At 41.4% G+C, this 106,156-nt stretch overlaps 10 protein-coding genes and 1 non-coding gene across 15 annotated transcripts; 7 read left to right on the top strand and 4 right to left on the bottom strand.

Annotated features, from left to right (window-relative positions):
* The first annotated feature begins 944 nt into the window (after positions 1-944).
* Positions 945-2,857, top strand: rpl10a (ribosomal protein L10a). The gene is made up of 6 exons (XM_085344006.1): positions 945-992; positions 1,423-1,494; positions 1,585-1,665; positions 2,144-2,292; positions 2,380-2,552; positions 2,648-2,857. The coding sequence occupies exons 1-6, from the start codon at positions 988-990 to the stop codon at positions 2,816-2,818; spliced, it is 651 nt and encodes a 216-aa protein (XP_085200132.1). The 5' UTR covers positions 945-987; the 3' UTR covers positions 2,819-2,857.
* A 1,090-nt stretch (positions 2,858-3,947) lies between these two features.
* On the top strand, positions 3,948-6,483 carry irag3a (inositol 1,4,5-triphosphate receptor associated 3a). Its single transcript, XM_085345475.1, has 13 exons — positions 3,948-3,959; positions 4,046-4,109; positions 4,183-4,255; positions 4,348-4,375; positions 4,634-4,774; positions 4,862-4,993; positions 5,093-5,273; positions 5,348-5,388; positions 5,489-5,539; positions 5,626-5,759; positions 5,838-5,951; positions 6,180-6,290; positions 6,378-6,483. The coding sequence occupies exons 1-13, from the start codon at positions 3,948-3,950 to the stop codon at positions 6,481-6,483; spliced, it is 1,188 nt and encodes a 395-aa protein (XP_085201601.1).
* A 2,289-nt stretch (positions 6,484-8,772) lies between these two features.
* inavaa (innate immunity activator a) lies at positions 8,773-13,176 on the bottom strand. The gene is made up of 9 exons (XM_085344728.1): positions 13,113-13,176; positions 11,715-11,848; positions 11,504-11,626; positions 11,193-11,418; positions 11,050-11,103; positions 10,544-10,769; positions 10,189-10,338; positions 9,424-10,087; positions 8,773-8,865 (listed from the first exon to the last, which is right to left on the bottom strand). Exons 1-9 carry the CDS (start codon positions 13,174-13,176, stop codon positions 8,773-8,775), a joined length of 1,734 nt encoding a protein of 577 aa, XP_085200854.1.
* Positions 13,177-19,945: 6,769 nt separating this feature from the next.
* Positions 19,946-22,467, bottom strand: LOC146610340 (protein FAM107B). Its single transcript, XM_085344729.1, has 5 exons — positions 22,444-22,467; positions 20,896-20,923; positions 20,424-20,520; positions 20,164-20,308; positions 19,946-20,047 (listed from the first exon to the last, which is right to left on the bottom strand). The coding sequence occupies exons 1-5, from the start codon at positions 22,465-22,467 to the stop codon at positions 19,946-19,948; spliced, it is 396 nt and encodes a 131-aa protein (XP_085200855.1).
* Positions 22,468-24,490: 2,023 nt separating this feature from the next.
* On the top strand, positions 24,491-24,852 carry LOC146610341 (small Cajal body-specific RNA 2). Its single transcript, XR_014905046.1, has one exon.
* Positions 24,853-26,013: 1,161 nt separating this feature from the next.
* Positions 26,014-37,121, top strand: smc5 (structural maintenance of chromosomes 5). Its single transcript, XM_085344392.1, has 24 exons — positions 26,014-26,222; positions 27,318-27,459; positions 27,757-27,809; positions 28,040-28,202; positions 28,292-28,426; positions 28,577-28,717; positions 28,819-28,980; positions 29,631-29,702; positions 29,836-30,091; positions 30,225-30,379; positions 32,036-32,149; positions 32,257-32,351; positions 32,480-32,612; positions 32,781-32,954; positions 33,416-33,585; positions 33,708-33,831; positions 34,001-34,123; positions 34,217-34,342; positions 34,509-34,604; positions 35,158-35,262; positions 35,378-35,497; positions 35,984-36,163; positions 36,487-36,582; positions 36,916-37,121. Exons 1-24 carry the CDS (start codon positions 26,056-26,058, stop codon positions 37,048-37,050), a joined length of 3,237 nt encoding a protein of 1,078 aa, XP_085200518.1. The 5' UTR covers positions 26,014-26,055; the 3' UTR covers positions 37,051-37,121.
* Positions 37,122-37,501: 380 nt separating this feature from the next.
* cfap276 (cilia and flagella associated protein 276) lies at positions 37,502-39,913 on the bottom strand. The gene is made up of 5 exons (XM_085345536.1): positions 39,875-39,913; positions 38,073-38,186; positions 37,874-37,989; positions 37,701-37,795; positions 37,502-37,523 (listed from the first exon to the last, which is right to left on the bottom strand). The coding sequence occupies exons 1-4, from the start codon at positions 39,911-39,913 to the stop codon at positions 37,708-37,710; spliced, it is 357 nt and encodes a 118-aa protein (XP_085201662.1). The 3' UTR covers positions 37,502-37,523; positions 37,701-37,707.
* A 26-nt stretch (positions 39,914-39,939) lies between these two features.
* elapor1 (endosome-lysosome associated apoptosis and autophagy regulator 1) lies at positions 39,940-50,081 on the top strand. Its single transcript, XM_085344266.1, has 22 exons — positions 39,940-40,026; positions 41,555-41,675; positions 41,794-41,974; positions 42,098-42,245; positions 42,333-42,413; positions 42,509-42,614; positions 42,706-42,855; positions 43,029-43,117; positions 43,279-43,456; positions 43,682-43,810; positions 44,401-44,491; positions 44,586-44,691; positions 44,787-44,918; positions 46,260-46,523; positions 47,391-47,567; positions 47,654-47,804; positions 48,193-48,286; positions 48,457-48,558; positions 48,747-48,873; positions 49,399-49,577; positions 49,701-49,866; positions 49,950-50,081. Exons 1-22 carry the CDS (start codon positions 39,940-39,942, stop codon positions 50,079-50,081), a joined length of 2,991 nt encoding a protein of 996 aa, XP_085200392.1.
* Positions 50,082-51,714: 1,633 nt separating this feature from the next.
* mapk14a (mitogen-activated protein kinase 14a) lies at positions 51,715-65,691 on the top strand. Its single transcript, XM_085344050.1, has 12 exons — positions 51,715-52,074; positions 54,397-54,526; positions 54,633-54,691; positions 58,101-58,212; positions 60,282-60,311; positions 60,546-60,593; positions 60,719-60,833; positions 60,923-60,994; positions 62,139-62,218; positions 64,326-64,404; positions 64,514-64,687; positions 64,769-65,691. The coding sequence occupies exons 1-12, from the start codon at positions 51,956-51,958 to the stop codon at positions 64,834-64,836; spliced, it is 1,086 nt and encodes a 361-aa protein (XP_085200176.1). The 5' UTR covers positions 51,715-51,955; the 3' UTR covers positions 64,837-65,691.
* A 1,241-nt stretch (positions 65,692-66,932) lies between these two features.
* Positions 66,933-81,750, top strand: srpk1a (SRSF protein kinase 1a). Of its 5 annotated transcripts, XM_085344049.1 has the most exons (17): positions 66,933-66,995; positions 67,621-67,675; positions 72,446-72,573; positions 72,875-72,983; positions 73,125-73,212; positions 73,508-73,595; positions 74,097-74,203; positions 75,046-75,211; positions 75,298-75,323; positions 75,475-75,697; positions 75,801-76,184; positions 76,366-76,466; positions 76,780-76,887; positions 77,137-77,206; positions 78,927-79,019; positions 80,010-80,102; positions 80,419-81,750. In XM_085344049.1, the coding sequence occupies exons 1-17, from the start codon at positions 66,983-66,985 to the stop codon at positions 80,601-80,603; spliced, it is 2,037 nt and encodes a 678-aa protein (XP_085200175.1). In that variant the 5' UTR covers positions 66,933-66,982; the 3' UTR covers positions 80,604-81,750. The 5 variants fall into 5 exon arrangements, with proteins under 5 accessions (XP_085200175.1, XP_085200171.1, XP_085200172.1 ...); XM_085344045.1 differs by lacking the exon at positions 80,010-80,102; XM_085344046.1 differs by lacking the exon at positions 78,927-79,019.
* Positions 81,751-83,399: 1,649 nt separating this feature from the next.
* lhfpl5b (LHFPL tetraspan subfamily member 5b) lies at positions 83,400-85,646 on the bottom strand. The gene is made up of 3 exons (XM_085344965.1): positions 85,238-85,646; positions 83,534-83,807; positions 83,400-83,448 (listed from the first exon to the last, which is right to left on the bottom strand). The coding sequence occupies exons 1-3, from the start codon at positions 85,644-85,646 to the stop codon at positions 83,400-83,402; spliced, it is 732 nt and encodes a 243-aa protein (XP_085201091.1).
* Positions 85,647-106,156: the final 20,510 nt, after the last annotated feature.

Consider the following 106,156-nt stretch of genomic DNA (forward strand, 5'->3'; position numbering starts at 1 on the left):
ACCTGTAGCAGCAATAACTTGAAGTCTTTCTGCTTTGTTTTGCTTTATCAGAATCTCATATTGTGGAGGAATACTGACCCACTGTTTTTTTGTTTGTTTTTTTAAAGTTGCTTCACTTCATTGAGCTCTCTTAAAATCCTGCCACAGCATCTCAATCAGGTTGAAGTTTGGACTTTGACTGGGCCATTGCAACATCTTGACTCTTTTTCAGTCATTCTGTTACAGATTAGCTGATGTGCTTAGGCTCATTGTTCTGTCACATGACCCAATTTGTGACAAGCTTTAGCTGTCAGACCAATGGCCTCGCATTTAACTCTAGAATACTTTGGTATACAGAGAAGTTCATTGTCGATTCAATGACTGCAAGGTGCCCAGGCTCCTGTGGCTGCAAAACAAGCACAGATCATCACTCCACCAGTTGGTATGAGGTGTTTGTGCCGATATGTTGTTTGGTTTAACATACCTAAATGCTCCACACAAGAAAACTGATTTATAAGGGAGTTCAAGCAAATGCATCTGATTAACAGCACTTGGTTGTCATTTACACTCTTTATCCTTATAGAAATTGTCAGGGATTTTTCACAGGACTATCATTTTGGAACAAAAAAAAGTACCTGAAACAGCCAGAGCTCAACTTTTGATATTATAATTTACAACAGCATAAAAACTGTAATGACAAAGTTTGACAAAGACAGCTGAATTATGTAGCTATTATGTAACTATTTAGCTTTATAAGTAGGTAAGAATCTTTATGTAGTTTTACAGGTATTTTATTTTTATGTATATGTTTCTTCACAGGCACACATTTTTCAATTACTACTAAATAGATATTTTTATGCTTGCTGTTTTATGATATAGATTTTGTTGATTTCTATTGGGAAAAAAGCTCGCGCTTTCTGATGACGTCACGGATCGCCTTTATGTCGCGTAACGTACGACGTCACTTCCTTTTCCAGCGTAGCACGACGAGAGCGACGAGCTACCAAGATGAGGTCAGGCCGCATTTTTCCCAATAAATGATTAAAAACCTCATTTTAAACGCGCTTTTCTCTACTGTGTTATTCTTCTAGATACGTAGAGTCGTAATATTGTCCGGCTTTGTTTGTATTTCATGGTATGTTGTAGTTTATTGACGTTAAAGGTGCGGCATGGGACCGGTTCATCGCCGGTGCACCGTCAGCGCGCTAAGTTTCTCAAATGTAATCCGTCGTCATCCGCGTATTTAAAATACATTTACAGTCTTCATCTAATCTCTGCTGTTTAGTTTAATGCTCTTAAATAACCGGCACATATTTTTTTCACGACTTTTGTGGCTGCTTGGTGAATTTTTAGCGCTGTGCTTTAGCATCATTAGCCGTCTTATTTCTCTTGGTGGCATTTCTAGTGACGTTAACTTTTTTCCTGACGTTTTCTACATTACAGTAAGGTCTCCAGGGATACTTTATATGAAGCCGTGAAGGAGGTCCTGCAGGGCTCCGTGGCCAAGCCGAGGAAGTAAGCAGATCCGAACAGCTGTGATAACCAATGGTTAAAGTGTAATACTGAAAATACCGGACATGTGTGTAACCTGTCATCTCTTTGTAGGTTTGTGGAGTCGGTGGAGCTTCAGATCAGCCTGAAAAACTATGATCCCCAGAAGGACAAGCGTTTCTCCGGCACTGTCAGGTTCGACCTTTTACTGTCTCACCCACCCTTTTCCCTGTGCGTCTCCAGCCCTGTCTGATTATCACAGCGGCCTGTTTAATGGCCATGTAGTACATTAAAAATCAAAGTCCAGACAGGCCAGGAGCAGACATGGAGAAGTACTCTGGGTAGTCTGACTGAGCTTACTCAGCTTTCTGCTGGGGAAGGCGAAGCAGGCGGACCCCTACCCTGGGTCTTAAAACATGAGGGGAGGCTTTGAGTGGCTGAGCTGCTAAGTTCACGCCCTCATGCCGACCACTTTGCTTTGTATCACCTAAGAGGTCAGCTGGACGCCAGCCCCTGTGGTGGTATGGGTAAGACTTTTTCTACTCCACAGTAAAGTCAGGTGGTCTCATAAAGGGTCAAATTATATCATCACATGTTGAATGAGTTGATTATTTCTCAGAGGTTGAAAAGTGGTTGTGAGCACAGTCACTAAAAATGTTTTGTTGACATGCAGGCTGAAGACTCTCCCCAGGCCAAAGTTCTCCGTGTGCATCCTGGGAGACCAACAGCACTGCGACGAGGCCAAAGCTGCCGACATGCCACACATGGACATCGAGGCTCTGAAGAAGCTCAACAAGAACAAGAAGCTGGTCAAGAAGCTCGGTACGGTGTCCACAAGATTACAAACTGCCTCATCTGTGACCAAAGTCTGTCAAGGCTTCCTAACGTGCTTGTTTCTTCCTCTTCCAGCCAAGAAGTATGATGCTTTCCTGGCCTCTGAGTCTCTGATCAAGCAGATCCCTCGTATCCTGGGTCCTGGGCTGAACAAGGCCGGCAAGTTCCCCTCACTGCTCACCCACAATGAGAACCTGAACACAAAGGTGGATGAAGTCAAGTCCACCATCAAATTCCAGATGAAGAAGGTGTGTTCTGCTGCTTCCTGGCTTTATGGTTTCATTATCTAACACTTGGTTTGAAGAAGTTGATCAGTGTGGAGTAACCTTGCTGCTTGTTGTAGGTGCTTTGTCTGGCTGTGGCCGTAGGACATGTGAAGATGACAGAAGACGAACTTGTGTACAACATCCACCTGGCTGTCAACTTCCTGGTGTCGCTGCTGAAGAAGAACTGGCAGAACGTGCGTGCCCTCTACGTCAAGAGCACCATGGGCAAACCCCAGCGCCTCTACTAAATACAGTTTTTCTATTAATAAAAGTGGAGATTCTCCAAAGTCGGCTGCTCTGAGTGATTTATTTTTTTAGATTTCATTACTGAGGTCTTGTATCACTAACTGATAATCTGAAATTCACTTGTGTGTAACGGTGTAATACATAGTTACATAACTCTGTTAACTTTAGTCTGTATAATGTAGTGAAATTCAGGTTTTGGGAGAAATTACAGGAAGGGCCTCAGGTTTTCATGCCTCATTCTACCATTAAGCTTCTTCCCTCAACATGCACCCTTCTATGAACACATCAGGGCCAACTCAGGGCTCAGCGGGAATACCAGAGTGCCCTGGGATTGAACCACCAACCCAGTCCAGTGAGCCTGGGTATTCATCCCAAATATTTGGTGCATGGCCATTAGGTGTCTCTGTCGGTCTGCTTTGGCGTGCATTAGCTGGACCTCAAGATGTTTGTTGTCATTTCGTATGGACACAGCCTGAAATGAAACACTTTTTCTCACCAGCCTCTACAGTGCAAAAAGCTTGAACTGTCCTCCAATGGCCTTGGGTAAATAAAGGTCTAATATTCGACTGATGCAGATCACAAATGTGTATGTAGAGTGAAAAACGGGAAGCGGAGTGTTAATAAGATCTACGGTTCCTGATCTATGTAATCCCCTCATGGGACCCCTGTACCCTTGTGTCCTGTCCTGCTGAAACCTTTAAAACCTAATTATTTATTCATGAGATTAAGTGAACAAGCTACTCCCTTTGCTCCTACAAGAATATAGAGTGTAGTATAACATGGTGTATTATATAGTATGGATGCAGGGTGAACTGTGGAATTGGTGCATTTGATTTATTAACTGGTACAACACTAGTTTTAATTTACCACATACAAAAACACAGCTTCCCATGAGCCTCTTGGGCCAGTCGTCCTATTCTGGTCTGATTGTGGATCTCTTAATAGGATTATCTATTCTCAGGACTGGAGAAAGGCTGAGGAGCAAATGAGCCAAACACTGACCCGTGAGAATATGTTTGTGCTTTCACAAATGATGAAGAGTCCACTGTGAACTCTGAAGTGAATCTGAATACTGTAATCAGGCTTTCTCTGACATTTGGATTAACTCTGGTGAAAGAGGCTGACGCAGTAATGAGCGCTGAGGTGAGTCTAACCAGCTGTCCTACCCGTTCCTTTAATCAGTCATTTAACACCTCGGAGGGCTGATAATGTCTTTCAAATATTTTCAGCCAGAGGCAGAGATAAGCAGCTACAACCTGCCCAACATGCCGGACAGTGACGACAGCGGAGAAGGTTAATGGCTTAAGAATAATAATTTTTTTAAAAGGTCTAAAAAGTTTCTAAATCAGTTTGAACTTTTTAACAGAAACTAGCCAAGAGGAGCCGCCAATCGCAAGCTGGAGTGAGCTGCCCATCATAGAGCGCGTCGGCCTCAATAGGTGACATTCATACGTACAAATACAACCAAATGATAACCGCCAGATTTAATTAGAAGTGATATCAAACTGTCAGACTTCTTGTTTCCTAACAGTGTAGAGATGTCAGAGAAGGATTTGGAGGTAAGTAGTCTACACTTCCCCTTCATTAAATCCATTCAGTAGGTTTTAAACTTTGTTTTTTAATGTGCTGCACTTGAAAATTTACATACAGGATTATTTGATTATAAGTTCAAGATTTCTGTATTTCTGAACAGCTACGGTTTCATTAAAGTTTATTTATCCTTAAATCTCAACAGCAGGCAGAGCCACTGGTATCTGAAATGCAGGAGGACGCTGAGAACTTGAATGAAGTTGTTATATTTTTGTTTCTTCTCCTAGACAGCTTTCTCTCAGATCGCCTTGTCTCTCCGCTGTGATCAGTACACCCTGAAGCAGAGGCTGCAGGCGGAGGAGCACGCCCGTAACCTGGCTGAGGAGAACATCCAGCTAGAGCTGAGCAGAGGCAGGGAGACCCTGGAGGTACTGTACGTAGCAGGCTATTATCTGTAGTGAGTCCTTTTGGTCCCAGCAGGCTGCAAATACAAGTGTGATCCTGTGGGATTTCAGATACTGAAGAGCCTGTGTTTGGACAACAAGCGCAGCGAGATCCTGCAGAAGCTGGAGCTGTCCCTGGACATCCTCGGAGGCACCGTGGAACGGATCTCTAACACAGCAGAGGTGCTCGGTGCCGTGCATCAGGTACACTATGGGTCAGGCTCAGTTAAAAACAAGTGTTACTGCTATATTGGGACCAGCACTGGGAGTAGGAGTTTTCTATTTATTTCCTGCTTTGTTTAGGAGGCTCGAGTGAGTAGAGCAGTGGAACTCATGGTGGCTCACGTGGAGCACCTGAGGAAGCGATATGACAGAAATCTAGCTGAGCTGGAAGAAGCCAGAAGGATGATGCAGCAGCAGCAGCAGCAGAGCTCCTGCAGAAACATCACAGATCCCAGAGCCTCCACAGGTTTCTGCATCAGTGGTGTGTTTCTTGTCACTTGTTTTCTTCTGCAGTTGTGTGCAAAGTTTGAGTAATTGCTGGATTTATTGTTGTAGATCCAGAGGAAAGTGACAACATAAAGAAAGATACTCAGCAGGTATGCATATTTGGATACTTGTAACGTCTAATGTAGGTTTAAGCAATCTTTTGAACTTGAATCTGCCTTTTATCTGTGTGTTTGTTTGTTTTTTAACAAGAAGCACATCCGTAGAAGGGTCTGTGTATCAGTAATTTCCAGCCAAACTCAGGTAAGGGAGGTTTCCTGAATAAACCTTCCTGCTTTTTTCTCATGTTATCAGCCATAAACCACAGGGAGGGTCTTCTTTGTCTCCAGGATAGGAAAAAGCAAGACTCCAGAAAGCGTCTCTCTTCCAGCAAGAAGGCTGTCCCTTTTTGCCCGTCTCCCATGAGCTCAGAGTCCAACTGCTCTTTCATGAACAAGGACGACAGATACTCAGTGGAGGACAGGTGAACTAGAGCCAACAGGCATATTTTTTGGTATCCTAACTACATGGTAACATTTATCACGAACATGTCTTACTTCAGGCCGCACAATCCAGATGAAACTCCATCAGAAGCTCTTCCAGGACCCGCTCCCATCCTAACCCCAGAGAGCCCCCCATCAAAACCAGTGAACAACAGCAAGACTCTGAACAAAAAGTATGGCACTATTCAGAGGAGGTGGACTAACTGAGAGGCACAACAGCCTGCAGTATTGACCAATTTCTGAAGCGTTTCGTGTCAGTATTGGTTGCTGCTGGCCCTGGGGCCTGTGTCTAGTTTGACAAATACAGCTCTTACTAAAGTCAGCATTAGCAACTTTATCAACAAAAAAGCATCACAAGCTTCAAGAAGTTGGAACTGAGGAATGTGCTTTTATATTTACAGCTTCTCTCTGGATACTTTGCGGCACAGACACAGGGGCAAAGCAGTCTTATCCAACAAAGGAAGGGAGAAAAAGATGGCAAATATCTGCAGACGGATCTCCACAGTGGGGATGTAAGTGGACACGTCATGTTTGTTCTTTTTCAAAAGTGTATTATTTCTGATAACTTTGGATAAACACTGACCGACTGCTCTCTTCAGGTGGAGGCAACATCCTCTGACTCACTGGCTGCAGCGCTGCCGGCTGGTTCTCCTGTGCACGTTTGTGATTTTCTGTGTCGTAACACTGAGTTACTTCTTGTGGTAGTTTCATGAAACACAGTCATCAGTGCTTCACGTGAATTAGTGCGTCGACAATTGAAGGCTATTTGTAAACAAACATAAAATGGTTTTTGATGCCCTGCTTTTGGTCGTTCATTGTGTTTGTCACAGGGAATCATACATTTTGGTAACATCCATCCATTTTCTGCTGCTCATCCAGTTCAGCTGTCATAAATATGGGCTCAAATTGTGGTCATAAATATCTTGTACTTGTAAATCATGATTTGTGTGTGTAAAAAGAATTTGTGTGTGCGTAAAAAAGATTTGTGTGTGGACTTAGCCAAAAAGTACGTGTGAAACTCTGCACTCAAGTTTCAAGTTACAAGTACGAATTTTGACCCTATTTTTCTTCCTTTCAGCTGATTGGTCAATGTCATGTCAATCACAAATTTAACATTCCAATCAGCGAACAGATGGGTTTGGCTGTTTGAGGGGCGCTTTTTTAAACTGCAGGTCCTTGAAGGGTAATACAGTTTGAAGCTGGAGGATCTCTATATAAATGTCCGATAGAAGCTAGGTCCCCGTAACTTTCAGCAGCTGTTGAAAGGAAAAAGTTGTGGTATATCAGTGGTTAGAAATACCATTGTTACTTTAGGATTAGTTTAACACAAAGTCAGGGCTGACCCAGGACCACTGCTGTGAGTCACAGTGCTCAGCATAAAGGTCCTTACACATCGGATGCAGCATGTGCTGCTAATGCTAACTAATAGCAAAGGATCCAGAATTAGTTGCGCTGGCTGCTGAGCTCTGTGGGTTTTTGCAGCAGCTCTACCTGTACTAGATGCACCTGCTCCTTGTCGTTTCTATCTCTGACCTTATGTCCTCTACAAGAGTTTCTGTTTGTTTGTTTTTTATCTTCAAATGTTCAATAAAAACATGGATCGTTAATTCATAACGAAGAAAGCTTTGTAACTATCTCCACTAGTGAAGACTGTGTCATTTCCACAACACTGCCCCCCCCCCAGGCTTTGGAGGTCCCTGTATTAAGCAGGTAAACCTGTGAAACAAAAATCACCACAGACTGTTTTCCATGAAGGTGATGAAGGAAAACGCTGGACTGGCATGTAAAAGCATTTATTCCCTCAAATCAAATCAAATCACTTTTATTGTCACATCACATGTGCAGGTACATTGGTACAGCACATGTGAGTGAAATTCTTGTGTGCGAGCTTCACAAGCAACAGAGTTGTGCAAAATACAATAATGTAAACAAGCAAAATACAAGAATGGCTACATCTGAAACTAATAAATATATGTACAATATATAATAGTATATGCATTTTAGGACCTGAAGCTCCATAACGCACCCCTCCAATAGCCAAACCCCTCTGTTCTCCTATTGGATTATTAAATTTGTGATTGACATGACATTGGCCAATCAGATGAAAGGAAGAAAAATAGGGTCAAAATTCGTACTTGTAACTTGAAACTTGAGTGCAGAGTTTCACACGTACTTTTTGGCTAAGTCCACACACAAATCTTTTTTACGCACACACAAATTCTTTTTACACATACAAATCCTGATTTACAAGTACAAAATATTTATGACCACACTTTGAGCCCATACATAAAGCGAGAGGCGGGATACACTCAGATGGGTCATTTTGGTAATATTTTTATTATAAATATGCAAAACATATCAAAACTGATACAATCACTCGGTTAGTAAGAAACACCATACCGCAGTGAAAACTTTCACCAAAATTGCCCTTAAAGGCATCAGTGGTTAATAGGAGTTAATAAGCAAGATTCAAATGTTAAGATTCAGCTCACTTCACATCATTATCAGACAGATTTCACTATGTATATCTACACATATACCTCTAAAAACTCATTGCTGTGCGTGCTTATAGGTGGCTATCATAGTTTTAGTGATAAGTCTATGTTGCAAAAGGGGGGGGGGGGGGGGGGGTCTTTAAATAATAAATATAGAATATAAGTCAAAAATTATATTAGAAATGAGGAAAGCTATTTTAAATCTACTGTGGGTGAACTGCATGTGCAAAATGTGTTCCAGCCACAAAAAAAGGTCTTCAAACAACAGCAAGTTTATGGTCTTTGTTGAAATAAGCTATGAAACTGTATCAGATTTATTTCACCTCAGATGTATTACCAAATAAATAAAACTGGCATACCACCTTACATTAAATTAATCAGTGATACCAACAGGTCCACGTTTTCTGCATTATGTCAACAAACAATCTCACAGAGAGTCCAAAGACTTAATAAATAAAGGAATGAGTCATCATACTGCAGGGGGTTTTAGGCGTGTCAGCTACACCTGGCTCACAATCTCAGCATCCTCGGCAACAAACCACTGAAGGGGAGTCCCGTCTACAGCCCTCTGGAGAACCAGGTTACCTGAACCCTGTGAAAAAAGTCACAAAGCCAGCACATTGTAAATACATTAGATCTCTAATCTAGTTCAGTAAAAAATATTTCATGTTGTTTTCAAGTGAAAATGTGTCAATTTGCCAGAAATCCCATGGGGACCAAGCAACCTCTAATCAAAAAACAAGAGAAAGTGATGTATTTGAAAAAAAAAAAAACCCCAAACCAAAACATAAAAACACAGGCTGTTGGCTCTTAGTTGCTAATGCTACCCAGTCAAATGCAAAGCATTAATGCCATTGTGTGACCCACATATCACTAGGACACAAACGTCAATAAAAGAGCTTTAAATTTAGGTCAGTGTAACGAGTAATACCACAAACTAACCACCACCTACTACCAGTTTAACCTGACTTTTTATATAAATAACGGCACACATACTAACTTGAGTACCTTTGCAGTATCCCAGCCCACACTTTTGGAATCACTGATCTAATTTACGAAAGTAACAGCTTCATTGCATTAATATGTTAAGAGTCAAACATATTAATGCATCTTCCGCCGCTGCCTTAACATAGCTGGTGCTTGTACCTACCTGTGCAAAAGGAGGCAGGTGAGGTGAAATGGGGCTCGTAACGCTCTGCTGTTCCCCGCAGCTTGGCAGTAGCTTCTGTAGCTGATTCCTTTGATGCCACGATTTCAGCTCCTCTGATACGACCTCCCGGGGCAGCAGCCTCACGGCGTGGTTTGGGTACTCTTTCAGCGAGGGCGTCCGCACGAGCCTGGTGTAAGGCGGAGGGGGCTTTAAGATGCTTCTCGGTGAAGGTGTCCCCTCCTGCCACTGTCGTTGCTGAGTGCTGCGTGCCACAGTAGAGATGAAGCACTTCCCCATGTCTGGAGCTTGCGGGGAGAGGGGTCCATCTTCCGCCGCTGCCTTAACATAGCTGGTGCTCGTATTTTTGTGCATACTGGGGAAATGAGAGACTCCTTTCTTCTGTGCTCCAAAGTGGAACCCGTAAGGCGGTGGGCAGAGCTTTGGGATCTCAGTCGGCTTCTCCCTGCCAGGAGAGCTAATGCTAGAGGATGACGAGTGCTCTGAGCTGCTGTCCTCAGAGCTGGACTGGTAAGGACGCAGAGGAGAGTACTCCGGGGAGCGCACCATGAAGTCAGCCACGCAGCGTCGCTGGGGCAGCCTAGCTCGACCTCGACTGCTCTCTGAGCTGAAACGCTCCACGTCAGATGGCTTTCTTTTTGGAAGTCTGAGAAGGGATATTGTGTAAAATTTGAAACATTAATACAACATTATTGTCTTTAATTCCTCTGATAATACAAATGACTCTGACATAACTTGTCTGTGTACCTGAAGGACTGGGAGTACTGCCGGCGTATGAACAGCTCCGGGGTGGAGGGGGCGCTGGTGGAGCTGCTGTGACGCAGGGCAGAGTTTTTCACAAACTGAGTGAGAGGAATCCTGATGCTCTCTGCAGACACCTGGGCTGCTGCTGGGCTACTGCACACAGGAGACATGACATGAGATATCGCACACATTCAGAAAAAGGAAGCTTTACTATGTGCTAATCCAGCACAAGAAGGCTGACATTGCACCTGATTTCATCTAAGTTCATCTATCAAATGGAAAACTGTAAAATAAGGTACAATCTAGCTTGGAGTATAATAGTGTATTTCACTAGTTGTTAGCATTCTTCAGTCCTTACCTGGACCTGCTGCTGCAGGCAGACGGAGGTTTGGTGGCCTTTTGGTAAGGATGGTCCAGACTGGACTCCTTCCAAGGGGAATTCTGGATGGGAGCGGGCTCGTGCTCCACACTGAGCTCGCTTGAGGACTGGTGCGATGTCTGCACAGTCTGGGCTGACAGCTGAAGGGGATCTGAATATGAAGCGTCCAACACTGGAGGTGAAAGGGGGCTGGATATGTCCAGATCTATACAGGATTGGAGAGAACATTAAATAATGATTTCTAAACGGAAAACAAGTCAGTAGAGTATTCACTATTTTTAAAAATATTTAAATCACATTATTAAAGTGAGTTTTGGAATTTTAAACCCATATTTGTTTTTACACATGACCCGCAATTAATTTCATAAAAAGACATGTAGAATGATTTGCATGTTGAATGTGACACCATGCTCTATCAGAGCTGTCTTTTCTTCTACTGCATATTTAAATGAATGTCATGATAACCTTAAAATCATTCAGCTCACCATCATCCAGCGCCACCACATCGGAGAGTGAGCTGTCATCAGACATGCACAGATCTGCACACAAACGCCAAACATTTTACATTTCCATTAAGTGCACTGCATGTTGCACAGCCTGGCCTGAAGGGGGCAGCAAAGTCACTCACCTTTGTTCTGGCTGCTGACGCTGGGTGAGTTGCACTCACTCTTGATTCTATGCTGGAACACGGCCTGCTGCAGTTCCTTCACTTTCTTCTCCTCCCTCTTGCACTGCTGCAGCCGGCCCTTCTTCTGTGGCTTACTGAGGTTCTCCTCAAGCGAGAGTTTGCGGGCTGCCTCAAAAATCTGCCGCTGAAGGGCCAATTCAGTTTCCAGCACTTGCAACTCTGAGTGCTAAAAAAAGACAAACTCTGACCTTACATCTCAGCTGATGTGCTGACTCTTTCCACTAACACTTAACACTGATGGTGGTTTGTACCTGTTTATCTAGATGGATCAGACCTTCATCCAGCTTGAATGAAGCACCAATTCTCCTCCGAACACGTGGTGGCTTCTCATCTGGCATCATTGGATAGTCTGAGGGCAGTACACCTGTCAGCTCCTGTGAGGACAAAACAAAAGTATTGTTATGATGTAAAAAGAAGCAATCTTCAATACTGATTTAAAGCTTTAATCCAGGAGTCACTTACTGCCTCCCTGATGCAGAGTTTTCGGAGCTCCAGCAGGCAGATCTCCAAACGCTCCTCCAGAGATTGGTGCTTCAGCTTCAGGGCTCTGGTGTGGGTGGTGAGGTCCTTCACTGGGGACGTGGGGCTGTCGGGACCTGCAAAAACACACACAAAATCAGGCTTTACCTGCGTCTGCGTCTGAACCTGACTTAAAATGACTTAAAAATAATTTCACTGTTATATTTTTTATTATATTTTATATAGTGTATATAAAGTGTTTTTATCAGTTCAGCCAGTGCTGCACAACTGATGTGCAAACATTTATTCTCATACCCCGTATAACACGGTCATTATATACAATACTGAAGCTGTATTGTACTTTCCCGTCTGCATCATATGCTGTCATATAAGCTAACATTTGCTCTGCTGTGACGAGATGTTTTTAAATGCACTACATTATGAATCTGTATTAAATACTATAGTTAAACACAGATCATTTTTCCACAAAAGGCTAATCCACAGAGTTTAATGGAGTCTTTCTTTGCCCACGCTCCACCCCTCCAATTAGTTTCATGACAGACACAGAGTCAGAAAGACACACAGTACCTTCCACATATATTAAAACTGTATTATTCTTATGTGAGCTGATAATGAGTTAAAATAGACAGAGGGCTTATAAAGAGGAAAATACAAATATTTGAGAAATCTGTTAAAAACATTTTTAAAGCTAAAAAATAAAATAAACCCAAAGTTGAGCCAGCACAATGAACTTCTCTGAGAAGGCAGAAATTACTCAAGCATAACATTAAACAACTAAAACTTAACTTTCTGTTCAGGAATGCAAACAATTTTGCTTCTTAATAATAAAAAATAATAATAATCTGCTTTGCCATTTCTTCTGCTTTTTTGTAACATTTATGAATATCAACATTAATTATATTATAGCATTAAAACTATCATTCTGTTTGCACAGACTGGTGGATTAAGCATTATAGAAACTGCCAATACTTTTCATACAGGGCAGCTATCGCAGAAACCTTACACTGAGTAGCGGTCTAAGAAGTTTGCTATCTTGTTATGTCAGTATTGATACTGGAGCTACAGCAGATATAGTACATCAGTACTGATGTAAAGCGTGGGTTGATAAATAGCAACAAACTTTTAAAAAAATGCTAAAGATGCAGTATGTTAGAGGAAAGTCAGACAAAATGTCCCAATTACATATTTACAAAGTAAAAATATATAAGTTTATTTAACAAAATGTCACCTGATTTATTTATTTTTATTTCATTTCTCAAATGTTAATATAGCTAAGAGCCTCAAATTCCATTAAACTCTTAGTTGTAAGTAACAGTATGAAATCTGCAAAAATGAAAGATGCAGATACTTGACTGGACATCTGTTCAGTACAGTCCTTACCGGAGTTTAGGATAATCCCACTGTCCGTGTCGCTGATCTCTTCTTTACTCTCGATGGCCGTCATCTTGTCTCTCTGCTCTTGACTTTTTTATATATACCTGTTGGAAACAACAAAGTTTATTCAGATTACTAAAATGAGACCGTTTACTGCTAGGAATAAACTGCTTGTATTCCCCCTCACATGGATTTGATAAGTCTGTCTCTGCTGCTTCACTTAACAAAAGTGAAAGACTGGCAAGTGTCCTTTTTACACACTTATCTGTGCAGCTCTCCATCTCCCTCCCCCTCCTCCACCCCTGTCGCCCTCCCTTTGCTCACTCACAAAAGAAGCAGACCCCCACGGTTGACTCGGCACATGTGCGGGGTTAATCTGAATCACGGTGCCATGGTGACGGGGCATGCTGCGGCTGCGGCTAGGGGAGTGTGTCGCCATGAGGCGTGTCAGAGGGCGTTTAAAGAGCCCAGACCCCGAAAAAGAAAGCAGATGGCAGCGGGAATTACCCCACTTATGGACTGCACCTGTTCCCCCTGTGCACCCCTTCCTCGGCTCCCATTCAACCAGTGTCCAGAAAACCCCCTGGGAGCTTTGAAGTGGAAGAATGTCTAAATGCTGGGCTTGTACTCGCAGCATCAGATCACAAGGTGCCTGCTGACTCCTGTGCAATGCTGAGCACAAAAACCTGGCCGACACAATTCTTGTTTATGACCCGCTCTGTCCCATTGTTGCTCTCCAGCAAACATGTGACTAATAATGAACTAAAACAAGGTGTGGAGTGGAACAACAGCAAGAAGAGAAAGACAGTGACAACAACAAATTGGAAATAGGGTTCAACAAGCTGACAGCCATTTACATTCAGACCATGAGTCTGTGTGTGGTTGTTGTCTTGATATTACCTTAGGGTAGCGGAGACAGAGAATGCTGCCTTTATTTTCTCAATTTTGTAGGTCATTTAATTTATTTTGGATCTCACATGTCTCAGACTTCTTCTAAAAAAGCTAGCAGATCACAAGAGGCAACATTATGGTCTCTAACATGGTTAAAGGATGTTATTTCCTTGCCTTGCATCAATGCCACATATTCATAAACTTTTTGGGCCAGCCAAACCTCATTCGAAAAGTGAATGATGTGTCACTGGTCAGGAATAAAAGGGGAGGTAAGATGCCATGAAAATAGACACCACATGACAGTAAGGCTTCTGTGTATAATCCTTAGCTCCTGTGTTTGGTGATTGTATCAGGCCTTTTCCTGTAGAGACAAGGAAGGCACAGAGCCTGCGTGAATGAAAACCTTCTCTGACAGGATATTATTGTGTGTCCTATAGGTTTTCTCCATTCAAAACAGCAACTCATGCGAACTGACACAGCTATGAGCAGCCAGTGGCACAATGGAACACAGCTAAGCAGCTCGAGTTAGTAAAACAACACTGCAACAAAGGGCCTGTGTCCCAAAACCAGCCTAAATAATCTGCTGCAGGCGCAATATCTGCTGACAACTGTGGCTTGAGCGGCTGTGCCGGGTCAATATTGAGACAAGGCTGTTGAGACAGCGAGAGAGTATCAGAATGGAGCAGGGCTGAGATTTTAAGGTGCAAGGTTTTGCTCCCAGACACATGGCTCCATGCTGCAGCAATCTAAAGCTAAATACGTCAACAGGAATCCAGCCTGGTAATCAGAGACAGACAGGGTAATGTGGGATTTACCCACTTACACCCCATAACTGTCTGAAGACTTTCACAAGAGTCTGTGGTCGGAGGTCTAGGCTGATTGAGTGAGTGAGTGGGTGAGTTGGTGGGTGTGTGGATGAGTTTGGGAAAAACTCTCACTTGAAGTCGCAGTTTATTGCCAAAACGCTGATGCCATTCGTCACAGCTTTCATAAGAACCTGGAGCCGTGGGATTGTTGACATTACGCTGTAAAGGAGCGCCAAAAAACCCCAAGACTTTTCACGATTGACTGTGACAGGAATAGCAGTCCATTTCCTGAAGTAAAGCTGCTGATAGCACAGTCTCCACCCGGAAGACCTGATTGATGTAGTCAAAACATCTTAATTCAGGGAAGTGTTTGATCACTGCTTATGATGTCTGCCTAGAAACACATCAGGAGTACGAGATGACTGTCCCACCCATCCTCACTGGTCACTGGACCATGACTGTGTAACATCTACGGAAGTTGATGTTTATGGCAAGAGATCACAATGTGGATTTACTGTCTCCCAGACTTCCCCCACCACCCTTTCCCATGAGCCTCTGGAGCTGCGTACTCCTGGATTGCAGCCATCACCTCCGTGCTCATTACCACTGTGGTCGGCCCTGGAATTACCAACGGGGACCGTGAGGGTTGCCTGAAACCAGACCGAGGCCTGTTCGAACCCTGTAATTAAGATTCTCTTCTGAATGCTGATACTATGGAAGAAACCAAACGACTTTACAGCATGCCTTCTTTTTTTTTCAGAGTCTCATGGAAAGCCAAAATCCATTCAGCAAAATGGATCCGCTCTGTAGACAATATATGCTGCTGGAAGAAAAATGTATCAGAGTGGGGGAGTTGCAGGCAAGAGAAAAAAATGAAGTATTGTATTACAAAGGACATCACTGCAGTGAGATCCTTGCCTTAAGAAGCAGTGCTGAGTTTGAAAAGAGCAGTAAAAGAGGCTGTGATAGCATGAGCTTCAAAAGGAATGGTATCAAAAACTTGATATGTTGTCAGCATCTTTCCTCTGACAAGTTTCATTCAGAACAACACTTTCAGGCAGACAATGCAGGGGTAATAAGCACCAAGCCGATCTGCTTTCAGTCACTGGAGGCCATATGCTGACCAGACACACCAGCTCTGTCACAGCCCAGTGACAGTGTAAATACCAAAGGCCAGAAGAGATCCTCCATTGTTCTCCAGAGGCTGAAACACTGGCTGGGGGTGATCATGATTCATGACACCTTGTCCCTCTGAGTCATCATTTCTGAAGCCTCTGAATGGACACTGATGGTCATCTCAGACCATCGCCGGGATGTGGTTACAGCTTGTCACCCTCAAGTGCCCACCACTCACAAAAGAAGTGGAGGACGACACAGAGGTGTTGTCTCCAGCATCACAGTGACACTTCATGCCTGTCTGTGTTTGTTCTTCTGCTGAGGACAACAAAACAGCTGGTACTGACAAGCCTTTTCCCAACCATAAGTCCTGCAGGGTTGTTTATCTTTCAAAGCAACCTGTTCATTCATTTAGCAGCCCAGTTATTATTGAGTCTGGTGGTTGTATTTCTGACATCTTTTTCTGGTCTGTAGTAGTCAGTGCTTCACTCAAGTAAAAACACCACACCCCAGTAATCCATTACAAGTAAAAGTCTTGGATTTGCATGTTTTCAAGTACTGAGAGTGAGTGTACTTACTCTGTATCATCGCCAGACCATATTATACTAGTGGGTCGTTACTACTGACGCATAAATCAAATAAGCATTTCATAGCTGCTCACTAATCTACACATATCAACACAAGGCACATTATATTTATGGTTTAGCTTAGCTCGCTTTTATATGAGTGTAAAAATAAGCAAGCACACAAGCAGTGAAATAAAAAGTGAAAAAGATTTTCATCTAAACTATGATGGATTAAAGGAGAGATTAAGAGAGAAATGTTTAGATGTGTCATAATAGCATATCCCTTGAAGTTATTTCTGTTTTAAGCATTATATACCGCACAAATAGCCAGTTTGGCTAACTGCTCAGTAACGTTTCTCTAAAATTTAATTGTATAAAAACTTCCAGCTTTGCCTACCTTTTTGCTGTTTACATTAACATCGACGGTTATTTTATGACTTCTTCTTTTTTAGCGGGTGTTGCTAACGCACAGAAAATAGTCTGTACTTACGTTTCAGCTCGCGGTCTGTTCCTCTACATCAGCATCTTTCCTGAGGCAGCGAGAGTTCAAACTTTCTCTGGTCAGATGTGAGGGAAGAGCTCCGGACATCTGTTTCAGACGAGTCCACTTTCTGGATCAAACTACGGGCGAGCTTTGTTGATTTTTGCTTCAGTATTTATGTAAAAATATTCATTTTTGAATTAACTTACATTTAAGTCACAGCTCACGCTTTTGTAAAATAGTAGCAATTTCGGCTTAACCGAATGAGATTTTATTTTTTCTGTCTGCAACGCCCCCCTCGCTTCTTGTATTGGTTTGGTCCGACGCTGCAGACTTTCCAGACACGCTTTGCTTGTTGACACAGCACGCGACTGCTGAGGGGGGGCTTCATTTGAGAAAAGGCACAAAAGGCGACAGGGAGGCGGTAGAGGCAAAGTTTTGTTAAAAGAAAGAAAGAAAACAGGACAGCTGGCTGGTAAGTGCTGGCCGAGAAGACCACGCTCTCCTCTTTCCTCCGCCATGATAATGAAGAATTGTGTACAGCGTGAGCCATTCACACATTAACATAAATAAAACATAATTAAAATGACAGAGAAATATACTTTTAATTGCTGTTTAGTTTCCACAAAGCTATATTTAACCATGTGATCTTCTTTGTAATTCATTTCCATGTAATTCGCTTACATTCATTATTATTATTATTATTATTATTATTATTATTATTATTATTATTATATTTGATGCTGGTCCTTTTATTATTACTTTGCCTTAGACAATGTTGCACGTTTACTCTTCACTACATTTATTTGACATCTGTAACCAACTCCTGCTCAAGTTCTTACACAAAATACATGTGCGTAACTTATGAAATGCTAAACTATATAAAAAAATTTTAATTATGAGAATAGCCTTTAGGCTATTTGCATGCGTACAATTATACAATAATGTTACCTCACATCTTAACTTTAAAAGTACAGCACTTATGTGTTATTGCACATTTAAAGTTGTTCTGTTAATTCAATTTGCACATGTGGGTTTCTTTTGTGTATGACATAATTGCTAAAACTACTTAAAATAAATTCTGAAACAGCAAACTGGCTACTACTATGTGCCCTCAGCCGGTTGTATCAGTGACCCTTGGGTATTCCTAGTCTATAGATGATGAAAAGCCTTCTCCAGATGGCCTGTGCTTTCTCCTCTCATGGCGTGATGGAATGAAAAGATCAGCTAATTAAGCAGAGTCCCATATCCATGTGAAAGAACCGTGAGAGCCCTCGGGGAGTGGAGCCGCATGCAAATCAGTCCCCAGTGCTTTGAATGGTGTCCAGTGCAACAAAACATCACAGCAAGCTATAAACCTTTCATTTCCACAGCACTCAGACACTCTAAAAAAAATCCCAAGTCATGACAGAGAAGAATAAACAAACATGCATATTTTGCAGTGTTGGGGAATTTTTATTCATACAAAACAGCTCTGTTGAAAATGTTCCTCTCAGCAGTTGCATAATGGTCTTTACAACGGACAGAATCAGGCTTAACTGATATCTCATGCTCATTTGATCCTGGAAGAAGCATGTGAAACTAATTTGGAAAAAAAAATAGTATAATTAGTATAGAAAAACATTTTAAAAAATCCAGACTCATAGCTCAGTGCGAGCTTTCTCTATTATTTCACTTCCCAATCAGAAAAAGAACTGTGACTGACTTTATGGAAGTACACTATATTGCCAAAAGTATTCACTCATTCATATTCAGTCTAGCTGTTTCAATCACTTGTGTGATAAAATCAAGAACCTAGCACGCAGACTGCTTGTACAAACATTTGTGAAAGAATGGGTTGCTCTCAGGAGCTCAGTGAATTCCAGCTTGGTGCAGTGATAGGATGCCACCTGTGCAACAAGTCCACTTGTGGAATTTCCTCATTACTAAATATTCAACAGTCGGCTGTTAGTGATATTACAACAAAGTGGAGGACATTTGGGAATGAAAGCAACTCACCCACTAAGTGGTAGGTCATTTAAAAATCACAAGGATGGGGTCAACGGATGATGAGGTGCAAAGTGCGCAGAGGTCAGCAACTTTCTGCAGTCAATCTCTCCACACTTCTTGTGGCCTTCAGAGTTGCTCAAGAACAGTCTGTAGAGAGCTTCATGAAATGGGTCTCCATGGCCGAGCAGCTGCATCCAAGCATCACGTAACCAAGCACGAGCGTTAGGTACAGTGGTGTGAAGCGCACCGCCACTGGACTCTACAGCAGTACTGACCTGTTCTCTGGAGTGGCAAATCACGCTTGAGTCTGGGTTTGCTAGTTGCCAGGAGAACAGTACTTGTCTGACAGCACTGTGCCAAGTATAAAGTTCGGTAGTGGAAGATTATAGTGTGAGGTTGTTTTTCAGGAGTTGAGCTTGACTCCTTAAGAAACTCTTAATGCTTCTGCGTACCAATTCATTTTGGACAATTTCATGTTCCCAACTTTGTGGGAACTTGACCGACCTGCACAGAGTCCTGATCTCAATCTGACAGAACACCTTTGAGATGAATTAGAGTGGAGAGTGTGAACCAGGCTTTCTCATCCAACTAATGGAATTTTTTGACCTTCTGGAAGAATGGTCAAAAATTCCCACAAACACATTCCTAAACCTTGTGGAAAGCCTTCTTAGATGAGTTGAGTCTGTTGTAGCTGCAAAGGGTGGGCTGAGATCATATTAAACACTACAGATTAAGAATGGGATGTCACTCAAGTTCCTATGCATGTGAAAGCAGACAAGAGAGTGCTTTTGGCAAAATAGTGTATTTCTGGATTACATGTTAGCCTGGTATGAGTGATTGCTTACACAAAATGTGATAACTCAAAGTACATTGTGAAGAAACGTAAAGCAAAATGGTGTATGCGGGATGTAGCTCTGTAGACTGTGAACATCCAGATTTAGGGCCACTATGGTGAGATGCTGCAGGGGCTGATGGGAGAGCCTCAGGGCCTCACTGCTCAAACGTCTGTGTGCGCCTCAGGTTGTCCTTCACACGGACAAACTCTGGGATCTTCTGCTGACTCTCTCGCTGCCTGATCTCCTCCTGCTCGTACTGTTGGGGGGAAGGACATCAGTTTATCCCAACAAAGTTAAAGAGAAAGCCTGAGAAGAGCCAGGTTGTATTCTGTTAGTATTTTGTGAAATCCCTCTCAGATATGTGCCTCTTACCTCTTGCAGTTTCTGCTGCCTCTTGCGGAGCTCCATCTCCAGGTCTGAGGGCTGTCGTTGTGCCATCTCCGCCTCCTTGTGCAGCTCCAGTCTGCGCTGCTCCAACACTCGCTTCAGCTCCGGTTTCTCCTCCAGCAGCAGACCCCTTCAAAGTCAGAGCTACAGTTTTACCGACACATGCAAACACAAAATTCCTGCCAATCTCTGTTTCAGTGGGTGACGACTTTAAGACCACAGAGTAAAAGGAGTTTTCGGCGTACCGTTTATGGCTGAGCAGCAGCTCTCGGTGCAGGTTATGATAGCTCGGCGCTTCTGTTGAGGAGCCGTTGAGTTTCTTCTGCTCACTGCTGCTGTCACCTGTGGATGGACCAACTCAAAATTCTTCTTAAAGCTCATAATGTGAAAAAGAAAACAAGTTTGACTCTACCTTGTTATTAACTATCACATGGTAACAGAATGTCCTCATAGTTTTGATTGTTGGAGATACAGAATTGTAACATTTAATCGAAGTGTCATTGAAGATCATTTTAAACACAGAATACACTGCTTCATTCACCCGGCAGTACTGATGGATGAAGCTACTTAATATAAAAGATGATTATTTCTAGCTAATTCTAATCCTACTATAACGACTATATATTTGACTGATAGCAATATTTGATTGGTAACATATACATGATTCTGCTATCAATCAAATCTAATCTATCATTCAACATTTGTGCTTTAAACTACCTTTTTTGAGAAGCCCATATCCCAGTTTCTGTGAGATGTCATATGCAGTCAAACAAGAGAAAAAGAAAAAACGAAGCTCTTTGTTAGTGATTTCACAAGTTAATTACTTTGCATGTGAACACTGATGCACACAGCCTGGTTTGTCAAAACATCTTTGTTGTGATCGTCCCTTCATGTGACAGAGGGTATAATTAGCTAAAGGCTAAAAAAGACGGTGCCTGCTGTGCTGCTTAAGTACGTGAGCTTCGTTTAATGAAGGTGACATAACAGCTCTGCCAGTCTGTCAGAGAGGTAGTTATGCAGTTTTGGTGTGTGACAGAGAGCTTTATTTGTAGTGGCAAATAAAATGATGTAACCACACAGAGTCAGGCCACTTACAGTGGAAGGAAAACGTGGTTGTAACACAATCGTTTACTTCTGCCACACCCACTGAAACCGGATAGCCAGGAGACACAGATTACAGCGACCAGGGAGCAGATGGCAGGTGCTGTTATGACTTGCGTTTCTCAGGCAAAGTCAGGCAAGCCAATAAGACCAAGACGCTGACATAAACAAGTCCAACAGCTGAAATATGATCCCAAACTCTGTATTTGGTATTGTGCCTTTTACTATTCCTGCTGTAGTTATAAGCCTCCAGATTCAGGGCCTTCTTGGGCCCCTGCAGGGGAGATAACCAGTCAGGTGTAAGGCCTGATGAAAGCCATTGTTCCAATTAAGGCCTGAAGGTTTCAGATGGATTACAGGAAGCTCTCACCTACTTGCAGAAATGCTCTGAAGTGTCAGACGTTAGCTTGATGATGCCGCTCTGTGATACTAAGCAATCTGTCTGTTGGACTGAATCAGTCAAAAGATACGTTTTTTGACCATTAATCATTATAATGTTGCTGCCAGATTAAAATACTTTATTCTTCTTAGGAAGTTCAACACAGCTGCCTTGTATCTTCAGGCTGTTTGTTCTTATGTAAAACCATCCAGGCTCCAAGATGACCTTGTTATGTAATCACTTCAGATGTGACTTTGATCAAAGATTGAACAGCAATGTTTTGACATTGCAATAATATTATATCAAATGTTCAAATCAGCTCACTGATCAGAACAATTCGGACTTCGAGACAGCATTTAAATGCCCACCATGGAGCTAAAATATGCACAATGAATTTTGTGTTTAAAACACATAAAAATGCAGAAAAGTCTTTAATGAAAACAGACATTGTGCTGCTAACATATATAGTTTCATAATAACAGAGATTAAAAATAACTATAATGAACTTGTTGAGTATTAGTGTCAATAATATTTAATCTGCAATAACAAGATTCTGTAAGAAGGCACAGTTTATATATTTGTGGTCAAAGTGTCCATCATATGAAAAGTTACATAACATCTACATACTTTAATCACAATAAACTTTGACTGTAAGCCCACTGAAGCAACACATGTGGTCTGACCAAAGGTGAACTAAACCTTTGACAGATGGACATCAGACCAGACACTGACCTCTCACTTACTAGACGGCGGCAGCGCTGCAAGTAAACAACTAGAAAACTCACTTTTTTTACAGCTGACCCCTCCATGGCAGGATGGTGGAGGCCCACTGTCTTGTGCCCAGCAGCAGCGTTCCTGTTTTAGTCCATTGCTAAAAGAATTGCACGTCCTCACTCCGTCGGTCAATCGTCTTTTTCCTTGCTGCATCCAAGGCCAGCATGTTGTTGATGACAGATCCACAGACTCAATGTGCCATCTAGCAGTAGTCAATAGTGGTAGTAGACACTGAAATCTTATTACGCCATTCTAGATTACTTCACAACCCCCACACGGCATAGGATGTTAGATTAGGTAATTGCCGCTGACACAAATGCAGCTTAAAACCAACCTAACACGGTACTATTACCAGTCGACTCCTCTTCCTCCCAGCCCATTAGCACTGACAGACAGTCCAGCAACAAAGGTCTTCAAAGAAACATAATATGGTGATGGTTGTCACAGTTTGGGGACTGAGACGATCATAGAAAACCCAAGTACAACCGGAAATGTCCTGCCATAAACTTTGTGAATGTTTACTGGTTAGATCTATAAGAAACTGGTACTGGTAAATAAACTGGTACAGATATCAAAATGTGCAAGAAGACTGTGTGAATGCATTGTTATTTGTTGTTTGTGAATGACTGTGTTTTCACTCTCATACAGGAGCTGCGAAAGTTTGTGCCACTGTGCTCACATCTTTACATCTTCAACCATGCGCTGATGTATTTGTACTTTAAATTCACTTTTTGTAGCAGTTAGGCAGGTTTGAATGTTTTACTAAAAAACAATACTGACTAAACACTTTATTCAGGTTAGACTTATGACGATACACACATACATCACACTGCATGTATTTAAGTGTGTATCAGTGTATGTGTAGTCACAACACAGTCTTTTCTTAATCAGTTCTGAGGACACAAAGACTTCCACATGCTGTATCTATTTCTGTGTTTTTCAGCTTACAAATACCCTACAAAAGTATTTATTTTGTATTTATTTATAATTGTTAGGTCCATTATAGTTATGTTAAATGTATCTGTGGCATAAACACTAAACAAGAACAAGAATAGATTAATTCTTGTTGTATAAATACAAGCTGAAATGTCATCTGGTGGGGTTTAGTCTACATACTTTACATTATATATATATATATATATATATATATATATATATATATATATATATATATATATATATATATATATATATATATATACACACACACACACACACACACATATATATATATATTAAAATATATATATATTAAAATAAATCTTTATTCTTATTATATTCTGCTGGCTCATAAAGACACACAGAATTTGCCAAAGGGAACCGTTAGAAAGTATTCTATTACATAACATAATATAAGACCAACAAAAACAGGAGGAAGTAAGAAAATTTTAAACTTATTTTACATAACTCTCTTTCTCTTTTACCATTACTTCCGTTTACCATTACTTCCGTTTACCATCCCATCATGGATGGTAAAAGGAAGTAATTTATGGGATCAACCATCCAAAGCAACAGAGAGGCGAAGAAGAGAGTGCAGGGAGGGTCGAGTGTTGGGGATTTCTGACAGAAGCAGAGCAGAGTGAGTGAAAGGGAAGGTTTACAAGATGGTAGTGAGAGAAGATCATGGGACTAACAAAAAAGACAGGAGGCCTGGTTGATAATGTTAAGGTTTTCACTGAGAGTGACCAGGATGGAAATGATTAGAAATAAATAACATCAGTGGGACAACTCAGGCTGAGAGCGTTGGAAACAATTTTAGAGATGGTTTGGGCATGTGCTGAGGGGGGATAGTGGATGAAAGACAAAAGACGATGAATATAGAGCTAGGGGCAGAGTAAGAGGGACACAGGTGATCTGCTGTGGTGATCCCAGAAGATGAAGACCTTTTAACACTTAAAAAGCTTTGCCTACATTTGAATTAATTCAATGAAATATATTTGAGGATTTAGGTGATGGTTTCATAATTTTGTTTTATGTATATTATGTTACTACTGGTGGCCACGTGATGTCGCTAAATAATCGTCGGAGTCGATGTCCCATAATCCCATGCGGCTTTTGGCTTTAAACCGGAAGCGGAAGCTCCGTATTCCTTATAGTTTGAATGGCTTCTGAGTGAATGGTTGTGTGTTTGAGTGAGTGCGTGAATGATATGTGCGTGTGTCGTGTCTGTGTTCATTTTAAAAACCTACACACTGATCTTATTTGATCCGGTCTGAGGTGGCTCTGCTCTGACCGGAGATGATAGGAAACGCGCTTGCGAGCCTTTGTGGCGATGTGCAGCCGGCAGAAACTTTCAGGGCCTCCACGCTCCGTGCCGTGGTTAGAGGTGATGAATTGATCAGATATACTAGCTCTGTGAGAGTTTGAGTTCATCTCAAGCTTCGCAGTGGTCAATGAGTACAGAGGCGATTCTGATCTAACCACAGCAGGAGGAACCGTGGAGGAGCACGACCTAAAGAAACGGCTGCTCGTCACATACGCTTATTCTAACGGTTAAAACGAGTTCAGACAGGCTTCGGACTGAAAATACCAGGAAAGCAAGGCTTACCAAACGCTCGTTTTCCTGGTAAAAACAGCTAGGCGTGTTAGTCCTAAAGTTGCTTCTTTAGTCAAAAGCAGTTTTTCTCCCTTAAAGCGACCGATTCAAAGGGAAAGGGGGAGAGTGGGAACAGAGCTATACGGGATTAATTCAATCAAGTAATTGAGATCATTTAAGGACTGACTTCTGTTGTATTTATTTTCAAAGATTGACTGTACAAGCTTTAATTGTTTTCCCAAAAATAAATAAAACGGGTTTGGCTTTAAAATAGTTATATTTACAAATATTATTAAACTCTATCCAAAGAGTTGAACTTTCTGACCTTGTCTAAAAAAATACAATTTAATTTCCTTCAACGTCCATGGTTCTCCAGACCTGCAGCCAGCTCAACAGCTACACTGAGTCACAGTCCAGAGATAAGATGATCCAAATCCTCAGAAATGTTATCACCGCCCATTTCTGTTTTTGACCTGTGGAGATGTTAATTAAAAAAAACCATTAGGCACTTTTCGAATTTTCAGAATGTTCCACTTTGGCCACAATTTATATTTTAGGACTTAATGAATCGAATCTAAAACCTTCATAACACTTGTTTTTAAACTCTCGCACTCTTCGCATTAATCCATCATACTAATCTTCCCTGGACCAGTATCAGTTTGCATTTCAGGGGAAACTGGTCAACATAGACACACATAGATGGGCATGATAGGGTATAATAACATTTAAAACTCCCCATAACTGAACTGCAAACTTCATTAGAAATCTTTCTTATTAACGCTAACACAATATGCATCACCTGCACGTGTTAAATTATGTTTTCGAGTATTTTCTACTCTCCTTTTATTTTCTAATATAGTATGTTATCATTTGGAAATCAAACATTTTAGGTGCATGCTGTACGTTTGTTATTGTGTGGGTAAAATTCATATCTCGCGATAGCTTTGGCGCTGTGGTCGCCTTTGTGTATACACGTGATCTTTTTGGTCCAACCGGCTTTCAGCAGCAACTCGGCAAAGCGCGCGAGGTGTCTGTCCGTGTGCATGAACGTGCCTGGTTGTCTTGTAGGTTCCCTGTTGGGGTCACCATGGCCGAACCCAGCAAGCGGCAGAGACTCAGTCACATTAACAGCAGCTCACAAACTTCGAGTAAAAGCTTACCGAGCATTTTCACGGACAGTCAGGACGAAGGACTCGAGGGGGAGGGTCGATTTGTGGAGGGATCCATACTTCGGATCACCATGAAGAACTTCCTGTAAGTTGCTGCTCCCCAGTTGACAGCGGTCAACGTCTGTAAAGTGAAACTGCCGGAACACCCCGATTTACCTGCTGATAGCTACAGCCAGATGACCTAGATAGCATATATGCTAACATTTTTCCACCAGTTTGCAATTAAAAGTTAAACCCTGAGCCCTGTAAACACGAGCAGGTCGTAGACCCACTGATGGAAGCTGCTACAGACCGACTATATGGTCCAGCAGCTACAGTTAAGTCCAAATGAGGTATTTTAGTGAGCTGTCCTATCTAATTGTACGATTTAAGGGGTCACATTCAAGGCAGGTGTTAAAATAGACTCGATATATTAAAGAAGGGCTTCCCCATTAAGAACTCGTTATCATTACGCCTGTTTCCATTGCTTTCTACTTCAAGGGGATGAGAATCACAGGCAGCTCTAGCTTAAAGCAAAGTGTCAAATCCAGCCAGTCAATAAAAATCCTGTACCCCCAGTCTTATAAATTCTGTATAAAAAGGCAGTGGAGCTTAACAGCGAGTTACATGCATCCCCTTTTTTCAGTCTGTTTCTAAACCATGTTCACACTCAGAGATGATAAGTAGATATTGATAACCTGTTCAGAGCTTCTTTTCCACTCAGAAAACTAACCAAGAGTCAGTTACTGGTATAAATTTTCATCTTACTGTCATCCATACCTGCCTGTAAGTTTTTTTTAATGAAAATTATGGCAGACTAAGTAAACATTCATTGCTATACAGACTATTCTACATTTATTAACTTGTTGATCTGTAATACATATTTGTATTATTGTCAACCAGCCTCCAAAATTGCAGAACCTGTGCAGGGATAAGAGTGGTTGTAAATAAGTATTTCACTGTGAGTCTGCCTGTCGCAAATGCTTAAGCAGTATGACCAGATGAACAGGTACCGTATGTGGGAAACTTCAGGTCTCACTAACAGACAGCCATTTGAAGTGTAAGATAGCAGTATTGCCACTTTTATGTTATTACGTTCATTTGTACTGTTAGTGTAGATTGCAATTATTTTAGGCGAGATGGAGCACCTTTGCTCTAAAACACTGCAGGAAACCCCTGAATGTCTACCTTGTACTCACAGAACGTACGACTACTCTGTGGTGCATCCTGGACCTAATCTGAACATGATTGTCGGGGCCAATGGTACTGGAAAGTCCAGCATTGTGTGTGCCATCTGTCTGTGTCTGGCTGGCAAGACAGCTGTTCTTGGCAGAGGTGATAAGGTAAGCCACAGAGCAATGCAAGTCATTGATTGATGCACTCCAAACGTATTTCGGATTTGTTTTCTTTTCAAAAGACCAGCAAATAAACATAATGTTAGCAGACTGGTAAACAAGCTGTATGTGGTGATAAGCACGCCTCTATGAAAATCTTTCATTGCTCTTTTGCAGCGCATGCACTGTTGTTTCTCATCTCCCCGCCCCTTTAACAGTCAAAATATGATACTTTGAATTGAGCTCACATAGCAGATACTGCATTTGTTGACGATGATTATTGAATGGTGCTTTGTTTTTTTAAAGGTTGGGCTCTATGTCAAGCGTGGTTGCAAAAAAGGCCATGTTGAAATTGAACTGTAAGTTATGTGAAATACATTCCACACGCTACATTACTCTACTGCTCCGTTAGCGTTACATGTTTTCAGAAATTCTTCATGAATCTTTTCAGACAAGAAGTTTGAATTCTGAACCCTCATCTTTTCAAAAATGAAATGAAAATTTGCCAGAAGTTGTTACATCACCTGCATTATCATGTTCAGCATAGTGATATGACTCTAAACACTAGCCTTTGTTTTTGTTTTTGAAGGTACAAAAGAGGTGGTAATGTGGTGATTTTTAGAGAGATACATGCGGAGAACAATCAGTCTCTGTGGATGTTGAATGATCGGCAGTGCAGCCAGAAGGCGGTGGAAGAGGAAGTCAAAGCTCTGCGCATCCAAGTCAGCAACCTCTGTCAGTTTCTACCTCAGGTATGTTTATACATCTGCAACATAAAGCTGCACAGATGCAAAAATATACAGTTTCATCACTGTTTTACTGGCTTTTTTCCCCCACGCAGGAAAAAGTGGGCGAATTTGCCAAGATGTCCAAAATTGAGTTGCTGGAAGCAACTGAGAAGTCAGTGGGCCCACCAGAGATGTATGAATACCACTGTGAGCTCAAAAACTTCCGCAATAAAGAACGAGAACTGGAGGTAAGCTCAAAGCCAGTGATCCAACAGGCAAAGTTTGATGTGGTAGAAATAAGAAGAAAAAACTGCAACAAAATTCATTCATGTTCGTTTTTTAAGTTGTCCTCCTCTTAAAGACATGTAACGGCAACATGGCTCTTTGCTTCTCTGTAGAACGTTGTGAAGGAGAAAGCAAGCTTCCTGGAGAAAGCCAAGCAGCGAAATGAAAGGAATAAACACGATGTAAACCGTTACTACGAAAAAAAGAGGCATCTGGATGTAATCGAGTTGCTCGAGAAGAAGAAACCATGGGTGGTGAGTGGTCGAGTGTAAACAAGAGAAATGAGCACAGCGCACATGTGGAGAGAGAAACTGAATTAACTGTGTAAGCTGTTTCTGTTTCCTTGTGATATTAGGAGTACGAGACCACCCGTAAGGAACTTGAGGGTGTGAAGAAGGAGCGCGACGAGGCCAGAAAGCAGCTTTCAAGCCTGAAGCAGACCCAGGCGCCCATGGTGAAGAAGATCCAACAGATTGACGAGCAGCTGAAGCCAACAGAGGCACAGATAAAGGATAAGGTGACAAATCAAAGGCTGGTACTCTGTAACGGGTCCAGTTTCACGAGCAGATGCAGGGATACATTATTTTTTTTCTAAATTTATTCAATACAATTTAGAATCCGTTTTAAAATCCTTTTATTGGTTTTTAAATCTCTAAATGGTTTGGCACCTGTTTATTTGTCTGACTTGTTGAAGCCCCACGTCCCCACTCGTTCCCTTCGGTCAGCTGAGCTGTTGCTGCTTTCGGTCCCAAAGTCACGGCTGAAACTTGGAGGAGACCGAGCGTTCTCTGTTGCAGCGCCGATGCTTTGGAATAACCTTCCTCTCCATATTAGACAGGCTACATCAGTGCCAGTTTTTAAGTCTTTATTAAAAACCTATTTTTATTCCCTGGCTTTTAACTCTGTGGGTAACTGACTTTTTTTTTAAAATTAATTTTATTGCTATGTCTGGTTTCTGCTATCTTATTACTATATGCATATTTGTATTGTAGAGCACTTTGGTCTACCAGGTGTGCTTTTAAAGTGCTATATAAATAAATGATGATGATGATGATGATTTTGTAGTAAATGAACTCTGAATTAGAGACTGTAAAATAAGTTCATATTGCAATTTCAGTTCACAAGTCCTGTAATGATGGTGGTGAAGATGAGGTTGTTGTTTTTCAGACTGCTGCCATCAAAGAAGCCTCGCTGAAGTGCAAACAGAAACAAGATCAGCTGGATCGAAAAAACAAAGAGGTACGGCTGTGTTTTTGTTTTTACATTTGGTACAGACTAAATTAATAAAACGTTGTGCTTTTTATCTTGTACTTAATTGACATAAAGCAGACTTTTGTTAATACACGACTGCTCTCTCCACTCCTCTCTGCAGATTGACGATATTAAACAAAAATGCAGACTTAAGCAGATGGAGGAGGAAGACCACCAGAAGCGAATCAGCAACACCAGAAGAACCATCGAAGACCTGAAGGCGGAGCTTGCCAAAGTTGGCGACCAGCCGGATGTAACCCCGCGCATCAACGCCGTCAACGCTGATCTGAGGCGCATTCAGGAGGAGAGAGCCAAGATCGAAGGGGAGAAGGGCGACCTGCGCAGGGAGAAGGACAACCTTTGTGCTGAATCTAGAAGTGAGCTTCCCAAAAAATTTGCATAAACAAAGATGACTTCTTTTGTTTTCTTTTTTTGGCGCACATTTCGCTGACAAAAGCACATTATGTGCAACAGCTTTACATGTAGATTCTATTCTATTTTCTTTATCAGTGTTGGAGAAGAAGCTCAACGACATGAACAACATGATGAATGCCAAAGTGGAGAAGCTGCGAGGACGTCACAGGGACACACACGCTGCCCTCCAGTGGCTCAGACAGAACAAGCAACTCTTTCGTGGAAACGTCCACGAGCCCATGATGCTGGTGGTGAGTTTCACTGAACTGTGACAGGACGTGCTGCACGTAAAGCGCTCTCTGTAGCATTTAGAAGCTATGCAGATGTTTCACGTGCAGTTTAGATGGAAGTGTGCGAATGTGTTTTCAACAGCCCTAAATTATAGAAGTGAAAAAAAAACCCAGACAAACTCATGAGATCCGGTTCCGATTTAACAAACAACTCGTATCTAAAAGCATTTAAATCCACGATTCTTTCTCCACGTTTAATGATGAATTTCAGCCATGTTTCTGTTTTCCAGTTGAGAAAAGCCACTTATTAAATGATCATATACTGCTTATAAATGGTTCAAGAGGGGTGGGTGATATAGCCTCAAAATTATATCATGATATTTCACGGATGTTATAAAAAAACTGAATAATGTTTTATCAGTGATTGCAGCTTGCACTCAGCTGAATTTATTAGTATAAACAAAATTAAATATATTTTCCTTTATTTTTTTCCCAACAAGCTGCTGTCGTTGCTGGCAGACTAGCTCCTTCAGAACATGACTGCATTGCCACAGGGTGCCAGCAGCATTATTGTGCAATAGTAGTGACACAGCATTATATACAGTGACACTAGAACGAAAGTAGCCTATGTGGTGCTTTTCATGAAAATTCTTAAACGTTATTTTTCGTTTTCTGATAAGAGACAAAAACAATAAAAACGTTCCCCACACCCAGCCCTGAGATTACAGCTACAAGAGACAAAGAAAAAGAAAAACCCACTAGGGTGGATATTCACAAGACAAACATAGTACAGATGAATGGGGTGGGCTTCTCCTTTACTCACAATCAGTTTAAATGCACCACAATACAAACAATGGATGCATTTTATGGCTGTTTTTAACATATTCAATGGCGACTAAGTCACTCAAAAGTTTCACAGAGAGTTCACTCTGTTCTACCTCGCTTTTTCTAACTGCAGCATAGAAAGTATTTTTCTAAGGTACTCTCTGAGTTACTCTGAAGATGGAGAGGTACTACAGTGATTCTGCAACAATGGCAGGGCCTCAAAAATGTTCTTCCAAGTACTGTTCAATTGTTGGCAGTGCCAAAACACGTGAACTGGTGTAGCTGGGCCTTGATGGGAGGGTAAGCATGTTGCCTAACACTAGTGTGTGTGTTTATCATTTGAATATCGTATACAAGGTGCTACTTTAAATTGGCTCAGGCACTATTTAGTGCAAAAGAGGAAGAATGAACACACCCTATTCAGTGCTGCCAGAACTCCCAGTTCAGTGATTAGGGCTAAAATGGGATTCTGGTTATGGCATAAGTTATAATGTAGCTCTGACACAGAAGTATAATTCAGGTGTAACTTGCAAATGTCTCTGTTGTTTGACTGAAGTGGTGAAACAAGTTTCTTTCCACCTTCAGCGGGAACAGTTTTCTTAGTGTTGTGCTCTGCTGGAGTTTGTTGTAGTAGCTCCTTTTTTAGCTGCTAAATCACCATCAGAGTGGCACGAGGTGTGATGAGACACTTTTCCATCGCTTAAAAATTCATAACTGGCATTATATCAGATGATGTGATACCGAACCACCCTACCAAACACCAAACACATTGCATCTCACAGGATAAACGAAGACTTCCTTGTTAAGTGTTTGGATTGGTTTACTTTTGTTAACTCGCTCTCTATTTTACAGATCAATGTGAAGGATCACCGCTTTGCTAAGTATGTGGAGAACCACATCTCATTCCACGACCTCCGTGCGTTCGTTTTCCAGAGGAAAGACGACATGGAGAAGTTTATGATCGAGGTCAGAATGCTGCAGGCTGCCGACGTCGCCTGCTTGGAGGAAAATATTTCATCCGATTAGAAATGTTAGTGAAGCTAATGATGTGTTTGATCTGTGGTGACCCTCAGGTCCGTGACAAGATGAACTTGAAGGTGAACTCCATCTGTGCTCCGGAGGAGTCATGTTCTAAGCGACCGCCATCCCGAAATATTGAGTCCCTGAGGTGAGAGAAAATAAATTTAGTTCAGTTTTTTAAAAATCGATACAGTATTGTTTTTTTGTTGTTGTTGTTGTTCTTTTTTATCCTGATGCATCTGTTGCATCTTTTTACTTCTTCTTACTGGCTTTCAGGCGTTTTGGGTTCTTCACCTACCTCCGAGAGATGTTTGACGCCCCCGATGAGGTCATGAGTTACCTCTGTCACCAGTACAGGGTGCATGACGTGCCAGTGGGCAATGAGCGAACCAAATCCATGATTAAAACGGTACGCTTGTCTTCAAAAAAAAAAGCTTCTTAATGTAAACTAATAAAACCCCACATTGTTCTCCTTAACATCAAAATCTCCTGGGAGTCCGTCGCTTTTAACTTTGGTTGTATTTATTGCTTTTGTGGTGGAAAGACTTTGACACTGACCCCGATCTGTCTTGTTCAGGTGATTGAGGAGCCCTACCTCAAGGTGCTGTACACAACAGAGGAGAGGTACACTGTCAAAAGGTCCTTTTACTCAAACAAGATAAGCACCAGCAACTCTGTGGTGCACCCTTCCCAGTACCTCACCATCACTGTGGATGCTGAAGAGAAACGGCAGCTAGAGCAGCAGATGAAGGTAGGAAACAGTTGTGTGAAGAGAGCTGGAACGACAGCAGCACCTCAAGACATTTCAGTATATTATATTGCTTAAAGTCCGTGTAAAGCAGTAATAAATGTGCGCTTTGAGTTTGTCATGTAACAGAAAAATGTGCTTTAAACCACTCAAGGATTAACAAAATTCACCAAGTGTATAAGATTAGGTTTTAAAATTGTTAATAAATGTGCTCTGAAACACTGAGGGGCATGTCCGATCGAGGGGGTTGATTGCTTGAGTGTTAGGCAATTTGGACAATACTAGGCAGGCAAAATGAGCCGGGTTTGTTTTAAGGGGGAAATTACCAAAAACCCTTCATGCAAAACTGATGAAAAAAAGTTTTGTGTGTATCTACACACTTTAGTAAAACTTAGGTGACATACTTTTCACTTGTTTTCTGCAAACTTTTTTTAAACATGTGCTTCATTCTCCTGTGCGACCAGTCCTGTGAGTCAAAGCTGCGAGACATCGACGAGCGGATGAAGGCCTTGCAGAAGGAAGCAGTCGCACTGGACCGCCGTGACAATGAGCTGTTGGCAGAGAAGAAGGGTCTCTCTGAACTAAAGGGGAAAAAACGACAACTGGAGCAGAAAATTAGTACCAAACAGGACAGGTAAGCTTCATTTAAAGGGACAAAATGCTTAACAGTGACTTTTGTCATATGTCTTAAATGATCTTCACAGAGGCATCAGCTTGGTTATGAGATTTCAAAAACTCATCTGTCTCTGTGTTTAGTCTGAAGCAGATGGAGCAGAATATTATTGACCTGACAAAGATTGAGGAGGAGACTAAAGAAAAAATTGCAGCTGTAAATGCTGAGAAAGTGACCATAGTGACTGCATTCATGGCCCAAATGAAGGTATGAATAAGGGAACCTGACTGCATTGCTTGTGTTAGCTGTGGTAGAATGGCATTAAGCCCTTCTCTGTTTTTATATCATCTTTATAGCAGATATTATTGAAAACATCTACGATTTAATAATTTCACGATTGCATTTTTTTCTATTCACTTGTCTGCATGACCTTCAGCTGAGAGCCAAGCTGACGATGGAGAAGGTGCATCTGGCGTTGGAGACGGTGGGGCTGACGGCAGAGAAGAACAAACTGGAGAATGACTGCAGAGAAGGTGCCTCTGAGCTGAGGACCACTGATGTAAGTATTTAGATGGGGAGCTTGCTCGTCTGAGGATCGGGAGGTTTTGTATCGCAGATTTATGCTTACTTGTCATGTTTGGGTTTTTTTAAGCAAAAATGCAGCCGTCTGGAGCAGAGAAAGGTGCAGCTGACAGACCAATGCAAAGGGCTGTTGAAGAGAGCAAAGGCGATCTGTAAGATGCAGCCTGATCAGTCATTACCCGAAGACCTGCGTAATGTGAGTGTTCTTCACAGTTTTATTGGTGAATATGTGAAAGAGACTTCCCCCTCTATTCACTCTGTGTAAAATATTACCCTTATAATATATTCTAATCTCTGCAGTGAAGCTCCTCAGAGCCTAAAATTCAAATGAGTTCACAGCTCTTTTTTTTTTGTTAAATCAGGCTTTCAGCAAGCTCCCCGACACGCTGGATGAGGTCGATGCCATGCTGAATGAGGAGCGCTCCAGAGCCGAGTGCTTCACTGGCCTCAGTGAAAATGTAAGGACGCATAGAAATCAGGTCTTCATTTATGCTGCGGGACTTCTGTCTTCAGCGTGGTCGTAACTTCAGTAAGAAAGCAGTTTGGAAATGTTAATAAGCATGCATTAGAACAGGGATGCCAAATTCATTTTACATGGTGGGCCACACACAGCCCAGTTTGATTTTAAGTGGGCCGGACAAGTAAAGTTCCTCTTTCTTTCAGGAGAAAGAACTTTCACTAGACATTTAGAAAAGAAAAGGAAGCAACAGTATTTCTTATTTTTCTGCATAGTAAGGAAATGCTGCTGTAGTAAATTAAACAAATATCAGCATGATTTAAATTGTAAGCTTGTTTGTTTTTGTAATTGTCCAGTGGGCCGGATTGGAATCTTTGCTGGGCTGATACTGACCCCCGGGCCTTATGTTTTACACCCCTGCATTAGACCTTAAAAATGCCCTTTTGTTCAGACAATTAGTTTTATTTTTACTTAACAGTTTATTCCATTTATGTTCTTATTTGAAATATTAAATATAAATATATACAAATATTGAACCTCTCTTGACTTGAAAGGTTGTCGATGAGTACAACAGGAGAGAGCAGGAGATTAAACAAATGGAGAAAGAGCTGGAAGAAAAGAGCAACGCCCTGAATGCCTACCGACAGAACATATCTGAGGCGAGTGATTACCTGGTTTCACAGAAATTGTCCAGTTTATCATTTGTTGTGTGACAGAACGGCTCTTGGGGTGTAATGATGTGTATATTTGGACTTTTTTTCTTCTGTGTCACAGGCTAAGGAACGCTGGCTTAATCCTCTGAAACATCTGGTTGAACAGATAAACGAGAAGTTCAGTGCTTTCTTTCGCTCCATGCAGTGTGCAGGAGAAGTTGATCTGCATTCAGAGAATGAGGTAATCGCAGAGTCACAGCACACTGCTGAGGTAGAGGTCTCCCTTTGCATCACCTTTAACCACTTATGATTGAGCACAAGTTCATTGAAAACTGAATTTTGAATAGATATGGTAGGCTGTTTAACTGAGGGAAATATTAAACTGTATCCATATTTTTAACGGATGCATCAAATTGGAAAGGTTAAAAATATAGATGGGGTTGCCTTATTATTTTTCACATTATATTTCTTCATAATTCAGCATGAATTTAGTTTAACTGAATATATTAGTGTCCTCTAGACTTAAAATAATTATACTTAAATTGTCCAGTTTATCAGCGGTAGGACAGTTATCTCTCATGCGGTCGTACTCACATCAATTCAGTAGATTTATTGATGATTAAATATCACTCGCAAAAATCTTATCCACTTTTTTGTGAGTGGATAAGATTTTTATGAGTGTCTTTAGAAACAAAAAAAAAGAGAATACTGGGTCTTTCCACTGCAGGAGGAGTACGACAAGTACGGGATCCGCATCCGGGTGAAGTTTCACGCCACCACCCAGCTCCACGAGCTGACGCCTTACCATCAGAGTGGAGGAGAGCGCAGCGTCTCCACCATGCTTTACCTCATGGCCTTGCAGGAGCTCAACCGCTGTCCCTTCAGAGTGGTGGATGAGATCAATCAGGTAGTTCTTACACACAGTCTCAACAGTGCGACCGTAACAAAGGTGCACATGAGCTGCAGGTAGTGTAATTATTAGGGAAACCCAGGTACGAGTTTCTCTTTACTGCCCATTTTCTTCTTTTCCTGCACACATTTATTTATGTGCAAACCACTTCACACAGACAGATTTGAAAAGAGCTCAGCTTATGTGCCGCTGCTTTCATGAAATTAACATTTTAACAACTTTAATAAATAGAACTCAGATCACGCCGACAGGCATTCACACAACAGTAGTCATCAATTGCCTTTATTAAAGAGTCTGAGCCCACCTGTTTCTTTATGCAGGGAATGGATCCTGTAAATGAAAGAAGAGTCTTTGACATTGTGGTCCGCACAGCCTGCAAAGAGACAACGTCCCAGTACTTCTTCATAACACCTAAAGTAAGTGTTCTATGTTCATGCAGACTGCCTGTCTGAAAGTCCCAGTGGTACCAAGGAGCTGTTTATGTGCCACTTTATGCCAAATAGTCAGACTGTTTGGACTAAAGTATTGGGCTGCATCACTTCATCTTTGAGTCAGATTGCCACAGGTATATAAAATCAAGCACTTAGCCATACAAATGTTTGTAAAAGAATGGGTTCTAAAGAGCTCAGTGTATTCAGATAATAGTATTAGGTTTTTTATTTTATTTAATCTTGAAATATTTTTTTTGTTTTATATGAATGCACGACAGCCCAGTGCTCTTAATTTCTTCCTGCTGTGTTTGCCTACAGCTGCTGCAGAATCTTACGTATGCCGAGGAGATGACCATCCTTTGCATCCATAATGGCCCCCACATGCTCTCCCCCAACCAGTGGGACGAGAGGGCTTTCGTCAGACGGTGTCTTGAAAGAAAAGCCAGGGCATGAGCCCCCTGGAATGACCTGTGCTCCTTGAAACTCTTTTAAAAAGAATTATTGGGTGTATTTTTTCACTTAATGTTCAGAATCCTTAATCTGCCATTTTTGCAGTTTTTTGTTTTTGTTTTAATTGTATTTGGCATCTATAAATCAGATTAAGAGAAAAGTGTTCACACATAATATCTGTCATTAGTTTTCATCATTTGCACATTTTCTTATTTATGCAGCCAATATCTTGTGTCATATGTGTCTTTAACAGTTGGCTCGTGTTTATATATTTGAATAAAATGTACTGCTGTTTCTCTTCTACGCTGGTCTTTAATGCTCACTTTAATGAAAAACACAAACAGAATAAAGAAGCATTGAAAGAACTCGTTTATTTTCAGGGCCGAGGTCAGCAGTTGTTAGAGATGTTAGCTCTTGAAGCTTCATGCGGAGCTGAAGTTCTTGTGCTTTGTAGAGCAGCCCCTGTCTGAAGACGCCTGTGAAGCAAAGATAAGTGCATTGTGTTTGTATTTGGACACACCTGACTCCAGACAAAGACACACTCCTCCCAGGGTCAGTGGATTAGGGTTGGAGTTGCAGTTTTAGAAGTATTAGGTTTCTCTGAGCTGATGAAACATTTGCAGTTCATTGTGATTGATTTAACCAAGCTTTACCTGTGTGTCAGCTGATGCGAATAGAGCGCCTCTGTTTGTCGACCCACACTGTGATTCCATTTTCTGCTTCCTCCATCTCTAAGTTTGCCTCTTTCCTGTAAAAGTACATACAAATAATCTTAACACAGTTGAACTACCTGATGCACCACTGCCAAAACATCACAAACACCCGCCTGTGGTCTTCAGAGACAGTCTCCTTCTGGTACAAAATCTGGTTCTTGCTCCAGAAGCAGTTCTTGTGGTGATCGTAGACCGCGTTTAGCTGAAGGTCGAGGCTGTCGTTTGGAGTCTGTGGTTGAGTACAGATCAGTCGTTCAAAGTAGAGATACTTCAGCCTTTCTGTGGTTTCATAAGTGAATGCTGACGACATACCTGTGTACAGTTCAAAATACTCCGCTGGGTGCTGGACACAGTGGCTGTGTCGTGGAGGCGACTCCAAGGTTCCTCAGTCTGGGCGATGTGAGTTGGTTTATTGTATGTTTTTTTCTGCAGGATAAGAAATAAGACTAATTCCAAATTTCCAAAGAAACAATATGCATAGATTCCAAATTTCAAACTTATTTACATTTTTAAGCATAGAACGACATCCACGTAGAATGAAATCTTACAAATGGTTTTTATAATTCTTATTTGTTTAAGTTAATTTTTTTAATAACTTCATTAGATAACAATAACTAAGTGCACTAGGTAACATGCTTTGAAATGTTTTACCGTGTATTTTTAAATACTGCATACCTAGATTTAATTTACTTCATTTATCAGTTACCTACATATCAAGTGACATTATAAGGATTAGGTACCCGTGTCCAAATCTACTTTTCAGTCCTTAATTATTTATCACACTGTTAAGCAGTGGTTATACATAATTTCAGCAGGGGAATACTAGGACTGTGTGAGTCACTCCGTGCCACCGTGTTCCCCGGTAAGTTAAAAAAAAACAAACATGTCATTAATATTTTAAAATGACAATAAAAGTAACAAAGGAGCCAAATAATCTGCTCCAATCCAGACAAGATATTTATTTGCTCCTCTGGCTCTGTACTTCTGTTCATTTCAGTTTTAAAAAAAAAAATAGATAAATAGATACTACAATTCTGATGTTGAAATTAAATATTTTATGTTAGTACTAAAAAATCTATGTGTGAGATGTAAACAGAGATTTGAGGAGTAAATGTGACCTTCTCATGAAAACAATTAGGTCCAAAAGAAAACACTAGTTGTAGCATCCCAGTTTTTCAAAACAGACCAAAAAGCTTTGTGGAACAGAGTCCTTTAGACTAAGAAAATAGGAAACTTACAGGTGTCAGAACACTGGAAGTAAAGAACAAAAATATAATGTGTTAGAATATTTATGTATACATTTATACTTATATTTATAAGGCCCAGATGGTATTCTTATTAAAAAGTAAGACCTTGTAATACAGCCTGCAACTAAGGGTGTAATTCCCCCAGTGTAAAGTAAAATTTCAGTATAGTTTTTGTGAAATCAAAAACATCATGTACACTTAATAATATGTAATTACTTTCTTTCTTCTTTTTACACCATATTTATCATGCAAAATTTGGAAATATCGTTAGTTTCTCGGCTAAAATACTCGGTACTTACTCACTTCTTAAAATTACTCACAGTATAACTTGTTACTTCTTTCCAAAAAAAAAAAGTGTTGCCCTTTTACAAGTAAATTACACCCTAATTTCATAAAAAACAAAACAAAAAACAAAGCAAAACATAGTACACTCTTAATAATAAAGTGCTACTAGTGTAAAAAGTATATTTTGGTATAACTTGTTGAACACAAAGCATCAATAACGCCTCCCGGAGGTTTCTTTAGGAGATAAAGTTATAGTAATTAAAGCTAACGCACCTGCTGCGGCCTGTAGCCGCAGAGAGTGAGGTCGTTTTCTACCCTCGGAGAGGGGAAAGGATCCCGGTTTGACATATTTAGATCTACAAACACTGGTCCAGATTACTTTGTTTGATTTTTTCTTTTTGCGGCCTTTAAACGACTCTAGCTAAAGCAAGACGTTTACAACCCGGTTTCTCAGCAACAGCAAACTTCCGGTTAAACCTTTCACAGGAAAACGGTGATCGTTAAAAGGTAACTCGGACTCAGAGTAAAAACACCAAGCCAATCACATCCCAGAGTGTGAGAGGGAAGCCGCGCCTCCAGCACCTGAGGGCGCAGGTCAGACCTCTTCTCCTTCGTCTCCATCACTTCAGCACCGACAGCAGGTGACCATGCAGCCCGGCCTGACACACCTGAGCCACTGCCTGCTGTGGCTGCTTTTTCTGCAAACCTCCGCGGATCTGCCCATGTGCAAAGAGGTGAGGCGATTCATATTATTTATTTATTCGTTTTTGTGATTTCAGTCATTTCTAAATCACCAAGGGATTTATTTCATGCGTGTGCTGCGACAAACCAGCTGTATTTATAATTCACTCTAGTTCTGGGGGTGCAGACAGATGCTGGTACATGTGCTGTGTGCTTCAGACTTTCAAATATATGAAAGGTTGAAAGGTTGGTCTAGAAAACACACATATGTTTGATGTAACACATGTTCAAGTGAAATGCTGAATCACTCTTTAAACTAAAAGCAAACACTAAAATGAGCACAAACAGCAGTTTGTTTGAGCAGTTTGTGAGATTGAACATATGTTTCCCCTTCAAGTGTTTAAAGTACTCCTACACTTGTTTTACTAGAGGTCCCACATACTACACAGCCTGCTCGCTCTCTTACAGCCTCCATATCTGTGGTCAGTTTGCATAACAGGAGTAGCTTGAGATAATACTCAAACCACTCCTTTTGATCAGCACACTTTGCACCATATGGACCTCTAGGCTTTTATTTCAGTTTCAGAAAGCAGTCCTGCTAGGTGCTCCTTTCCCCTCTGTGACTCTTGTTTTCAGCCCAGTTTATTTCACCATGTGGCACAGCGGTCATAATGTCCCGTTGCCCTGGTTTCCCTGTGTTTGTTTAAAGAGGGCAATTAAGCTACAGCACATCTCCAGTTCGATGCATTTTTACATCAAATCCTCCCACCCAGGACCTGCATTCACTTGATACCCTAGCACAGCTAATGTTGCAGCTCTAATTCAAAAACACAAGGATGGAGGAGTGCAGCTGCTGCTGTGTTTCTGTTAACTATTAATCCCATGAAGCTGTGTGGGTGTAGATTGGCGTGGCAGATGACCTTCCTTGGAATATCACATCCTTTTATTGACCAGTGACCAAATCTCCAGTTTACGCTCTGTGCCTGCTGTGTGTTCATGCCTTGTTTCAGTGAGGTTAACTTAAATGTTTTGTCTCCTCCCAATTTACCTCATTATGGGTGGGACTGTGTTTGTCATTCGACTGAGAGCTTTTGTTGTCTTCAAAGTTCTTCGAGAACACTTAAATTAAATGTTTACAAAGGGACCGGTCGAATCAGCATCTCTCCTCTCAGCTGAGTAAACCCTTAAGGCTGCAGAGAAGCAGCAGTATCCTTGATAAGCGTGATTAAAATAACAGTTGAGACGGGCTCCTGGGCAAATATTAGCCTCCGCTTTTATTTGTAAAAGAGGCTGTCCTGGTTTGGCGAAAAGATTCCTGAAGTATAAGGCAACCTGGAATTCTTGTTTTTTTTAAAACAAGGGTGCAACAATGAGTTTAGTGTTCCTGTGTGTGAGGAATTTACATGCTGAACATGTGAGGAATCAAAATGGGCAGATAAACTGCAAAATAATCCTTATTTACATTTGCATTTTTTTTTTTAAATTTACAGTTATTATTCCCACTTCCGGCTGTGCAAGTTATCCATTGTGTGCTTTTATGTCCAACTGTGTGAAACTCACACCTGTGTTTAATCCCTGCAGTCAGATTATCACTTTGAGTACACAGAGTGTGACGTCCTCGGGTCGAGATGGAGAGTTGCAGTTCCCAACAAAGCCGACATATGCACGGGCCTCCCAGATCCTGTCAAAGGGACTCAGTGCAGTAAGCAGTAACCTACTTTTATTTCAGGCATTTTCTCCAAGTCTTCAATCTGCACAACAGATACGCTCACTGTCAGGTGCACATCTCCATTCTCAGCATGTGCTTTGTCTCCTTTAAGCGTTCTCTTGTAATGAGGGGGAGTATCTTGATATGCAGTCACAGCAGTGTCAGAAATGTGCTGCGGGCACCTACTCTCTGGGCACCAGCGTGGCCTTTGACGAGTGGGACAGCCTGCCGACTGGTTTTGTCACTCACGGCGTGATAACGAATGAGGGGAATGACCAAACGGATTGCTCCAAGTTAGTATTCACAGTACCAAGCCCCCTCCCTCCTCCTGTCAAGATTTATCTGATTGATTGAGGCCCTCTGTATCAATTTTCAAAACCTTTTTAAACTGTTGCTGCTTGCTGATGTTTTTGCAGCTCAACCTGGACACCAAAGGGTGACTACATAGCCTCAAACACAGATGAATGCACTGCGACGCTGTCCTACGCCGTGAACCTGAAACAGCCTGGAAGTCTGTCCTTTGAATATTTCTATCCTGACACCAGCATCTACTTTGAGTTCTTTGTAAGGATTGTAAATGACTGCTGCTTCAGCTGACACAGATCACCTTTCGGTGTGAGTATTTGGTGAAATGTTCTCGTCTTCCTGCAGGTTCAGAATGACCAGTGTCAGTCGACAGACTCTAACAGCCGGTGGATGCGGATCTCAGAGAGCAGCTGGAGCAAATACACGGTTTGTCCAGGAAGCAGTTTTAGCACTTCAGTGCACTCAAGGCCAGCCCTGGGGAATTTTTGAATAAATGAATGCCCCACTCTGTCTCTGTACAGGTCGAACTAAATAAGGGCAACAATGTGTTGTACTGGCGAACTATAGCATACTCCCTGCAGGGCAGTGCTGTCAAACCTGTGCTGCTGAGAAACATTCAGATATCAGGTAAGATAGGAGTGCAGCAGGCCTAAACTTTTCCCTTTTCCCACCAACACGTTGTCTCTGTTAATGATTAACTTTTTTTGGTTTTCTCCAGGGGTGGCCTACACATCAGAGTGTTTCCACTGTAAACCCGGCACCCACAGTGCAAACCCAGGGTCCGCACGTTGTACCCCCTGCCCCGCTGATACCTACTCCAATAAAGGTGCCACTACTTGCCATGAATGCGAGGAAGATAAATACGCAGGTATGCCCGTTTGCTTATCTCTGTCCAGGTGGAGTAAAGCGTTCTTACAGACTTACAACTGCTACGTTCCACACACATGCAAATGCAGCAGTTACTGCTTAGTGGTCAAGTTAATCTTTTCTCTGGACTTAAATGTGTGCTGTGCGTTTTTCCTCATCCAAAAACATTTCCAGTCGTCGGTTCAGCGAGCTGCAAACCGAGACCTGCATGTACAAGCAGTGACTACTTCTACACCCACACCCCCTGTGACTCTGAGGGAAAGGTAATGATACGTGGAAGTAGAGCTCCTGCTGGCTCAGTGGAGGTTTTTCTTTAAAAATCGCACTGGTGTAAATGTTAGGCTTCATTTAACATAAATGATCTGATTGAGCTGTAACGCTGCCACTGCTGCCTCTTCTTTTTGTGTATTGGTGTGTGTCTCAGACTCAGCTCATGTACAAATGGATCGAGCCTAAGATCTGCAGTGAGACTGTCGAAGGAGCACTGAAGCTTCCCGCGTCAGGGGAGAAGCAAACCTGTCCGCCATGCAACCCGGGTTTCTTTGTCTCCAACTCCTCCACCTGTGAGCCCTGTCCCAGCGGATCCTTCTCTAATGGCACAGGTTAGAGCCACTCCGCTCCTTTTTACTGTGTTTTACTGATGTCGGCCTTATAGTTTTATTTTGGCCTTGATCGTGTGATATTAAAAAAATAAGGCAATCATGTTAATAGTTAGTTACATTTTTAGACAGCATGAGAGGAAATGTCATAAGATTTAAGGTGGTATGTCTAATATTGTTGACACTAATGACCTAATATCCTGATGTGATTTTCCACTGATTGCTCAGTTTGCACCGAGTGCCCTGCTGGCACAGAACCGGTGGTGGGCTTTGAGTACAAATGGTGGAACACGATGCCAGCCAACATGAAGAGCACCGTCTACAATCAAGTGTTCAGTGACTCTAACCGGCGTACTGGTGAGAACCTTAATATTAGAGAATGAGGTGTAGGTGGCATGGTGGTGCATTGGTTAACACAGCAAGAATGGGGTTTGAATCCAGTCTGAGGCCTTTCTGTGTAGAGTGCGCATGTTGTCCTCCTGTCTGCATTGGCTTAGTTCAGTATTCTGGTTTCCTCCTGTAGTCTAAAGATGTGTGAATAGTTGTCTGTTTCTGTGATTTAACCCTGTGACAAATGGCTGACCTTTTCATGATGTACTGATGATCTCTTACTATGGGTGAATAGACATAATCATTAACTTGTGGTGAAGAACTTCTCAAAGTAGAAAGATAGCAAAGCGATTAAACAGCCTGAGGCACAGATAATAATTTGCTAGTTTGCAAACTTTCCAAGGCCAAGAATTAAACCTGCACATCAGCTTCAGAAGCGTATGTAATGGTTGAAGTGAATTGTGTAATAGATCCTTAGTTGTAAGTAGGTTAGAGGAATTCATTTAAAAATTAAACTAGTTTGCTTTGGTTTCAAAATTTATCCACAGTATGTTTGCATGTGTACGTTGCTGTTGGGATAAAATGTATCTTACAGCTTTTATCTTTTGTAATGGCAGCGTGGGAGGTGGCTGGAGAGTATATCTACACCACCCCCGGGGACCAGGACACAGACTATTTAATGCTCACGCTCAGTGTCCCTGGATACAGGTGAAGTCAAACAAGAACTAAACATAAAAGTTTCTCTTCAAATTTGAGCTTGAGTTGTTAAAGACGTCTAATAAAACGCCGCTGGTTTTCACAGGTTGCCTCAGTCCATGGTCAAAGACGCTGAGAGGAGTGAGCTATCTCGCATCACCTTCGTCTTTGAGACCATTTGTACAGCTGACTGTAAACTTTACTTCCTGGCGGTGAGGATGGTGTCCCAACATTTTTGTAGCATGACTCCTTCAGGATGTATAATGTGCACATGAATAAATGAATGAATGTGCTTTTGTTTCTGTAGGGATACAATCAGTGGAACAATGATGTGGTGGAGCGTTGGAATGGCAGAAACCACAAGCAGTCATACTCCTACTTGATCCAGAGCAACAGCACCGTCAGCTTCACCTGGACGTTTAAGCGAACAGATGGCACGGTGAGATACAGACACGCATCCCACCTACTCAGGTTGATTTATTTCCTTCTTAGCAAATTCATATTTCAGCTTCAAAAGTAAATTTTTTCCAGACTCCCTATTTAGACCAGGGGTGTCAAACTCATTTTATATTGAGATCCACACAGTGGGTAATTTCATATTAAGTTGGGTGGACCAGTGAAACTACAGCACTGCCTGATAACGCCAGCATGGCTTTTTGGGCATATGCTTTAAAAAATAAATGACTAAAGTACTCTTTGCACTGTAGCTAAAAACAGAAATTTACTGTTAATTTACAGAGAATGTGCTTTTTAATACAGGAAAAAATCTGGACCCACTGTTTTTAAAAATAAAACGAAATAAAATAAAAAAGGGTAGAAACAGGAACTTCACTGTTATGGTTTATTTCTTACTCACCTGTTTACATGTTTTATGCTCGGCTCTGAGAGATTTCTTTGTCAGTAAACTGTACTTCTGTAAAACTGACCTAAATACAGAGAAACTTAAAAAATTATTTTTTCTTTTTTAATATTCTAACACCATCCAGTGGGCCGCATTGGACTCTTTGGCGGGGCCATTTCTGGTCCCCGGGCTGTATGTTTGACAGTCATTATTATCTTCAGTCATCCATCTCTCCCTCAGTCAACTGGACTTTTTAAGTTATTCCTTTTAATGTGGAGTAAATGAATAAATAAAATCAGAATACAATAAAGTCACTAATGCACTTCATGATTATCAGTTCAATTATTCACATTTAGATGAATAAAATAAGAGCATCATATTAATGTATAATTAAGATGTTGGAGTTTTTACGGTCTTCTGTTTGGGGAATGCTTCAGAACTGGATCGTACTTAATTATCTTCTTTTATTCCTCCTCTTCTACTACTACTGCTTCCTCTACTCCCCATCTTTCTTCTTCTCAACCTCTCGCTCGCACCCCTTGCACGCACACCAAACCTTCAGCCATAAAAACAACGTGTCAGCTTTTAAAAGTGCAGCAATATTCAAGGTTTAAATTTACCTGCAGAGAGATTTGACAGGAGGGCAAGAACACAAAGCAATAAATACTGCAAATAATATGTTTGCAACTGTCTGTCCATGTTTTTAATCCTAACTGGAATTTGCTGTGACCACCTGCTGCAGTGTCATGTTGGTTGTGGTTGATTTGTTGAGAACTTTGTACCGAGTCTCTAGATGGCAGTCTGGAGCTGTGCGTTCACTTCAGTCTAAATGACCTTTGTTCTCTCTGTTCCTTCTCTTTTATACTGACTATAAAATAGAGCTAAATGATAAACTGCATTCCTGTTAAGCAGGGCACATTTGTATTTCTATTCCCTCAGGAGAGGAACTACAGCGCAGATGTTGCAAAGATCTACTCCATCGTCATCACCAACGCCATCGGAGGCGTGGCCACGAAGTGTCGCCGCTGTGCTCTGACGTCTGTTAAGGCCGGGTCTGCCTGTGTTCTCTGCCCACCGGGACACTACATGGTCAACGGGACAGGAGCGTGTCAGAAGTGCCCGCCAAACACCTTCATTAGGACTGATCAGCCAGTTGGGGAAGCTGCTTGTATTCGGTGTGGGCCAAACACAACGACAAACAAGGTGTAGAAAAAAACTCTTTCCGAAAGCAGCACATGAATGTGTCCAGGTGCACATTTTACATTTTTTAGTATTCCTTTTTTTTGTGGAATTGCAGCGTGCAGAGGGATTTAAAACCATTACAGAGAAAAACGTAATGTAATTTGGGGCATGAATGAGGAAAGAAACTATAAAACAGGCTGTCTTTTCTTTTTTCCATTTCTTTTGGTATATCTCACAATAAAACTACACAAATTAATCCCACATGCTCAAACAAATCAATCACTTTACTGTCTGAAATCCACAAGACCCAAAACATTGACATCTTTTATTGTGGAAAGTGATTTTTCTGTTTATTCTGTGATTTCATGTCTGTTGAGCTTCTGTAAACTATCCAAGACGCTCTTTATTCACTACCATTAAAGAAAATTAGTTTATCGTTAATTTGTAAATATGTAAAGAATTTCACTCAAGAAAACAAATCCTCAAAAGACAGTGATTCCTTAACTCTTTAAAGCCCGAACCATTAAATAATTGCTTGAAAATTCTACTTTTTTTAAATGAAATTAAATGTTCATTTGCATATATGAATTTTAATTTGTATAATATTTGCTAGATCTGGCATTTTTTGGGAAATTATTCCTTAAAAAATGTTTTGTGCAAATTTATTTCGATTTTTCAAAGGGAAAAAAATCACACTGATGATACAGAAGGGTCAGAAACAGAAAAACGAAGTATTAAATGTGAAATACTTGGCTCTAAAGTAGCAAAGGAAATCATATGTCTCTGCCATATACATGCCAGCTATAATAGTTGGCTTTCCCACAGACAGAACGTGAGGTGTTTCTCTCAGTGTATGATGTGTGCTGACACGCTCACCTCGTCCTTCAGGCCTATACAGCTTGTCTCAGTGACTGCATACTGGATTTGCGCACAAGCAAAGGAGCACTGCTGCACTACGATTTCTCTCCTTTGGCCAACGTCACCAGCGTCCATAGCAGCCCCCGCTTCACCAGCAAAGGCCTGCGGTACTTCCATCGCTTTAATCTGGGCCTGTGTGGGACAGAGGTGAGAAGGCAACCGTCCAAGTGACGTTTCTTTTTTGCAGAACTGCGTTTGACGTGCATTTTAATCTTGCTGTGTTTCTCTCACAGGGCCGAATGCCAGCTTCCTGTGTGGATAACGTAACAGAGAGTGGGAGAGAGGTCAAAGGTTATGTCTGTCAGTCCACTGTGGTTCCCTCTGACATCAGGAGTCAGAGCCTTGTGTCCTCACAGCCTTTCCTTATTGGTGACTCACTCATTGGTATGAACTGAATGAATAGGTTTTTGGTTTTTGCTGTAAATACAATGAGACACTTGCAGGAGTTTGTTAATCATTTATTGAAAAGTGTGTTCAGATAATAATTAAGCTGGCTGTGAGGATTTGCATTTCTCCTGCTCCTCAGTGTTCAAGGTCATTGGTGCTCCAGAAAAGCAATTTCTGGACATTTGCTTTCAGGATTAGCACAGGTCTTTTTTTAAAATTAATTAATAAATTAATAACCCTAAGGATGCTACTAGAAGTGTTTCAGCTACTATTTTTGAACAGTGGAGTGTTTACTCTGCTGGAGTGTAGGGCCATAATTGTATCAAATATACTTTACTTTGTATATCTAATATATCATAATGGCACATGTATTCCAATTCCAAAGGTGTAACCACTGAGACGACACTTGGTAACATCTCTTCTCCACAGTGGATGTTCGCTGCAGCATTGGGCCTGCCAGATGTTCTATTCTATTACAAGTAAGTGAGCTCACAGCTATTCATTCATTTTGTTGATCCATGTAGATGGTTCAGTAGTAAATATTCATTAAAAAAAAGAAGCTTTGATCATCTTTTAGAAATTAAAATGTAACAGAGAATCAAGAGCACTTTAAAATTTCTCACTTGGCGTGTGCTTTTGATGTTTCCAGGTCCAGTGACGCAACTCAGTCTTGTCAACAAGGCCGGTCAGCTACAGTCAGGATGAGATGCGATCCCACAGTGACCGCTAAAAATCGCATCATGCTGCCAAGGTGCTGTAAACAAAAACCGAGCTCGACCTTCGACCTGTCTAGAGTCGACTAGCGACTGCTTTGTTGACAAACAGCAGCCGTTTTTTTTGCACTAATAGTTGTCACATTCAGAGCTGCAGACAGAGTGACTCCCCTTAGATCGTTTTTAAAGCCTCTGACCGTCTGTCTTACTTTCTTTTCCTCCACAGTAACTGTTCAGAGGGGACATGCGATGGTTGCACTTTCCACTTTCTGTGGCAGAGCCAGCATGCGTGTCCACTCTGCACTAAAAACCACTACAGAGAAATCGTCAGTGCTTGCATCCAGGGAATACAGGTAATGCTCCATACCCGCAGACATACTGCCAAAAATCCTCCTCTGCGTCAGATCCATCATCACATCTTTCCACATTTCATGTTGTTTTATGGAAAGATATAATTAGAAAAAAATATTTTTTGTTGCATTGGATTACAGAAAAAATATTTAGACAATGATTAAGATAAGAGATAAAGTGCACTTTTCCTTGTGATTTAAAGTGAAGCACAAGCATCTTTTATGGAGATTAAATGTCAGTTCAGCATAATGTGAATTACAATTTCCAGCAGGTAAGATGAGAAGACTGATAGCACTCAGTTTAAGCTCACTCTTCCAGTGTGTCCAGTTAGCATACTGCTCACCATATCTCAAGCTCATTCATCAAAAGTCTAGTTTTCACTAAATGCTAATCTCCTGCTGCCTGTAGCTAACTGAACAATATGAGCCTGATAGCACTCTGCTTATCAGATCTCTCCACCAGAAAGCATAATTCTCAAGACAGACGAGGGAGGAAAGTTGGACTAAATGCTCGTATGTGTGTTTCAGAGAACCACCTATGTGTGGCAGCAGCCTGTGCAGTGTTACGGAGGACAGCCGCTGCCTGCACAAAAAGTCAGCGCTTGCGTGACTCTGGATTTCTGGCTCAAGTTTGGTGTTTCCACTGGAGCCGTTGCTGCTGTGTTGCTCATCAGTCTCATCTGTTATTTTTGGAAAAAGACACGCAAGTGAGACTATCACACTCTATACTTCCTGTAGTGTTTATAGAACAGCTGGCACATCCAAACCGTTAAATACATCAAAGACAAAACAGAGAACAAGGTGCTGTTCCTGTTGTCTCCCATCTGCAGGCTGCAGTATAAATACTCCAGGCTGATGATGACCTCTGGGGGTAGGGAGTGCGAGCTGCCCACCGCAGACAGCTGTGCAATAATGGAGGGAGAGGATGCAGAGGACGACCTCATGGACCTCACCAAGAAATCCTTTTTCACCAAAATTAAGTCTTTCTCACGCGAGGTCAGTAACCCCCTCATTCCCGTTCACATTGAGCTACTTGAGCTGACTTACCTTGCTTCATGTTGCCATCAATATGTTTCCAGAGAACATCTGACGGATTCGACTCGGTTCCCCTTAAGTCATCATCTTCACGCCAGCGACTAGTAGAGGAAGACTCTGATGATGAAATTGAGCAGATCACTCTACCAAGGCACAGAGGAAGTGTTCAGATGTAGACGTTTTAGCTACAGAGCGGCTTTTTCTGTCAGAAAAAGTTAGACTGTTGATGGATGTTAGTTAATAAGATATTTGCATTACTGAAGAGAATGTAGAGACATACTTTTGAGGATGTCTTGAAAGTTTTTAGAACTAAACAGAGACCGAAATATTTGTTATTGGTCCGAAAATGTAAAGACTGAGAATTTGTTCGTAATTATCACCCCCCCCCCCAATCTCACAAAAAATGTATATCTCAATCTGACTGAGAAATTGGTCCATACTTTCAGTACAGCTACTGTTAGACTACTGTAATGCTCTATTTGTTGGATTGTCCAAATTATCAGTAGAACAACTTCACCTTACACATAGATGGAAATTTGAACATATTAATCCATTTCAATGGCTCTCAGTTCAACACAGAGTCACCTTTAAAATCCTTCTATCAGTTTATGAAGCACTTGCTCAATGTCTACAACCCGATTAGCTGTCTCAGACCATCAGGGGGAGATTTTTTCCCAGAATTAGATCCAAGCTTTCATTTCTTGTGGTCCTATTCTGTGGAACAAGCTGCCTACTGATGTCTTTTACAATTATTTCAACATTCACCAAGAGACTCAATATCTTTTTATTTCTTCCAAGTTTACACCTGGTAACTGTGTGTGTGTTATTTTAGTTCTTTGCAAAGTTTGTTTTGTTGTTTTTAATACCTTAAGGCATAGTAGACCTTTTATGTTAAGCGTATTGAGTTTACATGTAATGAAATGTTCTACATAAATAAAATGGTCATTGCTATATTTTTATGTAGTGTTGTTTCTCAGTTGAAATACAATATTAGCATCCGTTTGGGGGATATAGTGTATTTTTAAAGCCCAGGGTGTTTTCATGACGTTGTAGGATCCAAATTTATTTAGAACCTGTGTACACGTGACCGTGTATATCTTTTCTCCTCTTTTATACTTGTTTTTTTTTTTTGACATCTTGTTCAGTTGTAAATTTATATCTGTTGAGTGAGTTATATTTGCCAAAGTTTAACATTTTCTGCTGTCTAACAACATACGATTATGCTTTACTGTAAAGTAAATGCATTTTCTACATTAAAAGTCTCTCACCAGGACGTGACCTCTGATGCTGCCTTCAGGTACTTTTTTAAAGCTCACTTCACAAATAAAAAAAAATAAAAATAAAGTGGTTGTTGGTTTAAGGACGATAATTATCGTGTACATTTTGAGTCAAGCGGATAAATATGGGTTTTTAGTGAATTTATTGTAAAGTAAACATGCTACAGGAAAAAAAACACAGTTAACTCTTAATGTTACATCCTGTTTAATCGGGTGGTATAACTAAGATACTTTAGTCAAGTACTCTCCAATTCACACGGAAAGTTCATAACTTTTATCCATTTAAACGGAATTATTTTCGATATTCTGCAGATTAAAATGCTTAAGCCACATTCTTTTTTTTTTATTATTATTATTATTTTTAATCGTCTAACACCGATTAGTTCTCCGAGTATTTTTCCTGCACTACCTGAACGCAGCACCGTTTCAGACGTCGTCCGCACAGCTGTCCCAACTTTTTTTTTCTTTCTTTTTCCCGCGAGATTTTGCGCCGTTTAGCGAAGCGAGTGGGGTGAAATCTCGGGCGAGCGTGAGAACCAGCAGGGTGAGGAGGAACAAATAACGTGGAGACCTGAAAAGTGTGTGCACACATTGCAGAACTTCACAAGAAGGCAGCACGGTAACTTTAAACGACATCAGTTTCTCCGGGGACGAGAAACTTTTCGTTTAGCGCCACTTTTTTTGCACTTTGGTAAAGTTGAGCTCTGCGCGGCTCGGAGTCCCCCACCTTGGAGCAGAAAGTCGGTCGGTGGTCGGCAGTTGGTCCTGCAGGAATGTCGCGACCAGAGAAACACGATTTTTATCGAGAGGAGGTGAACAAGACGATATGGGAAGTCCCGGAGCGGTACCAGAGACTGACCCCGGTTGGATCCGGCGCCTACGGATCTGTCTGGTAAATCGCCTTCCTCCAAAAAGTTCAGTTAGGTGAAGTTAGCCTGACTTGTCCATTCATTTAGACGAGGCCTGCGCTTCACAAGCTAATGGCGAGCAAGGTGGAGCCGCGGTGTCTGTTTGAGCAAGAAAAGCCCAGAGCTTGCTATCTTTGACGTGTTACCGAGTTGTAATTATTAAGTGCTAATAAATTCCTGGCTGTGAACTAAGTATAGAAAGTCTGATCCACATGCACTGATCAGTGTGCATGTTAAGAGTCACACAAGTGTTCTGGTCTCCTCAGGTTACTCCGACCACATTTGTTCTGGATAAAGACATTTAATGCACATTGCACCGTTAGTGCAACAAATATAGCTGCTTGCTGCTAGGTAGGTTGTTTGAATTAACTCAGTCCCTTCATATTGACGATGTGAGCACAGCTTCTGGATGTTTTTCTTATTAGGAGCACAAGTGGAAAGTTGAGATGTCCACTTCACTGATCTTGCATGGATAAAGAAAGTCAGAGTGCTGTAATCTAAAACAATGAATAGACCGATAGATTGACTATTTGGCTATTTAAAAAAAATCTATAATAATAATAAGTGCAAACAGTTTTCTGTTTAAGTCACTCTAATGTTAGTATCTTTTACTTTTGTGGCTAACTTTAAAAATAATGACTGAAAATGATCAACAGCTGCTAAAACCTCCCAAGTTGGTTGCTATGAAAACCAGCTGCTGTCTTCATGCAAATTTGATAGGCAGCCTCATCAAAACCTTAATGTTCTCTCAGTGTTGCCTTTCACTCTTGATAACTAGTTATATGTTAGGGAGCCCTGCAGTTAATGTTTGATACGTTATATACAAATCTGCAGCTCAGAGGTATTTGCATGCACAGCAGAGTGGAGATCTTGCCTCTTGAGGGTGGGTTTCCTTAATGTTGCCTAGCGGCAGTAAGGTCATCTTTGGCTGAATGGACCCTTTACATAGGTTTTTAATTAAATGGATTGTGCTGCTGATACGATCTGGGACACAACATAGTCAGTGGTACACTTCTTTTAGTGAGCAGATGTTTGTTTTGCAAATGGAAGAGGACAGCTGTGCTGTTGCTGGGCAATAGGATAATCTGTTGCTGGTCAGATTACTGTCAGCTCGCTGCTACTGCTGCACTGACTGTGATTGTTTTTATTATAACAGTGCGCTGGCTTATATTGTTAGCAGTTACGTGATGACTTCAAGTTTACTGTAGCCAGTAATTTGAAACTGAAACTGAACAGCATGCTCTAAACTGTGTGGCAATGACGCACACCTGAACCCTGCTGCAGGTTGGTGGCTTTATCAGAAGTCGACTCCCATATCATCATACCTAATAAATCGAACGAGTTAAGGAGCGTCTTTGTCCAAGAAGCTTGCACAACTGAACACTGTTATGCGCAAATTGCTAAAGGACATAGTCTTTTTTAGATGTGTTCATACCACTTAAAAAATACTCGTTTTGTTTCAGTGAGGGTGCTGCCTAGATAGTGTCTGCATTATGTAAGACAAAGGATGACTGCACTGTTTTGACTTCCTTCAATCAAACACGAGGTCCTTCTTATGAGGGAGCTGACGGGATGATTTAATATCTAATACAGCTGTATGTGGGATTTACATTCCTGCATGCTCTTGAAATGGGTAAAAGCTCAGTGCAGCAGTGTATGTAGGGAAGAACAGTTAAGGTGACTCAAATATATGCTGAGGAATTGAACCAGAGACTAGAAAGATGCTTCGAGCCCTCTGTTTCTTGCTATGATGATAATCCCTGTATCCATTTTTATTATTAGGTTGGCATTGCTATAGGTGGTTTCTTTGTTAACCTTTAATATCGATTGATGTTGATGTGTCTGCGGGCACGCTGGTGTCCCCACAGCAGTCACACGAGGCCATCCACAAGCCGTGACTCTGTTTAGGTGAGTTAAGCAGGGGTGGGGTGGGTGTTGCTTTTGGGTCAGAGACAGTTGGTTTTCAGAGCGGGGGATATGCTGCTGCCAGGGCTGCTTGCAGTCTGCTGAGAGATGGCATTTTCTGCTGATGTCGTGCTTTTCCCCCCAGCCTTCAGCAGCTCTTCCTGCAACCTACTTTGGTTTTTTGAGAGCAAACTCAGACCCAGACTGAGCCACATGAAATGCTTCAGTTCCTCTGCCTGAAAAGGACGGGCTTGCTTTGATTAAAGCCACAGTCTTTCAGTGTTAAATAAATGCTGATCACTTGTTGGTTTTATGATCTAAATTGGTGTATGCTAAAAGTTAAGGTGTTTTCCCCAATGAGATTTAAGCTCACATGTATGCTTTTGACTTTTTTTAAACAGCTCCGCCATTGACATGGAGACCGGTTTGAAGGTCGCTGTGAAGAAGCTCTCTCGGCCTTTTCAGTCCATCGTCCACGCCAAAAGAACCTACAGAGAGCTGCAGCTGCTTAAACATATGAAACATGAAAACGTGAGTGAGTTGTCTCTCTTCAATTTGATCCGCCTGTTGAGAGCAAAGCCCTGCAGGTCTTTGTTATTCAGTTTTGAGCTTAACAGTGTTTGTCTCATTCTTGCAGGTAATTGGCCTCTTAGATGTCTTCACCCCTGCCACCTCTCTGAAGGACTTCACCGACGTGTGAGTCGAATGTGCTTCTTTATGTTATCTTAAATTTAAAGTATCAGGGCTTTTGCATAATTTAACAGTGATGTGAAGCTCAGCAGCCTTGAGTTTCTCAGCAGCCCACAATCCCGACTGTTCCTGGAAAACACCTGGAGGCACGCCAGGAGACTGAAAACACTGACAAACATTCTTTAGACTCTCTGCTATGTTAGTTATTCACTCACTGGCTGTAGCCAGTCTCTTCATCACCAGCTTCCTTCCTTCTGTTTCCTGATTTCTGGTTTTGTGGAACATGTAGTACATGCCCTGGTTTACAGAAAAACAGGTAGTTATTGTTTGTTGATGTTAAAATCTCTTGGAAATTGGAAGTGAACAGCTTAGCAGTGACTCAGCATGCAGTTGTGCGTGCTGCCTTGCTTGTTATTGGTGGAGTGTCACTCTTTTTTTTCTTCTTCTTTCTTTTTGTTCTTGACACTGAAAGTTCAAACTGTAGCAGATTCCAGGGAGCACCTCATCCAACAAGTGAATGCTTAGAGTCACTCACTTATTTATGATTTCATACTGAAAATGTCCCTGTATTATTGACCCATCCTATTTACTTCATTATCTGAACCAAGCGATACTGGAAGCATTATCGCCAATATCTAAAATTCATGAAGGTCAGTGTGGCAGCAAACTGCACGTCCTGGGAGCATACAGCGGCTAAAGTAAACATTGAAAACAACACCAGTTTTCTAAGTAAAGTCTGAAGGTGCTATTGACATGTCATTTCTCACCAGATGTTGGCAACAATCCACACATTCAAAGAAATCAAACCATAGATGTCCATAAATTCACATATATGTAACAATAAGAAAAAATAAAGAAAAAAGCATTGAACACATGAAGTAAAGGAGGTGTGGAAAGTCATGACACCGGCTAAAATGTATCAGTAGTTAGAAAGCAATCCTGCTATTGGTGCAAATTAATATCAGCTTGTTCAGTCCCAAGTGATGGCCTAAGGTGTCACACCGTAAAACCAGTGAGCTCTCTCAAGACCTTTGCAGCCTTACTGTTGTAAGACATGATGCCACTGATTACAGAAGACTTTCTGAAATACTGAAGGTTCCAGTGAGCATCATGTGTGGGGCTGTTTTTCAGCAACACATCACTGGCACGCTTCATATAAGGATCACTGGAGAAATGTAATGACACATTATTGATTATGAAGATGAAACGAGGGTGGATGTTTCATTGCGGTAATGATCTCAAACATACAGTAAGAGAGGAAAAAATTAAGCTGCTAGAATGGTAGCCAATCATCTGACCTGAATCCAATTGAAAGTCTGTGGAAAGAACTAAAGCCCAGAGTTCATTGAAGGGGCACACAGTGCCTGCAGGATTTGAAGAATGGACCAAAATCCCACTTGAGCAATACATGCGACTAGTTTCCTCCATACATGGGGCGTCTTGAAGCTGTAATCACCAGCAAAGGCTTTTGCAAGAAATGTTAGATAAACTTCAGTAAGCATGTTCAATACATTTTCCCTGTGTCATTTTTCATTGGTTGGTTTGCATGGATAGGTTGTTGGTGCAATTTTCATGTCAATGCCACCTTTACAGATATATTTGGTGACACGTTTAATGTTTGTTTTACCTACTTTATATAAACTCTTAACTTGGTTCTCGGCTGCATCACAAACCTCTAATTTGACATTTGCTACCAATTACTTGAAAATGTTGGACATTTGCACTGGGCTCTCTATTACTGCTCTACTGGCTGAAGTAAGAAGCAGTAACAAATATGGAAATAAACTCTATCCACTTGTGCAAAGATAAGTTTGTTGGGCAGTCTGTCCTGGGATTTCCCCAGGAAATTATTTGGCTGAGACAGTAGGTCAGTCAGCTCTCTGTGGAGGTGAGTAATTGGAGGGTGACTAAGTCTAACTATGCAATAATCAAATGAATTAATTTATGTAGTTTTCTGTGAAAGTGTCTGTCCTCAGTTTTGTTAAAGGTTATGTGTTACTTTTGCATCAGCTTTTTAATAAAATTTTAAGTTCATATAACTAGAGTCCTAAGCAACAGGGAGTCCTGCAACAGAGCCCTGATCTCAACATCAGTCAGTCTATCCAGGGTCATGTGAAGAGAGCGGAATAAATGAGACTTTTTCCTTGGAACACCAAACCTCCTTTGAAGAGCATCATGTGATTTGAAGTGCCGTGAAACTTGCATGATGTTGTGTTTATAGTGCAACACACAAGCTAGATTGCTTCTTGGGTAATGTAGGCACAGGGCCTTTGAAAGGGAAGACAAATGTATGACTAACAAAATAAGAGGGCCCACAACGCTAAACTGCTGAAGTAGACTCATTGAAACTGAACACTTTAATGACTTGCTGGAATTTTGTCTTCATACTTCGAGTGGCAGCATCTGTGTGCTGTTGTAATGGAGAGCCGTCCACTCAAGAAGCCCTGCCCTCCTCCCAGAAAAGCATAATGATATGGAGGACTCGAGGCAATGCAAGGTCACACATGTAGAGCACATGTAAAGCTTGGACCCCTGTGGGAAAAAGAACAGGGGGTGAGTCAGTGGGCTGGCATGCCTTTTGCAGTGTTTGACACTGTTCTCCAGTGCATATCTGCCAAACGCTGTAAAGTTTCTGCATGCAACGTAAAAATAAGTAAAAATGGCAACTGTGCAGGTGCTCTGGGTATGACCCTGAGACTCCTCAGCGCTCTAGCCATGCCCCTCTTTCTTTAGGAGAGAGGAGAAGAGAGGTCACTATTCATATTTTATATACGTGTGTGTATCTATTCTCCCCCCCCCCAGGCGAATGAACTTAGGCGAGTGTCTGTGTCCTTATGTCTGCAGCTGAGAACAAGTTCAAGCACAACCAGATGCTATTTTAAGCCCTCGTTCTCTGTACTGTGTGAGAATAGAAGAGTATTCATGAAACGGGTATTTGTTGTGCAGCAGACTGACGAAGCAGCACGTGGCTCTGTGAGTTTTGGCTCCAAAAGTGCTCGTCTAGCATCCCGCTGCAGACTCCTTCCATAAGTGCTGTTTGGGCATTTTAAACAGCTTTGGGATTAGATTTGAATTATCCACTGATGCAGTACTATTAAGCCCATTTATCTGGGGTGTGTTGTTAAATGACACATGTGAAGGGCTTTGTGAAGGGCTTGGCCTTTCGGTGCCTCTCGAGAGACGTGAGAGTGAAAAGAAGTAGCAGCTAAACCGGTTTAAGCTCACATAGCCATATGGGGAAATTAGGCACAGGCTGCAAACAGCTCTGAAATTATTAGTTTGGAAGTGCAAATACATTTTATGACATTAGTATTTTTTTCTTTTTTTTTTTTTTTTAAATGACGTGACAAACACTGGCATGGCTTCTGACACTTGTCTGTTTAAGCTGGGACAACAATCTTTTCTGCTTTGGCAGGTATCTCGTGACTCATCTAATGGGGGCAGATCTCAACAACATAGTCAAATGTCAAAAGCTCACCGATGACCACGTGCAGTTTCTCATATACCAGATCCTCCGAGGATTAAAGGTGAGCTTAAAGGAATGATTGATGTTGTGGAAAACGTGCTTATTTCTTTCCTTTTCTTGAGCAAGATAAAGATTGATGCCACCCTCATATCTGGTCAGCTTAGCAAATGCTAGAGTCCTAAGTGTCTGCTAGCTAACCTGGGCAAGCAAAATGTATTCGTATAGCACTTTTCACAGACAAAAATCAGAAAGTGCTTCACAATAAATGCAACTCTCCCTTTCCTGTCCTTAGTGGTCAGACTGTGTTGGAGATTCTAGTGAAATCTCTTCAGGTTTGCTGTGGTTTAGAGCAGGGGTGTCAAACGTATGGCCTGTGGACAATTGTATCTGGCCTGTGAGATAATTTCATATGTCAGTTATTAATGGCCGGGTTGTATGTAGCAGCCTAATCTTCAGCCCTGCTGAGAATCCATGCAGGCAGGGATGGGACTTTAATTTGATGGGCACACCATGTGGCCAAATACATGCAAAGACAGACTGGGATCATACCATTATTGAAAGAAGGAAGGGGGGCAGACGTTCCAAGACGACAAGTGTAGTGGTACAGGCCGGGTAACCAGAGAGACGGGGCAACCGGATTTTAATGCAAGCGTGTTGGGGAAAAGTGATGAAATGAATAAAATGAGCAGCACCTGGCTGCATTTCAATGATATTGAAGATTACAAAGCTTAGCACAGAGCCATGGCTCAGTGTCCGAGTGTCTGACAGGCCTGAATGTTAAGAAGTTTGATCTGCTGCTTACCACAAACGGCCTCAAGCAGAAATTTTGGACTTAACTTTATTTTCGTAGGTTTTACAGCTTTTCCTACTGATAAAAACTTCCCTTATTGTCATTCACACTACGCAAAGTAATTAAGCAATAAACATTTAACCTGTTGAACCCCATCAGGGGGGAGAACATCTGGTTTAACGGGATGTACCGCCAGATCTGTTATTTAAACACAGACACCTATGGCATTCACAGAAAGGTCAGAATGTCAGCAAAAAGCCCACAAAACCATTTCAACAACCACCTAATGGCTAAAACAACAAACGATTAAAAAACAGGTCAACAGATTTTGCAAAAACAGGTAAACACAAAGCGCAGAGCCCCCCTTCTGTTTACTGAAAGTCACCATCTCTGTTTTGTCTCTCTTTGACCAAAACTCACTGAACCAGAAGCAAAAGATGACATTTGAAACGCATTGTAATGAATTCCCTCTTACCTCTGCTGTGATAAAATCCTACTTCCTGCACAGCTTTGTCTCTCTGTGTGTTTAAAGACCGCTTTCTCATCAAAAATCTTCTTTTTTTTAATGTCTTATTTGCTTGGTCACCAGTCTACCATTGTGTACAGTGTTGTCGGCCGCCAAGGTTAGAATCACTCCTGAGTTCCACCTGTGTGTACTTTCAGTGGAGTGAGGATTTTACTTATTGTCTTAACTGTGTTCAGTTACAAATCATGTTTACTCAAGCTTCACTGCTGTTGTTACAGTAAAAACGAAATTGGCAGATAGCGTCACAGATGAGTTATTATCTGTATTAATAGTTAGTTTAGGTAAACAAGTTCTTTCTGGCATTCAGGCGGTGCTTATACACTAAACCTGTTCTGAGGTACCAGGAAAAGGATTTCACCTTTGAACTGAGATGTGTTTGTGAATCTGCTTTGGTCCGAGTGGCGTAAATCTTGTCTTCAGACCGATCTTTTTTGTGACTGCATGACAAAGCACCAACTACAACTGCACCACAGGTGGCAGAGGTTCAAGAAGTATAACAGGAATGGTGACTCGGCTCTTGTATCTACAGCTGTCCGTGTCCACAACAGAGTGTAATCAAGGCCTTAGCTGCCCTCCATGTTTCCATTCTCTACTGTAGGCAAAGATGACCTTCTCCTAGCGCCATATATTTAATGTACAGATATGAGAGTGGTATCATTATATTATCTACCTCTAAGCAAGGAGTTCCTTCAGTGATTCTTATCTAATGTTTTTACATCGTGTCCTGTATCTCCTGATGTGTTTTGTTGTGTTAAATCAGTCTATCTGTAAACACATGATGTAATCTGACACGTCTGCTCCCGTCTCTCTGCAGTATATTCACTCAGCAGGCATCATACATCGAGTAAGTGCTGTTTCATTTTATAGTAACTTTTGTCAGACAATCGTTGAACAGGAGGACATGAAGTGTCCCGGGGTTTGACTTCTTTCACTTTGCAGAGTCAGACTTGTTAATCCTGTGAAAAGAAAGGAAGTCATAACACTTTGACTTTAGATTTAATTTTTAATGATGCAAGACTCATCTTTTAACAAAGAACAGATTTACTTCATCTCACCATCTTGGTTTAAATTACCACAGGATTTAAAACCAAGTAACCTTGCAGTGAATGAAGACTGTGAGCTGAAGGTCAGTGAAGCGCTGCTTTTATTTGAAACATCAGTTTATCTCAAAACTGCCTACAAATGTAAATGATTTGTTTGTATTTTTTAAGTCTTGCTTTTTTTTTTTTTTGGCATCTAAATTGTTGTCAGATTTTGGACTTTGGTCTGGCACGACACACCGACGATGAGATGACCGGCTACGTGGCGACCCGCTGGTACCGTGCCCCAGAGATCATGTTGAACTGGATGCATTACAACATGACAGGTAGACGGCATAAAGAAGCTCCCCTCTGTGATCCGTCTGTAAATAGAAGAGTGTTCTGGGTATAATGTCTGTGTCCTTCTGTGTTTCAGTGGATATTTGGTCTGTGGGATGCATAATGGCAGAACTTCTCACTGGACGTGCTCTGTTTCCCGGCACTGACCGTATCCTTTTCATCTGACAGTTCGCTGTGCACACCATGAACTCCTGCAGCTGACAAACAATTTACATAACAAATTAAACTGATCCAACACACACCGATGATGACGTAGAGGCACGCTGATTTGTCTGCAATAAATCTGCAATACTGCTTTTCTCCGTCCTCACACGGAAAGCCGCCTTTCCTTTTCAACACGACTCTGCCTGAGGCGTTTTCTCATGAAGAGCGATCACACATTTTTCTCACTTGACACATGCACCTCTGAGTAATTTTTCCACTTTGGCACTATGACTCTTTCTATATTTTAAGTGTGTATCTTTGGCTCAGGTACACTTTCACTCTGTCTTTCCTTGCACCACCCTGTTTCTTTCTCTCTTTTCTTTTGCCAGTATTTGGTAGCTAACTGCTGAGCTTGTAAGCAAGCGCTCCACTAGGCTGCCCACCGCCTCCAATCATTTTCTATTAAAAGCACCCAATATAAATGAATTCAATGTCTTCCACAGAAAACATCTCAGATTCCTTTTTTCCCTCCTGTGTGTGAAATGTAAAGATGATGGGATTGATTATTACATAGCTTCAAAGGAGGTCAGATTACAGATGTCCCCATGTGCAGCGTCTGGTCTTCCTTTACCGTGTGCTGGTAGATATTGATCAGTTGAAGTTAATCATGCTGCTCGTCGGAAAACCAGGTCCAGAGCTCTTGAAGAAAATCTCTTCAGAGTCTGTGAGTTCACAAAGCTGTGCAAGTTTTGTGTTTTTTTTTTTTTTTTTCTCTCCCCCCTCTCTGTCTAACCGTATTTCTGCTCTAAACTCTGCACTCTGTGGTTCAGCTGGAAATATCTGCTTTGTAATGACAGCATGTTTTTCACCCTCTAGCCTTGTGGGTGTGCTTTGCTTCCTCTGAAGAGCATTAAGCAGTGTTTGCTGTGAGATTATTGTTACACAGGTGATTTCATCTTTCACTGTGTGCCTGTAATGAGAAGTGTTGTCATGTGTCTTTCCTCTAATTCTGAGGATGCTTAAGCTTTAGTTTTGTTTTTTTTCTGGGCTCAAAGCTTGGAGACTCGTGACCTGGAGTTTAGCCCCAGACACAGCTTCTTAACTAACTCTGCTCTGTCACTATACTCCCCTTGACACAAACTTCAAAGATATAAACCAGCTTCAGCACATACTGCGTCTGACAGGGACGCCCACAGCAACTCTAATGAACAGGATGCCCAGCTATGAGGTGAGGAGGATACAGAGGTACTTTCTTGAGAGCGGACTAGCAGCGGGCGGACAGTCAGACTTTCCTCAGAATTTATGCTTATGTTGATGGTTTCCACACTAACACATCCTAAAATAGAACAAAAGCAACAAGAAGCACTCAGAGCGCAAACCTCCGCCAAGACAGCTCAGCCCCTAAACATTATTTATGTGCATGTAGTATAAGTGTAGCATTCACTCAATTGTTTTACAAAAATCCAAACGTTACTTGTGCATGAATAACTTGAGCTTCTTATATAATAATATTCGACAGTATATTTCCAACTATCTAGGCAGCTCATTCTCCTTCTCTTCACTTTCTTGAAAAATAAAACACATTTTAGGCTCAACTTATAAGAAAGGTACATATAAAAATGAGGTCAGAGGTCAAATGTGACATATTTGGATGCAAACTATTATGTTGATATTTAGAATTCCAGTATACCAGTATCTCTTCTTAAATGTTGCCAATACAAAGGTAGTGGAATTTGAATCATAGTTTTAAAGATAAAAGATATTTTACTTGACCTCGAAGAAGAGGTCAGAGATCCAAAGTAATGTGATATTTTGAACCCTCATTATCATTATATGCCTATATATTGTCAATACAAACAGTGGCAGTAAGCTATATATTATCACTTTAGCCTTCAGATCAATCTGTTGAACTTGAAGCAGAGGTTAGAGGTCAAATATGACTTTATACAGTACTTTTACCACACCTGTAAGAATTATAAGTTATGAGACTTTTTTTCAATAAATAATGAAAATGACCTTGAAGACCTTGGTGGATGTAAACTTTTCGATCTATCATGTTTACAGACAGAATGACACGCCCATAAACGCTACCAATAAGATAACCGCCATGGCGGAGGTATTAATATTTGAAGCCACATTTTAAAAAGAGCTTCAAGGTTTAAGGAAAACTCAAACTCCTTTTGAGGCAAGTGGGGCGCAAGGAGGAACTAGACCTCTTGGGGCAAAAAGCTCGAATTAAACACAGAATTTTACCGTTTCAGTCACTCCTGTGTCGTGTGACGTGCTTGCTGGACGTGGTTATAACAGTGATTTGCAAAAAGCACCTTGAGTTGGATTTAAAAAAAGTGCACTTCTCGATTTAAATGTTAAGGTTACTAACAGCATTTTGATGTTCAGTGTTTTTTCTTTTTGTTTCCCCCTTAGAAAGGTGCCATCTTCTTCCACCATAACACACTTGTAATTCAACGTGTGGTTTGAAAATATGAGAGGTTTTTTATGAAGAGTATTATGATTGTAATACTTTTTCTTTGCTTCCCTAATAGACAAAGACAACAGTCCTTTCTTTTTACAGGATACTTGGTTTATTATTTTTTAAACTTTATTATAATTCTTTAAAAATATTTAATAAAAAGCCATTATAAGAATTGGATATCCTTTCTGTCATCGTTGTATTTTTACTCAGTTGTATATAGTATTTGTATTTGTATTCTATTTTTATCTTATTGTATATTTATTTTATTTTATTCTACTGTATATAGTATTTTATTTTATTCTATTCTGTACAGTTGTGTACTGTATTTATTCTTATTGTATTCTAATTTTTGCCTCATAACTTTTGCACTGTCCACTTCCTGCTGTGACAAAACAAATTTCCCACGTGTGGGACTAATAAAGGTTATCTTATCTTATAAAGGTTATCTTATCTTATAAAGGTTATCTTATCTTATAAAGGTTATCTTATCTTATAAAGGTTATCTTATCTTATCTTATCTTATTAGAAACAAGGTTTGCAGTGTAAACACTTGCACTCATAGGCACTAATGGGTTTTTGACTGCATGTGTCTCACTTCAGGCAAAGAGTCGAACTCTGTAGCAATACATAATACAAGCTCAAGTTCCTCAATAATTCTTCATAAATCTAGTTTTAAAGATGCTCTAATTATCACAAGAGGAACTTGTTGACTGTAAACTGCACTCATCAGGAAACGCAGCACAGATGTGGATAGATCGAAAAGCCGAACAGGTTGGAAAAAGTTAAATGAAATAATGTGTCACGACATGTTGCTGTTGGTAGGAACTCATGTTTGGTTTACTCTGTTGATGTGTCTTCACAGGCCAGAAACTACATCAGCTCCTTGCCACACATGCCCAAGAGGAGCTTTGCTGATGTATTTATTGGCGCCAACCCACTCGGTAATGCCAAAGAGAACCTGGTTTTTCCCTATGATTTACAAAGTTTACATAAAGAAACAATGGGATTGAGTGTGATTCAGTCATGTTTACATGCGGATGCGTTTTTAAGCTGTGGATCTTCTGGAGAGAATGCTGGTTCTGGATACGGATAAGAGGATAACGGCAGCTGAAGCTCTGGCCCACCCCTACTTCGGTCAATACCACGATCCAGACGACGAGCCTGAAGCCGAGCCTTACGACCAGAGCTTCGAGAGCCGGGAGCTGCAGATCGATGAGTGGAAACGTACGTCTTCTCGCGCTAAAACTGACAGCATGCTGATGTATTCCTCGGTAAAGAAACAAATCATCTTCTCCTTTTTTGCAGGATTAACCTTTGAGGAGGTGTGCAGTTTCCAGCCACCTAGCTTTGATGATGAGGATGACACAGAGTAATGAGACGCAGCACCAGTTCAACTCAAGCTTTTGACTACATAACTTATGCTTTAAAGTCTCAGACACACACCAGCCCTTATTAGTCTATTGAGAAAACATAACCAGAAAACATAAGAAAAAAGTTGTTATTCTTATTTATAAATGACTTAATGTTGGTCAGTTGCTGGAAAACGTCCCTTCTCGCCAACAACTAAAATAGTTTTCTATTTAATATTTAGACTTTATTTCGACTCCTCACTGTGACGCTGAGATGCTGAAACACTTTGACCTATTGCTGTGCTAGTTTTTGTTTTTTGATTAATTTATGGATGAGCATTTTTCTGTTAGTTGAAAAAGGAGTTTGCTAGTGAACCACTTCCAAGCAGTTGCCCCCGATTCTTGAATTTCTGTGACAGACGTACATTTCTGTGTTTTTAGGTGTTTGACAATTGGGACAATGTGCCTTCTTTGTGCAGTCACTGAACTTTAATGCTCACCAACTAGATTTCTCACATTTTACTGTTCAATTTGATTAATTTAGTTAGATGAACTCTGAGCCTTTTCCTATGTAGGGTTTTATTATTATTATTTTCACCAAGGCCCATAAATATGAAGAGAAATCTGCATAGTACATGCTTTGCTCAAATTGTGTAAATATATATGTTCCATGTTTTTTAAAATTTCACACATGTTCTGAAGCAATCACTGTTAGCATGTACGTCAAGACATTGTGTGTGTTCGCTAGTGTGTTGTTGGTTTATATGAATTTAAGTGTCGTGCCATAGCTTTTAATAAAAATGCAGCTTAAATGTGTAAAAGGAGGGATTTGTATTTATACTTTGTGGAGCTGGTATTTATAAGCAATCGAAGGATCCCTTGAGCTATTTTCAATTTTGCAGAGTAACTACTGCTTTAAGTCCTTTGTTTAACAAAATAAAGACTTATTTCTAAGAGATTGTTTTGTTTTTAATTTTTTATCCTTATTTCCAAGCCAATCACTTATCTCTAACTATGATGCCTTACCATGATTCATGGACTTGTGGAATCACCTTTAGCAGTAAATTGAAGTAATAGTTTTCTGTGTGATTACCAGCCTCTCACATCATTGAGGAGGAATTTGCGTCAGTTCGTTGAGGTTTGTGGGTATTAATTTACGCACAGCCCTTTTACGGACCCAGCACAGCATATCAGTTAGGGCTGGACCATTGCAACAACATAAGCCATTCTTTTGTAGATTTGCTGCTATGCTTGAGATCAGTCTAGTATTGCATGAGGCAAACTTTGGCTGTCAGACAGACAGCCTCACATTTATCTCTAGTGTGTGTATATATATATACACACACACACCGACACAGAAATTCATGGTCACCTCAATGACTGCAAAGTATCCATGTGCTGTGGATGCAACACAAACCCAAATCACCACTTGCCCACCACTGTGCTGTATTATGTCCCTAAAACCTAATATGAATTTATCAAATATGCATTCCCCCAGTACATTTAAAATAAATAAATTATATTTTTCACTTTTTTTGGCAGTGTGACAATTTCAGTTGCATAATCTTGCACTTGGCTTGTAAATTAAACATTGATTTTCTTTATACGTTAAACCTTTGTTGATGTTGTAATGTCCGAAAAAAAATACATGATAAAAAATATTGCACTTCGTTATCAGTGTAAAATATTTGGTAATACTAATATAGAAGCTATTAAATTGAGCCTGCCAATTCTATCAAGTGTCCAGCTATGTAAATTCCAGTCTGCCTTTTACCAAACCATGCAGTCAGCTTGTTCTGTACTGCTATCAGCATCCAGTATAACAAAGGTTACCAACACTTTAATATTAATCCCAATCTGGGCACAAACCACTGAATCACGTCACCAATCATGCCGTTCATTTAACCCACCTACCTACACTGCTGCCTTAGTTAAAACATGCACGAAAGGTAAATAAAAGGTTAAATTCCTGAGCTGCACGGCTATCAGTGAGGCTGCTTTAAATACTTCTTTATAAGGCAGTTTGCCCTAAAATCCATAAAAACGGTTTGATACACGGGCAGAGACGTCACCAGAGAAGCTTCCCTTCGACATAGCAAGCCAGTGCGCATGCGTGGAACATTCGATCACTGGCTGTGTAGCTAACTGCTAAGCTACGGATCCAGCCGACATGGAGAGGAAAGGTAAATCTTCACGCGACACGTTGCACGCTGTGTGACTGGTGTAACACATTGTGTGTGCGGTTTGCCGTTACAGTCGATGTTGTCGTGCAGTGACAAATATAAAAACATTATTTTTCGCCGAGCAGCATACATTGTGATACGCGGTTTAATTGAACGCGTCTGTCGCGCACTGAGCTGGAGCGCTAGCCCTCTAGACGTTAGCTTTAGCTTCAATAGGACATGTCAGGATTAGCTCGATACATTTAGCTCTCCAGCTCCTTCCATTTTAAACACAGCCCGTAACACCGGCCACGATAACCGTGCATTCATGTATGAGTCCATAATTAGCCGCTGTAGTGGCTGAAATCACTTCACGCCACATTACCGTGTTTGAGACGAGCGTTGCCTAGGTGGGAAGCTCAGTGATGTAACTTAACGTTGGATGGGTTCTGGCAAACCGACACATGCACTGACACTGATTTTAGATACTGTTAGGTGCAAACATGACCCAACACGGTGCATATGAACGTTGGAGTGAGGTAATTGTTTATTTCAGATGGCTTCATTTGTTTTGTCGTGAGTGTCAGCTGGAAATCAAGAAGGCAAACAGACAATGGTTTTTCTATTCTTTTTGTTGTTGTTGCAGTGCTGGCACTCCAGGCGAGGAAGAAAAGGGTGAAAGCAAAGAAAACCAACAAAAAGTGAGTCACTGCTCCATTTAAATGTCATTCCCTCTTATGTGTGTCCCGTTTTTCAGGACACCCGCACATGAACAAGTATTTTGTCAGCTGTACTCAATCAAAGCAGATTGTTTGTTGCACTTTGGTGTATTTGCTGCTGTTCTGACATTGGAGAAGCTGTTAAAGGCCTTTGACTGCTTGTTTGCACTTAAACTTTGTTTTGGTCTGCACACGCCACAGCTTATTCTTTTTGCTCTACAGTGCTTTAGTAAAAAAAACAAAAAACACAAGTTTTGGGTGCTCTGTAAGCCATACCAGGAATATAATACTTAAACGCTGTGATCACCTGAAAATATTTCTGAATGATTAGTTGCTGTAAATAGGGCTGTCAAGCGTTGATCTCCAGTACCGATTGTTTTGGTGTGCCCAACAATCTACTAATCATGCCTGCACCAGTGGCATCCTCCAGAGCGTTACATAACAGCCAGTGCTATATTTAAAACAAGAGAATGAAGAAGCCCACATCAGCCCACCGAAGCATGGTGTTTAACTGAAAACAGCACCATTGAGGATACTCTCCTCCTGACAGCATTATCTTCATGGCGCATACTTGAATGTTTTATTAGCCGTAAGAATCATGTGATACCAAGAAACTAAATGCAACTTAAAGCAGAGCAGCTGCATTCTGCAGTAATCCTAGCACAATGGGCACTGCATGTATAGACGAACAAAACAACCTCAGAGGATATAATGGAGTGGACTGGTTAATGTTTTGAAGTGCTGTGAGAGTCTGAAGGAAAATGTGCATCAGACATTTGTCCTCACACCCAAAAGGATGAGGCTCATTAAAACAAGGTGCACACACCCAATATTAAAGCTTTTTATAATGAAAGGATGACTAACTGAGACTGGCTCTGCATTCAAATATGCTTCATCTGCTTTCTCTCTCTGTGAATGAAAATGCATGAGTATGTAATTTAGACGATGTATTTATTTGCATTTTGAAGTGAATTTGAAAAGCCATGCATTTACCTCTCAAGATGCAAAAAATGTTTTAAAATGTGTTAATAATCCAGCAGTGTAAATGTTAAAGCAGACAACACGAGAACTGTACAGATAATCAGTATTAAATTACTGCCTTGTTTTTACCAGCTTTATGATTTAAAATATAATGAATGCGTTTCAGATTCAAAGCTTGATTAGAAAGTCAAGATTCATATCAAGTAATTATTTGAATCAGTTTATTTTGTCATCCTTGGACAAACATGCACCGCTTCAGCTGACCATGTCAGGCACAAAGAAGTAGGTTGCAGGATTATGTAGAAAACCAGCAGCTCATTTGTGAAACACTGCAGCCCAGTTGTAGGAATTTAGTTGAATGTGATCTCTGCTCTCTTGGCTCCAGTAGAGATGAGCAGGCTTAATCTGCTCTGTGGAGGAAGTAACATCAGGCTGTTTGGCTTTCACCTGCAGACTGTCTATAAAAATTTGTGAAACAGTGGCTCGCTCTCAGGAACTTGGTGAAATCCAGCGTCAGGGCTCGCAAAATTTCAAAATCTCTGGTAGCCCTTCGGGCAGACACTCTTCAGTTTTTGGTAGCCCAAAATAAATTTAAGTAGCCTGAAAAAAAAAAAGGACAATTTTTTGATTGACTTAAAAAATTGTTAAAACACAAATTACAACAACTGTAAAAAAAATACAATCATCAACTCAAATATTTGGCCCTAATTGAACAGAAATTTCTATGAACTTGTAAGAACTGTGTAGAACATGGATCAGTCTGTGTCAGATCCTGAATCTGACATTTCCACTGAAGTCACGGGTAAGAGGTAAGTGGAACCAAGATCTAGGCCATTTGCTTTGTTTGCAAAGGCTGCTAAATTTTGCCAAAGGTAGTTCACGCTTTGCAACATCGCGCTGTTCTAAACAGCTTTTTCTTCTGCGTTTCTTCTGGACTTCTTGTTGTGCTTGGTTTATTTTTAGTAGTTTTTTTGCAATTGGCGTTTGTTCTGGGAAAGATACTGCAGACTGAGCAATAATGCATTTCTTGCATTTCTCATGGGTTCTAATGGGGTCTTTCTTAAAATTACTGGTCCCAGTAACAAAGGTGCTTGTCAACTAGGAAATCGAGGGAAACTCAAGACACACCCGTCAGAACATTGTTATTTAGCTCGTCATATTCCAGCCACAGAAATTCTTTTGTCCATGAAACCAAAAAAAAGCTGCACTTTTGTTTTTGCCTCATAGCCTGATTTGTCACAACTTTTCCGTTTTGTGGTCGGCTTTTCTTTGGCTGTCCCTTCTTCACCCTCACCTGTCTTATTTGAACTAAAATACCTGCGTAAATCAATCTGCTTTTACACAGGCACTTGCATAATGATCAGCGATTCTCTGCGCATTCAACCTGCATCACATGTTTAAGCTTGCTGCGGGAGATTTCACTTGTCACGTTTGAATAGTAAGCTAATGAGTGATAAGACGATGTCAGAGGAATTGGTGCGCAATTAATCCGTCACTCACCAGTCAGTAGCTGCCGCTCTCTATTCAGTCTGCGCTATCGCAAAGTGAAGCAAAAAACAAGCGGAAATTCAAACGCGATTTCAATATGTCACATACTGACAGCTACGTTTGTGAAAGAATGCAAAAGCATTGACATATTTTTTTTTTTCTTCCTATGACAGCCTGACGGGCAGGGCTGAGATGGATTTTGGTAGCCCGACCAGAAAAATCGCTAGCCCCGGGACGTCGGGCTAGCGATTTTGCGAGCCCTGAGCGTGGTACCATGATAGGATGCCATCTGTGCAGCAAGTCCAGTTGTGAAATTTCTTCATTACTAAATATTCCAGAGTCAACTGTTAGTGGTATTATAATAAAGTGGAAGCGATTGGGAACAACACCAAGTTTGCCACTAAGTGGTAGGCCACATAAATTTACAGAGCAGGGTCACCAGATGCGGAGGTGCATAGTACACAGGTCACCAACTTTCTGCAGAGTCACTCGCTACGGACCTCCAAACTTCACGTGGCCTTCAGATTAGCTCAAGAAGAGTTTACAGAGAGCGTCATGGACTGGGTTTCCAGGAGCGAGCAGTTGCTTCCAAGCCTCATGTCACCAAGTAGAGTCCAGCGCATCAGATACAACTCTAGAGGAGTGGAGTTTTTTGGAGTGAAGACTCATGCTGTTCTCTCTGTCTGGTAATCTGATGGATGAGTCTGGGTTTGGTAGTAGCCAGAGAAACAGAACTTATCTGACTGCATTGTGCCAAGTATAAAGTTGGGGAAGGAACTATGGTGTGACGTTGTTATTTCAAAACTTGTGCTCTGCCATTTAGTTTCAGTGAAAGGAACTCTTCTAGCCCCTTTTCACTAGTACCTGCATGATTTGACTCTGTTTCGGTCATTTTCAATTGCAATAAGTTACCGCTTAACATGCGTGGAGTATTTGTATGCGTCATGATCACCACAACAATGGAAAAGCATAGACCTGTTGCTCGGAGTACAACTTTTTGCCAATCTCGAGGGACCACAGTGGGAGTTGTTGGGTTTTTTTTTTTTTTGTTTTTGTTTTTTCTCTTTTCTTTCCATTTTCCTCGTTGCCACGTTTCAAAAATTAGTAGGTACTAAAATTGCCTATTACCATGGTACTACCACCTAATGGAAAACTCTAAAAACTGTGTTGAGCCGGCCCAAGTAGGTACAAGTGGGAAAACGGTTATTAATGCTTCAGCATACCAAGACAATGTTATGTTTCCAGCTTTGTGGAAACAGTTTGGGGATTCCTTCCTATTCCAACACCAGTGCACAAAGCAAGGTCCATGTCACCTCATGAGGAGTCCTCACCTCAACCCAAGTTAATTCATAGTTTCTTCATATTACACATATGCATTCTTTATTTTTATTTTTTTTAAAGAGGTAGTTGTGGGTTAATTGAAGTCTGCAATGAAAGATGACATATTACCCTGGAGTAAAGTTTTATTTGTGGTTGACATTTCACATTTTCAGTGATTGAAATGTGACTGTGGATGCTTACAGTTATAACCCTCCTTTATGATAGATTTATAAAACAGTTGTCTATTTGTAGCTTTATACATACACCAGATGTGCACCAATTATTTATTTTTTGCGATCAGCCCTGGTGTCGTTTGTTTAAGAACGAGTGGTTCTTGTCATGTTTGATTATTTTGTGTGAGAGGCTTTTTAATAAATGCTGTGTTATATGGGTTATGTTTATGCAACAAAAAACTTGGCTGATGAGGAAGTTCTTCCTGTCTCTAGTTAGCCGTTTATACAGGAGGTGATTTTGAAACATCTATGTCCATCACTGTGACTGATCATCCAGAGCAGGCACACTCTGTTGGTGCTTGGCTAACATGATTATGTTGTTCAGTAAAGTATTAGTGTTAGAGTGAATTACTCAGTTGCTAATGCTAGCTAGTTAATGCCACTTACTTTTTCAGCCAATTAAGGTCAGATCCCAGGAGAGGCAGGAGAACGTTCCCACTGCTTTGTAATGCATCTGTTTAAGTTAAACTGTACAGCTGTTCACCATTTCTGCAGTGTTTTTGGAAGTAAAAGGTTGAGCTTTGATTCTTTCTTGCTATGTAGAAGAGTCGAACTCATCGGTTATCAATGAGCTGCAGTCTTGTTCAGTTAGTCTCACCCGCATGTCCTGTAATAAAATCCTCTCATCCTGGGCACGCCTTATTGTTGAGCTAATATTTGATAAATGGACGGTAAATGCATCAGAGCTCTGTTCCATCGACGTCTTTCATAATTGTTGTTGTCCCATCAGGCAGCCAGCCAATCCCAGAGCTCGACAGCATCCTCAGGCTGAAGCCTCCCCTCAGGAACCTGAGGAACCTGAAGAGATCCTTGGCTCTGATGATGAAGAGCAGGAGGACCCCAATGACTACTGCAAAGGTGGGTTCCTCTTTACTTTTTGCATTCAAAGGCACACTATATTGCACTGTATTTGATTCAAGTTTTTTTTTGTTTGTTTGTTTTTTTCCCCAGTAGAAAAATGATAACAGAGTATTAGCGATTCGCACCTTAGTTTAAACAGATAAATCAATATTTGATTTGACTGTTTCAATAAATGGTGTCGCTTTGGTTAGTTGTGACCTGTTATTACAGTGAATGTAAATGCACTGGCTGTTCTGTATACATGCATACATGCTCACCTCTTTATTTATCTAAGCAGCTTGAATTTCTTATCTTTTAGGTGGCTACCACCATGTGAAAGTAGGAGACCTTTATAATGGAAAATACCATGTAATTCGGAAGCTCGGCTGGGGACACTTCTCCACCGTGTGGCTCGCCTGGGATATTCAGTATGAGAAAAACTTTACTGCATATTTGTAATTCATGTTTTGTTTTTGAGACTTGACATTGGATTCCAGATGCAGCAGCAGCTGGCTCAGAGACGGTTTACTTTGCTTCCTATTAGTGAACATTACATTCTGTGGTTGCAGGGTAAAGAGGTTTGTTGCAATGAAGGTGGTGAAGAGCGCGGAGCACTACACAGAAACAGCACTGGATGAGATAAAACTGCTCAGATCTGTGAGTATCAGATTTAATTGCATGCAGTAGGTTTTGATGAAATATGTAATCAGTAAGCGCAGGAAGTGTTCACTAATTAGTTGTGGGGATATCTGGAGATGCATCAGAGTGTACAGCAACGTGGTGCAAGGACAGCAGGGCATTGCTTACACTACAGCTTTTACACATTATTCATGCACTCGGCTTGCATGTCTTCCAGCACGCATGTTCACACAGTTTTACATGTAAATGATGTGTGTGGATCCCACAACAAAATATATATATTTTTTCTTCTCTTTTCTTTTTTTGTCTGTAGGTAAGAAACTCTGACACGAATGATCCCAACCGAGAGATGGTAGTCCAGCTTCTAGATGACTTCAAGATCTCTGGCGTCAATGGAACTCGTATCCTTCACAGCCAGATATAACAGATGTTTCCTGGTTTTTATTATTAGTCACATTTGATTTGTCAAATTACCTCCTGCTGGGAGGGGGAAAGTCCCCAAAACAAAAACTTTAGTCTTATTAGAAATGGGGGTTTTTTTTGTTTGTTTTTTGAATGTACAGAACTTTCTTTCCCTTCGTGTCCATGTCAGCTAAAAAGCCGTACGCAAGTAAGAAAGTAAACAACAGGTGAGGGTGTGACAAATGGAATCTTATGTGTCCCAAACAGACCTCCACCCCCATCACAACACTTTAGTTGGGTAAGATCCCCTGAATGCCTGAGGGATTGCTGTAGCTGTAACACGAGAGGCTCTAACAAAAGCGTATGGGTTGCACATCTACGTGTCCTTTCTTCAGCACAATCAATGCCACTCCTCATTTAGGCAGTTGTTTTTTCCTTTGTTTGTTTTCAGTTTTGCTTTACCGCTATTACTTTGCCATCTTAACTGCTCCAATCTTCAGACGTCTGCATGGTGTTTGAGGTGTTAGGACATCACTTATTGAAATGGATAATAAAATCAAACTACCAAGGACTGCCCCTGGCTTGTGTGAAGAGCATCATACGGCAGGTAAAGTGAGACCCACAGGCACACCTTTTGAATGCCTATGACTCATCATTAAGGCTCAGTCGTTCACAAGAGTTGTGTAGCCTGCAGGCTGCACGATGGATGGAAAACAGTCAGGGTAGAAGAACTTTACATATTAACAGTAAGCTGCTTAACAAAACAGATTGGGAGTGAGGCAAAACTGAGGGGGCTTTTTTTCATGGTTAAACAAATGACTAATTCAGCAGTTAATTGCACAGCTCTTCTGTGGATTAGTGTTGTTTATTCCACAGCTTTTTATTCGATGTCCTTTGAAAAACAGCAAATGTTTCTTTTATTAAAACTTTCTTAGATTGTTAAGCTTTTGTGTTCTCTTAAAGGGACCCTTTTATGCTTTCTTTATGTTCTGTTATATGCTGTGTTTGTTACATGGATGGATTTTCAATAAGCAGCACTAAGGCTAAAATAATGATAGTATCATTGTGTATTAACTACAAACCAAACGCTCTGGCTTCAGACTGCCCTAGGGATTCTTTTTAAGATTTTCTTTTTTCCTAGTCTTGGCTCCTTTGCTTTAAAGAGAGAAGAGCTAAAATAGTGTGTTTCAGAGAGGATAAACTGACGGACTGCAGCAAAGCCAAATGTGATTAATAAGGATTATTTATGAACTCTGAGTTGTGCAAAGTTAGTATATTTGTTTCCAAGAAAAGAAAAACCTGAAAATTGATGCAATATGTTTTTCTTTTTAAAGTTTCCTTAAGTTTAGTTGGTAAAGGTTTTGTGTCCAAGTCAGTGTGATTGGTTAATTTGATCTACACAATCAGATAACCATTTTCCATTAATGTATTTTTTTTTATTTTTAAAAGGTTCTCCAAGGTCTGGACTACCTGCACACAAAGTGTCATATTATCCACACAGACATCAAGCCGGAGAACATCCTGATGAGCGTAGATGAGCCTTACGTACGGAGGCTTGCAGCTGAAGCCACAGAGTGGCAGAAGGCTGGGGCACCTCCTCCCTCTGGTTCAGCGAGTATGAGATGTGCATGCACACTCACTTTTATATCTGCATTCATAGGTTTAGTACAGGTTTTTACTTATCTCATGTTCTCTTTACAGTAAGCACAGCACCAGTTCCAAAACAGGTACAAGACTTGTTTTTTTTTTTTTTTTTTTTTTTTTACTCTCTGCTTAGATATTAGCCTCATGTTTTTAGGTTTGGTTTTGTTTTTTTAGTTTACTTTTAAATCAGTCCTACAAATGTGCAAACCTTTCCTTTGTTTTTGTCTTTGACAGACAGTAAAAATGTCCAAGAACAAGAAGAAGAAGTTAAAAAAGAAGCAGAAGCGGCAGGCGGAGCTGCTGGAGAAGTGCATCTTGGACCTTGAGGAAATGGAAAAGACCACAGAGATACGAGAGGATGATGAAGATGAAGACGACCCACAGACTGAAAAGGGACGAGCCTGTGCGCCTCTCAGACAGGTGTCTTTTGCGGAGATAGGAAAGGAGGAAACAGATGGTAAGACGCTAACATCAGAGAAGTAATGTGTTCTGCAAAATTTGCAAAGCAGCCAAAAAATCTGATATGAATCAACTGAAAATACATTTTCTGCTACTTTCAGGGAGCACTTTGAATGCAGATCACATGAGGGTGGGACCAGAGGAACTGTCTGAAATGAACTGTAATGGCCATGTGGAGGAGAGTGACTTCCAGCATAGCGATGAAGACCAACATAATGGCAATGCAGAGTGCACAGAACAGTGTGCCTCTCCAGAGGATCAACACGTGGAGTCTCCTCTCCACTCCATTTACAACGGTGTTGAGTCTACAGATTTCAATGATGTGTACACAGAGACTAAAGGAACTGGGGCTCGTAGCCGTGGAGTTACTGAGAAACGCTTTTCTGCTGGGCTGGAGGACAGAGAGCTGGAACAAGGCATTTTAGAAGAAGATGGTGAGGATGGGTCCAACTGTCACTATAGTAGCCAGGAAGATGCACGAAATGGTCAGTGAACCGAAATCGATTGGTTTAGGTTTTTAGAAGCTGTTTGCTGTAGCTGAGCTGCTTTGGAAATTTAACAAAAACCATGTGAACTTTGAACTACTTATGATTATACTTATCATTTATTCAGTGTTTATCCCATTGTTTTATTCAATGTCGCTGCTTCTCTCTGTGCTTTATAAAGGTAAGCTGACAGCAGGATCCCTGCTAGTTAACCCACTTGAGCCACTCAATGCAGACAAGATCAAGGTCAAGATTGCAGATTTGGGAAATGCCTGCTGGGTGGTGAGTAGCCTGCTAATGACCAAAGGGATTTCCTCATAAGTGATGAAACGGTACAGCCAGGGAGACATCGAGTGTCATCTAGCTACTGAAAGTAATGTTTCGGTATTCCTGCTTTTTATGGTTTTAAAATGAGAAATCATTTACCAGATGGGAGTGTGATCCAGATTTCAAATAGAGCATAGAGTCCATTTATAATTTCAAAATTTTTTATTCTCATGTAAAATATTTCTGTTTTTCAGTGTGTTATCGCTACACATGATGAAACCTACATGATATACGTTGTTGTTTTCGTATTTGTCTTTTTTCCTCTCAGCACAAGCACTTTACTGAAGACATCCAGACACGACAGTACCGGTCTCTAGAAGTACTTATTGGTTCTGGATACAGCACACCAGCTGATATTTGGAGCACAGCCTGTATGGTGAGAAATTTTCTCTGCATCAAACTATTTATATAGAGCCAAAAGGTGCTTAAACTCCCCCCAAAAACTGAATAGAACAAAAAAAATTTATCTGAAGGGGGGAAAAAAAAACCCCTCATTGTATCTTAAAGACTCAAGAAGTGTAATGAGAGTCTAGTCAGTGGTGGGAGGGATTTATTGAGATTTGGACAGATGGCTTCATACTGTTCTTTTTGTTTTTTCCCCTCCCTGTGTTTGTATTGTCCTCAGGCCTTTGAGCTTGCCACAGGGGACTACTTGTTTGAACCACATTCTGGGGAAGATTATTCCAGAGATGAAGGTATTGTCTGGTCTTCCTGTACATTCTGTTTTTAAAGTACAAGTTTTAACTGTAGATCATTAATTCTCAGAGCTCGATTTAGTAGATGTATTGAAATGTGTTTCACTAGTGAGTGGGACTTCTGTTTAGTATTACTGCTACTGTTAAAAGCACCATAGTGTTGTTAAATCTTCTGTTATCAGTGTTGAACTGTTGAATTATTTAAAATGTCCAATATGCATGCAAGTCCTCACCTTCACTGGAGCTCCAGTTACAGTGCACTTTGCACAGTGTTAACATGTTAATGAGGTGCTCCATTAATGGCTTCGAATTCAGAAGAAGAATTGTAAAGTATGAAAAGTATGAGCATTCCTGTGTGTATTTCCTATCTAGCAACTTGAGCCACTTCTTTACCGCACTGGAGATGGGGCCATCTCTTCAATTCTCTTCTCACCTTTTCCTCACCTCCTGGTTACTCATACTTTATGTTTAATCCATTTTCACCTCAAGTTTTAATTGAAACTAGGGCTGTACGATATGACCAAAATCTCATATCCCGATATAAGAATTCTATCGTCCGATAACGATATAAATCACAAAAATGTAACATTTTCTGTAAACTCTGTGAATCTCGGGCAGCTCGACTTGCGTGAAGTGTTTCCAGCTGCGCGTCGTGTAGCTGGAGTCGAGTGTTTTAACCGATGCATGAAACGATACATTTTTAGACATAAGTTGTAAAGGCCGCCGTTTTCTTTGTGAGTATTTATTACACGGCGTGCTGCGGGGAAAAGCCTGTTCTAACGTTTGAGTCTAAGGTTTATTTTTTAGCACCTGGCGGCTCTTTTTTTAATTCTCATCCGTAAATAATCTGCTCTTTCACGTGATTCAGTTTATTTTGAAAAGTCTCAACAGGATCTTGAGCTTTATTGTGGAAGGTTTATGTGGAACATAAACAAGCGGACACGCGATGCTGTTACCATCGTTGTTGCTAACCAAAACGCATTAAAACAGGCGCTTGTCCGTCCGTAGTGTGGTTATATAAAATGTAAGAGAAAGAGAGAACTTTAAGAAATTAATATAGCCACTACAGTGACCATCAAAACGATGAAAAATATTGCCGTAAACAGTTTATTTTGCGACACCACGAAACAAACGATAGCGTAAAATGAAACGATAGATGTTTTTACATCGTCATCCGATATATATCGTTATATCGAACAGCCCTAATTGAAACATAAGGTGAAAATGGAATTTTGGCTTGCTGCTTAGCTCAAAGTTTCCATATTAACTTGATTCTGCTCTGGCATGTCTGCTTTGTGCTGTCCTTCAACTTTGACTTTACTGGAACATCCTGCAGCTTTTTCACCTGCATAAACCATGGCTTACTGTTCTATAAATGCTTTGTGTTTAACGTTTTATTAGACTTTTAGTAAACTTGCATCAGTCTGCTTTTTATGTTTTACTGTATAGCTTTGAGGGCTGTGCTTTAATGCAGACTTCCCATCTTGCTTTATAGTTGTCATTTTTCTGAAATACAACAGTGAATGAGCTCCATGTGTTCAGATGTTTTCAGTAGGTTAATATAGGCTGTTGATACATGTGCTACTTGTAACACTAGGCTGTCATCATCATCATCATCCTTTGTCCCTAATACATTGTTCCACTTGACTGTTTGCCATCTCCTCTCCAAACTCCCTGTGACTTTCCATCTTCCTTCTCCTCTGATGTGCCTCATTTCCAGACCATCTTGCTCTCATGATTGAGTTGCTCGGTAAAATCCCCCGACACTATGCTCTGAGTGGAAAATACTCACAGGAATACTTCACCAAGAGAGGTACGCCAGCACCTCTGTCTTTGGCTCACTCTGGGAAAGGTGGACAAGGAGGGTCAAGGGAGGAGGTTAACTTCAGTCAGCACAATCAAATGGTTTTGTGCAGGCCCGTCATCAAAGCAAGAAACCAATAAATGCCAGCCTCTTTGAACCACTGATCACGATTCAAGTGTTCTGCCAAAGACTGCCTGGCAGAGCCTTGTACACTGCCTTTAGACATTTTGGCTAGGTGCTTGATGCTGTATTGGTCCCTGCTGAGGAGATTCAGAATGACCTTTTTCCTCTGCATGGAGTCCACTGCGCAACAACAGTCTTTTTATAAATGTAATTTAATCATTTAATGAAATCAATCACAGGAGGCAAAAAAGGCAAGAACCCTTTACTTTTATACGTCAGTGTATTTATGTCAGAATATAAAGTCTTAATGTGCTCAAAGTACACGTTTACAGAAATATGATAATTAATGTAAGATGGCTTTAATTAAGGATGTCTATAAGGGATTAACTGACAGTCTTGATGTAAACCTTTTAAGGTCCCTGAGTGGGAGTTGTTTTGTTGATATGTACCAAGGTTACTGCAAATGTTAAGACCTCTGTTACAGTTACGGATGAAATGACAGCGAAGTTGATGAATAATTAACACGAAGTACAAAAACATGATTTTCATTATCTGGGCCTGTCTTGTCAATCTAGTTGCAGGGTGAATTTGTGGTGGGAATTATTTTTGTTCTGAGAAACTTTAGTGGAAAAACCCCAAACTGAACAATAAAAAAGAGCTAAAGGTTAATGAACTGCTCTGTTTTATAACTTTCTAACTTCTGGTTTTACACCTCGTCCTCTGCCAACAGTGAGGCTGGTGTGTGTGACGTCACCCAGACCTCTCTCTCCCTCTGCCCTCCACCCACACACCCAGAGTGGGCCTGTGACTGGGTCCACTGTCTGATGAATCTGTTTGTCTTGTCTGTCTTTTTTCTTGCAACTGTCTGCTGTATAGACCATATAGCACTGATCATTGAGCTGCTGGGGAGTGTCCCACGCAAACTCATAATGTCCGGCAAATATTCCAAGGATTTTTTCACCAAGAAAGGTAAAACGGAAGCTTTACTGTCAAGATTCGAGTGAGAGTTACTGACTGTGCTTTGGAATATTCCCTACTTGAATCCCAATTGCTGCTTATTCATACATTTGAATATACATGTAAAAATGTCTCCAGTGGATATTACAGTTCAAAAGAACAGGCCTTCTTTAAAAGGCAATTACAAGGTAACTATTTAATCAGTGTCATTTGTTAAGACTGTATGTGGAGTTATGCAGACATGACTGCCCTTGAAGTGAAGTTTAAAATGGGGAAGTTGTTGTACTCTGTAGTGGTGTGGTTCTGATGCAGTGCTGTCTGTCTGCAGGTGATTTGAAACACATCACTAAGTTGAAGCCGTGGGGACTGCTGGAGGTGCTGATCGACAAATACGAGTGGCCCCGTGAAGAAGCAGAGTGCTTCACTGACTTCCTTCTTCCCATGCTGGAGCTTATTCCAGAGAAAAGGGCCACGGCCGCAGAGTGCTTGCGCCACCCCTGGCTCGCCCTCTAGTGGACACCTCCAGCTATCGAACCTCCCTTCCCTCCCACCTCCTCCAGAGACTGCAACAGATCACTTTCCAGTTTGGGCATATCAGATGGATATTTATTTTTCTTCTTTTTTTGGTTAGATGTTTTGAATTTGTTCTTGTTTTTGAGCTAATGCTTCTGTGTACATTTGCTTTGAATTAGTTGGTTCTCAGTGTGATGTCAGGAATCCAGTGGATTTTTTTATTTTTTATTATTACTTTGTGCTCATGTTGGCTCAAACTGCTGTGCTCCGTTCACCCTTCTAAGGAAGTCTGTCATTGTACTGCTAGTGACTCATCCTTGTTTGTTACACTCCTGCACTAAAACCTGAACAAACCAAGGATATGTAGCCGTTATTGGTCATTTTTGTTCCCTAAAACTCTTTTCCCACATCTTTTCAGTAGTGACTTAAAAAACAAAAAAAAAACAAAAAAAAAACAAATCTCATTCAACATTTGAAATACATTTTGTATTTGTAATGAAGGTTTTAGGAAGTTTCACACTGGGCTGACATGTACACTGACTTTGGGTAACTTTCATTTCATGCATTTCTTCAGGCAGGGTCACTGTTTGATTAAAGTAGGTCATGTTTAGCCATATCGATTCCGTTGTCACCCGGTATTTAGTATCCTTAGTTAATTATAATAGGGATCTTTCATTTTCATGGGAGGCTGGTATTCTCATCCACCTATTACAATTCAGGTATATAGTATTTTAAAGGTTTCAACAAGACAACATGTTAAGAAGCCCAATCTTAAGGAGAAAAAAAAAGTGAAAATAAACTGTATATATCTGTACCAAAGAGTTTGCCTTGATGTATATTACAGTTATGTACAGTTTTTAACAAATCTTATATCTTAGCTAAAATTGTTTAGCTGGGTAGCTGTGTTTTAATAAAGCGTATGGAAGGTGTGTTTGAGATCAGTTGTATGTGTGGTCAACTGTTCAATGTCACTGTTTTTACCATAGAAATGGTGAGATCTGATATTATGTCATGGTGTCCCAAAAAGATCATATCCAAGTAACCTGTTATCTGTCGAAACCTATGGGGGGGAAAAACAAAAACTTACATTGGTGTCAGATTCAAGAACATAAACTCTGTGTGAGTTGTCGACTTACAAAGCTGTACAACACACCATACAATAAAACAGATCTTCATACAATACATGATTTCTGTGGGCTTGTTTATTGGGTATTGTGAAATATATATAGTAAAATAAGGAAGCACAAAATCTTATTAATCAAAACCACAGTAAACATTAGACGACAAGAGAGGTGAAAACCCAAAGTGCATCATGGTATTTTACACTGGCTCTGAAGGTCTGTGGATTCAATCAAGGGTTTTCTGTAAAAGAGAAACAAAAGAAGAAATGTTTGTGGACACCAGGGCTGAAATGGTTTGACCATGTGCAGAGAAGGGACTGGATATGTTGGACACAGGATGTTGAACATGGATCTACCAGGCAGGAGGTAAAGGGGAAAGAGCGCAGAGGAGGATATGGAGAGAGTTGGTGTAACAGAGAAGAAAGCTAGGGATCAGGCGAGATGGAGGAAAATGATTTTCTGTGGGTAAGCCCTAAAGGGAGCAGATTTAACAAGAAAAAGATTTAATGGACTTCAGCCACTGGGACACTGGGCAAATTATGGCAACAAATAACTGTAAAACTGCTCATTTGACAAAGTTTATGGATAAAACTTTTTAACCTAATTACAAATTTGTTGAAGGCCAACTTGAATAACTGAGTGAGTGCCTCTATAAAAGAAGCTGTAGCAGTTTGCAGATCTGGAGCAACTGGGTGTTTAACAAAGAGAAAAGATATCTACAAGGAATTGTTGCTACTCATCAATGTGCACTGCTCAGAGAAACTACAAGTAATCCCAAGAGCTATATCTCAGATTCTACAGGCCTAAGTTAGCAAGCTAAATGTTAAAGTTCATGACAGTACAATTAAGAATGGATCGTTAGAAGCAAGCCTGTGCTCTCTAAAAAGAACATGGCAGCACAACTTAGCTTTGAAAAGTTGCATCTGAACTAATCTCAAGACGTCTGGCACAATGTCCTGTCCACAGATTAGACCAAAGTGAAGATATTTGGTGGTGACCTTAGAACTGAAGAAGCTTCTCGGATGAGAGGTGAAACGTCTTCAAGCAACTTAAAGAAGTCCAGACGCTTTTCTTTCCAAGCTCCTTTGACTACGATGACCTGGATGACTGAGAACCTTCACAGACATATTGGTGGTTCATAAAAACCCAAACATGGCATGTCTGCACAAACACCTCATACCAACTGTAAAGCACGGTGGTGGATCTGTCTGACAGCTGAAGCTTGGCTGAAAATGGGTCATTCAACATGACAAGAATCCCAAGCACAGCAGCAAATCTACAAGAAAACAGCTGTAATGGCAAACTGAAAGCCCAGAAAGTCCGGACCTCAACCTGACTCAAATACTGTGGTGGGATTTCTTGAGATCTGTGTACAATTAAATGGCTGCAATGAACTGAAGTGCAATTTTCGTAAACAAGAGTGGGTCAAAATTCCTCCACAGACACATGAGAGACTCATATAGTCAAACTGAAAACAACAACTTCAAGTAATTCTGCTAAAGGTGCTTCTACAAAATACTGAAACATGGGGTGTACTTAGTTTTTCACGGGCCTGCAAAGAGTCCTGTGGTAACTTTCTTTTTCACACGACTGCATATAAAAAACTGCAGAAAAATCTCCAATCTTGGATACGTTTCTTAAGGTGAAGCAATTTTTTCTAATGATGGCTCAAGCCTTAACAGAGAGCAGGCATGCACAACAGCAGGACCTTGCAGCAAGCCAGTCTGAAAGGAATGTGGCTGTTTTATATGTCACACATTATACTTGTGCTATGCCAGCTATGACACATTAAAATATTTGTTTCTATACCCAGCATTCAGTCTGCATACCACCCCACAGCCCTCACCTGCTCCATCCAGCTCAAAGTCATCTGGCAGAAGTTTGTCCTGCCGGTTGCCGAGTGTGAAGGACAGCAATGCCAGGAGTATGGCGTCCAGAATGCTGATGATGGCCAGGATGTAGGCCCAGCGCACCGTACAGTTTCCCAGCGTGTACTTATCTGTCCTCTGGCCGCACATCCTCTTCACCTCTGGAGAGTCCCAACCATCTGGGTAAATCATGCAGCCCATCACCATCAACACACCTGCGGGGGAAGGACATGGAAATGGCAAAGCCTTGTAATAATTACCTCTTGTGTGCTCTTACTTTGATAAATAATTATAATCTGGTGCTCTGGAGCCCCCAGTGCATGATAACACATGATGTACCTCCATAAAGTGCCAAAGTTTTTATTTATTTATGGCTCAGCAAGGCAGATGATGCTCTGTGGAGCCATTTGCACGATGTACCGTTATGAAAGTTCTTAAATCTTAAATGCTGTTCTTCCCGTAACGTCTCCTCTGGGCTTCCCCAAAAGCTACTTACAGTAGAATGTGAGTTTGCAGATACATGCCCATAAAGTTTTACAGGCTTTTATCGTTTTCCTGGCCCTCGTATGGTTTTAGGTGCAAATTTAACGACACAGCAACACCTGATCTTGTTACAGGTAACTGATCTGCTATCGAAGGTGTCAGAGTCTGGGCTGAAACAGGATTCCTTATTGGCCATGGCGAAGAACAACCTTCACAACAAACGCACATCACACCTGAAACTGGAGAGGTGAGAACTCGACCCGTGACGGGATGAGCTCATTGTTTCACACCTGACTTACAAGAGAAGCACAGGTCTCATGGCTCCTTTACAGCTGCCTCTTTAGTTTGAGTTCTGGTATTGAGGTGATGAAATATTTGAGCTATTACTTACGAATAGTTATAATAAAACCGATGAACTGAACCTCATCAGACTTCTATTTAAACTGGTAATTTATGGTCACAAGAACTTTTGTTCCTTGTCCTTGTCTGTTTCCATTGTATTAACAGATCCACCAGGTGATGCATCAATATTAAAAGAAAAACAACTTCCATTTCATTTTTTCAGCTACGAAAAATGTTGGAATATGTTTATGAACGGCTGTAATACTTTTAATAAGCCCCTTGAATTAAAGATCAAAGTCTGCACTTCTGTCACATCTGGACTGTTTAAAATCAGCTTTAAATGTCTGCGGTATTATTTTTTTTTAGCTGATCCTAGAGTTTAGTGAGTTTAGTGTTAGTTTTTCACTGCAAACTATAAAAAGGCAAAAGCTAAAAATTATCTTTGGTTACTGTCTAATGAATCATCGCATATGAACAATTACCCATGCGTAGCAATATTCTTGCTTGTAACAACCCTCCCCCCAACAAACAAACAAACAAACAAACAAACAAACAAACAAACAAACAAACAAACAAACAAACAAACAAACAAACAAACAAACAAACAAACAAACAAACAAACATCTTAAAGATGAAGGTGAAACCAGTTTTATGATTACTCACACTGCTCATACTTTTTAATGTAATTCGTAATCTGTCTGTTTATAGGTGTCAAATAAACGTAGTTGAGAAAAGCTAATTTATACTAATAATCTGCCAACTGCAGTTGAGTAAAGGGAACAACAACTTTACAACCAACCCTCTTCGCTTTGTCCCTCACCTGAGGCCAGCTGCATCCATGCACAGATCTTGTAGACGTTTCCAGCGTTGCAGAAGAAGAACAAACTGAAGCCGACCATGGTGCCCACAATCAGCAGCATGGAGGTCCCAACGAAGAACATGGCAGTCCTGAAGGCCGGTGAGGGGATGGAAGCGAAGTCCAGCATGCTGCCCTTGCAGGTGAGCTCCGAGGTCAGCGCGTTGCCGATGCAGTAGTGAAAGAGGCCGAAGTAGCCGGCCTGCGGGGTGTTGACGCTGTCTCCGATCCAGTAGGGCTGGATGAAGACCACTATGGTGATGATGACGAAGCAGATGGTAAACACAGCCCACATGACGCCGATGGCTCGGGAGTTCCTCACATAGTTGGTGTGGTAGATTTTGGCAGCTTCCTGCGCTGGAAGGAGGTCCATGTCCGCAAAAAGTTTGTGTCGGCCTTTTGAAAGAAAGCAGGTCTGTTAGAGGTTTGTTTGTAGAGCTGGAAGGATAAACGCACACAGACACACACGGCTCGTTCTGCGGACTGGCTGAGTATTCAGCACCCTGGAGAGCACCACAGCCTAATTAATGACGTTTCTCTGATGTCACAGATTGACAGCTACCTGATAAGGCTTGGCGTGAAGATGCAGTGTTACCCGCAAGTAACTAAAACTAATTTACTGTAAATTAACACAGCGCATTTGAATGAACTGCCGTACAGGGCTGTGTGTTACAGCTAATTAATTCATTTCATGCAGGCAAGAACAGGCGAGGTTAAAATAAACAACAGTTATTATTACACAGCCAGGAAACTCATCCATTTGATTCCGCTTTAATGTGAAAGAAAGTTCTTCGTGGTGTTTAATATTACAAACTTTTGACTAAAAAGCTTAAAAACACAACTATTTATCCTGAACACTGCTTCAAATATTAGTATCAAGGCAATCGATTTGTCACACTATACGTTTTTATTTACATAAAGCCTACACAAGCCTGATTTTAACACTGTAATCCTTTTCTATCATTCTGTTTTCTGAAAGTAAACAGCTACTTGTGTTGCCCAAAGTGCAACCACAGGTAAATATAAACAGTAAACACTCTTTTTTTTTAACTGTTACATTTTTACGGTTTTAATTTTCTACCAACTCCCCATTTCCCCAGTTTCCTTAAATGTCATAATCTGATATTTAACGAGTTTTAGAAACTCATGAATACGGAGCCAGAACGAATAAGGTTTGCTGAAATTCGCGGCTGATGCGCAGGAAGCTTCAAATAAAGGTTTGCTGATATCAAATTCAATATTGTTCCAGCTGAGTCTTCTTATTGGAGTTCTGCTTATCTGGAAGCTAGTGCCAGCGACAGGAACACAATAAGTATCTTATTTTGATGAATTATAATAAAGGGAGGGGGCAGCTTGGCTGGGTTATGGCTTTCGATTGTCGCTGAGGATGTTGAGAGTTCAGCTGCAGTAAAGTCAGAGTCAGAAAAGACACAGATGTGGAAACACAAGCGGATGGGCTTCAAATTTCATAGCCCACTAATTTTAGCAAAAAACAAACAAACAAACAAACAAAAAAACCCGGCTTCTCTGTGAGGCTCGATGCCAAAGCGGAGATCTAATTAACGCTGACGAGTCCAGCTTTTTCTGGATAATGGTCTCTGTCACTTGGTACTTTTCTTTTTTAAAAGAAATGTCCCCTCTGTGGGCTGAAAATCCAGCTGCAGAAATATAGCATACAAGTGAACCTCATTTGCAGGCTCCCTTGCTCTTAAAAAAATCTATCACTTCAAACTAGTGGCCACATTCAGTGTGAGATAACAACTACGGCTCCAGGCTGACAGCAGCAGCCGGACAGAGCGTGCCACCATCTGTGCTCTTCACCCACTAGTCAGTGTCGGTAACAAGGTGCTTGAGGGCCTCCTCCGTGACACTGTGCCATGTGTAGTGAAACAGCATTCAGGGATGAGTGGTTGTCCTGCGTTCCCGGGGGATCCCTGATGGCTCCCTGCAGCTCGGGAGGGTAGTGGAGAGGAAAACACCAGCTCTGCCTGAGAGACAGTCACAAAGATGGATGATATGGAAAGTAGACATCACAGTTTAGATAAAAAAGACCAATCAAAACCAGTCTCAGGAATCTCTGAGCGCTGCTCTAATGAGGTGTAATCTCTTGATATATGTGACAGCCCGTGAAGGCCGTCATGTCAAGATTTCAGGAAGCTGTCTGTATTTTCAGTGTCTCATTGAAGAAGATATGTGCACAGAAAAAAAAAGATAGATTGTTCCAAACATGTTGCACACACATTTATGTCACACTTAAATTTTATTTATCCATCAGGGGCCAAGGCCAGGCAGCTGGTCACGAAACGAAGCAAGTACACACATAAAAAAGCAATCCAGTAATAAAACTTTGCCCATATCTTTTACAGCTCTAATAAAACCAAACTTTCCTCTGACAACATGTCAAAATATCTGAAGAAAAAGAAAGCTCATTCAGCACTTTGCATTCACTTCTTCATTTATAAAAATTCAAATAATGAAAACTCTTAGGGATATGAGGTGGATAACAAATACTTTCTGAAGCCCTATAACCACAAGATATAACCATTAGCAGTAGGAAGACTGTGTTTGACTGTCTCACCATTTCCTCACCTCGCTACAAACTCAAGAATACCCATCTGCAGTTTTAGAGCTGTCACCTGCTCCTGACCATGAATTAAAGCAACACTTCACTGCCTGTTGGCTGAGGAGAATGAAGCATTGTTTGCCCAGGCTTTTCAGTCCTCTAAGTGTCTGTCACCCTTAAAGTTTTGAGCTCTTTTCATTCTCAGGGGCATGAAAAGACAAAGCAGAGGATCTTTGTCTTGGTTAAAGAATTTATCTTTGTGAGTGAAAGTGATTTGGCAAATGAAGATGATGACACAAGATGTAAAAAAAAAAAGAAAAAAAAGGGAAAAGAAATTAAAATAAAGAAGACCCAAAATAAACTAATCAGAAGACACCATGGAAACAAATTAGGATTTGAATCTTATCTGCAGCTGCACTTCTGATTGTGAAATTAAATGCCAGTGAATTATAGCACTGGAATACACTGCTCAAATAAAATGAAGGGAAACACTCGATCATCACGGTGTAAAACAAAATCAAGTAATCTTCAGCGATATCGATCTGTCTGGTTGGGATGCATGACTGGACAGAGTGTAAATCGCATTTGCTTGTTTAACTGCAAATTAAAGTGACAACAGGTGCACTGGAGAGGCAACAACAAGACAACTCCCGAAAAGGTGTTGCAGGTTGCAGCCACAGACCGTTGCTCTCTCCTTATCCCTCCTGACTGACTTGTCTCTAGTTTGGCTGCTTATTAGTCTCCTTGTCAACACTGGTAGTATGAGATGGTACCTGCAGCCCATTTAGGTTTTACAGACCGTCACAACAAGGTTTGTTATGTCTCCCAGAACAGTCTCGAGAATGTGGAGGAGATACTAGGAGTCAGGTTGTTACCTGAGTGAGAGCTGGGCCACAAAACCTGGGCAACAGAAGGGCATCAACCCTGCAGCAGGACTGGTATCTGCTCCTTTCTGAGTGGAACAGGAGGAGGAGGAGGACTGGCTGAGCCCTACAAAATGACTGTGGCATTAGGTCCTGATGTCCTTCTGTAGGACCTGTGCTCACAGCTCAGTGCCGTGCAGCTTTATTGGCATTCACAAGCGAATACCTAAACTGGCAGGTCCGTTACTAGCACCCAGTCTCTCCACAGATTAGAACAAGTTCATAGTGAGCACATGTGCGAGATATGTAAGAGTCTGGAAATGCCATTGTGAATGTTATGCTGCCTGCAACATTTTTTATTATTATTTGCCTATTTGCACTACTCTGCCTGGTTTACACTCAATGTCACTTACCCATTATATTGTATATTGTATAGCTTTCTTGTTATATGTAAAATTGTATTTATTTAAATTTTTACTTTTTAATTATTTTACTTGCATTTTTAATCACTTTTATATTTAAATATATTTAAATGTTCATTTGCTATTTATCTAGGGATTGAGAGTAACGCAATTTCTATTCTCTGTATGTCCTGTACATGTGGCAGAATCGACAAATAAAGTTGACTTTGACTTTGATTATCCAGCATGATGAGTTTGACAGTGGGTCAGTGATGGTCTGAGAGCCAGTGTCCTTATGCTGGTGCAGTGTGCGATGGGTTCCTTCTGTTGCAAAATAAAGCCTGGCCTCATGTGGCCAGAGTATGTAGTCAGTTCCTGGATGATGAAGACACTGATGCCACTAACGCACCCTTACGTTCCCCACCCTTGAATCCAAGTGATATCCTCTTGAATGTTATGCATTGGTGGATTTAAGGCTGCCAAATAATGCTATAGACAGCCCAGCTCAACAATAATCCATCCAGGTATGGAAGGAGTTGCGTTGAAAAATGTTGAGTCAAAATGGAGTTAACAACTTTGTTTTGTCATTAAAATTATAACGTTTTTCCATTTTTTAATTAAATTTTTACTTGGCACACATACATATATGTTATAGTCTGACATTAATTTATTATGTTAAGAGATTTTTCTCCTCAGATCAAAGCAGAAGCCTTTTATTTTGGAGCATAGTAATAGAGTGATATATTGTGTTAAATTGGTGATGAAATCTGAAAAAATGCTTAAAAAAGCTCATTTATTCCTATGCTGATCCACACACTCTTAGAGTTCATTTAAATAGAGTTTCTGTGTACCTCATACAACAGATTATGCTGCAAATCATCACTTGCGAAGACATTTTGATATACTGCATCATGTAAATTTAAAAATGGAAACATTTCATTTCCAAAACCCAGGCCAGTTCGTCCAAGGATCCCTCAAAACAAAACTGCGGCGTGACTTTAGATTAGGGAAAAACAATACAACTTTTTCCAAAGCTCCTGGAAGCTCATTATTATAAAGAGGAAGCACTTTTCAATCTCCATGACTCTTCCTGAAGCCGTCTGTCAGGTTAAAGTGAGTAACTGACTCCTTGATAGTGAAGTGATAAGGAGGAGACCCTGGTGGAGAGAATTAGGATTTTTATCATTGAATTACTTATTACCAGCACTTATGACACTAACATTTGAAAAAGTAATATAATGAAACTTTTTTTCATTCATCTACACTAAATAACCAATTACAGAAAATAAGCAATTTCAAGGCTGATTGTTTAGTGTTGATTATTTTGTTATTGGAAAGCGTTATTGTTTTTCTGTTATGTTCTGTTACCCTCATGACACCGTTTTTAGGTGCAGGCAGCCACATTTGGCACAAATGTTCTGAAAAAATAAGTTTTCAGCACCAAACAGCCAGCAGACAGCTAGAAACTTTGAAAATATTGGTGTGTTTGTCCTCTACTTAAGAAGATAAGTGGATCATGCAACAATACAGTTTACTATGTCACATAAAACCCAAATATATAGTGTGGTAATTAACAAAAGGACAATAATGGGAAATCATTTCATAAGTCATTAGTGTTAGGAGTTTTGTTTTTTAATTTGGTTGCCTCTTCAACAGCTTATAAATGCCAGGAATCCAAACACAGGGGTATCAAACATAAGGCCTGCGGACCAGAATCCACCCGAAACACACTCCAACTAGATGGTTTTGGTAAATGTGAAGGAATGCATAGACTTTCAACTTTAAATTGTATTAAAATTAGTTTTACAGCTTTTCCTGTTGAAGAACCCCCCCTCCCCCAACCATTCATACCACACCAAAGTAACTAAGTAATAGATAAACGAATAAATGACAGAAAAGTTCCTGTTTTCCACTATTTACACAATAAAGCAGTGAAACAAGTAAAGCTTTATAACTACAGGGAAGTTTTTCATCTTTATGATGCCGTTTCACTGGTCCCGCCCACGTGAGATCAAAGTGAGCTGAATGTCTCCCGTGGTGTAAAATGAGTTTGATGTCCTTGCTCTAAACATATGTGCAACCCACAAACAACTAAATACTTACTTACAGATTTTTAAAAAAACATACTGTGACATATTGTGTATACAGTCAGCATTTGGCTCATTTTTGCAGACAACTGAGTTGCTGCCCTTGTTAAACGATGCCAGAGATTTTCCAGAGGGCTCAGAAAAACACTGCAGGTTGTCATTGCTGTAGGAATTAATGTGTATGAATGGCTTCAGTCACAAGCCATTAAACCTCCTCCGGTCCTTTGTAAATGGGCAAGTTCTACTATCTTGGTTCATCATATTTCTCCCTATAATCCAATATAAGGTGTGTGAGCTGTTGTAAAATGGCCTGTGGCACTTCTAATAACCTCGGCAGCTTTATTACGTTTATGGCCAACTTTCATCAAATGAGCGACATGCTTATTCCTTGATGTGATTAAAGTCTGCTGGTGTGACTTAGAGAAGAGTGTGTCATAATGTTTTCTGGAAAACCTGCCAGATATTCTGTCATCATCACACTCTTTCCTTTTTTTCACTATAACACTAATGTTGTATGTGTCATCTTCCGGTTTCTGACTGTAAGAAAAAAGAGACTTTTTCTTCCTGGACTTTGGATTCATGACAAACAACCAGTTTTCACCACACTACACTAGCTTTCTATGCCAGTGCCAATTAAATATGAAGATGATTTCATCTGAATATTAAACTCGGGCCCTGTTTTTTTTTTATGACTAGCCCAGAGGAAAGTGCAGCCCATTGATGCTGGTTGGGGGGAGAATAATAAGACGGTCTTCTACTTAGTATTCAGTTTAATAAACCTCTTCAATCAGTATGCTGCGGGGTTGTTATAGAAGACTAGCCAGTCTCTGAGTGCATTTCTAGTTTTCCCTTACTTCCCTCATTTTAATGTCTCTGAGGTTGTGAGTACAGTAATATCCTTCTAAACACCTCCTTCTGTTGTATCAGTCGCCCTGACCCTGCTCTAGCGTGCCTTTGTTTCTTTGCAGACACTGTTTAAAATAACGAGCCGTGTGAGTTCAGTGCAGGTGCTGTAATGGTTGCAGCTCTGCCCACAACAAGAGATGGAACAGTCGCATTTTTTTGTGTTTCGCTCACAGCAACAGCTCGTGTTCAGGAAACAACCCAAATGTTATCCTCTCCTCCCTGACGCCTGACCCCTCCATTAATGTTTTCTTTCCCTCATTACGCCACGGCCGCTCCATGGATGCTCGTCCAGCCGGCTCTGAGGCCAATCTTCTTTTATCCCTTCTCTGTAGAGTCGGCATGACTTGGCAGCAGAAAGCAGGAGCTGATCCAGACCTCAGTTAGACACATCTTGTTATTTCAAACAGAGAAAAGAGCAAATTTTTTTCTCCACACCGCCCAAACGACCCCGCATCACTACCTTTGGGATAACTGAGGCATCGGCTATGGTTACAGCTCTTGGAATGTGTGTCTGGCGTCACAGTAATGAGATTTTTTTTCTATACCCAAACACTACAAACAGACTGCCATTGTGCACAAAGAGAATAAATAAAAGCACAGAAAATGACTGAAAGTGATTATTCTTTGATGAAAACCCCCCAAAAACCTTTAATATCAGTGTCCAAGAGGGGGCAGTATGCCATTAAGTGTACTGACTGAAGTGAGTGAGCTTACTTATTACAGTCTATGCACAGAGGATTGATTAAGAGTGCAATGCTCCCCCCCCCCATAAGTCCACCCGAACAAACAGCCAGACAAGGAACAGACTGTCCTCACTGTTCACACATTTGCATTTACATACAGGGCTTTTACACAAAAGAGAACAGCTCGATATAGATCATACCTTCCTCCCAGAGGAGGGTATTCCTGTGCCATCTTTTGATCTTGAACCCAAGAGTATTTTAAACAAATCCTTCGTGGTGTGTTGTTTTTTGAAGGGAACTGGCTTCAGAAAACTTCCAAGTTGATGTATTAATTTACAAAATCTTCAGTCACACTGGTTTTCATTTGATATGAAAACTTCACCAGGAAATCCACAGCTGCATTTTTCACTCTTTGACTTGTCAGTGTGTTTATTCCTGCAGATGCCCTTCTTTGTCTCCGAGCCCAATGTGTGTGTATATGTGCACATGATATCAAGTCTGTGATGGGGTTATCATTCAGTCCTCCTGACAGGTTAAATCCCCGTGAAAACACTGTTATTGGCGCCGCGACACCGGCTTCTCCTGCGAGCACACACACTCTGCATGAGATATCAGGTAGGGGTGCAGTTATGCAAGGACATGCGTGACAAGAAGGCACATTTATCTCAGGGGGCGAATCTCATTGATATTCTTTCTTTTCAAATCTCCTCTGCTTGACTCGGCAGTGTGCAAAGAACCAAACCTCTGAACTTTGATTGTGTATGTGTGTGTATAATATCAGAGGCTCTCAAAAGATTAAAGAAAACACACCTATATTTCAGTCATGATGTGGAGATGTGGAGTGCCCTTTTTGAAATGTCACCATCAATATGTCTGTCAAGTGGCCCAAACAGAGGAGAGGCGACGTATGTTGTCCGTGTTTTCCTGCAGGTGCTTTTTTGTGTGTGTCTTTTACAGATGTGTTCACTTTTAGACACGAGTGCCTGTTTCAGTCAGTGTGTGTGTGACTGAGGCTTCAGTCGTTATGCAACCTTGTAGAAGAAGTAATAAGAAGCAGAACCCCGCCCCGACATTAACATTTTGGCGAGGCGGTGCTGCAAAAGCTGTGGGGAAATTCTTGCTGTTAATTGGACTGTGAAGGATTTTACTGCAGATTCAGCCCACTCCCCGTGTCACTCTTCTTCTCTGCAAGTTCACCCCATGGCAAAAAAAAGCATGCTCGCTTACAGGATGTTTACTGTTTCTGTTTCTCTCTGACTGTGTTCTCTCTTCATTGAAATATTCACAGAATACAGTTTTTGCTGTCACAGTGCTGTTGTAAGGAGAAAGCAGCAAGCAGCTCCAGATATGTTTCTGTGATTTATGGGAATAATTTGACTTTCTTTTTCCTGCTCTGTAGCCTGTGATAAATGTAACACGCAGGGGATTAGTTTATCTAAGCACAGAGATTAGAACAGCTACACCGGCTCCGTCCAACAATTGCAAAATCTTCCTTCCAAGCTCACTAATTACTGCATTTAATCTTGTTTGTTTCATCATCTACTCTTTATTGATTTGTGTGGGTGAGAATGGTTTTGGGCCACTTTGTCATTTCTCCTGTGTGCATGTGCATGCATGTGCTAAACTTGACTTTTTTGTAATAGACAGACATGAAAGTTAAGAATAATCTTCTCATCCAATTCTTGTCAACCAGTGTATTTTCAACAGCTCTAATTAAATATAAGTGATATACAATGTAAACAAAAACACAACATAAATGTTCTGCAAATCACTCGAACTCTATATTTAATTGAAAACAGTATAAAGACAGCATTACCATGTTTACATGGAAGCATTTTTCTTTAGAAGTCCTTTAGACCTTTAGTAAGGCTGTTTGATGCTTAAAATAAGAAAAGAAAGAAAAAACACCTGGTGGAACATCTCAGAGGTAATTAAGTGAGATGGCAAACAGGTCAGTAGGCCAAACATGATTGGGTGATTATACCAGATTATACAAGAAAAGCTGAGTCTTTTAGAAGTAATGACGAGGAAGGCTTCACCCCTCTCTGATTTGCCGAAAGACTGTTTCAACAAATAGTTCTGCTATTTAAAGGTTACATTTTGCAACACAAAACTGCGAAGCAAATAAGGACTTTCATCACCCAGAGTAGATAATAACAAAAAAAGATTCAGAGAACCTGGATAAATTTCTGCACACAAGGAACAAGACTGAAAACCAATAATGCGCCACCAATACAGCACTGCATTAATAAAAAACACTAATGTGCAGTTCAAATGGCTACACAGCATCACGAAGCTTTTTCTTATTGATTGCTTTGCAAAGAAAACAACCCCTCGCTGTGCAAAACTCTTAAGTCCCCCCCCTCCATATCTTTATTTTTTGCTAGGAAAATGGGAAATATGTACAACGATTTATTGAAATGTCCAAACATACATGGAAACTCAGTATATAAGACAAAAACAGGGTTTGCACAATTCTAGCAATTCTAAGGAGGTAGAGCAGGTCACCTACTAATTGGAAGGTTGGTGGTTCGATCCCCATTTGCTCCTGTCTGTATGCCAGAGGTGTCGAACTCCAGGCAGGTTTTAGATCTCACCCTGGGTCAGCACACCTGAATCAAATGATTAGTTCATTACCAGGCCTCTGGAGAACTTCAAGACATGTTGAGGAGGTAATTTAGCCATTTTAATTAGCTGTGTTGGCTCAAGGATAGAGCTAAAACCTGCAGGATACCAGCACTCGAGGCCTGGATCTGCCTACCCCTGGTTTACCATATGGCGTTTAACAAGCTTGAAAGTTAATATTTGGTATGACCACCTTTATTCTTCAACACAGCCTGAGCTCTCTTAAGTAAGCGTTCTCATAATTTCTTTAAGTAGCCTTCAGGTTCACTGAAGGACATTTAAAGCTCTTCTTCAGACGCCTTTTGTTCTGTTTTCTCTTAAGCTGATATCGCACTGCTTAAGTACAGTTGAGGTCCTGTGTCAGATCTTTGTTGGATCTTAAGGACATGACTGTCAGACACCGTTCACCTGCTGTAGATATACACATATTGTTTTGTCCTCCACTTGTCTGTCTTCCTCAATTACTTAAGGACACACTGCACACCATGCTGATATATGCCAAATTTGCAGCAAAGAGCTCTTTAAGAATCACCTTGTTGGTGCAATGATACAGTTTCATGCCTGCCAAACAGTGCTATCTTTGACAAGTTTCATTACAAAGTTCATAAAGACGCAATTTAAAATTGGTTCTTTGCTAAGTTGTGTGCTATGTGTAAACAAAACACTGGTTTTGTCTCTAAAACGCCTGGAGAACTATTGCTCAGGACTAAAGGTTACAAGAAAGTCTGGCTCCTTGGGAAGTATAAAGAAATGAGGGGTAAATCGAGACTTTTGCACAGCACTGTACAGAAACAAAAACCCAGCAGTCCATTTGACCAAACCACCTTCTCCGTGTAGTACAACACTGCTCCACAGTGGGTTCAGAATCGGCTGAAACAAAATACAAACAAAGGAGGCTCTGAACTGCTGATCCGAAGAAAAAGCTTCACTTTCAAAAACACAGCTGGTCTCAATTTCCACCAGTTTACAGAGCATTGTTAAAAGAAGCGTTGATGCAGCACAGGGATAAACAGCCCTTTCCCAACGTTGTTGGAACGTGTTGCTGGCATCAGATTCAAAGTGACCCCTTCTGAAGTGGTTTTCTTTTTCTTTTTTTTTTTAACTAACACCACCAACAACACGATTTCCTTTTTTTTATTATAGTATTTATATGAGATGTATTGTCATTGTATTCTATTTTGGATATGTTAATGTATAAAACATACTATCATGCTACTACAACATTAGATTTTGCTGAAGCTTGATATGATGCAACACTTTATGTTCCACACCTTTTTTTTGCCCCTTAGCAGCATGCTTCAATATGAAATGACTATGGAAAGCATATTGATAGACTTAGTTCACATTCAAGAGTTCCACTGTGAACGCACACATACCAAAACCCTGCTGGCATTAACGTTCAGTGTGAGATGAGTGTATAGCATCTGTGCCTTGCTAGCTCATCTTCACACATTTGCAATACGGTTCCTCAGACGGATGTTATCCAAACAAACATTATTTGCATCGAATGCTGATGAAACAGTGACTGATGATGATGCCAGCTCATGTAAACGGCGATGACAGGATGTTGCTTCAAAAGGAAGTTTCTGCATATGCAAAGACATTTCTCATTCTCGCAACGTGTTCGCTTCACACACAGCATATTTGTGCATCTGCTAGAAGTTCCTTTCTCCCTCTCCCCCCTGCCCCCCGCGTCCTGTCTGGCATTGTAGTAATCAGAATTGTTGTCTGAAGGCTAAAAACTGACAGAGTTACTTTCACAAGTAGAGCATTACTGCCTTCGCTATAATGGTCCACTTGATTGTCATATTTGATTAAAACTTTATTAGGATTTTTTATTTTGGAGCAGGGTGCCGCCGGTGCATCGAGCCACCTGGGGGGCTCTTCAACTGGTGGGGAAGATTGTCACATCTCGCAGGAGCTTTCTTCTCCTCAGGGGCTCTCTCTGCAGGAGGGGGAGACACAGGAGAGGTAGAGGAAGATCTCAGCCTGGGTGTTTATTGTCTTATGTAGTCTTGAAGATGAGTGGATGGTGGGGTGGGTGCAGTTTTCTCTGTGGTGGGGTTGGGTGGACTGTCCCGGGCTCTGTGGGGCCGGGAGGCGCTGCTGCGCTGGGCCCCGGTCTGGATGGGCCTGGGCCCCCTTTCCCTGGCGGGTCGCGGAGTATGGGGGTGCCTACTGGGGTCAGCGGGGGAGCTGGCCCCAGGGAGGGGTCACTTGCCCCTCCCTTCCTTCCCTCCCCATCTCCAGCTGCCTCCCTCTTCCCGCTCCACCACAACCACCCACACATGCAGGACCTTGGAGTAGGGGTATGTCACCAGGGTGCAGAGGAGGCTACCCCCCCCCCCCCCCCCCTCTGTCCCCTTCTGGCTGCCTCTGCCTCAATTTTATCCCACAACTTAGACATTCACATTACTCACACTCTCATTACACATACATGTAGGATCTTGGGGGTGGGCACGATACACGGAGTCCAAAGTACCATCAGGGTGTACACCCCACCCCTGGCATCGTTGCCCACCTCTCAATTTTAAATACACGTAGACATTGAGGGCTAGCAGGAGGGACCATGCGCTTACCTGCTGCTCTCTGGCAGGTAGCTCCAAGCCCTCCTGGGTTTTAAATGCACCTTAGAACACACATGCATCAACACTACAATGAGCGGGTGGAGGGAGGTTTGGAGTCTTCTCTCACCCCCATTCTCTGCGACCTGCTGGAGCGGGGGGGCTAGGAGGAGGAGTTGGCCGTCCGGCTGCGGTCTGGAGTGTGGGGCCTCCCTGCTGCTGCGGAGTCGGGGCGGTCTGCCTCCCCCCACCACAGGGAAAAGGGAAACACCACCTGGGTCTGGGTGCAGTTCCCCCCTCCAGGGGCGGGGGCACCTAGACCCGGTTTGTAGAGTACGCTTGGGGAGTGTGATCGTGTGTACAGCGTCTCTTTATGTCTGTCTCCACGTTGGTTGAGTGTGGAGTAAGTGCATATGAGGGCATGAGGGTGGGAATGGATGTTTGTATCTGTGTGTGCCTGTATGTCTGTGTCTATATGTCAGGTTGGGTGTCAGGCGCCACCTCTCTGGGGACATCTCAGGCCCTCCAAGGTTTGGAGGCCTATCTCCCCCTACCACCACTTCCCCTGCCAGTGGCGGACTCCCTCAGACATCGGTGCGTTGGTGGTTCTTTGTGTCCGGGGATGGGCGTCCAGGTACACACCGGCTCACTCCTTGGCGGCCGCTTATCGGGGCCTGGAGCCTGGGGCTCGCTCGGGCCACTTCGGAGGTGGGGTGCCCCCGGCCTCTCGGCCTGGGGCTCGGTCACTCAGGCGCAGCTGGCTGCCGGCGGAGCTCACGGGCGCGTCACTGCAACTCCCCCTGGCTTCTGCTCCGCGGCTGCTGAGTGAGCCCTCATCTGGGACTCTCCTCAGCTCTTTCTGGGACAGTGGCGCGGCTGCCCCTCTGTTGGTCTTACTTGGTCTCTTGTGTTCTGGGGGCCTCTGGATGTCTGGAGTTTTGATCTCCTCCACACCTGCTTCATGCCCTGGAGGACGGGGCTGTGGCCCCCCCACACCCTCTAGCAGATCATTACATGAAGGAACCTTTTAAAAAAACAAAAAACAAGCGCGTCCATGCTCACAGGTGTACACACGGGTGATCACACCCACAAACTACACCCTTTTTGGCTCCTACCTCAAAGCACACTGTGTTCTGTTGATCTTATGTGCTGCACAATAATGTTTAATATTTAGTATTTACTGTCATATTCCCATATATCATTGTGATGTTGTTTATTCTATTACTCTTGTTCTCTTCTGCTTGTTTTCTTTTTTCTTTCTCAGCAGGTGATCCAGGTGATTGATATATGCATTTTTTTTCTCTGCCCGTTCTGTTGGTTTTTGTCTTTTGCCCTTCTCCCCCGTCCCTCTTCTCAGCTGTTTCTCTTTCCCTCTTTCTTTCTCCCCTTCTTTCCCCCAGTCAAGTCTGTCCCGTATTCAGTAAGTGAAAATAAAATAAACAATAAAAGGTGAATCAAATGGACCATTACGGCAAGGCTGGGATGGTCAATTTGGTAAAGTAAATCCGTTGGGCATCTTTCTTTGCCTTTAGACAACAATTCTGATGCAAAAGAGCCAAACGGGACAGGCGCCAAAAAAAGAAAAAAAAAAGGATTTTTTATTTTGGATTATTACAACCATAACGGACAATACTGGGGGTGGAAAAGGAGGGAAAAGTTAATAATGGAAGGAGAGGACAGGGAGAGAAAAATAGAGGAGAAAAAGAGCGATAGACAAAGAAAAGGAGAGAATCTACAACAGGGAGGGGGAGTTTAAGACCTGAGCTGACACACAGACATAGACAAACACGCACACACAGACACAAACATGCATTCCCACCCTCATGCACACAAACACTCACACAAACACTCAAGTGAGAGACACATAGAAATGGATTCCATACTCACACTCCTCATACACACTCTATACTCCCAGGTCCAGGCACCAATACCCCCAGAGGGGCAATCAGCCCCCACACCCAGTAATGGTCCCATTCACTCTGGGGTGGAAACAAGCAGACAGTCCCGGTGCTTGCAGCAACAGAGCAGCCACCAGCCCAGACCCTGACCAGACGGCCAGCTCCTGCCAGACAGCAACTGGCATCAGCATGGACCCTCCCAAGAACCCTCAATGGGGGCACCGGCACCACATTGTTGGCTGAATGAATGAACAAGCCCTCCGAACGTTGTTTAGTGTGTCCATTCCCAGTGCCCTATATGTACTTGTCATGAGAATGTAAGTAATGAGAGTGTCTAAGTTGTGGAGTAAAATTAAGACACAGACGGCCATGAGGGCACAGAGAAGGAGGCCCTCCCCTGCACCTCAGTGATGCACCTGCACCTGCACACCCTGCATGTGTGGTGGTATCATGGAAAACTACACCCACCCAACATTCTGTCAACTCCTGGACTAAATAAGACAATAGACTCCCAGGTTGCGTCCATCGATCTCCCGCCTGCAGAGTGGTCTCCTAAAGGGTAGAGAGCACCTGCAAAAGATGGTAAAAACCTCCCTGGCAGCTAAAGGGCCCTCCCTGTTCAACCAGTGCACTGAAGGCTTCTGGGCGTGGCCCCAGTGCATGCACCAACCTGCAACCCTGGCAACACACCAGCCAGAACCCCAGCCCACAGACAGAGTGCCCTCCAGAACCCCAACTTGACTTGAAGTTTGCGTTGTGAGCTGATTTATTGCAGTAATGTGGCAGGAGCTGAAGGTGTGCAGAAACGCTGCTTTACCATATAGGCTATCTGTTTATGGAGCTCAAAGAACTCTACCAGACACTTGTTGAAACAGAAAAAGATTTTCAGAGTCCCCCCCCCCCCCCTTTTTTTTAAACTCACAGGCAGTTACAGTGTACAGATGCTAAACACATGTGACACTGAACTCTATATGTGTGTGACATCTCAGAAGGTACAATGGCAATGTAAATGTGTTGACTCTGTAATCCCAGCCTAAGGGGGCGACAATCAAATTTTGGAAAGTGTGAAGGACAAACTGTAAACATTGTGCGAATGAAGAAAAGCATTCGCTGTAAGTAAGCAATGAGTCCCTTTCACTTCATCGCCTCTTCGCTCATTTGATTGTGGAATACGACGGAGGCGAGCGAGCTGTCATTTCAGTGGAAGTTGTCAAGTGGCAGCTGCTGGTAGTAAGGAATAGCTCAAGGGACTGTTGACGTTAACGAGTCCACAGCAAGCCTGCTACCAGTACTCTCCACTAATGAGTGCTTTATTTTTTTGGCCTGCCAGCAATGACTTCCTTGGGCCCCTGTGTGCACACATATGCCCATCAACTCTTAAAAATCACGCTGCTCCTGTAATGAGGAAAACCATAATGGCAGATCCTGCTTGGAGCATCCTCTGGCTGTGATGGTTGCACCAGAGGGTCTATGCATGGAGAGCAGGGGAGGAGGTTGCTTCAGCCGGCAAGGCAGGCTTTCCTCATTATCCATATGTGAGAGCCACGAGGGTCGAATAACACCGAGGGTGGGGAGTCACATTAATCATGCTGTCACACACATACAGGTTCCACTCCAAAAACAGTTCACACCACTGCACGCTGCTGCAGTGCAAAAAGACAACAACCAGCCACAGTGGTGTTTAGTCTCGTACCACAGGACTCTTCAGATTTTTTTCTACTTAGCAAGCAGATCACTCTTGATAATGTTCAGGGATGTGTGCAGCACTGTTAGTCCTCCTCTGGCTCAGCAGTGCTCCATTGCACCTGCGTCTGATCTCTGTGTGGGAGGAATCCAGCTATTTCCCCTCAGTGAGCCATTGGTGGTTACCTGTTGTGAGCCTTACACAGCAAATGTTCACATATAACTCTTTCTGTGTAGTCATTCCCGGCCGTTCTGCACACAGTGCACAGGGAACAAGAGCAATAATTTGCATGAATATAGCTGTGAGAAAACACTGTGATAAAAGTCCCTCCCACCCACAGTGGAAAGCAAACTTTGATCAGGGTGCTAGAGAATAGTATCCCTGCCTCTTGGCGCTGCAGGGGCACAAGGCTACATGGGTGCAGCATTTGAGAATAGACTCAGTGCTTACTGAACAAATAGATGAGGTCAAAATGCTTTTGGAAAGTGCTCTGGGTGGGAGGCCCCTCGTTTCTCTCACTTTAAGTTGTAGCCCAGTCTGTGATGGTGCCACTGAAGGCAATTTTATTTTTATCAAACATCTAAATTATTCAGATTTTGTTAAAGATGAACAGCCGCACTTCCTTCACTTTGCATCCTGAAGCAGGCTGATAACAAGTGTGCTGCTGTGGCACGACGACGCTGCAATGCAAAATGTAGATGATGCTGTGGACTATAATTCAGCAGATGATACATTTCTCCCAGGCTCCCAGCCTCCAAAGTAATTCAATTCATTTTATTTCATTGATTTCCACTGGACACAGTAACGTCTGCCGTGGATGCGGGCAGGCAGGAATTTCTAACAATTCAGCCCCTGACAAGAAAAAGCAGCTTTGTGGACGATGACAAATAGTGACAAGTGTGTATGCGCATGTTTTATTGCACTTCTGTTTTTGTAAGATTCATTCTGAGATAGAAACCGTCTCCGCTCAATATTTCTTTGGGGCAGGTTTCGTTGTGTTTTGTATCGTAAGCAGCCTATTTGAGGTTTGAGGGTCTTTTTATTTTAAGACAATGACAGACAGTCCACCGGAGAGCCTTAAAAACCCCCAAAACTTGATGGGTAAAATGATCATTTGTGGTTGAATTTTTGCCCACATGAGATTTAGTATTTAAAGTACAATATTAACTCTCTTTTTAGCAACGTTTTAGGGTTTCACCAATTCCTGGAAGACAGATCTTCCTCTCCAGAGGCCAAAACATCCACTACGTTCAATTGGCTAATGTTTCTGCAATCTGGAAGTAGGAAGGTGTTGTATGGGATAGCAAATGGCAAAAACGATGCAAAGAAGAGAGGCAAGAGTGAACCGAAATGATAAAAATTGGGAAAGAGATTAAAGATGCTAAAAAACTCTTTGGAGAAGAAGGGAACTGAAGAGTGGATTCATTTCTTTCAGGGATTGATGTCCTCACATATATAAGAAGCACACAAACTTGTGTGTTTATTTTTTTCTTTTTGAATTCTTTCATCAGAAAATAACAAGAAGCCGTCAGCTTTGTTTGTCTTTCTGGCATTTTAACTTTTGCAGCCTTTGAAGATATTAGGATTTTTTTTTCATTAAGCCCTCTAACACGTCTGTTTCTGTCAAACTTCAGGCTGATAGGAGAACTGCTCTCTTTTATTCACCACATTTCAGTGTAGTTCTTTCTGAGTGTTTTGACTTTTGTTGAGAATTGTATTTGTCTCCATCCTCTTCGTCTGTGTCTCATCTTTTGCACACCTGAGCTTCCTGGAAGGTGGTTTGTCCTCCATGATATGCAACTGAAAGATGCACTCAAGCAGTTTTACATGTCAAATTCATTTTCTTAACCAGAGAAGTGCTACACATCAAATTAAAACCAGTCTGGTATGATTTGTAATAATCTGTGGTTGAAAAATGTCACACAGATATAGCTTGACGGACAACGACACTTAAACACAGAGGATGTTACAAAGAATGCTATGAAGATGCTTCGAGTACATTTTCAGCTCGGCCTCTGCTGTTTCTATTGTTGCTTCTTTCGTAAATTCCACGACTTTAGGGAAGAAGGATGTTAACATCCTCCAAGACAACCCCCCCTCAGTTTGTTCTATTAATTTGTTTTTCTTATTTGCAAATTTTATTTGTTTCAGTGTCACATTTATTCCAATAATGCGCCACATTACAAGCTTTACAGACCCAGAAACACACTGTGGTTTGAATTTTTCACAGAACTTAACAGTGTGATGCAATCCACTGGATGTAGCACTGATATGACTGGTTAAAGTTCAGCTCTAAGACCCTGACTACACTTGGTTTTAAAATGTGATTGTATACGTAGATTTCTTTGCTTTCAGTATCACTTCCACCAGAAAGTCGAGGTCTAGTATTTGAGTTTGGGCTCCTGTTTTTAATTTAATGGACATTGTGTGTTGCTTTCTGAGGGTTTCCTTGTATTTGACCTTTTCTGTTTAACCAGTATGTTAGTTTTCTTGTCTTTCCTCACTGTGACTTCCTATTTTATTGTGGTAATGACTGTCTGACTTGTCTGCCTCTCTTAATAGTGTCACCTGAGTCCATTGGGCTTTCAGGGTCTTGTTTCTCCCCCTGTTAGATGCCACTTTGCCTGTTTTCTGTCTGGTTTGTTCTCCCCTTACATTTTGTGCTCCTTACGAATCCTGGATCAGTGTTTGGACTTAGTTTGTTTCTGGATTTTGTTGCATTGGTCCTTAAAAGCTCATTTTTTGTTTATTAATCCTATCTCAGTGTCCCTGTATTTCAGTCGTGGAATCACAACACAAAGACTGTCACAAAAGTACTGTTTCAACTGTTCCTTGTGAACCAAGCATGTAGTTTATTTAGCATGACCCGTTCCAGCTACTGCTCGCTGGACAAAGTCATTTGCAACTTGCTAGCGGGCACAAGACAAGACGGACATTTTTACAGTATCATTGTTAGGGTGGGGTCAGGACAAGGAGGATTACTGAAGTGGCTTATGTAACTGATTCACAAGGCAGCTTGATGGTCATTAACGCTTGCACTGGATGTGTCCACTCATGATCTGAGGGCCCAAGATACATATTAAAACCAATTAAGCTAAATTAAATCCAGGGTCTTATTTACACAGAAAACTCTGGAGGTTTCTGGACAAGGAGAGAAGAGTAACACACTCTGAAGAAGCTGAGCACCCTTCATGGATTTCTCTGAGAGTAGGCAGCTACAAACCCTAGCCTTTCCATTATGACGGTCACGTGGTGGAGTCTCTGAAGCACTACTACTACTACTACTACTACTACTGAAGAGACAGTATCAAGCGTGCCTCAACATACTTGTAATTGGATTTCAGGTGCATCATAACCCTTATTTTGCAAGTGACCGCAGTTATGGCAGACGACAACCGGCCTCGAAACAACCGCACCAACACACAGTGACAAAAACATGTGACAGGCAAGACAAACGGAGCCCAATGAGCTGCCATCGGATGATAGCAACTAATTAGAGAGTTTTCTCTTCCGCTCAAGGGGCTGTCTTATGATTAAGAGAGCCCAATGAATATGTATACGAACTGAGCACAGGGATGGCAGGATCTAGGTCAGGCTGCTGGTGGATGATGAGTTGCCTGTGAAGTGAAGCAAGGAGGCATGCGGCAACACCACGCTATTCAGAGAAACCCTCAAGAGGTACTCAGATGCGAGGAACCCTAACTTTTCCAGATTATGTCTCCAACAAGTTTATGCATTCTTGGCATTCAGAGGGAGGCGGCTCATCAAGCCGACGAGCCCTAAATGACTTCTCTAGGGATCGTTTCTGTCTCTTACAGCTTGGCATTTAAATACAGCAACTGGATTCATTGATTGGACAATCTGACCGCTCTGCAAACAGAATGTGAAACATATTTTCACAAAAATGGTGGAGCGATGTCGTACGCTGCCAGAGAGAAGGCCGCCAGAGTCGTTCTATTGTTGGTGGGGGGGGGGGAAGCACACCTGCAAACCACGCAGAGTCCCTGGAGACAAATAAGCGAGAGATAAAAATAAAAAGGCAAAGATTCAACCGTGGCCCGCTGTGGTTCACGTATCCCAGTGACCCTTCAGTGGTGTCTGAGGTAAGGTGGGTGTGCAGTGCAGAGCTGCTGCTGCTGTTTTCTGCTCTCCTCTCTCTCCAGGATCATTACAAAAGAAATTACAACAGCTGACAAATTTCATAGCCTGTGCTACAAACTGCCGTGGCTGTGTACATGATCTGCATTAATAATACAATCCACAAGCTGAGTTCAAAGTTAAAATTTCCTTTGGGTATGAAGAGAAAAAATGTCTGCCACACATCCGAGTCCTCCCAGCTGTCTCAGCTGCCTAAGGAACAGATCTGTCAGAGGATATGAGGAATGACCCCAGTATTATTTTCTTTTATTAGAATGTGCAAGCATTTTTTTTCTACCACTTGCAATCACACTTGGGAATTATGAAAGGTTATATGATCCCTGTATGCATGACAGCTCTCAATAAATCCAGTTATTTCTTTCTGTTCATTTTTCTTTTGGACGGAAAACGATTGGAATAAATTACCCCGTGTTACTGTACGTGCGCAACATTTCAAAGCAGAAACCACAGA

Source organism: Diplotaxodon limnothrissa, linkage group LG20 (assembly GCF_057381915.1).
Source record: "Diplotaxodon limnothrissa isolate DT_005_m linkage group LG20, D_limnothrissa_male_GT1.1, whole genome shotgun sequence".
NCBI lineage: Eukaryota > Metazoa > Chordata > Actinopteri > Cichliformes > Cichlidae > Diplotaxodon > Diplotaxodon limnothrissa.

Bases quoted from the DNA above. Each gene is read 5' to 3' on its own strand.
- rpl10a (XM_085344006.1), top strand. The intron at 1,495-1,584 runs GTAAGCAGATCC...ATCTCTTTGTAG, and splicing joins TCCGTGGCCAAGCCGAGGAA to GTTTGTGGAGTCGGTGGAGC. The intron at 2,553-2,647 runs GTGTGTTCTGCT...TGCTTGTTGTAG, and splicing joins TCAAATTCCAGATGAAGAAG to GTGCTTTGTCTGGCTGTGGC.
- LOC146610340 (XM_085344729.1), bottom strand. From the start codon at position 22,467: ATGGAGGGGTCAGCTGTAAAAAAA. The intron at 20,924-22,443 runs GTGAGTTTTCTA...GACATCTCACAG, and splicing joins AGGGGTCAGCTGTAAAAAAA to AAACTGGGATATGGGCTTCT. The intron at 20,309-20,423 runs GTACGCCGAAAA...CTGACTTTGAAG, and splicing joins CTGCTGCTCAGCCATAAACG to GGGTCTGCTGCTGGAGGAGA.
- inavaa (XM_085344728.1), bottom strand. From the start codon at position 13,176: ATGACGGCCATCGAGAGTAAAGAAGAGATCAGCGACACGGACAGTGGG. The intron at 11,419-11,503 runs GTACAAACCACC...GTCTTTTTTTAG, and splicing joins TGATCCATCTAGATAAACAG to CACTCAGAGTTGCAAGTGCT. The intron at 10,339-10,543 runs GTAAGGACTGAA...TCCTGTGTGCAG, and splicing joins GCCTGCAGCAGCAGGTCCAG to TAGCCCAGCAGCAGCCCAGG.
- mapk14a (XM_085344050.1), top strand. From the start codon at position 51,956: ATGTCGCGACCAGAGAAACACGATTTTTATCGAGAGGAGGTGAACAAG. The intron at 52,075-54,396 runs GTAAATCGCCTT...TTTTTTAAACAG, and splicing joins GGCGCCTACGGATCTGTCTG to CTCCGCCATTGACATGGAGA. The intron at 60,312-60,545 runs GTAAGTGCTGTT...AAATTACCACAG, and splicing joins CAGCAGGCATCATACATCGA to GATTTAAAACCAAGTAACCT.
- irag3a (XM_085345475.1), top strand. The intron at 4,110-4,182 runs GTTAATGGCTTA...ACTTTTTAACAG, and splicing joins CAGTGACGACAGCGGAGAAG to AAACTAGCCAAGAGGAGCCG. The intron at 5,540-5,625 runs GTAAGGGAGGTT...CTTTGTCTCCAG, and splicing joins TAATTTCCAGCCAAACTCAG to GATAGGAAAAAGCAAGACTC.
- srpk1a (XM_085344049.1), top strand. The intron at 76,185-76,365 runs GTCAGTGAACCG...TGCTTTATAAAG, and splicing joins CCAGGAAGATGCACGAAATG to GTAAGCTGACAGCAGGATCC. The intron at 79,020-80,009 runs GTACGCCAGCAC...TCTGCTGTATAG, and splicing joins GGAATACTTCACCAAGAGAG to ACCATATAGCACTGATCATT.
- smc5 (XM_085344392.1), top strand. From the start codon at position 26,056: ATGGCCGAACCCAGCAAGCGGCAGAGACTCAGTCACATTAACAGCAGC. The intron at 28,203-28,291 runs GTATGTTTATAC...TCCCCCACGCAG, and splicing joins TCTGTCAGTTTCTACCTCAG to GAAAAAGTGGGCGAATTTGC. The intron at 28,427-28,576 runs GTAAGCTCAAAG...GCTTCTCTGTAG, and splicing joins ATAAAGAACGAGAACTGGAG to AACGTTGTGAAGGAGAAAGC.
- cfap276 (XM_085345536.1), bottom strand. From the start codon at position 39,913: ATGGAGACGAAGGAGAAGAGGTCTGACCTGCGCCCTCAG. The intron at 37,990-38,072 runs GTATGTCGTCAG...ACTCAACCACAG, and splicing joins GTATTTTGAACTGTACACAG to ACTCCAAACGACAGCCTCGA. The intron at 37,796-37,873 runs GCGGGTGTTTGT...GTACTTTTACAG, and splicing joins ACTGTCTCTGAAGACCACAG to GAAAGAGGCAAACTTAGAGA.
- elapor1 (XM_085344266.1), top strand. From the start codon at position 39,940: ATGCAGCCCGGCCTGACACACCTGAGCCACTGCCTGCTGTGGCTGCTT. The intron at 48,559-48,746 runs GTGCTGTAAACA...TTTCCTCCACAG, and splicing joins AATCGCATCATGCTGCCAAG to TAACTGTTCAGAGGGGACAT. The intron at 48,874-49,398 runs GTAATGCTCCAT...TGTGTGTTTCAG, and splicing joins CTTGCATCCAGGGAATACAG to AGAACCACCTATGTGTGGCA.
- lhfpl5b (XM_085344965.1), bottom strand. From the start codon at position 85,646: ATGGACCTCCTTCCAGCGCAGGAAGCTGCCAAAATCTACCACACCAAC. The intron at 83,808-85,237 runs GTGAGGGACAAA...CTTCCCCCGCAG, and splicing joins ATGGATGCAGCTGGCCTCAG to GTGTGTTGATGGTGATGGGC. The intron at 83,449-83,533 runs GTATAGAAACAA...CATTCCTTTCAG, and splicing joins GTATGCAGACTGAATGCTGG to ACTGGCTTGCTGCAAGGTCC.